General features: G+C 44.7%; 2 protein-coding genes and 2 long non-coding RNA genes across 7 annotated transcripts; 2 read left to right on the forward strand and 2 right to left on the reverse strand.

Annotated features, from left to right (window-relative positions):
* Positions 1 to 9,152: 9,152 nt before the first annotated feature.
* Positions 9,153 to 22,388, reverse strand: CHMP7 (charged multivesicular body protein 7). Its single transcript, XM_045457203.1, has 10 exons — positions 21,820 to 22,388; positions 19,658 to 19,829; positions 13,726 to 13,911; positions 13,456 to 13,589; positions 12,557 to 12,605; positions 12,170 to 12,289; positions 11,785 to 11,883; positions 11,494 to 11,554; positions 10,829 to 11,008; positions 9,153 to 10,596 (listed from the first exon to the last, which is right to left on the reverse strand). The coding sequence occupies exons 1-10, from the start codon at positions 22,116 to 22,118 to the stop codon at positions 10,544 to 10,546; spliced, it is 1,353 nt and encodes a 450-aa protein (XP_045313159.1). The 5' UTR covers positions 22,119 to 22,388; the 3' UTR covers positions 9,153 to 10,543.
* A 60-nt stretch (positions 22,389 to 22,448) lies between these two features.
* Positions 22,449 to 80,462, forward strand: LOC123587445. Of its 2 annotated transcripts, none has more exons than XR_006707320.1 (3): positions 22,449 to 22,626; positions 62,268 to 62,371; positions 77,562 to 80,462. It is a non-coding gene; the product is annotated as an uncharacterized LOC123587445 (long non-coding RNA). The 2 variants fall into 2 exon arrangements; XR_006707323.1 differs by lacking the exon at positions 22,449 to 22,626 and adding an exon at positions 58,311 to 58,358.
* On the forward strand, positions 65,160 to 72,135 carry LOC123587454. The gene is made up of 2 exons (XR_006707324.1): positions 65,160 to 65,251; positions 71,386 to 72,135. It is a non-coding gene; the product is annotated as an uncharacterized LOC123587454 (long non-coding RNA).
* Positions 80,404 to 102,490, reverse strand: RHOBTB2 (Rho related BTB domain containing 2). Of its 3 annotated transcripts, none has more exons than XM_045457177.1 (10): positions 102,368 to 102,490; positions 94,564 to 94,765; positions 93,772 to 93,875; positions 93,067 to 93,252; positions 91,420 to 92,441; positions 90,994 to 91,112; positions 89,191 to 89,341; positions 85,405 to 85,493; positions 84,480 to 84,585; positions 80,404 to 83,175 (listed from the first exon to the last, which is right to left on the reverse strand). In XM_045457177.1, the coding sequence occupies exons 1-10, from the start codon at positions 102,421 to 102,423 to the stop codon at positions 82,958 to 82,960; spliced, it is 2,253 nt and encodes a 750-aa protein (XP_045313133.1). In that variant the 5' UTR covers positions 102,424 to 102,490; the 3' UTR covers positions 80,404 to 82,957. The 3 variants fall into 3 exon arrangements, with proteins under 3 accessions (XP_045313133.1, XP_045313142.1, XP_045313150.1); XM_045457186.1 differs by lacking the exon at positions 102,368 to 102,490 and adding an exon at positions 98,795 to 99,382; XM_045457194.1 differs by lacking the exon at positions 80,404 to 83,175 and adding an exon at positions 83,184 to 84,121.
* Between the last annotated feature and the right edge of the window lie 15,873 nt (positions 102,491 to 118,363).

Here is a 118,363-nt window from a genome sequence, read left to right on the forward strand (position 1 = left end):
ATCCTGCCTACCCTACCTCTACCCTATGTTGGAGGGGAAGGATGTCATAATGTTAACTTAGTGACCATGGGTCCTGGCTAAGCACGGACCCAAGCTGTCCACCCAGAACCTGGCTCTGGGGGCCCTCAGCCTGCTCCCCGCCTGGCACTGGGAAAAGTTACTCCACACACAGCGTTTGCCTCAGAAATGTGACCTCCAGCCACCTTTCAGATCCTCTTAGCCTACCAGCACTGCCAGCATGCCTCCTGCTATGGCATCCCCATATTCCACGGTCCTCTTCTCTTACCTGCTTTTGACTCATTCCCATAAGTACCCCCAGGGACTAGTTGGCCAACTAAACTGTATGCTACTGAGCAAATCAAGAATTACAGCTTAGCCAAGTATGCTTCAAGACTAGCTTCTGCAGCTCCGTGCATGTTGGGGGAGGATACCATCAGCTGCAAAAGAACCATGCCCCCTGGCCAGGAAGAGACCTTGGGACACTGGGGCTGCCTTTAGACCAGATGGCCCCAAACAGACTATGAGTCATGGCACCAGGTTCCTGGTTTGTTGTGGGTCTCTCACTCACAGGGAAGTGTGGCCTGAAAGGTTCATTAACTTACAAAGTTCTGACTATCGAGCCTACCCTCTGATGGTTTTACCCCTAGGTCCACCCAGTTATCCTTCCCCTGCCACCATTGCCATCATCATCACCACACTGCCACCACCACCACCACTACGACTAACATCATCACCATTATCACCACCACCATCCCTATCACCGTCACCACCACCGTCACCACCACAACTACCACCATCACCGTCATTACTGTCACCACCAGGCACCACCAATACCCCTACGACTACCACCAATTACCGCCAATACTATCATCACTATCACTACCACCCATCCCCAGTGGTAAACCCAGTTTGCAGGCTACACCCCAGCAGCAATGAAGGAAAGAGGCTGTTAGGCAGAACCAGCTCCCGGCCAAATTATAAAGTTTTTTATCAGGGTCTCAATTCACTTGCTTCTCCACCCTGTCTGCTTACACGCCCAGACCCTTTCCTTCACATCATCCTGTCCACTTTCTCGGTCTTTAGTCATTTACACTGTAGTGTAAATATAACACAGTGCATTGCCGCCCCCAAAGAATATTTGCATATAAAGCTTATGAGTTCGCTGTGGCACAAAAGACTTTGACTCCCTTCAAGGACTGGAGGCATCGGAGAAGATATTTTTGATCAAGGGCTATATGCCTCGTCCAGCAAGACTCTGGAGTGAGGACTGCCTTGATGCCATATAATGAAAACTGGTTACAGCAACAAAAGGGAAAACTCAGAGATAGTCTTGTGATTCAGAGTCCAGAAACATGATACCAAAACGCCCTGTAGAACCCACAGGGCATCCCTGACACTGCAGAGGTGACCATAACTTAAGCCTCTCAGTTCCTCAGCTTTTGGTCTCCCAGACTCCATATGCTGGTTCCATGGCTCGCCTTATAACATCCTGCTTCGGCCTTTTGCTCAGAGAATATGGGAGTGCAGGAGGTGAACTTCTCCAGGAACAATGCCGTCTTCACTGAGGACCCTCCTCCAGGCTCGCTGTCAACTCAAGAACCAGGGGATCTGCTTACAGAATGGGGGCCCCCATGGGAGGAGCAGCAGCCCTCTCCTTCATGTAAGGCATGTCCCTGCACTAGGACACCGGCTCATCTCCACCACAGCTGAGAGAACCTGGGGCAGCAGCCACAGCCCAGGAGTGAGACTCCCCGTTAAATGCATACGCCACAGGAGAGGGCTGAGTTAGCCCAGCCCACTACCCAAAGATGCTGAAGGTGTCTCCCCAACAAGCAGGGCGGTGGGGGGGCAACAGGACAGGTGCTGATAAGGGCCCCATGCCCCCCCCCCCCCCTTACAGCCAGGTGCACTCATCAGCTGCAGCACAGAACAACAGGTGAGGTGGGAAGTGTGACTATATAGGTGACCTGGATAACTAGCACAGAGATATAGAAGCTGGCCAGCAAGGAGGCCACTACATAGGTGTATCTGAGGCTGGGGTTGCGTCTTTGCATCCACATGGGGGCTCTGTATGGATAGGCGAGGCTCCACCCTAATGCCACCTGCCCCACCTGCTGATGCCAGAGTGCAGCCAGATAGAGATGAAGGAGATAAGAACTGACATCAGCCAGGCTAAAGCAATGGCCACTAGAGCATCACCAGCAAAACCACCATAAGGTCCAAGATGACCAGGCAGAAAACAAGGACATTGGTGACCTTGGAGCGCAGGTAGCAAAAGTTCAGGGTGGCAGCACACACAATGAACATTTCTCAGCACAATAAAAGCAATGAGGAACCATAGGAGGCCTCTTCACCCCCCTGCTTCACCCCTGCCCCTACCCTCTGCTGAACGGGGACCTCAGTCACCTCTGGCACCGTCCTGAAGACTTAATGGCTGGGAGTTCTGGAGACTCTGGAACAGAGCTGAATTGGGACAAGGGTCAGGTGGTGAGGCCAGGATAGAGGCACCAGCCTTCCAAACCAGACAAATACCCCCTGGCTTTGAAGAGGTGACAGGGGCCGGATCCTGCCACTGGAAGAGGGGACGGGTCTCCGCATAGGGCAAAGATTGTATGTCCCAGACTTTATCCTGTGCAGCTAGCGGGGAGGTTTCGGTCAGTGGCTCCCGGGCTCCTCCCAGCGTCGGAAAAGGGCGACAGACTGGCCACAAACAGTGACTAAGGAAGGGCCCAGTGTCTGTGCCTGTGGACGGAGGTGAAGACACGAAGGATCTGGGCGCAAGAAACCGGCTGGAGAGAGAAGCGTTATCTGGGAAGCGTGGAGGCAGAAACCCAGCCAGGAGGTGCAGAAATCCCGTAAGACAGCGGACGTGGCGTCCTCCCCCGACTTTATCGCCGGACGGCTCTCCGCGCCCGGCACCCCGCGCTCCCGGCTCTAAAGCCCTGCGGCCAGGCGTCCACCCGCCGGCTTTCCCGGGGCGCAGTAGTCTCTCTCACCTCCTTCCCCCGGGGGCGCCGACCTTTGCTCCCAGAGGCCGGAGCTCCTCTCCCAGCCGGCGTAGACACAGTCCCAGAAAAAGCGCTAGTAGGAGCTAGAACCGGATCTCCCCGAGGCCCAGCGGCGCGGACTGCAGCTCTCAGGAAGCTCGAGCCCCGCCCCCGCCGAGCCCCGCCCCCTCCGGGCCTCCTGCGCAAAGGAGGCAACTGGAGTCCGCAGCACCCACTCTCCACAAAATCTCCGAACCGTATCTCTGAAACCTTTCCTTCTCAAGGGTCACTTTTCCCCTCCGCAGCCCCTCGCTGGCTTCGGAAGGACCAGAAGAAATGTACTCTTGCTGCAGTGGTGTTTCTGAGATGAAGGAGGCATCTGCAGGGGCCTGACACCTGAAAGCCATGTCTGCAGTATTTGGCGGCGATTTAGAACTATGCTATAAGGACTCTCACCTCAGCCCCTGTCGTCCTCTCATTAATGGCCAGGATGATGCCTGCCCCTCGCTTCCAATCCTGGAAACTGGTAAAGACAGCTTGGATTTGGATCCATCCTGAAAAGCCACCCCCACCCCCACCCCGCCCCCGCCCGTTTCTAAGCTCTAGTAAGTGCTCATGGTAAATAGAAAACAAAAACCAATTCAGTTCTGGTTTCTGGAAGTTTCTCTTCCAGTGCCCTCCTAATCAAAGGGACTTATTCATAGGAAATCTGAAAAGCTGCAGTCAACTTACAAGAGTGGAGACTGTATGTGTTTGAGTTTCATAAATTGGTAAGATGATCAGGGTGAGAGCCAACCTTCACCCTAGCTGGCATAAGAACAGAAAGAGGAAAAGTAAAAGAAAAATGCAGAAATTAGATGTACCTAGCCATCATTAAAACGGGTTCTACCCCCAATGCCACTGTGTGGGGGCTTGGGGGAGGGTTCCTCACACTATTCAGCAATTCATGGACACCAGCTGGGTGTTGTACAATTCAACTCAATTCTGACACTGCATAGGTGGAGGTAGTATCTGAATCCACAGGTTAAAAGCTCAGTCCAGCAAGGGTGACCACCCCATCCACCGCCCCACTTCAACTACCTGTATTTCTCACCAGCAGGCTATAAATCAGAAGTTTCCACGATACCCATCTTGGATTTGATTAATTTGCTAGGGCAGCTCACAGAACTCAGGAAACCCTTTGACTCGCTACACTATCAGTTTATTACAAAGGATATTAAAGGACACAAATCCACAGTCAGGGCAAGGTCCTGAACGAAGTAGCTTCTAGCCTTGTGGAGTTTAGGGCCCAGCATGGTGACATGTGGAAGCATTCTGGTTCCCTAACCTGGAAGCTCTCTAAATCCTATCTTTTTGGGGTTTTGTGGAGCTTTCATTACATAGGCATGATTGATTAAACCATTGGCCATTGGTGATCGCATTCAGTCATCAGGTCCACTCCCCTTCTCCGGAGGTAGAAGGACAGGGTAAGGACTGAAAGTTTCAACACTCTAATCACAAGTTTGGTCCTTCTGGTACCTAGCCCCCATCCTTAGGTGCTTTCCAAAAGTCATCTCATTAACATAAACTCATGTGTGGCTGAAAGGGGGTTGGTTAAGACCCCTTTATTGCTCTCAACAGTTAGGAAATTCCTAGGGTTTTAGGATCTCTGCACCAGAAACAGGGATGAAGACCAACTACGTATGTCTTCTTATAAATCGCAATATTACAATCATCCACTGCTAACTTTGGACCATTTATTTACCATTTCTAAGCCTCCATTAACTCATTTGTGAAATAACTGCCCGTCTCATTGGAAGATTAAATCCATTCAAAGAGCCTAGCACAGTGATGCCTGGGTGGCTCAGTCAGTTAAGCATCTGACTTCAGCTCAGGTCATGATCTCACAGTTCATGAGTTTGAGCCCTGCATCAGGCTCTGTGCTGACAGCTCAGAACCTTGAGCCTGCTTTGGATTCTGTGTCTCCCTCTCTCTCTGCCCCTGCCCCGCTAATGCTCTGTCTGTCTGTCTGTCTGTCTGTCTCTCTGTCTCAAAATAAATAAATAAATAAATAAATAAATAAATAAATAAATAAAAAGGAAAAAAAAAAGAAAAGAAAAAAGAGCTTTAGAAAACAAAACAAACCAAAGAGCCTAGCACAATGTGGTAGTCATGGAGATGCACTGCCCAGGCTTCCCTTCAAGGTTTGCTGCCCAGCTGTGGTCAACCATCAGCCAGCCAGCTGTCAGCTCCTTCAGGGGCTGCCCCAGCTGCAGAGAGCCACCCTAGCTGAGGTCACCCCCTTTCCAGAGGAATCTGATAACTGAGGGAGAGGGGTGATGATGGATGAAGTCCTGGCCATTTCTGTCTGACATGGGACAGTAATGGGCAATACTCATTCTGGAATTCCCTTCCAGAATGGCCAAGGCTTTTGGGGGGGGGGGCCTGTATTGTGGATTAACTTCTTCCTCTCCTTAATCTTCTTCCTCCCTTTTCCCTTCATGGGTGGTGATCCTTGATACCCCAAACTCTTTTTCCAGGTCTGCTTCTGGAGAACCCAGTCTGTAATACCTAGTATCCAGAAGACCATAAGTACCCAATAAATGTTAGCTTTTGCTTTTTTGTTACTGTTGTTGCATTAAAATAGGAGCTAGCGTCTAAGATTGGGCATTCTGTTCCTGACCCATCCAAGCCCTGCTCTGTAAATGCTTAGGGCAGTACTAATCCTTCATTATGCAAACATCTTGGAATTTCTCTTTGTTATGGACTGTTTGTGTCTTCTTGAAAACTCATATGTCAGAATCCTAACCCCCAGTATACTGGTACTATGAGGTCGGGGAGTAGGGGGAGACTTTGGCAGGTAATCAGGTCATAAGGGTGGAGCCTGCATGGATGGGATTAGTGCCTTTGTGAGAGAGACACCAGGCAGTTCCTTTGCCCTCTTGCCATCAAGTGAGGATACAAGAAGGTGGCCATCTGCAACCAGACGAGGGCCCTCACCAGAACCAGACCATGCAGGCACTCTGATCTTGGTCTTTCAGCTTCCAGAACTGCAAGTGATAATATCTGTTGTTTATAAGCCATCTAGCCTGTGTTTTGTTGTTGTTGTTGTAGCATTATCTGAACTAAGACACTCTTCCTCTGTACCTATACTAAGATACTCTTCTTCAAGTACCTGGAGGGCATGGAACCTGTCTAAAACGTCCTTCTTTCCTCCACTAATTTGTTAGCTCACACCTAATAGACGCACCCTTTGAGTCTGTTGATTAATTTTTAGCTTTCCTGGGTTAAGGACTTCAGCATGATATTTTTGAATAGCTAAGTTTTCTTTCAACATGTGTAATTTAAAGAAGTTTCTATTATCCTAGGCTACCTCACTATGTGCTAACCCAGTAAGCCAACCTACATTCATTATACCATTCACAGGGATAAAAATCCACTAGCCGAGGTTAGATCTACACTGCAGTTCACACTGTACTTTTGGGGGGTACCCAGTCACCTAATTGCAGCATTGGCTCTCTTACAAGGATTCTAAGTCTGGCTCCTTCGGAAAGTGCTTGGGATTTGTTTTCTGCACAGTTTGATGTGCTGGCTACAAGATATAAGTCAGGAGAGTTACCTCTGCGGTCACTAGCAGCAGAGAAACAATGTGAAGACTGTCCTTGGCTTCCCTAAAAATTGGAAACTGGCCAGCCGGTATCTCTCGAGAGGCAACTTTCCATCGATAGTAGTCTGTGTAATTGTAGCACTGAGAACTGGAGGACACTCCTCTGCCAACCCAAAGTGTTAATACACACCAACCAGCAAACACAGGAAGTCCTTTTAGAGTTATGTGGTTTTTGAAAGTGTGCTTTTAAGGGTAGCCTGTTCTAACCGGGAGCATTCTGAATTAGAAGTCAACAACCTAAATTCCCCTGCCAGCCCTGTGACCTCGGGCAGGTCACCCAAGCTTCAGTGTCCTAATCTGTAAAACAGAGGCTTTGCCTACACCTGTTGAGGCTCCTCCAGCTCTCCTGTTCCAGGTGTCTGTGACTGTATATCATTTCTGTGCAGGAGGAGAAAAGGACCCACGCTTTCCCCGAAGAGTGGCTGCAACTTGAATAAAAACGAGACGTTGGCAAGGAAAACAAATACTTTAAAAGGAAAGGTTGAGGGGCGCCTGGGTGGCGCAGTCGGTTAAGCGGCCGACTTCAGCCAGGTCATGATCTCGCGGTCCGTGAGTTCGAGCCCCGCGTCAGGCTCTGGGCTGATGGCTCAGAGCCTGGAGCCTGTTTCCGATTCTGTGTCTCCCTCTCTCTCTGCCCCTGCCCCGTTCATGCTCTGTCTCTCTCTGTCCCCCCCCCAAAAAAAAATAAATAAACGTTGAAAAAAAAAATTAAAAAAAAAAAAAAAAAAAAAAAAAAAGGAAAGGTTGCCAAGCTTACCTACAAACCTCAAAGCCATGCTTTGGTTGGATTCCTTGTGAGTCAACAACTTTCCCAGTTGCCTCATCTTTCTTACAGCTTTGTTGTTCTTTCTCTTTTTGGATTGCCTTGATGACATTTCCAGCAGATGGAACCACGATATTGTGACCTCTTCCTGGGAGTAGGGCAGGGGGCAGGAGCTGCTCAACCTTGGACTCTCAGCCATTCAGGCAGGCAGTGGTAAGTCAGGCCTCTCACAGTAGGAGTCTGACTTCAGAGCCCCCCCAGGTCCCAGGGCGCAGGCTAAGAGCCCCTTTCAGGGAGGCCCAAGAGAGGCTGAGGCCGTGCCCGCCCCCTTCCTCCCTCCTCCCCAAATGTGTACTCTTCCCCTCTCCTCATACCTGCTCTCACTCTGCACACTGCAACCCTGTTGCCCAGCTGGCAGTGACTGAGAACTGTCTAGTCACTTCTCCAGGCTTGGCTTCACTTGGCACCCACTGCTCAGACTCCTGTCACCAGGCAGCAGGTGTGCAGGAGAAAGGAGAAGCAGACCATACACAGGGAGACTGAGACAATCAGAATTTCAGGAGCCATCTGGTCTGTCTGCTCTATCCTACAGATGGGAAATGAGAGGCTCGTGTGTCCAAAGCCATACAACTAGTTTGTGGCTGAGGTAAGAACCGGAACCAGGTTTCCTAATTCTGTCAGGACCAGTCACTACCTGGTTCGTATTTTCTCTCTGAACTTGATCTCAGCGGAATGACGGGTAGATGTTTCAGCACTCCTAGATTGCTTTACAAGATTTTGAACGCCCAAGAAAAATTCAAGGGAAATGAAAGCTTGAATGTCCCCTCTTCAATGAAGCCGTCCCTGAGTCCACCCGCTTGGAGAATTTATTCTGAGAACTTCCTCAGCCCTTTATCTGTACCCTGAAGAGTACTCCACTTTCAACAGGGCAGTGTCTGGCCTGACTCATCTGGGTCAGACATAGCTCCACGTATAAGAAAACTCACCAGTTCCCTTAATAAACCAAGCCCATTCCTCCAAGAGAATCTTGATGCAAGACTTGGGCCCCCACAGGGACCTCGTGTGGAAACACAGCCACCGCCAGCCCGTGGCTCCTTGTTTTTACTCTGAACCAACCCAGACTCAACATCTTGTCATTTCTGCCAGCACAGCAGCTCAGGCCCATGAGAGGGAAAGAGTAACATGAGACCGGGTGAGACGAGTGGCACAGAGTCCAGCTCACTCAGTTTGACCGGGGGTTCCCTACGACATGCCTCCCTCAGAGAACTTGGCCTTATCTTTACCGTGTTCTCTGTCCAAGCCGTTTCTGCTCTGGGTGTGTTGACTCACCCACAGCTGTGAACCCAGTGCTGTGGTAGACCTTCTAGCCTGTTCCTAGCTCTGCACTCGGCCTCAAAGCCTGTGTCCCCCAGGGCCGTGGCAAACACCAGGCACGTAACAGGTACAGGGCTAAAGTATGGTACGATCACACAGGCAGAGGAATCGGGCCATTAGAAGAGAACAGGCAATGGAAAATAATGGCTAACATGATGGCACAGGCCCTGAACCCAGGCCATTCAAATGCCTCTTCCCCAGAAGGGCATCCGTGTGAGAGCGGTCAGGCCTCCTGCCCAGCTTATGGCAGCTCGGTGCTCACACGGCAGCTACTGTACATTCTCCTGCAGCCTGCAGCGTGTGCATCTGCTGGAAGTGGGAGCAGGGAGGCGTGACAGCACAAGAAACGTCATATGATGTAAAAAGAGACAAGGACAAGCACTCGGATTTTTTCTTTTAATTATTTACCAGATAAAAAAGAAAAAATAGTGATTGTTTCTCTTCACCCCCAACATTTCAGTTTACCAAGGTCAAGTAGGAGAGAAAATGCTGAACAGGAATTCATGCTCCTGGCCTGGAGCAAATTCCCTCGGCTCTACAGCACCTCAGGGAGGAGGGACAGGGCAAAGGGCTCCAGGCAGAAATACTTGTACTGTGGCAGCAGAGTGGCAGCGTGGCTGTCCTCCTTTCTCCTCCCCGTTGCCAGAACATTCAGACCTTCCTGTCTGCCCCCCTGCACCATCCTCCCCAATGCATCAAAGGAAGTAGGAAGACAGGACTTCAGGAGGCAGGACAGGTATAGCGCAGGACCGGGGAAGCACACAGCAGACATGGCGGAAGGCCACAATCTTCTGTTTCTATTGCACATCCTGGCTCAGATCCCCTGCCCTGAGCAGTGGGCTACAAAGTGAAATGCTTCTGAAGTTCAAACCAAGAACCCATGGTTGTGTGCCAGGCTCAAGAAGGGGAGGCGTGCGGTTGTGTGGTTTGTTCTGACACACACATGTAAGTTATGTGGAAGTTACTCCAGGATGGGGGCAAGGCAAAGATTATGCCTCATTAAAAGAACATATGGAGTTTGGACACCTGGGGCCCTACGGTCACCTGGGCTTCTCCCCTTCAAGTTCAAAAGACTAAGAATAACTCTCCAGTCAGCAGATCTTCTGCCTAAGACGGAAGAGGCAGCAGCATCCACCAACTACACAAGCCCCCTCTCCAGCTGTCACGATTCTGACACTCAGGGGTGACCTCTTTCTCTGAACACCTGGAGAATTTGGCCAGTGACCCCACAGGACAACAACCTTTCACACTGTATGTTTCTCCACCAAGTGGCAGCTATTAGATTCTCATTCTTCTCAATACCAAGGAAACCAGAGGGAGACTGGAACACGTTGTTTACCCAACCTTACAGAGTCCTCGAGAAAACAGTGGGGCAGGGAGAAGGGACTGATTTTGATTTGGCAAGGCTGCAACTCTTTCACCTTCATTGGCTGGAACAAAGCTGGTGGGTGAAGACAAACCTAACGGAGCCAATGGCAAGAACTGCAGGCTATGAGAGACGACAGGTCAAACACAGAACTGTATAAATTGTGGCACTATAAAGATGAGAAGGCAGGTCCATGACACCAGCTGGGAGCACGCCTTGGGAGCACGCTTCCAGAAATTACATCTGTCCTGTAGTAAGCAGTAGCATCCAGATAAATCAGAGTAGTTTTCCTTCCTCCTCTTCCCAACAAATTTTGAGAGTTTCTCATTTAAATAACTATGTACACACACACAAGCCTGGTCTCTCTTTTACATGAGGGTCCTTCACTTGAGGGTCCTAGAATGGCTTTAGAGAGTCGGTTCCAATTGCCTTTTTGGAGATTTACTGCTTGGGACCAAACCTGCAAGGAGAAGAAATGACTGAATACTCTGCCAGGTGGATCTTTAAGGTGAAAGCATCCCAGTGTTTAAAGGATTGAGTCTTAATATAAATAATGAGCCCACAACTCCCTTATGGGGTTTGGCACCCTGGCAAATTGAGCAATTGGGCTGCGACTCACCAACCCCGTGCCTGGCTACCGTCAGCCAGAGGGCCCTGTGCCCACCAGCAATCCTGGGAATACAGTTCCCTACCTCCCTCTGATAAGGACAGTTTCTCAAGTTCGGCTTCAAGTTCAGCGTCCGAGATCCTAGCGTTAGGCACACTGTTGGTATAAAATGTCTCAGGGGGGTTTTCAGGCAGATCAAAATGTTCTTTGGTGGTATCCTGAAGAAGGATGTCCAATTCCTTCTCCAGTTCCTCACTGTCAAAATCTGCAAAGAAAAGATGACATGAGAACACATAAAGCCAAGGGAGGATGAGTCAAGGATTGAGTAAAGGCAAAACTAAGCTCAGCTTTGCAAAAACGTCCAGGCCTCTTTGTAGGTCAAAAAAAGCCTGTGAGTTGAGAGGAAGAGGGTGCCTTCAAGCAAATATTCTTCCCACAAACAGAGCTAAGTCACCTAGAGGGTATATTTTGCTAACACCACAGAACTGACCCTGCTTTCCCTTGCCCTTGAAGAAGGATCTTCCATTTAGAAGTCTAATGAGTCAAGATTACTGCAGTCCAGAGGGGTCAACAGTATAGCCTACCAAGGGGGATGACAGTTCCTTCTAACTACTGCCACGAAGGAGCCCCAGAGAGAGGAGAGTGCTGCCTGCACCAGGAAAAGTGGATCTGTGATCAAAACTATCACAGCACAAACAAGTGAAGGCCTCTTAGGAAGGAAGAAAGAAAAGAACTGTCATGTCAACTCACCTAAGCCATTGGTCACCCCACCCGCCAGAGTCTGAGAAACTTCATCCTGGGTGTCACACAGCTGTAAGAGAAAAGTGTAAGGCCTTGAACACTGAGCGGCATCTCGAAGGTCTGTCTTTTGGTCTCAATGTTCAGGGTTACCAAGTAATGCTGCCCCATCTGAGAATCAAAAAATCTTCCTCAAATTCACAAGGTAAAGAGTCAAGTTTGGGAAAGGATGAAGTATAGCAAAGTCACACCTGCCCTCAGTTACTTCCTCCTGTGATTTTCCTCCCTGGCCCCTTCCTGTACCTCTTGGATCTGATCCACAAGGCTCTCTGCCTTCTCCACTGTGACATCCTTCATGGAGAGTTTTAGCGCTCCTACCCCGGCCTGATAGGCATTGAAAACCTAAACAGAAAGCAAAGTTATCAGTGCAAATGAAGAACAATGGGCAAAATACATACAATAGTGTTGCATCTCCAAAAGATAATTTGGGGGTTTGTTTGTTTTAAACATCCACACTTGATTCCTCCCATGTTCACCGAGGCCAAAACTTTCCAACAGGAGAAGCAAAATCCCAACCATATCTTGAAAAAACCCAGGCCTCCTCCAAACATCAAAGCCACAGTGGAGGGAATGAGGAAGGTATCCCGGAGAGACCACCCAGGTACTGGAGCAGAGGGGCAGTGACTACCATCTGATCTGTCTGGGAGGCATAGATCCGGTCCAGGATGCCTTGAACAGTGTCTAGCTTGGCATGAAGAGCTTCAATGCGCTTCTCTGTCCGTTGCTTGGCCTTGAGAGATCTCAGTGCCTGGACGGGGGAGGTGGGAACATGGAGACTTGGTCAGGGTCAGTTAGGCAGGCCAGAGGGCCAGAGGGCCAGAGGAAGGCTTTCCCACATGGTAAGACCATCTCAGGCCTCCTCCTCTCTCACTTGTAAAACAAGCTGTGGTACCCAGACCACCTGCAGACTCTTCCCCCGCGAGACCCAAGCTCCCCTCTGAACCGCTGGGACACCACCTCCCACTGCCAGCCTGGGGCACAGGTACACAGCTGGAGGGGAAAAGAGAAAACTCACCAGTTGTTTCTTTCCTGCTCGGCATGCCCGGCGGGCTTCTTCTTTACACCTATGAAACACAGGGGACAGATCAAGAGGACCATGGCATAGGATGGGGGTGGTAGTGTCCTGAAAAGTCCCTAAGAGCCCCACTTAGGTAAGGTAGTTTCAAATCTGAAAATCAAATCCATTCCACCCAAAGGCTTGAAAAATAATGCCCAACAGCCCACTGGCACACTCCTGCAGCAAGCTGAGACATAAACTTGAACATATGCGTGCAAGAAAGGCAAACTGACTAAGGATAGGCTGTTTCAGCCCACGGGGAGAGAGAATGTGCCAACAAGACACCTTAACAACAGATTCCCATTTCGGAAGCCAGGAGATAAGGAATCAAATCCTAACACCAACAATGACCTTGGACACAGTCCCTGGTTGTCCCACAATGTTGGGTTTCTCCCGCTGTAAGAAGGAGACAGCATTTTAATTCAATGTCCATATAGCCTACTTTTTGGAGAAGTGTTCATGTGCCTTTAGCAGGGATGCCTTGTATGGCCATCCAAGGGGAAGAGCAGGAATCCCTCAGAAAGACCCTGGAAGGCAGAGACCTGTCTTGTCCACTACTGTATTTCCAAGTCCCTAAGTTAAGGCCTGGCTCAACGAACACTGGTTAAATGGATACCAGCATGGAAGTGCATAAACATAATGCTAACAGATGTAATCTCTGGGGGAAGAATAAAAATTCATTTTTTCTCTTTTATGATATTCTATTTTGCACAATTGCTGCATTGAGCAGTTAGTACTTTGTAATTAGTATAAAAAAAAAAAAAAAAAAAAAAGAGCCCACAGACACCAATGCTTTGCTGGCTCTGAGGGCCAGCTCAGGGTGGGGGTTGGAAGGTGCTCAGCTCAGGGGTAGTTACCTCTCTGCTTCCTGGGATAAGGACTCCACTTTGCGTGAGAGCAGCTGTTCACTCTGCATCAGCTGGTATACCCCAACATCTACGTCGTTGACAGGAGAGACCTTGGCATGTGGCCCTCGGGCAAACTTCACAATCTGAGGGACAGGGACAAATTACTAGGGCCCCTACCACGAATGCTGAGAAGTCCCAGGCAGGAATGCTGGTGGGCATGTCAGTATACACTTAATAAGCCATTGGGGAGTCACTGGATGAACAACTGGACTTCCATACCTTTTCCCCATTCTGCTCGAGAACCGTGACTCTCTTCTCTTTCTGCAGCTGCAGCAATACCAAGTAGAAGGTCCTCTCATCCGGGCAGGAGCCTGCACACAGGGTGCTCAGCTCGGACAGGGCCACCACAGGGTGGGAGGAGAGAGGGGAGTTCTGATACAGACGATACACCTCCTCGGCCTTCTCCTGCAGGGAAGGCGAATGTGCTTATGGGCCTGGCCACTCCTCATGGAGCCCAGAGAGTCCCGACCCCATGTTTCCAAACCGTGATCGTGCAGGACAAGAGCAGGGAGCACTGGTCCTGCCCTCCCTGAAGTAGCAGCTTTGGAAAAGGAAAAAGGATTTGTGTTTTTTAAACCCTGGAGGAAATTTGGTGTATATGGATGAAACGAGGTACATGATATCTCTGTCCTTGCACATCCATTTGGGACTTTATGTTTCTGTGTCTCCCAAGAGGCAAGGGAAGGAGGAGGAAGTGTGGTGTGCTGGCGCGGCCATGACCAAGACCTGAGGCTTGGTTTTAGGCCCTGCTTATCTGGCCCTGCACCAGTCAGTCTCACGGGTCCTCAGCATCCCTCTCACAGATTGAAGAAGGTGGATGAGATGGCATCTGTATTCCCTTCCAATGCTGGTCTTTCCATTTTTATGCCAACTTCTGACACTACAAACAAGAGCATTACTGAGTCTATAATGCGTCTCAAGAGAGAAGTATGTGACAACCAGGTAGGACAGGGTTTTTGTGAATAGCCTAAGAAATAGAAGTTTCAAGAAACAATGCCACCGTGTTCCTCCTACATGGAAATTACTCTCAGTCTTCTGCAAACAATATTTACTGAATTAGGCACAAAGTGCTATGAAGTGTAGGGAAGGAATACCCAGGAGTTGAGAGATTGCTTGGGGGAGAAAATGGTTGTTGAGCAGAATTCTGAAGGGTGAGTAAGTCCCTAGGTGAGGTAGGTGGGAAGAGCATCTTAGGAAGAGGGACGGTCATGAGCAATGGCATAGAGTATGAGTCAATAAGGAGAAGCAGAAGCACTTCTCTCTTACAGAAGGTGCAGCAGATTCTTTGCTGTCCTTTATCTGCAGATGGTAGGTAGTCATGGAAGGGAAATACCAAGGCTGGAGTAACAGATCTAGCTGACAAGTGGGAAAGGGTGGGTTATAGGAGGTAGGCTTAGAGGCAGAGAGACCATTTATGCAAGAGACTAGGAGAGACTGAACAGGGCAATGCCAGTAGGGACAGAGAAGGGATGGGTTCAAGAAGAATTCAGAAGATAAAACAAGCAGTCCATGGTACCTGGGCATGGGGTGGAAGGAGAAAGACGAGTCTGGGATGACTCCTGGGCTCTGGCATGAGTAACAAGGTGGATGTGATGCTATTAACTAACTAACAGCAAGAACACAGAAGGAAAAGCATATTTTACAGGAAAGACAAAACATTCCATTTTGGACACGTTTTTTGGGATGCTTGAGGTACATTCAAGAAGACACATACAGCGGATAACTGGGTATACAAATCTGAAGCTCAAGGGAGACACCAGAACAGAACATATATGAAAGGACTCTGAAGGTCCTCAAGCATATAGAAGGTAATTAAAATCCCAAGTGTAAATGAGTTACCCAATGAAATGCAGAAAGCAAAGTAATAAGCTGAAGGAAGACCAATGTTTAAGAGATGAAGGAACTCATAAGAGCTACCCAGAGCACCACCAAGAACCCATAGTGTAATGACAACAAAATCAAAGAAACGGAAAATTTTAACAAGCGAGTAGTCCATAGTGTCAAAGGCAACAGAAGAGTCTAATAAGATAGAAACTAAAGTTTTCATTTGGTTTACCTGCCCTGTCAAATAATAATGCTTACTATAAAGCTACGTAGTAAGAACAGTGTGGTATCCAACCAACAGATTAACAGTAAACAACATTAATAAAGGTTAAAACTGGCTATCCACTTGGAAGAAAATAGTTTTTCCTCACCAGATACACAAAAACAAATGCCAAATTACTGAAATTTAAATTGGGGAAGTTTAACCTTGGGGTGCCTGGGTGGCTCAGTTGGTTGACTGTCCGACTTCAGCTCAGGTCATGATCTCATGGTTTGTGAGTTCAAGTCCCGCATCAGGCTCTGTGCTGACAGCTCAGAGCCTGGAGCCTGCTTGGATTCTGTGTCTCCCTATCTCTCTACTCCTCCCCTGCTCACTCTCTGTGTCTCTCTTCTTCAAAAATAAATAAACATTAAAAAAAAATTTTTTTTTTAATCTAATTAACCTTGAGGTAGAGGATGACTTTGTAAGCAAGACCAGAAATTCAGCAGCCATAAAGGAATATTTTAGAGATGTGACTATAGAAATATGGAAACTTCTATATGGTAAAAGACATCATAAATAAAAACGAAAAGCAAACAAGAGACTGGAAAACAATATTTACATCCTTAATGCTAACTATATTATATCTACTCCTAATACATAAAAAAACTCCTATAAATATAAAAGACAAACAATCCAATAAAAAACAGGCAAAGGATATAAATAGGCAACACACAGAAGGAGATACATAAATGGCCAGCAGATAGGGGAAACGATGCTCAAATCCGAAATAGGAAATATCATTTTTACTTGTCGTACCGGCAAAATGTAAAAGACTCATGTTATCCAGTGCTGGCAAGGATGTGGGGACACTGAACCCTTGAATGAAAGTGTGAATTAGCACAAACTTTTGAAAAGTAATTTGGCAATTTCTGTGCATAAGCATTTCTAGAAATTAATCCATAAAAATAAAAATGGAAGTACTGCACATAGATGTACACACCAGTCTGTCAAAGTATTTTTTTTTTTTTGTAACAGAGAAATTAGAATAACTTAAATGTCCATCTGTGTGGACATAACTATTGCATAAATTGTGGCACTTTATAGATTTTTATGCAGCCATCCAAAGGAATGAAGTACATCTATATTATATAGGGAAAGATACTTATACTAATAAGTGTAAAGAAAAAAAAAAAGGCAGGCTGCAGACCAATAAATAAAGTAAGATTCTATTTCTGGAAAAAAATGGAGCGTATGTGCATACATATTTTTGTATGTATGGGCATGTTCATTTATTTATTCAACATATGTTTATTGACTCTCTACTATGTAGCAGGCACCGTTCCCAGAGTTCCAGGGCCAATGGAACATCTCCTATCTGGTAGGAGAGACAGATTATAAACAAGTAAACAAGTAAATAACATTTTTAGAAAGCATTAAATGCTAACAATAAAATAAAACAGAAAGTAACGGTGTGGGGGCGCCTGGGTGGCTCCATAGGTTAAGTGTCCGACTTTGGCTCAGGTCATAATCTCATTATTCATGGGTTCAAGCCCCACACTGGGCTCTGTACTGACAGCTCAGATGCTGGAGCCTGCTTCAGATTTTGTGTCTCCCTCTCTCTCTGCCCCTCCCCTGCTCGCACTCTGTCTCTCTCTCTCTCCCTCAAAAATACATAAATGTTAAAAAAATTTTTTAAAAAGAGAGAAAGTAACAGTGTGAGACAGGATCAGTAAGAAAATACGTGAATACACAAACACATGCATGTGTGTGTCCACATGAACAGAAAGGAATGTACCCAAAGAGACAGAAATGGGATGAACCGAAAGGAAACATTCATTTCCTTGCATAATTATTTTAAACAGCAAAACTTACGGGCAATTTTTACTTTTTGGTTATTTTTTATCAAATCAAATAAAAAGTTATTGGCTTTCTGTGGCCAGACTTGGGAAAAATCAATTTACCTCAGAAGTAGACTTTGTTTTAAAAAAAATATCCAGATAAGACCCTTCAGTTTCACACATTAACACAAGATTCCACCCCAGGAAAAGACAATGAAGTTACCATATATGTCACGGAATGAGCTTAAGTGTTGAGTGCTCTATTTAGTGATGTAAACTGGGCATAGACTTAACAGAACCAGGTCGGTGCGGAGCTAGATTTATTTTTCTACTTAAGTAAGATTAAACGGCACTGTGGTTAAAAAGTACTGTTGGTTCTTGGAAGATCTAGGTTATTTATTCCATTCCTGCCCCCTTTACTGCCTTTGCTCTCAAAAGACTATGAATCCTAAACCACATTTGTGGGGGTAAATGGGTCTACTTCCCTTTACTCCAGTTGGAAAACACTTGAGGTAAGAGCCTGCAAAGAGGAACAGAGCTTGGCCCAGAACCACGCAAACCATCCTGTGGTTTCTGCATGGCCTTGGCTAAGTCCTGGAGGTCAGGGCGCTAGGTGGGAGGATAACCATGTGGGTGGGAAAGGAGGAAGAGCCCTTCCTTTGAAGCATGCTGCTCGGTCCAATGGTGAGAGACAAGGAGAGGTGGCAAATTCTGGAGATCCCCACCTCAGTCTGAGGCAGAGAGGGTTGGGAGTCTGTCAAGGTGACAAGAAATCAGAGCCTCTCTTGGGGTAAGGGATGAAGATCGAGAGCTGGCTCCAGCTGTGTGGAAGCCTCCGGGACTATGCAAGGGTCCCGAGGTTGGGCTTGGTCTGTGAGTTTCAAAAGTAAGTGCTGTCGGGGCGCCTGCATGGTTCAGTTGGTTGGGCGTCCTACTTTGGCCGAGATCATGATCTCACGGTTCCTGAGTTCATGCCCCGCGTCGGGCTCTGTGCTGACAGCTCGGGGCCTGGACCTGGCTTCGGATTCTGTGTCTCCCTCTCTCTCTGCCCCTCCCCTGCTTGCACTCTGTCTCCCCAAAATAAATAAACATTAAAGAAAAAAAAAAAAGTAAGTACTGTCTGTCTACAGCATACTTCTGCTACCCGGTGTTCAGTCGGTTTCGGTGGAGTGGTGTGCACTGCATTAAAGAGCGTGTGGAAGGTGAGGAAGTGGTGACAACAAAGCTTGGTCAAGAAGGAGAGAGACAGAGCACTAACTAGGCAGTGGCCGGGTCCCACACAGGAGTCATTCTGTGATCGGAAAAACCTGAGCGGGTTTCGAGGCTGGGGAAGAAGAGGGAGATAGGAGACAGAATGTACAGATCAAGAGGCTAGCTAATGGGACAAGGGGACAGCAGGGTAGGGACAGACTCAAGAGCACACGTGGAAGAGAAGATGGACACTTCATCCTCTGAGCTTAGGGAGAAAGAAAGGCTCAGAAGACCATAAACTGGATGTAGGACAGAAAGCTGAAGGCCTGACAGGAGATCCTACCTTCTCAATGAACTGTCAGCAGAGTCGCAGAAGGGGAGAATGGAAGGCACGTGAGTGCGGGCTGGGAAAGGACTAGTAAACTGGGCTGAAGAGTGGCTGTGAGGGCCCTCCTGGAGCTGGGGACTGTGAAGGGGACCCCAGTCTTGGTGACAGCGTGATTCTGTCTGGCAGGGATGGCAGACTGTGGGGTTGGTCTAAGGCAGTACAAGTGCTGGTGTCTCTGGGGTGGACCGGGGGAGCCGCAAGAAGCTGGGTGCGTGCTATAGGCTGGCTAGGGAAGACAGGCCAGGAGGAAGCTGACCGACCAAGAGGGCATGAAGGGACCACAGGCCTGGTGGCCTCTTCAGTGACCATCACTAAGGCCATCGGTAAGCTGGAAGGGGAAAGGGTGTAGTCACAGAAGAGGAAATCTGAACTTGGTGTGCTGATTTAAGGGAAGGCAAAGCTGAAGTCACAAGGTCCTCAGGAATCCTGAGAAACTCTTGCCAGTAAACTACAGAAGGCAAAGAATTTTCTACACTTTAGCTTATCACTAATTTCTACACATACAGAAAATAATCAACCGTATGTTATGGACAATTCCTAGACAGAGTATCACCCTTGAAATGCACAAGTCCAACTAACAACTAAATAATGCTACAAAAGGTCAGTTATCAACTCTGTCCTCATGTAAAAAAAGATATGCTCTTTTTCTAAGGATAGACACAGGAACATGGAGGATCCGGTCATCACCTCTCCCTTCTGAGCACCCACCTTCAGCAGCTCCACAGCCACGAGCACCTCTTCAGCAGGAACCTTATTGTCCCCTAGCATGTTGGAAAGAGTCCACTTGAGGGGCTTCAGCAGGAAGACTCCAACCCCCCAGGAGATCCAGCTGCTGTCTACACTGGCCATGAAGTCTGACTCCCGCTGCAGCTCCCCCCGGCTGCAGGCAAAGAAAGAAAAGGACACGTAGTAGTCTTGATGCAACGTCCCGTTCCAGTCCCCACCTACCCTCTTCCCCCGAGAGAGAAATCTGATCATCACCATCATAAATACCATTATCAGGTACCTACTCCGTGCCAGCTATTATGAGCAGCATTGTTTCTGCTCCAGCTGTCAGCACCATTGACGACTCTGTGAGATGGATGTCGTCCTTGGCATTTTAGTTCATGAGAAAATGGAGGGACCGAGGTGAGAGAGGCCAACTCTGAACTATAATTTGGCTCCAAAGGGCAAGTGCTCCACTAAGGCTGCAGAGGCACAGCAGGCTATGAGGCCTATGTTGAGACCTTCGTTTACAAATGAAGTTCAATATGATAAAATGACAGTAACAGTAATGGATTACTGTCAATGCAAGACATGAGGAAATACACAAAGATGTTCAGAGAAAAGGTTTTCTGCTATTCCTGAGCTAGGGTGGAGATACGACCTAAGCATTCTATGGTACTGGTAATAAGCAGCTACATTTACTGAGCCCTTACCATGGGCCAATCACTATGCTAACGGGCTACATAAGGAATAGGATTTCAAATCCTCATAAGAAACCTAACTACAGATATCATCACCATCTTATACTTGGTCAAACTGAAGCTTTAAATAGAGGGGTACATAATTTAGCAAGTGGTACAGCCAGGGTGTGAGCCCAGAATGCCTGGCCCTAAAGCAAAGCTGTTAATCACTATGTTATGCTGCTTCCGTGGAGAGTTATCTTCCTCAAAAATTCTCTGGATGCCAGACCCCATCAAGCACCAGGAAACGTCAGCAGAGTGCCAGTAGCCGGGAGAGAAGATATCAAGGTCTTAAAGGTCTCTGGATGGGAAGAGGCAGGGACAGGTCCTACCGCAATAAAGAAGTCCAGACTGTTCTTGTCCCTCACCAACTTAAGCTATGTTCTCCTCCGTATCCTGCTTCAGGCAGGAACTCAAACTTTGCACAGTACGCTTTCTCAGAAAAAAGAAGTTTCAGAAACGGCTCGTCCCGCCAATGTCAGCCAATGGAAAGGTACCGGGGAGATAAATCAGGAAGTGCAGAAAACTCAAAGCAACATCAAAACTGACTTTCTTCTTCATTCACTGAAGAAGGTACTACGCTAGCCAGGCTGCTCTCAGTATATGCACCATGTGATGTGCAAAGTATTTAGAATCAGGAGAGTAGGGGTCCAGTCCTGGCATTTCATCTAACTAGCTGTATAAACCTGAGTAAATCGCTCGACCTCAGTCTCAGTCTCCTGTTCTGTCTGCTGAGGATAATTCTATCATCTCGCCTGCAGGACTGCTGAGGAGGTCAGATGAAACGGGATGATATGCAAAGTATCTGCATACTATTAAGTGAGGTACCTTAGATATCCATGCTATCGCCTCAGGTATCTCCCAAACCCTGCACCTGTCGCACAGGTAGCACCTACAGGCCCTTCTCAGAGCACCAAGGTACTCGGTGAAGCCCTCAACCTCCTTTATGTCCTCTGCTTCAAACAGCCCGTGCCAAGGACAAGCCAAGATAGGCCAGACACACGACCTGTGCTGGGGGCTGCTGGCAAGATCCCCCACAGACCTCTTCCCCACGACTGCCTTCTTTTTAGTCCTGCCTTCCTTAGTTCAGTAAATCCTATCTCATAGACCTTCTGTCCAGGGTAATTCAAATTTGGAAGCCCCTACAAAATAACTACACAACGGGATTCCACTCCAGACAAGTCATTGTCACTTCTGCCAGGTAGGTTTCTCCTCCCACCGTCTGGATCTAATCTAATCGCACTATCCTGGACCCCCAATTTGCCAGATGCCCGTCTCTCTCCCTCCACACCCCTAACACAGCCTCCTTCTAGTCCTCCTTCGCCCACTGAACACACACAGACCTGCTTCTGCGGGCCAGACCCCGGCATGGGCGCGGTACCCTCAGGGAGCCACCCCCGCCCCCTTGCCGGGGCCCGCCCTCACCGTAGTAGGTCCTGCAGCACCGTGGCCAGCCCCAGCGGGACACTGCCCTTGCGCTGAAAGGCCTCCTGCAAGTCCCGCAGACGCAGGCGCACCACCCCCTGGCGGCGGCTGTGGCTCAGCACCAACGGAGCCCAGAAGCCCATCTTGCTGTCCCAGTCGGTGCTGTTCACCTCGCGACTCCTTTTGAAGGCGGAGAACAGAAAGGACATGCGCTCCTCATCCTCCTCCCACTCGGGGGGCAGTAGGCCCGCCGGGTCTCCCCCGGCTGGGGCCTCGGCCTCCCGCTCCGGGGACCACATCGGAACCCCAGCCCCGCCAAGGCTCCGAACACAACCCCGGCCCTGTTCCCCTTCCGCCCTACTTCCCTCCCGGCTTCCGTTCCTTGACTACCTCCTCCTCTGTCATTACGTCATCGCCACCCCTAGCGTGAAATAAGTCCCGCGCCTTCTCAAGCGCCTGCGTCTCTCTGCCCTCCCTGCGCCGGGAGGCGTGATGATGACCCTATTTTCTGAGAGGCTCAAAGCGCTTGCGCCGACCCCTTCTCCCATAGTCTTTGTGCGGAAAGAAGGGCTTCGCGCGTGCGCGGCGGGTAGGTGCGCGTCCCGCCCCCTACTGATCATAGAGTTTGGCGAAACATTATAGAGAGGCTAATGCTTATGCATCTAAATTGTGGTTTCAGGTAGAGGGACTGTGGAGTCCCGCTAAGGGGCGCCAGAGGCGTCAGGATCGCTGTTGAATCACAGTACGCCGCTCCTCGACCAGCTTCTACTTCAGACACTTAAACTTCCAAGACAGCTTCCTTTTACGGTAATATCAGCGGATACACAATTGTCGGTCACTCAAGCTCTGTGACGATGTATATACTGATTTTGAAAGATATATGAGCTTCTATTACTCTTGCTTCCCACCTTCTGCCCTGGAGTGCCCTTCTTTTCTTTCTCAGGGCCAATATCCTGCTGATCCTCAAGATGGAGCTCAATTCCAATCTTCCCTGAAACCTTCCCCAACTGTCCTGACTCGTTGTTGATCTCTTTCCTGGACTGTACAGTTAGCATTTACTATTCTGTAGCCCGTTCCCTAGTTCTCTCAGGACAATGGCTTAAATATGGTGCTACGATACATAGCGGTGCTGAAGAAATACTTCATAAACTAGAAGGTGCACAGCTTGACCCTTGCCGTTTAATATCTCAGAATCTTGTTGGAATGAATGAGAGCTCACATGCATGATAAGATTCTTACAAAAAAATCTTGTGAGCAATGAACATGTCCAGTGTGTTAAGAATATATAGATTTTCTTTTTAATTGAACGGTTTGAAAGATGAAAGGAGTTTCTTGTTTAATGGAACTGGGTAACAATCACTGGAGTTGTGTATGATTCTTGGCTCTGCCACTCATTGGCCGTGTGACCTTGGTCAAGTACCTAACTTTTCTGTTTGAAGGAAATATTATGATGTAGGTAAAGTACCTAGCACATAGTACATAGAATAGGTGTTATCACTAAATGGCAGGATGTTTAGTAGTTGGAACATAGTTGTAGGGAAGAATTTCAATAAGCATTTTGAAGGAGGGGAAGGGATAGGATTGGTTATATGAATTAAGGTGTCAACTGATATTGATGTGTTATATTTCTTCAAACATTTTCAGGGCAATATCTCATTTGATATTTATAACAACTGACAAGAATTCTCTCCCTGACCACACTCTAGATGGGTTCTTCTGAACCCTCTTCTTGACTAGGCCTGTCACCCTTGGCCTACAAAGGCCTCAACAAACATAGTTTCTAACAGCTCAAGGCCATATCCCTAGGATAACCCTAGCCCCCTTCAAAGTGCTGCCTCAGAAAACACAAGGTTGTCAAAAATTTTGACTGTCTGACCCTGTCTCCCAGCTTCTGCGGAAAGAGGAAGACTACTCTAATTTCTACAAGTCAGTTGGCAAACCCAGAGGGGTTTCACAGGGATCACCTCCCTTTCTAGCTTTTTGTAACTTATCACTGCCCTGACTCTACTGAGACCCCCTCATTCTCTTGCCTATTCCCTTATTTTCCCTTTGAAAGGCCTAGTCACCTCTGTATAAGGAAGGTAAGTAAAATTTGCACTGGACACTTTCCCTACTGTAATAGTATTACTGGTTAAAATCTATCCTTACCTCTTTAGTGCCCAGTTGTACCCTAAGAACCACATCTCTGCTGTGCCATCATGCTCAGTAAAATGGCTGGTTGGTTTGTGTCATGAGAGAAACCAGGTTGTTTTCTCATCTAGGTCTCTGAGTCTAAGTCAAAATAGTCCTGCTCCTAAGCATTTTCAGGAGAGCAACATTACGTACCTGGGGCCACCTGTACCTGAAAGTGCCACTGGGTTCCTGACACCTATAAGCCAAGGGTTCTCTGCTTCCACCTTTTGGAGATTGGGGGGGCTACTGGAAGTAATGGAGAATAGAAAGAAAAGCTCTGCCGATCCTGAGGGGGTGACTAGGTATATGGTAAGCTCTTTCTCATCTCAGGGCCTCCAGCTGCTACACTCCCCTTTACTCTGCACAACTGGCTCCTTTTCATCTTTTAAGTCACAGCTTAAAAGTCACTTCTTCGGAAAGGCCTTGTCTGAACAATCTATCTAACATAGCACCTTGGAATTTTAGAATGGATGGATCAGTCTGGCAACACCTGCTGATTAATCGTAACATCACAGAAAGACAACCAGACATTAATTACATGTCTCCTGAGGTAATGTGATAGCAAGTACGTAGAGCCACCTGTGAAGTATTTTTGTCAAAAAATTGAACCTGAATGTGATCAAGCTACTAGATCTAAGTACTAGTTTATGGAAGTTAAAAAAAAAAAATTGGAAGGTAGAGGTACATGTTCAATGAAAACTAAGGTCACAATCAGCAAAATCTAGACTGGAGAATTCTACTAGCTAAAGGCCTTATTTCCTCAACAAATAATGATAACAAAGAAACTTTTATTGTACAATGTTTTCTATCCAATTTGGATCCATTTTGCATAAATAATTATAAAAACTCATTTTGATGACTAGCACTTCCAATATTAACTGGATATTTGATGGTATTTAGCAAATTAAGGAATTATATGTAGGTTTTATTAAAAGTATTTATATTTTGAAGACATCAAAAGTATTTCTGAGTGCAACTGTATGATATTTGTGGTAGGAGGTTGGGTGGGAGAGAGTAGGGATGTATCGATGAGTAGAAGTTTCTTACTCTGTACCTAGCAAATAGCCTGGGCACTTAGATTTCATTTAATTTTTTTAATGAATAAATAAATGACCTAGACCTGCATCCTGGTTTCATCTCAGTAGTAGCCTAATGACCTTAGGCATGCAGGTTTCCTTGCAGATTCCTCCTCTGTGAATTAAAGGTTCTACAGGCTGATCTTGACTTTTTTTCTAGCGCCCACTTTCTGATTCTAAATGTAATATCCGCTGTAGCTATGTGAGCGATTGCAGAAGCTCTTTAGTCCTGGAAAGTCTGAAGAACAGAATGCCACCGAAACATCACCATATCATTTCATGGCAGTGGTATTTATTTACTGGTGCCCCAATATGTCTTTGATCAGACGCCTAAGCAGCCTTACTCCTGCTATAATGCACAAACATTGCAGAGGCTTTAAACCCTGCAACACCTCTATAAAGCTGCATGTTACCTCTCCTGCTTGCTTGCGGAGGCCTCATTATTTCTGTAGAAAATATGCCTGCCTTCCTACATTATCCAGTTATTTCTAGTTCTCATCTCTTGAATTCACAGCCTTTAGAACTTGGCTAAAAGAGGAATAGAAAATACATTATTCATAATCTATGAGATTTATAGGAGGAGTAGCTAGACTTGTTAATATTCTGTTCAGGTACCACTGTGTTCTAGAAGCCTTTCTTGGTCTCTTTCTTTCCTCTTCCTTCCTTCCTGCTCCATACTATATTGGGTGTCTTTTCTTATCTTTCTGTACCCTATGTACCTGTCTATCATTCCATGTCCCACATTGTTTTTCTAAGTTGCCATTTATGTGCCTGGCTCTCTAACTAGGTTAAGTGCCTTGCTGGCAGGGACTGTTCTTAATTGTGTTTGTTTCTAGCACAGTGTGTGCACATCTTAAGGACTCAGTTTGTTGAATGAATAAATGAATGAATGTAATCAAATCATGAGTTTGAAGAAATAATATCATCAAGATCTATCCTTTATATCATAACATTTATCCAAATATAATGTACTAATACAGTAGTTGAACCTTTTATTTATTTGAATGATTTACTTGTTTTTTAGCCAGTTTGAGCTGAAATGCCTCTGAATTTAATTGCCAACATGCTCAGACAGAGTGGTTAGAGCAATTATAGCTGTGGGAACTCCCCTGCTTCTCTCTTCAAAGCATGCAAGTCACAGGAGACTGTTGCTATCTACCTGTTGATGACTATAATCTTCTAGAATGCCTTAGTAACCATTTGTGAAATTGTTCAATTTCACCGCAAATAATTTATCCCTTTTTAAGCTCATTGTCTTCTCTTCCACTCTTCCGTTTTATTTATTTATTAAAAAAATTTTAAGTTTATTTATTTATTTTTGAGAGAGAGAGAGAGAGAAAGGGAGAGGGAGAACGAGTGGGTGAGGGGCAGAGAGAGAGAGGATCCCAAGCAGGCTGTGCACCAATAGTCACAGAGTGCAGGGCAACACAGGGTTCGATCCCATGAACCGAACCATGAAATTATGACATGAGCCAAAATCAAGAGTTGGATCCTTTACCAACTGAGCCACCCAGGTGCCCCAAGCTTTGCTTTTCTTTTTCAAGATTGCTTTGGCTACTCGGGGTCTTTTGTGGTTCCATACACATTTCAGGATTATTTGCTCTAGTTCGGTGAAAAATGTTGTTGGTATTTTGATAGGGATTGCATTAAATGTGTAGATTGCTTTGGGTAATATAGACATTTTAACAGCCTTCCAATCCATGAGTATGGAAAGTCCTTCCATTTCTTTGTGTCATCTTCAATTTCTTTCCTCAGTGTTTTATAGTTCTCAGAGTATAGGTCTTATACCTCTTTGATCAGGTTTATTCCTAGGTATCTTATTTTTAGCGCAATTGTAAATTGGATTGTTTTCTTAGTTTCTCTTTCCACTGCTTCATTATTCAGTGTATAGAAATACAACAGAAGATTTCTGTACATTGATTTTTGTATCTTGTGACTACTGAATTTGTTCATCAGTTCTAGCAGTTTTTTGGTGGAGTCTTTAAGGGTTTCTATATATAGTATCACGTCATCTGCAAGTAGTGGAAGTTTTGCTTTGTTACTGATTTGGATGCCTTTTGTTTCTTTTTGTTTTCTGATTGCTGTGGCTAGGACTTCCAGTACTCTGTTGAGTAGAAGTGGTGAGAGTGGAATCCTTATCTTGTTCCTGACCTTAGAGGAAAAGCTCTCAGTTTTTCCCCACTGAGAATGATGTTAGCTGTGGGTTTTTCATATACAGTCTTTATTATGTTGAGGTATATTACCTCTAAACCTAGTCATTGAGGTTTTTACCACGAATGGATGTTGTACGTTGTCAAATGCTTTTTCTATGTCTGTGTAATGATCATATGGTTCTTTTCCTTTCTCTTGTTGATGTGACGTATCACGTTGATGATTTTTGAATATTGAACCACCCTTGCAACCCAGGAATAAATTCCACTTGATTGTGGTGAATGATTTTTTTAATGTATTGTTGGATTTGCTTTGCTAGTATTTTGTTGAGGATTTTTGCATCTATATGTGTCCATCAGAGATATTGGCCTTTAGTTCTTTTATTTATTTATTTATTTTTTGTAGTGTCTTTATTTGGTTTTGGTATCAGGGTAATGATGACCTCATAGAATGAATTTGTAAGTTTTCCTTCCTTTTTTATTTTTTGGAATAGTTTGAGAAGAATAGGTATTAACTTTTCTTAGAATGTTTGTTAGAATTCACCTGTGAAGCAATCTGGCTCTGGACTTTTGTTAGGAGGTTTTTTTGTTTGTTTGTTTGTTTGTTTTTTAACGTTTATTTATCTTTGAGAGACAGAAGGAGACAGAGCATGGGCAAAGAGAGAGGGAGACAGAATCTGAAGCAGCTCCTAGGAGCCTGATGCGGGCTCAAACCCATGAACCATGAGATCATCATGACCTGAGCCAAAGTTGGATGCTTAACCAACTGAGTCACCCAGGCCACCCCAGGAGCTTTTTGATTACTGATTCAATTTTTTTGCTGGTTCAAATTTTTTATTTCTTACTGTTTCAGTTTTGGTAGGTTATATGTTTCTAGAAACTTATACATTTCTTCCACGTTGTTCAATTTGTTGGCATATAGTTTTTCTCATATTCTTTTATAATTATTTGTATTTCTATATTTTTGTATTTATCCTCTGTCATTAGTGACTTTATCTATTTGAGTCCTTTCTCTTTTTTCTTGACAAGTCTGGCTAGAAGTTTATCAAATTTATTGATTGTTTTTGAAGAACCAGCTTCTGGTTTCATTGATCTATTCTGTTTTGTTTTTTGTTTTGTTTTGTTTTGTTTTGTTTTTAGTTTCTGTACCATTTATTTGTGATCTAATCTTTCTGCTGTTTTAGGTTTTGTTGGTTGTTCTTTTGGTAGCTCCTTTAGGTGTAAGGTTAGGTTGTTTATTTGAGATTTTTCTTGCTTCTCGAGGTAGGCCTGTATTGCTGTAAACTTCCCTCTTAGAACCACCTTTGCTGCATTCCAAATGTTTTGGACCATTGTGTTTTCACTTTCAGTTGTTTCCATGTACTTTTTAATTTATTTTTATATTTCCCTGTTGACCCATTCATTGTTTAGCAGCATTTATTTAACTTTCATGTATTTATGGTCTTTCCATATTTTTTTCTTATGGTTGACTTCTAGTTTCATACATTGTGGTATGACCTTTATCTTCTTGAATATGTTGAGGCTTGTTTTGTGGCCTGATATGTGATATTTTCTTGAGAATGTTTTGTGGCCTATATGTGATATGTGATATATTCTTGAGAATGTTCCATTTGCACTTGAAAATAATGTGTATTCTGCTCTTTGGGAATGGAATGTTCTCAGTATATCTGTTAAGTCCATCTAGTCCAATGGGTCATTCAAAGGCATTGTTTCCTTGTTGATTCTCTGTTTAGATGATATGTCCATTGATGTAAGTGGAGTGTTAAAGTCCCCTAATATTGTTGTATTATTATTGATTAGTTCCTTTATGTTTGTTACTGACTGTTTTATGCATTTGGATGCTTTTATGTTGGGTGCAAAAATATTTATGATTGTTATATTTTCCTGTTGGATTGCCCCCCCCCCCTTTTTAACAACTATTTTCCTTTTAATAAAGTAAATGTAATGACACTGAAGAATAGGAAGGTGACAAACACATTATTATATATTTTTCTTTTGACCAGCCTCTTCTTTTGCTGCACCCGGGTCAACAATCATGCAGAAACACGTTTTTCATATTCCTGTTTGTTCTCCTGGTACAGGTGAGCAATCTAGTTGTTTGGTGGACTATTGGGATTGGGTTCATCCAATAGCGACTGTATGGATGTTAAACTAGAAGACACGTCATAGGTTGGACTCCAATGGTTCTGAAGTATATCCAGACATATACTATCATCTGCATAGACATTTGGATGGAATATCTCAGAGGCAAAACTAACGAGTGGCTTATTTGGATATTATTATATTGCCCTTTTTGTCTCTTTGTTTTATTTATTTATTTTAATTTTTAATTTAAGTTTTTAAAAATTTACATCCAAATTAGTTAGCATATAGTGCAACAGTGATTTCAGGAGTAGATTCCTTAGTGCCCTTTACCCATTTAGCCCATACCCACTCCCACACTCCCTCCAGTAACCCTCTGTTTGGTCTCCATATTTATGAATCTCTTATGTTTTGTCCCCCTCCCTGTTTTTATATTCTTTTTGTTTCCCTTCCTTTATGCTCATCTGTTTTGTCTCTTAAAGTCCTCATATGAGTGAAGTCATATGATTTTTGTCTTTCTCTGACTGACTAATTTCACTTAGCATAATACCCTCTAGTTCCATGCACGTAGTTGCAAATGGTAAGATTTCATTCTTTTTGATTGCCGAGTAATACTCCATTGTGTGTGTGTGTGTGTGTGTGTGTGTGTGTGTGTGTGTATGTGTATATATATATACACACACATACACACCACATCTTCTTTATCCATTCATTCACCGATGGACATTTGGGCTCTTTCCATACTTTGGCTATTGTTGATAGTGCTGCTATTCACATTAGGGTGCATGTGTCCCTTCGAAACAGCACACCTGTATCCCTTGGATAAATACCTAGTAGTGCAATTGCTGGGTCATAGGGTAGTTCTATTTTCAGAGTTTTGAGGAACCTCCATACTGTTTTCCAGAGTGGCTGCACCAGATTGCATTCCCATTGTCTTTTTGTTTTAAGGTCCGTTTTGTCCAATATAAGTATTGTTTTTCCAGCTTTCTTTTGACATCTATTTACATGATTGATGTTTCTCCATCCCCACACTTTGAATCTGCAGGTGTCCTTAGGTCTAAAATAAGTCTCTTGTAGGCAACACATAGATGGATCTTTTTTGTTTGTTTGTTTTTATTCATTCTGTCACCCTATGCTTTTTGATTGGAGTGTTTAGTTCATTTATATTCAAAGTAATTATTGATAGATACCTATTTATTGCTGCTCTATTACTTGTTTTGTGATTGTGTCTGAAGATTTTCTCTGGTCCTTTCTTGTCTTTCTCTCTTTCATGGTTTGCTGGTTTTCTTTAGTGATATATTTGGGTTTCTTTCTCTTATTCTTTACACATTGATTAGTGGTTTCTGATTTGTGGTTACCATTAGGTTTGTATATAGCATCTTCTGCAAATAGCAGTCTATATTATAAGTTATAGTCATTTTAGTTTGAACTCACTCCTTACTCCTCTCCTCCCCATGTTTGAGATATATATTGTCATATTTTATATCCTTTTATTTTGTGGGTTCCTTGACTGATTTTTATAGAAATATTCATTTTTTCCAATTTTATGTTTCCTATCTTGATACTGTTACTTGGGTCTTTCCACTCAAAGCATCCCCTTTCATATTTCTTACAGGGCTGGTTTAGTGGTCATGAACTCCTTTAGTTTTTGTTCATCTAGGAAACTGTATTTTCCCTTCCATTCTGAATGGATAAACCTTGCTGGATAGAGTATTCTTGGCTGCAGATTTTTCCCATTCAGTACTTTGAATATATTATGCCACTCCCTTCTGTGTTAGAATGTTTTTGCTGAAAAACCTGCTAATAACCTTATGGGGTTTACCTTCCTGTGTTACTGTTCTCTTTTCTCTTGCTGCTTTTCAGTTTTTTTCTTTATCACTATATTTTGCCAACTTAATTACAATATGTCTTGGTGAGGATCTTCTTTTGTTGATTTGGTTGGGTGTTCTCTGTGCCTCTTAAATCTGGATATCTGTTTTCTTCCCCAGATTAGGGAAGTTTTCAGCTATTATTTTTTGAAGTATATTTTCTACCCTGTTTTCTCTCTTCTTCTGGGACTCCTAAAATACTAGTGTTATTACATTTGATAGCATCACTGAGTTCCCTATGTCTATTCTCATTTTGCATATTTTTTCTCTCCTTCGTTCAGTTTGATTACTTTCCATTACTCTGTCTTCTAGATCATTAATTCGTTCCTCTGTTTCTTCCATCCTGCTGTTCATTACATCAAGTGTTTCAAAACTTGTTTATTGTACTCTTCGTCTCTGGTTGGTTCTTTTTTATTTCTTGGTTAAGGGTCTTACTGTTGTCTTCCACTCTTTTCTCAAGTCCAGTGAGTATCCTTATGATCATTGCTTTAAGTATTCCATCAGGCATTTTACTTATATCTGTTTCACTTAGATGTCTGGCTGTGGCTTTGTCCTGTTTTTTTACTTGGGACTAATTTCTCTGTCTTCTCATTTTGTCTAAGTCTCTGTGCCTACTTTTATATGTTAGGATAATCAGCTACATCTCCTGTTCTTGAGGATAATTGTCTTATGAAGAAGAGGACCTGTAGTGCCCTGCTGTGTAGTGACCCCTGTTTCCCAGGGCCTGGTGCTTCAGGAAGTGTCTCCAATGTGTGCTGCATGTGCTGTGCTATTGTGTCTTGGCCACTTTATCCTTCAGGTCCGTCATCTGCAGAGGCTCTCTTTTTAAAAAAAATTTTTTTTCTTAATGTTTATTCATTTTTGAGAGAGAGTGGTGGGGGGAAGGACAGAGAGCTAGGGAGACACAGAACTTGAAGCAGGCTCCAGGCTCTGAGCTGTCAGCACAGAGCTGGACATGTGGCTCAAATTCATGAACCATGAGATCATGACCTGAGCCAAAGACGCTCAACTGACTGAGCCACCCAGGTGCCCCTGCAGAGGTTCTCTTTGCTCTCGTGGGCAGTGTTTGGTTCCTGGCCTGAATGTGATGGGTTTTAACTAGGTGTGCTCTAGTCTGCTTGTAAGATGAGACGTGTCACCACTGCCACCAGAACTGAGGCCCTGCAAAACTTCTGCATTAGGAAATGTGTTGTGGCGGGGATTTGGGCGGGTCTTTGGAGGAAGGAACCTGCTGCACTGGGACTCAGACAAGCCTAACTGGGATGGGCAGTTTCACCAGAGTGTAGGGAGGTGGGGCTTGGTGTAGGCAAGGAGTCTTCTCTACACTAGTTCCTGCAAGTGGCCCTGTGCTTATGCTGAGAGGTAGGGGAGGGAAATGGTGCCTGCCAGTTCCTTTGTTCCTGGAGGGGGCCTCTCTGTAAATGCTACCTCTCTGGGACTTGCTCTGAGCTGAGCAAATAACCTACCCACTGTATGCCCCAGGTGCTCTTCAGATTGCTGTTTCCATGCTATGTGTCTGTAGGCTCTTTGTCCTGCCTTCTTCTCCAAGAGCAGTCCCAATGCGCTATGGGCTCTATCTGAGCTTTAAAGCTCCAGGCATTAAGCATTGCTGGTTGTAAGAACTCATGAAATTTGGCCCTTCTCACTTTCCAAGCCAATTGCTATGAGGATTTGTTTCCCCTGTGCACTCTTCTGTGTGCTATTCCATCTCTTGCCCTTCTCCACAACCATGTTTCCCTCCCCATTGTGGTAGCCATGATCTGTTTCTCTCCCAAACTGTATCTCTGTGCTTCCTACCTTCTTTTTCCTTTTAATTTTTTGTTTTTATTTTATTTTTGAGAGAGAGACAGAGTATGAACAGGGGAGGGGCAGAGAGAGAGGGAGACACAGAATCCAAAGCAGGTTGCAGGCTCTGAGCTGTTGGCACAGAGCCTGACATGGGGCTCGAACTCACAGACCACAGGATACGACCTAAGCTGAAGTCGGATGCTCAGCCAACTGAGCCACCCAGGCATCCCCCTGTGTTCTTTGATGTAGCCTCTTCTCTACTTTTAGTTGTAGAGCTTGTTCTGCCAGTCTTCAGGCCAATTTCTGGGGTATTTAAGATGATTTGATAATTATCTAGTTGCATTTGTAGAATGAGGTGAACCTAGGATCCTCTTACTCTGCTGCCATCTTTTCCTCCCTTTTAAATAGCTCTATATTTTCAGTCAGCATGTAAGTAACTTGGAAGTCATCACTGTATCCTAACAACACGTAAAAAGCTGAACAAACTAAAACTCAACAACTCTTCTTAGATCCATCAGAGAATTGAGACCAAAGGACAAACTACTACAACAAAGTTCGGAGAAATGGACAGATAGAAAAACAGAATCACAACATAGTGGAGCAGAAACCTACAAGCAAAAATTTCCTTGGGAACCAGTACCAGAGTAGGACATTTGACTGAAGTTGTTGTTCTCTTCTGTTGTTTTCTGAAGCACTTCTTTCTCATGTTTTACCCTCTCAGCAAGCTGCTTCAAGACTTGAGCTTCATGGGACTTGCATCTTTCTTCTACACCTTCTCATTTCTTTTGAATTCCTTCCAGGGAAAGATTATTCTTCTTTGGAAGGAAAAGAGGACATTTTGAGATTATTCTTTTGATCAGTTCCTGGCCTGAGGCACACTTCTCCAATATTTAACCTGGATATCAGAAGAAGTTATGGTGAACAGAGAATAAGAGAATGGTAGTATATTCTACACAGTCCACCGACAAAGAAAATCTCTGCTTTGTCAATGTTTATCATGGTGGAAAACAAAATGGTCAAGCTAATATTCATCAATAATGCTGAACTCCTGTTGTTCCTGGGATTTAAGCTCCTGTCCAACAGTGGGCAAAATTAATTTTACAAACCTCTAGACTTTAGATTGTAATTTTTGTTGCCTTATATCATGAAAAATTATACATCCTTTTCTGAATCTTTTAGGGTCATGATTCTTGTAGACCCTGAGAACTGCTGGAAATTACACAACTTGAAATTTTGCTGCAAAGCTTGAACTTTGCTGGAAATTCACAACAGCTGGAAATTAAAATTAGAGGTAGTGGAATGGTCTAATCCCAGCAAAGCATTAGATGCAGTACCAAGCCCAGGATAGATATGATCCTGCTCTAGGCTGGGAAAGTTGGGTAGAGTCCCTACCCCCAGTCAGAGTATGCCTTGTGTTCTGGGTCCACCCCTTCCTTCCTGATTTTACTGGATCTCCCCAAAGTGTCAACACCCTAGAACCAGCCACAGTTTAGAGACAGTATTTTCCCAGAACCTATTCTATTGGGGTTTTATTAGCATTGGACTGACTTGGGGGACGAAAATACCCAACTTGCACTTCCTCTAGCCATCCTATCCCTCTGAAGGTTGGGAAGGGGGCTACTGAGAAGCACTTGTGAAGTTTATAATCCAGAGGCACAGATTCACTATAAAACTGAGGCCTAATCATAGGTCTATGGAACAGTTTCCTCTGCCCCCCACACCTTATCACCACATTACTAAGGCCTATTTACCACATGTTATTTCACCTAGTACATCATGTCTTGCTTTCAACAAAAAATTATAAGGCATGCTAAAAGGCAACCTAACAAAACCCAAAACAAAAACACAGGTTAAAGAGACAGAGCAAGTATCAGAATCAGAGTCAGATATGGCAGGGATTGGAATTATCAGACCATCAATTTAAAATAACTAAGAATTCTAGTAGAAAAAAAAAAACAGACAACATGCAAAAACAGGTCAGTAATATAAGCAGACAGATGGAAATTATAAGAAATAATAAAAAAGAAATGTTAGAGACCAAAAACGCTTAACATAAATGAAGAATGGCTTTGATGAGCTCATTAGTATACTAGATATGGCTGAGGGAAGAATCCTTGAGTTTAAGGATATGTCAACAGAAACTTCCAAACAGAAAAGTAGAGAGAAAAGAAAAACAAACAAACAAAAAGGAACAGAATATTCAAACATTATGGGACAACTACAAAAAGTATAATATAGGGGCGCCTGGGTGGCGCAGTCGGTTAAGCGTCCGACTTCAGTCAGGTCACGATCTCGCGGTCCATGAGTTCGAGCCCCGCGTTGGGCTCTGGGCTGATGGCTCAGAGCCTGGAGCCTGTTTCCGATTCTGTGTCTCCCTCTCTCTCTGCCCCTCCCCCGTTCATGCTCTGTCTCTCTCTGTCCCAAAAATGAATAAACGTTGAAAAAAAAAAAGTATAATATACATACAATGGGATATAAGAAGAGGAAGAAAGTGAGAAAATAATAGAAGAAATATTTGGAGTAATAATGACTGAGTTTCCCAAAACCAATGTCAGATACCAAACCACAGATCCAAGACTCTCAGAGGACACTAAGGATAAATGCCAAAGTAACACTACAGCTAGGCATATCATATTCAAACTGTAGAAAGACAAAGATGAAGAAAAGATCTTACCTATAGAGGAGCAAAGATAAAAATTACATCTGACTTCTTTTCAGAAAGCAGTTAAGGAAAAAGAGTGAAATAAAATATTGAACATATTGAAAGGAAAAGAACTATTCCAACCTAGAATTTTATGATGTTTATTTATTCTTGAGAGAGAGGGAGAGACAGAGAGTGAGTGGAGGAGGCGCAGAGAGAGGGGGAGACACAGAATCCAAAGCAGGCCCCAGGCTCCGAACTGTCAGCACAGAGCCAGATGCAGGGCTCGAACCCACAAACCACAAGATCACAATGTGAACCAAAGTTGGACGCTCAACCGACTGAGCCACTCAGATGCACCCCAACCTAGAATTTTATACCCAGAAAAATTATCCTTCAGAAGTGAAAGAGAATAAATCTTTCTCAGGCAAACAGGAACTGAGGGTATTTGTTGCCAGTAGACCTGCCTTGCAAGAAATGTTAAGTTATTCAGAAAAGAGGAAAATGATACAGGTCAGAAACCCAGACTTACATTAAAAAAGGAATAGTATTAGAGAAGGAAGAAGTGAAGGTAAAATTAAAAATTTCATTTTTCTTATTCATCTTTAAAATTTTTTAAAGATTTTATTTAAAAAAAATTTTTTTTTCAACGTTTATTTATTTTTGGGACAGAGAGAGACAGAGCATGAACGGGGGAGGGGCAGAGAGAGAGGGAGACACAGAATCGGAAACAGGCTCCAGGCTCTGAGCCGTCAGCCCAGAGCCTGACGCGGGGCTCGAACTCACGGACCGCGAGATCGTGACCTGGCTGAAGTCGGACGCTTAACCGACTGCGCCACCCAGGAGCCCCAAAGATTTTATTTTTAAGTACATCCAACATGGGACTTGAACTTACAACCCTGAGATCAAAAGTCACATGCTCCACTGACTGAGCCAGTCAGGTGCCCCTATTTTTCTTATTCTTAACTATCTAACAGGCAACAGTTTGTTCAAAACAGTAAATTCAGTGACTGCAGCTTATGTATAAGAGAAATGAATGACAGCAATGATACAAGGGAGAGGGTTAAGAAATTAGAAATACTCCGTTATTATAAGGTACTTTCACTACCTGTGAAGTAGTATAGTGTTATTTGAAAATGGATTTGGATTAGTTGTAAATTTATCTTGCAAATTTTAGGGTGACTGTGAAAAAAGCAAAAAAGAAGTATAATTGATATACTAAGAAAAGAAAGAAGGTGGAATAATATAAAGATAATTAAAACCACAGATAGAAAAAAGTGGAAGACAAAAATAGAAACAAATAACAATGGCAATGAGTAGAATACAGTAACAAATATGGTAGCTATTAACTGTATCAATAAACATTGGTAGTCTAAATACACTAAGTAAAATCTAGAGACTGTCACAGTGGATTCAAATACAAGACTCAACTATTTGTTGTTTACAAGAAACCAACTTTAAATATAAGGACACATAGAGGCTAAAGAGAAAGGAATAAAGATATAACATGTTAATATTAATAAGAAAGTAAGAGCAGCAGTATTTCAGACAGACCAGACTTCAGAGCAAGAAAAATTATCAGGGATAAGAAGGAGCATTTCATGATGACAAAGGGATCAATTCTTGAAAATGACATAATCTATAATGTGTTTGCACCTAGCAACAGTGTCAACATATGTGAGGCAAAAACCAATAGAAATGCAAGAAGAAATAGATAAATCCACTATTATAGCTGAATACTTCAACAGCCCTCTACCAGTAATGGACAGATCCATTAGGCAGAAAATCAGTAAGAACATAGTTGAAGGCAACAACACCATCAATCAACTGGTGGCTATTATGAATAGATACTGACTATCCACCAACAGCAAAGTACACATTCTTCCCAAGCTCACATGGAACATTCACCAACATAGACATGGCCTGGCCATAAAACACACCTTAACAACAACAAAAACGTTCCTTGACAAGTTTAAAAGAATAGAAATAATACAGTATCTGCTCTCGGACTCGATGGAATTAAAATAGGAATCTATAATGGAAAGCTATCTGGAAAATCCCCAGATACTTTTGAGATCAACAACACACTTCTAATTAACATATGAGTCAAAGAAAGGATCTCAAGAGAAATTTTAAAATATTTTTAACTAAATGAAAATGAAAAAAACAACTTACCAAAGTTTGTGGGATGAAGCAAAAGCCATGCATGGAGAGAAATTTATAGCATGAAATGCATATATTAGAAAAGGAGAAAAATCTAAAATTAATTCTCTAGGATTTCATCTTAGGAAACTAGAAAAAGAAGAGCAAATTCAATCCAAAGTAAGCACAAGAAAAAAAATAGAGCAGAAATAGGTGAATTTGAAAACAAGATATCAATCTAGAACATCAACAAAACCAAAAGCTGGTTCTTTGAAAAGGTAAATGAAGAGATTTATTTTTGTTAATCTCAAACCAAACTAAGAAAAAGAGAGGACACAAATTACTAGTATCAGAAATAAGGAATACCATTATAGACCCCATGGATATTAAAAAGATATGAGTGACTGCTATGAAAAACCATATGTTTATAAATTGGGTAATTTAGATAAAATGGATCAATTCCTTCAAAGAAACAATCTACCAAAACACACACAAGAAGAAATAGACAATCTGAATAGGCCTATATCTGTTTAAAAGAATTTTTTTTAATTTATTTATTTATTTTGAGGGTAGAGGGGTAGAGAGAGAATCTCAAGCAAGCTCCCCACTGTCAGCACAAAGCCTGACACAGAGCTTGATCTCACTGTGGGAGATGAACTGAGCTGAAATCAAAACTCAGGCGCTTAACTGACTAAGCCACCCAGGCACTCCAGGCCTAGATCTGTTTTAAAAATTGAATCAAAATTAACTTTCAAAAACATAAAACATCAGATCCAGATGGTTTCACTGGTGAATTCTACCAAACATTTAAGGAAAAATTTATACCAATTCTTTGCAATGTCTTGTGGAAGATACAAGCAGAGAGAATACTTCCTAACTCATTCTATGCGGCCAACATTAATATCAAAACCAGACAAAGACATTACAAGAAAGACAACTATAGACAATTATCTCACAAAAGATGCAGAAACCCCCAAGAAAATATTAGCAAATCTAATAAAAAAACACATAAAAAGAATCATACACCACAGCCAAGTAGGATTTATCCCAAATGTGCAAGGCTGGTTCAATATTTGAAAATTATTAAATGTAATCCACCATACCAACATACTAAACAAAAAAAAAAATCATATGATTATATCAGATGATCCAGAAAATGATTTTGTGAGATTCAGCACCTAGATAACCTTAGGGATGTGATAACTTTTTAGATATAACACCAATCCATGATAAAAAAATAATAATAAGCTGGATATCATTCAAATAAAAACTGTTGATCTGTGAAAGATAGTCAAGAAAATGAGACAATAGGCCACAGACTAGGAGAAAATATTTTTAAAGGACACCTCTGAAAAAGAACTGTTATCTATGGAAACCAATTTGACAATAAACTTCATATATTGAAAAAATTTTTAAAAAAGAAAAAAATTTAAAAAAAAAGAACTGTTATCAATACATACAAAGAATTCTTAAAGCTCAACTATAAGAAAACAAATAATACAGTTAAAACGTGGGTAATATATCTGGACAGACACCTCATCAAAGGAGATATATAGATGATTAAATAAATATATGAAAAGGTGTTCAATATTGTATGCTGTTAATGAATTTCACATTAAAGTAACAATGAGATTTCACTACACATCTGTTAGAATGGTGAACATCCAAAATACTAGTGACACAAAATGCTGGTGAGGATGTGGAGCCACAGGAACTGTTATTCACTGATGATGGGAATACAAAAATAGTACAGCCATTTGGGAAGGCGATTTGACAGTTTCACACAATACTCAACATTCTCTTACACAATCCTGCAGTTCTTGGCATTTATCCAAATGAGTTGAAAATGTATGTCCCTACAAACACCTGCACATAGTTATTTATAGCAGCTTTATTCATAATTGCCAAAGTTTAGAAGCAGCCAAAATGTCCTTCAGTAGGCAATTGGATAAATAAACTGTGATACATCCAGACAATGGAATATTGTTCAGCAGTATAAAAAATGAACTATCAAGCCATGAAAAGACATGGAGGAAAAAAATTTTTTAAGCCCTACATGGGCAACTGGGTGCTTGGTTTGTTGAGTGTCTGACTTCAGCTCAGGACATGAACTCACCATTTGTGAATTCAAGCCCCATATCAGTTTCTCTGCTGTCAGCGGCAGAGCCCACTTCAGATCCTCTGTCCCCCCTGCCTCTCTACCTCTCCCCAACTCTCTCTCTCTCTCAAAAATAAAATATTATAAAATAAGTAAAAGTAAGCTCTACACCCAACATGGGTGGGGTTTGAACTCACAGGCCAAGATCAAGAGTTGCATGCTCTACTGACAGCCAGCTAGGTGCCCCAGCATGGAGGAAATTTAAATGGCATATTACTAGGTGAAAGAAGCCAATCTGGAAAGGCTACATAATGTATGAGCCCAACTATAGGACATTTTGGAAAAAGCAACACTATGGAGATGGTAAAAAAGATCAGTGATTGCCAAGAGTTGGGAGGGTGGGAGGAATGAGTAGGAGCACAGGAATTTTAGGGCAGTGAAGTTATTCTGTATGATAATATCATGGTGGATACATGTCATTATATATGTGCCAAAACCCAAAGAATGTACAACACCAAGAACAAACCTTAATGTAAACTATGGACTTTGGTTGATAATGATGTGTTGATGTAGGATCTTTGATTGCAACAAATAGTACCACTCTGGTGTGGGATGTTGATAGGTGGGGAAGCTGTGTGTGTGTAGGGGGAGGTATATGGGAACTCTGTACCTTCACTCAATGTTGTCGTGAAGCTAAAACTGCTCTGTTCTAGGAGAAATCTTTTATTTCCTATAATTCAGTGCTTGGGAAAATGAACAGGGAGTTTCCTGCAATCATTTTCTGGCCTAAAAACATTCAGCATGATTCACTGCTCTGTGGAATTACAAAGAGTCAGAACCATTAAAATCACCTCTTCAAGCAAGGTACAGACTAGTAGAGTATAAACAGGAAAAGTAAATATCTCTGAAAAAGTCTTGAACCATCCTTATGCCACCTTACCAGAAACAATCACTCAACAACAGATACCCATCCAACACATGAGCCCTGATGGAATTTTACACTTCAGACATGAAATTGCCAATGAGTTCTTTCCATTTGGACTACGTTCATCCTTTGAGAAGTGAGAAAATTAACCTTTAAGAAGTGAGGAATGGAATGGTGTGGGAGGAGAGAAGAGAGAAGTATTCACCAACATAAAAGCTGGTTCTGGTTATCACCACATGTTCCCTGACTGGGAATGTTTTTCCATATTTCGAAAAGGTGGATCCTTGTGTCTCGGCCTAAATCACTAACGGTTTGTACACCAGACCTCTAAGGAACAGGTCCAGGTGTGACAGCTCACAATCTTCAGCTTTTTTGAATACTTTGTTTTGGGTTTACCTTTTAGACACAGTATTTATATAAGTAGCTATATCGTTTATTTTCTTTGTATTCTACTTTTTAGTTTTGGCAGTCTCAGAGAAAGTGTAAGCAACTGCACGTGGTGCAATGCCAGCAATCAGCTTGATTCATGATGTGGCTTTTTCTAAAGTAGACACTGTCTTAGTCTACTCTGGCTGCTGTAACAAAGTATTACTGGGTGGCTGTGTGGCTAACTCTGCGGGAGGCTAGGAGTTCCAAGATCAAAGTGCTGACAGATTTGAGTCTTTGCGAGGGCCCTCTACCAGACTCATAAACAGCTGCCTTCTCACTCTGCTCACATGGCCTTTCCTTGGTGTGCGCAAATGGAGAAAGGGAGCTCTGGTGTCTCGTCCACTACTTGTAAGGACACTAATCACATTACAAGGGCTCTACCCTCATGACTTTATCTAAACCTAATCACCCCCAAAGGCCCCATCTCCTAATACCATCACATTGTGGTTAGGGCTTCAACATACGAATTTGGGGGAGGGACACAAACATCCAGTCCATAACTTTGCTGGCAAGGTAAGAAGCTTTACATATTTATATACAGTATTTACTGACTCTCATGGAAATATGTTTTTTTTTCCTTTAAGACAATAGAATTTTATTCTTTCACAGTTTGGGAGGCTAGAAGTCTGAAATTGAGGTAGTAGTAGGGCCAGGCTCCCTCTGAAGCCTCTAAGGGATCATCCATCCTTGCCTCTTCCACTTCTAGTGGCCCTAGGTGTTCCTAGGCTTACAGTAGCATAACTTTGATCTCTGCCTCCATTTTCACTTGGCAAACTCCCTATATTCTGCGTCTTCATAAGGACGGCTTCCTATAATAAGGACAGTGGTCATATTGGACTAGAAGCCCAACCTACTCCTGTATGAGCTCATCATTCTTTTTAAAAATTGTGGTAAAATGTACACAAATGAAATTTAACATTTTAACCATTTTTAAATGTATATTTCAGTGGCATTAAGTACATTTATATTGTTACGCAACCAGAACCTTCATTTATCTTCATAACTCTTTTCATCCTCCATATTGAAGCTTTATATTCATTAAACAGTAACTACCCATTTTTTCCTCCCACATCCTTGATAACCAAAGTCCTCCTTTCTGTCTATGAATTTGGCTACTTTAGGTATCTCGTATAAGTGGAATCCGACAGTATTTGTCTTTACCAGTGGTTTATTAATTTAGCATAATGTCTCCAAGTTTCTTCCACGTTGTAGCGTGTGTCAGAATTCATTCCTTTTTAAGGCTAAATAACATCCCAATGTGTGTTTTTGTTTATACATTCATTTGTTCATGGATATTTGAAATACCTTTTTGCTTATGTGAGTAATACTGCTATTAACATGGGTGTATTAATATCTGTTCAGTTCCTGCTTTTATTTCTTTTGGATGTATACCTAGAAGTGGAATTGCTGTATCATATGATAATTCTATTTTAAAATTTTTTCAGGAACTGCCACATTATTTCCTATAGTGTCTACAACCATTTTACATTCTCACCAGCAGTACAGAAGTGTTCCAGTTTCTCCACATTTGCCAACATTGTTATTTTGTTTTGTTTGTTTTAAATAATAGTAATCCTAATAGAAATGAAGTGGTACATTGTTATGGTTTTGATTTGCATTTTATTAATAATTAGTGATACTGGGCTTTTTCATGTGCTCATTGGCATTTGTGTATCTCTTTTGGAGAAATGTCTGTTCAAGTTCTTTATCTATTTTGGGGGTCACCTGATTGGCTCAGTTGGTAGAGTATGTGATTCTTGATCTTGGGGTTGTGAGTTTGAACCCCATGTTGGGCATGGAACCTACTTAAAAAGAATAAATAAATTTAAAAATTATTTTTAATATTTTTTAACCACTTTTAAAATTGGGGTTTTTTTAATTGTTGAGATGTAAGAGTTTTTTTATTTTTTAAAACGTATTCTGGATATTAGCCCCTTATTTGATATATGATTTGCACATCTGTATTTTCCCATTCAGTGAGTTGTACTTTCATTCCGCTGATGGTGTCCTTTGCTGCAAAACTTTTTTTCAATTATGATAAAGTCAATTTATCTATTTTTTCTTATGTTATCTGTGTTTTGGGTATCATATCCAAGAAATCATTGTTAAATCCAATGTTATGAAGTTTTTCCCATTTTCTTCTAAGGTTTTAGTTTTTATGTTTAGGCCTTTGATCAATTTTCAGTTAGTTTTTATATATGGTGTAAGGTAAGGGTCCAGCTTCATTCTTTTGCACATGGATATCCAGTTTGCTCAGCACCATTTATTGAAAAGCCTGTCCTTTCCCCATTGAATGATCATAGGACTTATGTTGAAATATTTTACAGTATAAATGATGGTTTATTGGGGGGGCTTGATGCACTATTCCATTGGTCTATATGTCTTTTTCTGCCGGTACCACCCTCTTCTGATTACTGTAGTTTTGTGGTAATTTTTGAAATCAGGAACTATGAATCTTCCAACTTTGTTCTTCTTTTCCAATATTATTTTGGTTATTTGGGGCCCCTTGAAATTTCATCCATTTTACGATGGGTTTTTCTATTTCTGTGAAAAATATTATTGGGATTTTGATAACAACCACACTGAATCTGTAGATTGCCTTGAGTAGTAGAATTCAGTAGTAAAACCTTGTGGTCCAGATCCTTTCTTTGTTGGAGATTTTGGTTACTGATTCAATCTCCTTATGAGTTCTAACTTTATTCAATTTTTCTATTTTTTAAAATAAATTAATGTTTGCAGGTTTTGTGTTGCTAGTAATTTGTCCATTTCACCTATGTATCCAATTAGTTGGTGTACCATTTTTCATAGTACTCATAATCATTTTTATGTCTTTATAATCTAATGTCCCCACTTTCATTCTAATTTTGGTAGAGTCCTCTCTCCCTCTTTTTAGTCAGTCTAGCTAAAGGTTTATCCACTTTGTTGATCTTTCCAAAGAATCAATTTCGGGTTTCATTGATGATTTGTTTTTAATGTTTCTCTATTTTCTACTCTTTTTCTATTTGGGGGGCTTAATTCTTCCTTTTATAATTTCTTAAGGTATGAAGTTAGAAAATTGATTTTAGATCCTAATGTTTATAGTAATAGTAACTTTACTATAAATTTACTATAAAATTTTACTATATTTGTAATAAAATATAGTAAAGATATTTTAGTATAAACATTTACCACTATAAATTTTCCTCTTAGCACTTTCACTGCATCCCATGAGTTTTGATACATTGTGCCTTTTATTTAATTTGTCTCAAGATATTTTCTAATTTTCCTAGTGATTTCTTCTTTGACGCGTTGATTGTTTAAAATTGTGTTACTTTTCATTTATTTGTGGATTTTACAGTTTTCCTTCTGCTATTGATTTCTAGTGTCCTTTCAAGTGATCAGAAAAGATATTTTGTATGATTTCAGTCTTTAAAACTTATTAAGACTTGTTCTGTGGCCTAACATATAGTCTATCATGGAGAATGTACCTTGTGTTTTTGAGTATTCTTCTGTATGTGGTGTTTTGTGTATACTGATCTTTTTATCATTTCTGTTTATTTGTAAATATTTTTATTTTGTTCATGTATTGATTTCCTGATTTACTTTAGATCTTTGTGTTTTCTGAATTGGAAACAACTGATATCTTGACAATATAGAGTCTACCTATCCGTGCACATAGAATATCTCTCTATTATTTGGCTTTTATATTTTTCTCATCAGAGTTTTGTAGGTTCACTTATGTAGATCATACTGTTTTTTTTAAGATGTATATCTAAGTATTTTCTTTTAGGGGGAGTTGCTAGTATAAATGGTATTGTATTTTTTTATTAAAAATTTTTTAATGTTTATTCATTGTTTTTTGAGAGAGAGAGACAGAGATAGAGTGTGAGTGGGGGAGGTGCAGAGAGAGAGGGGGACACAGAATCTGAAGCAGGATCCAGGCTCTGTGCTGTCAGCACAGAACCTGATGCAGGGCTCAAACTCACAAACCACAAGATCATGACCCGAGCTGAAGTCAGGTGCTTAACCAACTGATCCATGGAGGTGCCCCAGTGATATTATGTTTTTAATTCACATTCCATGTATTCATTGTTGGTATCGAAGAAGGCAATTGACTTTTAATATTAACCTTATATCCTGAAACCTTGTTATAATCACTTGTTCTTCTAGGGATTCTTTTACTGATTCTATTGATTTGTTCAGATTTTCTATGTAGGCAATCATGTCATCTGTAAACAAAGAAAATTTTATTTTTTCCTTCTCAATATGTATACCTTTCAATTCCTTTTATTGTCTTATTGCAATAGCTAGGATTTCTTGTACCATGTTGAATATAAGTGAACATTTTTGCATTGTTCCTGATTTTAGTGGGAAAGTATCTAGTTGTAGGTTGTTTGGTTGATGTTTTTTGTCAAGTTCCCCTCTCTTCCTAGTTTGCTGAGAGTTTGTGTGTGTGTGTGTGTGTGTGTATGTTTTAATCATGAACTGGTGTTGGATTTTATCAAATGTTTTTTTCTGAATCTGTTGATACAATCATAGGATTTTCCTTCCTTAGCCTGCTGATGTGATAGATTATAGTAATTGATTTTCAAATGCTGCTCCAGCCTTGTATACCTGGAGTAAATTTCACTTTGTCATGGTGTACAATTCTTTTTATAAGCTTATGAACTCAATTTGCTAATTTTTTTTTGAAAAGTTTTACATCTATGTTCATGAGAGATATTGTTCTGTAGTCTTCCTTTCTAGTAACATGTTTGTTTGATTTTGATATTAGGGTAATGCTGGTCTCATAGAATGAGTTAGTAAGTATTCTCTCTGCTTCTGTCTTCTGCAAGAGATTGTAGAGAATTGGTACAAGTTGTTCCTTAAATGTTTGGTAGAATTCACCATTAAACCCATCTAAGCCTGTTGCTTTCTGTTTTTGAAGATTATTAATTATTGATCCAATTTCTTTAATAGAAATAGGCTTATTTTGACTTTCAATTTTTCCTTGTGTGAGTTTTGGTAGATTTTGTCTTTTAAGAAATTGGTCCATTTTATCTAGGTTATCAAACTTATGGGCATAGAGTTGTTCAAAACATCAACAAAATAAAAATTTTGTTAATGCTTCTGGAATCAGTAGTTAGAGCCCTTCTTCCTTTTTTGATATTTGTAATTTGTGTCTTCTTTCCCTCTTCCTCTTTTCCCACCCCCCCCCAACCTCCCCCTCTTTTTCATAAGTTAGTGTAGCTAGAGGTTGTCAATTTTATTGATCTTTTCAAAGAACCAGCTTTGGTTTTGTTGATATTCTTTATTGACATTATATTTTCTTTTTTAAAAAATGATTATTTATTTATTTTGAGAATGAGAGAGAGAGAGAGAGAGAGGAGAGAGAGGGAATCCCAAGGAGGCTCTCTGCTGTCAGCACAGAGCCTGACACAGGGCTCAATCTCATGAACTGTGAGATCATGACCTGAGCAGAAATCAAGACTTAACTGACTGGGCACCCAGGCTCCCCTATTGATGTCCTATTTTCAATTATATTGATTTTTGCTCTGATTTTTATTTTTTTCTTCTTACTTTGAATTTAATTTCCTCCTCTTTTTCTCATTTCCTAAGGTGGACTCTTATTCTATTGTTTTAGATTTTTTTCTTTTTAATATCTGCAGCCATTGCCATAAATTTCCCTCTACGCACTGCTTTTGCTGCATACCACAAATTTTAATACATTTTATTTCATTTACAATGAGTTTAAAATATTCAATTTCACTTACTAATTTTTTTTATCAACCATGTGTTATTTAGAGGTTATTGTTTAATTTCCAAGTATTTGGGGGTTTCCATCTATCATTCTGTTATAGATTTCTAGTTACATTTTATCATTGTCTGAAAGCAGGTATGTATGATTTTTATTCTTTCAGATTTGCTAAAGGATGTTTTATGGCCCAGAATGTGGTCTATCATGGTGAATGTCCATGTGAGCTTGATAAAAATATATGTTCTGCTGTTGTTGGATCAAGTAGTCTATAGATATCAGTTAGATGCGGTTTATTGATGTTATTGAGTTCAGCTATGTCCTTACTGATTTTTGCCTGATGGATCTATCCATTACTGTGAGAGGGCTGTTGAGAAATTCAACTGTAATAGTGGCTTCATCTATTTCTTCTTGCATTTCTATTAGTTTTTGCCTCACATATGACATTATGCTTTACATTAAGGATTGTCATGTCTTCTTGGAGAATTGACCTTTTTTTGTCATATATTGCCTCTTTAACTTGGAGTCTGCTTTGTTTGAATTTAATAAAGGTATTCCACCTTTCTAGTGTTAGTGCTAGCATGATGTATTTTTCTCTATGCTTTTATTTTTTCTGTGTCTAAATTGCCTTTCTCTTTCTTTCTTTCTTTTTCCTTTTTGTTTTTCTTTTTTTGTGAAGACATAATATAGTTGGGTGTTGTTTGTGTTTACCCACCCTGATAGTCTCTTTTAGCTGGTGTATTTAGACTACTGACGTTTCAAATTATTGTTCATATGCTTGGATTAACATTAACCATATTTGTTACTGTTCTCTATTCATTGCCTTTGTTCTTTGTTTCTTGTTTTTGACTTCTACTCTTTTCCTGGCTTCTGTGAGTTTCACTGAGCATATTATATGATTTCATTTTTTATCCTCTGTTAGCATATATTTTACTTACTTGTTTACTTTTTTTAGTAGTTGCACTTAAGTTTACAATATTCACTTAAAATTAGTCCAAGTTGTTTTTCAAATAACACTTTGTCACTTCACAGGTACAGCAAGTATAGCAGTGTAGTACCATTTCCTCTCCCATCCTTCGTAACATTGCCTTCATTTATTTCACTCATTTAAAAAGTTATCATTACTGCTGAACTTCTTTTTTTATGAAGAGATTTTTTTAAAATGTTTATTTATTAGAGAGAGAGAAGCATGCTTAAGTGGGGGAGAGGCAGAGAGAGAGGGATACAGAAGATCCAAAGCAGGCTCTGCGCTGACAGTGGCAAGCCCAATGTGGGACTCAAACTCACAAACTGTGAGATCATGACCTGAGTCAAACACTCAACTCACTGAGCCACCCAGGCCCCCATTACTGCTGAATTTCTGACCTAAGTCATTTTTGTTCTTTCTGAAGAATTTTTTAAAGTATATCTTGCATGTCAGTGCTATTGGCAACAAGTTCTCTCAATTTTTGTTTGTCTGAGAAGGTCTTCATTTCTCATTTCTTCTGAAGGATAATTTTGCTGGATACTAAATTCTAGGTTGGTGGGTTTTTTCCTTTCACACTTTAAATATTATACTCCACGTTCTTTTCTTTGCATGGTTACTGAAGAGAAAGTCATCATAATTCTTATCCTTCCTTCTCTATAGGTTAGACAGTTTCTCCCTCAGGCTTCTTTTAATATTTTTTCTTTCATATTCTGCAGTTTGAGTATGATATGCCTATACATAGAATTTTTTTTTAATCCTGCTTGGTGTTCTCTGTGTTTCGTAGGTATGTGGTTTGCTATCTATCATTAATTTGGGAAAACTTGTTTCCCAAATTAATATTTATTATGTTATTATTATTATTATTATTATTATTATATTGCTATTGTTATTACTGCTTCAAATATTTTTTATGTTCCTTTTCTTTTTCTTCTACTTCTGGTATTTCCATTATGTGTATGTTACTCTGTTTTTAATTGTCCCACAGTTCTTCAGTATTCCATTCTGGCCTTTTCATTCTTTTTTTTTTTCCCTCTTGTTGCTTTGGTTTTAAAAGCTTCTATTGACATTTCTTCAACCTTACTGATTCTTTCCTTGGTCATATCCAGTCTATTCATGAGCCCATGAAAGGCATTCTTCATTTCTATAACAGTATTTCTTATTTTTAATTTTTTTCTTAGTTGCCATCTCCCTGATTACATTTCCCATCTGTTCTTGCAATTTGTCCAATTTTCTCCTAGAATCATTAGCATATTATTCATAGTTGTTTTAAATTCCTGTATGGCAATTCCAACATCTCTGCCATATTGGTCTCTCATTCTGGTGCTGGCTCTATCTCTTCAAACTCTTGCTGTTTTTTGTCTTTTAATATGCTGTCTTTGATTTTTTTTGTTGAAAACTGAACATGATATACTGGGTAAAAGGAACTGAGCTAAATAGGCCTTTAGTGTGAGGTTTTATTTTTATCTGGCTAGGAGTTAGAATGTGTTTACTGTTTGCTATAGCTTTTGGTGTCAGAGGCTATAATTTTCTTTCTTATCCTTATCTTTATATCCTCTGTTGTTTTTGGGTTTCTCTTAAGACTTGTTTTTTTTTTTTTTTTATAGATAGTGCGGGACAGGGGTAGTGGGGGGAGAGAGAGAAAGGATGTGGGGCTCAATCCTACAATCCTGGAATTATGACCTAAGATGAAATCAAGAGTCCAATGCCCAACTTACTGAGCTACCCAGGCACCCCCCCTTTAAGACTTCTTTATAAATAAAGTGTGAGACATTCCTGTGTTCATTTTTCTTCCCTTCTCCTTTCCCACATTCTTCTTCCTGATTATCCTACTTTTTCTTCTCAAAAAAAAAAACTCCTTTGTGATATGAGCATTTAAAAAATTTTTTTAATGTTTATATTTATTTCTGACAGAGAGAGAGAGAGAGAGAGAGAGAGAGACAGAGCATGAGCAGGGGAGTGGCAGAGAGAGGGGGAGACACACAATCCAAAGCAGGCTCCAGGCTCTCAGCTGTCAGCACAGAGCCCGACGCAGGGCTCGAACTCACACTGCAAGATCATGACCTGAGCCGAGGTCGGATGCTCAACTGACTGAGCCATCCAGGCGCCCCTGAGCATGTTTAATATGTCACGTCAATACCACATTTTATTATAGTTGTTTTACTGTCTTCCTACAGATTGCAAGTCCCTTGGAGCAAGTACAGCATCTTTTCATCTTTGTATATTATGCCTGGTATATAATCAATGCTTAATAAATATTTATAAAGTTACTATGTGCAGTGCTAATAAACATTTTAGCATTGTCTGCTATTGATACTCCCCATTATATATCTCTTCCTTCCAGATTGAGTTTATTCCTATCCAGTGGTTCTTAACTCTGATTCATAATAGAATCGCTTTTAGCGGGAGATTTTATTTTAGGTTAGTTTAGTTTAGTTTAGTTATTTATTTTGAGAAAGAGAGCAAGAGAGAAGAGGGGAGGGGCAGAGAGAGGAAGAGACAGAATCCTAAGCAGGTTTCACGCCGTCAGCAAGGAGCCTGTCATGGGGCTTGAACTCACAAACCGTGAGATGATGACCTGAGCCAAGATAAAGAGTTGGATACTTAACCAACTGAGACACCCAGGTGCCCCTAGGAAGAGATTTTAAAATATATGTTCAGTCTATAGAAAAGATTGTCAATATGATTAGAAAATAGAATATCTCAGCACAGAAATGGCAAGTATAAAACAAGAATCAAAAGGAAGATTTAGAACTGATAATTCCATTATCTGAAATGAAAATTTTAGCTGAATGTTATTAACAGTTTGAACATTGCAGAAGAAAGAATGACTGAACTTGAAGAGAGATCAATAGGAACCATTCAATCTGAAGAACAGAGGCAAAAAAGAATTGAGAGATAATAAGGAACAGAGTCTTGGTGACCTGGTGGGGGCGGGGGGGCAATATCATGCAATATATGTGAATTTGGAGACTTAGAAGAAATGGCTTAACAAATGAGAAAAAATTGGCTGCAATTTTATCAAATGTAGTGAAAAACATCAATTTACATATTCAAATAGCTCAGAAAACCCCAAAGAAAGATAAATATAAAGAAAATACCACCTGTGCACATCATAGTCAATGACAAAGAGAAAACTTTGTGCATGAAAAAATTTTCTTGCATTCAGAAGAATGAAAACTGACTAAAAAAAACCCTGAAGCCCAGAATCTTCAAAGTGGTAAAAACAAAACAAAACAAAACAAAACCCTATTGCCCCATTATTCATTTACGTCCAGTGAAAATATCCTTTAAGAAAAAAGCAAGGGGCACCTGGGTGGCTCAGTTGGTTAAGCGTCAGACTCTGATTTCAGCTTAGGTCATGATCTCACAGTTGTGAGATCAAGCCCCACATCATTCTCTCTTTCCTTCTCTCTTTGCCCCTTCCCTGCTTGCACATGCACTCTCTCACTCTCACTAAATACATACATACATACATACATACATACATACATACATACATATCTATGTGTGTGTGTGTGTGTATGTATATATACATATATATATATGAAAAAAGTAAAATGAAAAATTATGGCAGATCATATTTTCCAAATATGGCCATAACAATAAATTAACTAGAATAAACACTAATTACATGACTGAAATTCTCTGAAAAAAAATAGCAAGCTGAAATTATAAGCTGTCTAAAACATACACACTTTAAATACAGAGTCCCAGATAGATTGAAAGTAAAAGATGGGAAATGATATACAGTGCAATCAGTAAGCATAAGAAAGCTTGGTGTGGCTATCTTAATGCCAAATAAAGTAGATTCAATATAGGGCCTATATTAGCAAAGGTGAAGAGGGATAAATACTCATAAAAGGGTCAATTCATCAGAATGACGTAACACTCAATATGTATGTGCTTAATAACAGAGTAAAGACGTGAAGCAGAAATTGACAGAATTAGTGGCAGAAATAGACAAATCTACAGTCACAGAGATTTTTAATACCCCTTGCACAACAATTCATAAAACAACTTGTCAGAAAAAAGATCAGTAAAGTCATAGATGTGAAGAATTCATCAATCACCTTGATCCCACTAGCATTTATGGAGCACTATACCCAACAACTGTAGAATGTTTATTCTTTTTGAATGCACATAGTACGTTCACTAAGGTAAGCCATATTTAGACTATAAAGCAAGTCTCAAGTTTAAAAGAATTAAAATTGTACCACAGTACATTCTCTGATTGCAATGGAACTGAATTAGAAATCAATAGCACTAAGATATAAATAAAAGACCAGCATATTTGGAGTTTAAAGAGCATACTTCTAAATAATCCCTTGGGTCAAAGAAGAAACTTACATGGAAATTAGAAAGTATTTCCAACTGAATGATAATGATAATGTAATGTATTAAAATTTATGGGAAGCAGCTAGAGCAAGTCTTACAGAGTGTGAATGTTTAAATTAGTAAAGAAAGGAATATAATCAGTTATCTAGTTTGCTACTTAAAAAGCTAGAAAAAGAAGAGCAAAGTAAGCCTAAGATAAGTAGAAGAAAAGTAATAAAGAGAAGAAATCTATGAAGTAAAAAACAGAATAAACTGAAAAACAGAGAAAATTAACATAGGTAGCATAGTTATTTGAAAGATTAATGAAATTTATAAATCTCTAACAAAATACATCAAGAGAAAATACAAATTACCAAAATCAGAATAAAAAAAAGGATATCACTATGATCATTAAAGATAACAAGGGAATATAGTGTGAACAACTTTATGCCAATATATTTGACAACTTAGATAACGAATTTCTTTCAAAACTTCACTTGTCAAAATAGACATATAAAGAAATAGAAGATGTGAATAGCACCACTTCTATTACAGCATTTGAATTTGTCATTAAAAATTTACCCCCACTTGGGGCGCCTGGGTGGCGCAGTCGGTTAAGCGTCCGACTTCAGCCAGGTCACGATCTCGCGGTCCGTGAGTTCGAGCCCCGCGTCGGGCTCTGGGCTGATGGCTCAGAGCCTGGAGCCTGTTTCCGATTCTGTGTCTCCCTCTCTCTCTGCCCCTCCCCCGTTCATGCTCTGTCTCTCTCTGTCCCAAAAATAAATAAATGTTGAAAAAAAAAAAATTAAAAAAAAAAAATTTACCCCCACCGTCTCTCTCACACACACCCCTCCAAACAAAAACAACAAACTTCTAGGTCTAGCTGGTGGCATTGGTGAATGTTGTCAAACGTTTAATGAAAGCAAGGAAGAAATAATACCAATCTTATACAACTCTCAAGAAAATTGAGCTTATTTTATAAGGCCAACATAACTCTGATACCTAAACCTTACAAAGACATTAGAGAAAGAGAAAAGTATAGACCAATATCCCTCACAAGAGATAAACAAAAAAAATCCTTAGGAAAGTGTCATCAAATCAAATCTAGCAATATGTATAAAGGACATATTGGCAAGTGAAAGTCTCTCCATCCATGTCATCCCAAATGGCAAAACTTCATTTTTTATGGCCAAATTAATATTTCATTGTATATATATGTATATACACCACATCTTCTTTATTCACTCTTCATTGATGTAAATCCATCAATTTGATTTATCATTTTAGTAAAGGACACAAGTCATATAATAGCTCAATAGATTAAGAAAAATATCTGGCAGTAATCAAGACAATGCTATATTGATACACATAATAGATCGATGGAACAGAATACAGAGTCCAGGAATGGACCGTATAGATGGTCAATTGAATTTCAACAAAGGTGGTAAGACTATTCAATGGGGAAAGAAAGTTTTTCAATAAATGATGTTGGAACAGCTGGATAAATGTATGAAGAAAAACGAACTTGAACTCCTACTATCCGGGAACACACAAACTGATATGAGTGGAGCTGGAAGCTTCCTTGGGTTCCCTTCTCTCCTACCCCCTGCCCACCCCTTAAATCACTCTGTGAGCATTACAAAAGCAGGATCTAGACTTGTGTGGCTTTGAGAATACTGGACCCCACCACCCCCACCAACTTGGGCCCAGCAGAGCGCTGAGTGGGGACAACTGGTAGAGACTGACCCATGAGGGGACTCCCCTTCTTGGCCCACTGAGTTTCATATGGCAGTTAGTCACCAGCAGTTCTACATTCCAAGAGCTTTAAACAGTCTAACAGGGAAGGAAATCCAGAAGAAAGGCGGAAGTGGGTTTTTCCAGTTTGTTTAAGCAGGTGCTGTAAGGTTGAGATGAGAACATGAAAACCTGAATGACAGATGATGGACCTGGAAGTACCCAAATGTGCAGAGTGGTGATTGGGGAGATGTGAAAGCCTACTGGCCATCTGAATTCCTAACCCACAAGTCATTGCCTCTGTGTCCATTCCAATCACCCATCTGCTTTATGCCAGGCAACTCCTATTGAGATACTAAGATCAAGCCTCTGACTGAGAATCCTCACACTGGGACAGAGCTGCAAAGTGACTCTGGATAAGTGACATCCATGCACCTGGTCAATGAGGAGCAGAAGCTGAGAGTGAGCAGAAAATGGTAGAGGAAGGGAGGAAGTTCAGGGTTTATGAACAGGTGAGACATTGGCCCTAGGAAGGGGTCTAGAACAGGAAGGGCCTTGAATGCTGACCTTGAGCCTAATTTCCCTGCTCAGACCAGAAGGTTCAGCACCTCCAATTGGCCCCACACTGACTGGGTAATACCAACTGGTGTGAAAGTAGGTGAGGCCATTGGGCTCCTGGCATTCACATAGAACCCACAGAGAACAGTGCATGGGGATAGAGGCAGCTCCTGACTGCCAGGTGCCTGGTGGCTGAGTGGCTGGGACAAAGAACACTCCTTAAAGGCTTGGAGCAGCGGGGACTCAGAACACACTGACAGCCTTGGACACCCAGGGAAAGGTGAGTCCAGATGCCATTGCCAACTCAGGAGGGTGGGGGGCAGGCCTCCACTTTGGGGCGCCAGGACCGTTGTCTTCCTCGTTTTCAGTGTCCTGCTGCTGGTGAGCTCCCACCGTGGTTCCTGGCCCAGGAAGGTGGGCCTGGTGGCCAGGAGCTGGCAGGGGGAGTGGGGGACATGGTGTGGTGGCAGTGCTTGCCCCAGTCATCAGCAGCAAAGGCGAGTCAGGGCAGGACCAATAGTGGGCAGACCCTGGGGAACAGCCTTCTGGGCAGCAGAACCTACCTGGACCCATAGAGAGAAGAACTAACACCCCCCCCCCCCCCGCCCTGCATCCTGGTCCCAAGTAGGTCTGGCTGCCCCAGAATGAATTCCAGAATCCAGGAAGACTCCACTGTGTGAAAGGTGAAATAAAATGGAGTCCCTTATGTCAAGGGGCTTTAAAATGGAGTTAGAAGGCCTTTCAGGAGATGCACCTCCTTATAATCCTTACTAGGATTATGAATTTTTTAACTGGAGCAAATTGCAAAGATTCCAAGGATTCTGCAAGAACACCTACAACTTGTTATAGTAAAGGACTTTTGCTTATTGATAGCCCTAGGAACCAATTATGTTTAGGCAAGATTAGCTTTCTGGCACCAACACTGTAGCTGTGGCCCAAGGGTGCAAGATTCAGCCACTCCCTGCTAACAAAATCCAAAGGCAGAGAGACTGGGAGTGGTGAAACAAGAAAGGAATTTATTTCTGTGAGACCCAACACTAGGAAGGTAGTGACTAGTGTCCCCAAAACAGTCCCCAAAGTGCTTAAAATTCTGTAAAGAAAATGTGGGACAAAGGTTAGTGGATATGTTCATGCCTGTGGTAAAGGTCAAGTCCATCACTTTCTTGGAGTCAATCACATGGAGTCTTTATTGCTTGAGGGGTATATTGGTTTTTGTCATGGGATGCTTAGCCAGTGGGGTCTTTTGCCTGAGTTAGAAGATAAGCTGGGGCAGAAAAAGATAAGCTGGAAAGAATTTAATCAATTAGAAAGTACAGACAGAGGTAAAAATGGAGTTAGTGGAAGTCCTTTCAACACAATAAAAATTCTTGTAGGCAACAAACACAACTTTTTCTTTTTGTCTTTAGAAACCCCTAATTTTTGCTCCCTAGTGGGACATTATTGGGTTGTTACCCAAATATGTGTACCCCGAATGGCAATTCTTTGATCCTAAATAAATTCTTTTGCTTAAATTATTGCTTCTTGACAATTTTAGGTTGACATTAGCAAGACTTGATGTGGCCTTTCTCTTACTTTCCCTTTCCTTTCTTCTTTATGCCTCTGTTTTGTGAAAATTAATAAAGGGAAACCTCACTAAAATGGAGTCAGGAGGTTCATACAGAAAAACTCTCATGCCCTACCACTCCTCCTTAACTGCAGACTCAACAGGAAGAGACAGACCTTGAAGTGGATAGTAGTTCACTATTCCAGTAGGAGGATGGAAGGCAGCCCACCAGCCTAGCCAATGAGAGCCACAACTGATGGACAGCCACTATACTTTCAGCTCCCAGTTTACTCCAATAGTCTTTGCATTTATAAGAAATTTCCCAACTTCCTGCTTTCCTCTATAAAAGAGCATTCTCCAACTTTGTTGGGGGAAGCTGCCTATGGTTTTACCCTGGCTTTCTTGTTCTGGATTGCAATTATCTGTTATCCTCAAATAAACCCAGCTTTTGCTGGTAAAATAGCTAATAGTTTTATATTTAAGGTTAACAGTTTAAATTCTAAAACATGCAAACTGTGTCTATTTTTCCAATCAATTTTTACAGAAAAGCAACTTTCCCACCTACCTTTGATTCAGTTCCCCTGAGTGGCCACTGTGAGCAATTTACCGATTTTTTTCCAGTCACTTCCATCCATAGGAATGCATACAGGGCTCACAAGGTAAACCACCAATAATCATACAGCAGGACCCAAGATCTATCTTAGTTTAGGAGGCTGGTGTGAAGCTCTTGTTTTGATTTTGATTTTGAGAATGAAACTGGTAAGGATGTGCCTCCTGAAGACACTTATTATGGAAATATATGCATACTTGGAATTACTTTCCAAATTAGTGGAAACTCTAGCCAATTACCCTTTTCACGGTTACTTTTACGTTAAAAAAAAAAAAAAAAGACAAACCCAAATCAAGGTTATAGAAATCATAAAATTGTAAATGTTTTCATTGAATAAATCAGCAAAAAATTCAGAAAAGCAGTAATATTTCAGAATTTATTTTTAAAATATCAGTTTATATTAGGTAGGGCCTGTGTTTACACTGCATGATGAATGTAAGGATAAATGTAAGGATGACCTATGTTGACAAGGTCAAAAATCTGGATTTGATGGTTTGGGGAATGTAAGCCCAAACACGCCTGTTAGCCTCCCATAAGTCTTGCCTTTTTCTATGCATTTAAGATGCACTTCTTAAAATTATGAAGCTAATAACAAATTACATTAGCTGTTTTATGTCAGTACATTCATATTTATCTTCATTTTTTAAACAGTGGTATTTTATTGCGTGATAGAACCAAAGATTATTTTATTCTTCCCTTTTATGCATAGCTGCTTAGATTATACACTGGTTTTGGTTTTGCTAATTCCAACGTCATGATAGTAATTACACTTGTATTGATATGAAAAATGATTTTAGGATTTTGTTTTTATATAGGTAAATTCTTCTCCAAAAGAGAGTTGTTCCAGTTTTACACTCACATCACACATGCATAAGTGTAAGCTTCCAGATCGAGGAAGCACCGAGAGCCCCCAGCAAATTTAACCCAAGGGGGTCCACACCAAGACACATCATTAAAATGGCAAAAGTAGTGATAAAGAATTTTAAAAGCAGCAAAGGAAACAGTTACATACAAGGGAAACCCCATAGGGCTATCAGCTGATTTTTCAGCAGAAACTTTGCAGGCCAGAGGGAGTGGCATGATATTCAAAGTACTGAAAGGAAGAAAAGCCACAATCAAGAATACTCTACCCAGCAAGGTTATCCTTCAGAATAAAGGAGAGATAGGGTTTCCCAGACAAACAAAAGTTAAAGGAGTTCATCACCACTGAACCAACCTTACAAGAAATGTTAAAGGGACTTGTTTGAGTGGAAACAAAAGTTCATAATCAGGAGTAAGAAAGTTATAAAAGGAAAAAAATTCATAGGTAAGTGCAAATATATAATGCAAGTAGTAGATTAATCACTTATAAAACTAATATGGAAGTTAAAGCACAAAAGCAGTAAATTCAATTATATCTACAAAAGTCAGTCAAGGGATCCACAAAATAAAAAGAAGTAAAGTGTGACATTATATACATAAAATATGATGGGGGAGTAATAAAAATTTAGTGCTTTTAGAATGGGCTCAAACTTAAGTGACCATCAATTAATATAGACTGCTATACATCATATATGAATCTAATCTAACCACAAACTCAAAACCTATAATAGATATGCAAAAATCAAGGAGAAAGGAATCCAAGCACAATAAAGGAAGCCATCAAACCACAAGGGAAGAGAGAAGAAAGAGAAGAAGAAAGGAACAGAAGAACTACAAAAGCAACCATAATACAAGTAACAAAATGGCAGTAAGTATATACCTCTCAATAATTACTTTAAGTGTGGATAGACTAAATGCTCCAATCAAAAGGCATAGAAGGAATGAAATGGATTAAAAAGCAAAACCCATCTATGTGCTGTCTCCAAGAGACTCACTTCAGACCTAAAGACCCATGTGGATTGAAAGTGAAGGGTTGGAAAAACATTTGCCATGCAAATGAATGTGAAAAGAAAGCCAGGGTAGGGGCACCTGGGTGGCTCGGTTGGTTAAGCGTCCGATTTCGGCTCAGGTCATGATCTCACGGTCTGTGAGTTCAAGCCCCACGTTGGGCTCTGTGCCGACAGCTCAGAGGTTGGAGCCTGTTTCAGATTCTGTGTCTCCCTCTCTCTCTGCCCCTCCCCTGTTCATGCTCTGTCTCTCTCTTTCTCAAAAATAAAATAAAATAAAATAAAATAAAACGTTAAAAAAAAAAAAAAAGCCAGGGTAGCAGTACTTGCAACAGACAAAACAGACATTAAAACAAAGACTGTATTGAGACAAAGAAGGACACTACATAATGATAAAGGAAACAATCCAACAAAAGGTTGTAACAATTGTAAATATTTATGAACCCAATTTGGAAACACCCAAATACGTGTAACTACCATTAACAGACATAAAGGAAGAAATTGACAGTAATACAATAATAGTAGGGAACTTTAACACCCTACTTACATCAGGGGATAGATCATCCAGGCAAAAAATCAACAAGAAACAGTAGCTTTGAATGACACATTGGACCGGGTGGACCTAACAGCTATATCAGAACATTTTGTCCAAAAACAGTGGAATACACATTCTTTTCAAGTACACATGGAACATTCTTCAGAATAGATCACGTTAAGCCACAGAATAACTCTCAATTTTAAAAAAAGGAATGCATAATTGTGCCTGTTTCCTTTTACCCTTGTTACACTAAACTTTCATTCTTTGCTAGTCTAAGAGGTACAAAATGATGCACTACCGTTGTGGTTTTGATTCCTTGGTGCTAACAGAGGTTTACAAGGATCCATGAGATTTCTGGGAGAAGATGATCAAGATACCTTGATTAGGTGGCAGGGGAGTGGAATCCCAGTCGTTCACCTGAACTATGTCACCTGGGGCCAGTTACTGGCCACAGCTCTACCTGTAATGAGATGTCACCCATGTCCTTGGGCTGTTGGAAGGATTACATCAGTTGGGACCCAATGCTGAGCTCTTTCCTAACCCTGCGTCTTTACTCTGCATGTGCTAGAATGGTCCCACTTCTATTCTAGGTCTTTTCCTTCCAGCTCCCTCTCTCTATGACAGTAGGAATTGTGAGCTTCAGAGGCTCAGAAGCTCAGTTAGGCTGAATGGGCTCTGATATTGGAGCTGGACACAGTGGCCCTGCTCTGCTCCTTTCCAGCTTTGGGAGCCTGGTGTGGCCCTGCTTCTTCAAGTGTAGAATGGGGAGGAGAAGAAAGCCTGCAGGGCCCTTTGTTAACTGCTGAGGGCTGTGTGGGCACTTCTGTGAGGCTGTGTGGGAGTTCAAATCACATCCTCAGGGAGGTGTCAGTCACTATGATGTTGACAGGGTCACAGGGCCACATGGTTTGCACCCCGGCAGTGGCTGCCACCTGCTTGTATTGGCCCCTTGTTATGGGCTCCCTGAGGTGGAGGCAGGGGCTTCTGAAAAGCTTCTGAGGGCTGCAGATGACGGGTCACCAATTATGGCAGCTTAAAAGTCTCACAATCTGATGACAGTTGACTAGAGAACCAGGAAAGCAAGTGGTTTAATTCAGTCAGAGTTTGAAGCCCTGAGAACCAGAGGAGCCAATATGTAGAGTCTAGTTTAGATTGAAGGCCTAAGGACCAGAAGTTCCAAGGGCAGGAGAAGATGGACATTACAGCTTTAGCAGTCAGGACCTCGAAAGATTACATGATGCTCACCCACTTTGGGAGGGCAAACTGCTTCACTGAGCCACCAATTCAAATGTCAGTTTCGTATGGAAACACCCTCACAGACACACACAGAAATAGTATTTAGCTGAATATCTGGACACACTGTGACCCAGTCAAGATGACACATAAAATTAACCATCAGAGTGTGGTTTTCTTTATATTGCAGTTGGTTGGATTTCTTAGACCTTTGGCTTTATAATTTATATCCAATTTGGAAAATTTTGACCATTATTTCCTCAAATATTTTGCCCATTTTTTCTCTTTACTGGGTCTCCAATTGCATGTATGTTAAATCCTTGATACTATTTCAGAGCTAATATAGGATCTGTTCATTTTTCCCTTATTTTTTCTCTTTGTTTCATTTTGGGTCTTCCTATTGCTCTGTCTACAAACTCACTGACATTATGCAGTATCTAATTTGCTGTTAATCCCGTTCAGTGTATCTTTAATTACAGACATTGTACTTTTTTAATATCTAGAAGTTTCATTGATGTTTTTAATACCAGCCATTTCCTCCTGATCATATTCAGGAGATTTAATACACTGAAGAATATTAAAAGATTTAGATTAGCTGTTTTAAGTTCTTCATTTAAATTCCATTATTTCTCTCATTTTTCTTGATTGTTTCTTGATTGAATTTTTCCTGTTTATGGAGATTTTTTTTTTTTTTTTGCCATTTTTGATGTCTGGTAATTTTTTATTAAATAGTAGACATTGTTAAATTTACTTTGTTGGGAATTGAACTTTGTAGTATTCATTTAAAGAGTGTTGGGTATTATTGTCATCAAAATTAAGAAAACTGAGTATCAGTTGGATCATCTGATATTACCTTTTAAACTTTATGGCTTGGGATACAGTTACCTTACTTGGGCTAATTTTAACTACTAAGACTCTAATAATAAACTTCTGATAACCAGCTGGCATCCCTTTATGCAGTTCATCCATTCTGATGAATGGGAGCAAAAACAATTCCAAGACCTGGGCAAGCCTCAACCCTTGTCCAGCCTGCTGATTTCTGATGGTCTCTTCTCTGCCTGGGTGGGTCCCTGTCATGCATGCACAGATGAGCACACATCCAGACACTGGGCATCTGCAGAACACTTTCTGTTCAGCATCTTCTCCAGCCCTCTGCACTGCATTCAGCCTCTTGGAACTCCTGCCTGTGTCTCCTCAACAGAAGTCACAGGGCTCCCTTTGGGTCCCCTCCCTGTGCTGCAGCCTGGAAACTTTCCTTAGGGATTGCAACAAGGCCATCCCTAGGCTCACCTTCTTTGTTTCCTAAGAGAAGGTGTTCTTATTAACCCGCCAAGCAGCTAACAAGCCCTTTACTCAGGGAAAGTCTGGGCCCTTGGGGAGGGAAACAAATGACCCATGTTTATCCTAGTCCTGGGAGCTTACAGTGTGGTGGAGGAGATGAGATCAAGGACCTAAATAACTAAAGGAAAATAGCATGGGGTCTCGTCATCCTCACCTTATCCCATCTCCAGAGAGGCTGCGATGGTGTTGGGGAATGTTATTCACCTGTATTTGGACTCTGACAGAGTTGTTGCAAGATCCCAGGTTATAATATTGCTGGCCTGGAGGATGTGATTTTAATTAAAGTCAACCTTGTGGCTAATGTTTATACCAGTCACAACATGTACTTACAAACAGCACTTAACATGTGCCAAGCTCTGTTTTTCTGCCTCCCTCTCTTATACATACACCGAACCATGAGCCCACGTCTACAGGTTGGCACAGTCGATCTCTGGCTACATCCTCGGTCTCCAGAAGCAGAGATAACCACAAACTGGAATGGCTTATCCTCTACTCTGCCCATTACTTTGACTTCTCTCTTGTCTGATCCTGTTCCTGTGGACTTTCCCCTCTATGTCCACTAGTGTCCCTACACCCGTGGCATTGTCACCTCTGCCTGGGCAACCCCTCCAAGCCCTTTTCACTGTTGTCAACCTTGTTATCTGTGTGTCTGCCTCAGCTCCCTGTGACCTGGATCTTTCATAAGGAAAGGAAGGCCCATGTCATGTCACTGATGCTCCTTCTACAGTGTTGATCACCAGGCTCAAGACATGCCTTCCCCAGGTGAGTGGGTGGCTTGGGCTCTAATTCTCTGTACTGACACTGACATGATCTTGTCCTGTTGTAAAGTATATTTAATGTGGGTGGTGGGAAATATGACAGGTAGGTTGAGGATAGAAAAGAGGTCAGTGAATATCATCCAGAGGAACTGCCCAGATCCATGAGCTCCAGGAGCCAGGTGTCAACTTTTCAGTGGGTGAGCCCTGATCACACTAGCACCATTACAGATATTTGTTTATAAAAATAAAATTGTTTGCTCTTTGGATGGGGGACGAGATGTGTGAACTCAGATGTGCCCTGAGGAGCATTTGGTACATGTCTTAGTGGTTAGGGTAAGTGTTTAGGTTGTATCAGCCTGAAAAGGAAAGTGGCAGGTGACACTGATGTGAGGGAAACAATTATAACACTGGCAGGGGATGAATTGAGTTCAATAGCCAATGTTTCCTAACCTGAGAGGTGGCAGAGGTCATTAACAAAGTCAAAGAGCACCTGGGTGGCTCTGTCAGCTGAGCATCCAACTTCAGCTCAGATCATGATCTCACAGTTTGTGGGCTCAAGCCCCACATTGGGTTCTCTGCTGTCAGCATGGAGCCCACTTGTCTCCCTCTCTCTCTGCACCTCCTGCACTCACGCTCTCTCTCTCTCAAAAATAAGCAAACAAAAAAACAAAGTCAAAGAGTAAATTGGTATAAAAGGGCTTAAGAATTAGGACTACGAATGTGATTTTGGAGACAGTAGTAGCATTTCATTGCCAGAAGACTGAATGAGGGTTTCAGGTCGAACAATGACAACAAATGGAAATGTACATGTTGAGAAAGGAAGAAAGAAAGATCACCAGAAATAGAAAATATGAACCAAATGTAAAGGACTGTTATATCCTCTTAATTTCTTAAAAATATATACAAATATTGTTACATTGTTTGTGTGGTTTATAACATGTATATACGCAATTCCTAGAACAGCTACTGCAAAAGAATGGGAAGCGGTAATGAATTGATCTATCTTGTAAGTCTCTTACTTTTTACACTAATATTATGCTATGAAATTCAGCAATGAAAAGGCATGAAGTATTGATATACAGAACAACATGTATGAATTTCAAAATAATAATTTGGAGTGAAAGAAAACAGAGAGAAAGGAATACATCCTCTCTGATTCCACCTATGTGAAAATCTACAAACTTCAAACTATTCTATTGTGACAGAAAGTAGATCAATAGTTCCCTGGGTCCAAAAGGGTCAGGGCAGAAGGGAGGATTATCAAGGGGTAAGAGGAAACTTTAGGGGTGATGACATGGTCATTAGGCTGATTGTGGTGGCATTTCACAGATGCATATGTCAAAATCTATCAAACTGTGTAATTTAATGATGTGCAGTTTATCACATGTCAATTATTCCTCAATAATCTCTTTTTAAGAGCCTGTCAATAGACTGAAAACAATTAAGGTCATGTATTTTACTACCTATACCAATTGTATATTCATGATGGAAATATGTATAGTGGCACCTGGCTGGCTCAGTTGTAGAGCATGTAACTCTTAATCTCAGGGTCATGAGTTCAAGCCCCAACTGGGTATGGAGCCTACTTAAAATTAAAAAAAAAAAAGTAGAGATGATGGAAATATGTATAGATGAAAAGCCAATACACATATAAAATGGAATTCTAAAAAATAATTAACATCAAAGTATGCAGGGAAGGAGGAACATGGGGGGAAGACTGGACAAACAAAACAAATGGTAACTTATACAGCTATTTCAACCATATTAATTTTTATGTTTACTATAAATCCCATAAACACTGCAATTCAAAAGTAGAAGAGGTTAGAGGAATGAGAGAGTGAGACCAACTACATAATGTCAATTAGAGATGCAATTTTTTTTAAGTTTTTATTTATTTTGAGAGAAAGAGTGAGCAGGGGAGGGGCAGAGAGAGAGGAGAGAGCAAGAATCCCAAGCAGGCTCTGTGAGTGCAGAGCCCAATGGGAGCTCAATTCAGGACTCGAATTCACTAACCGTGAGATCACAATCTGAGCTGAAGTTGGATTCTTAACCTTAACCAACTGAGCCACCCAGGCATCCCTAAAGACACAATCTAAAAGCATGACACAGATATATTGAAAATAAAAGGATGGAAGATATACCATTCAAATAGTAGAGGTAGGAAATCTGCTGTGGCCATCTTAATGTCAGATGAAGTTGACTTCAAGACAAAGAATATCCTGAGAAAAAAAGAAGGAACTTTATTTGTCCTAATAGAAGGGGAGGCAGAGGGTGTGGACACTGAAGCCAAATGCGTGGGGAGATTCCCTGAATGGAGCCCATGGAAGTTTTCTACAGAGAGCTACTTTCTCCCTGAGGTAAAGTAATTTGCTGAGACTGAAAAGCAGTGAGGAGGTGCTGGAGGAGAAGAGTAAGTGTGAAATGGTTTTTACAAAGCAGGAGAGTAAGGGGTCTGGGGACTCAGTGGCTCCAGAGCAGCAACAGGCCCATGTGTGGTTGCTGCATGTGTGGTGGTGTTTTGTTTTTGTTTTGTTTTTAATTGAGAGATCATTGACACATGACATTATATTAGGTTCAGGTGTATGACATAATGATTTGATATTTGTGTATATTGTGAAATGATCGCCACAATAAGTCTAGTTAACATCCATCACCACACATAGTTACAATTTTTTTCTTGTGATGATAACTTTTAAGGTCTACTCTCTTAGCAACTTTGAAATATGCAATATGGTATTATTAACTATAGTCACACTGCTGTACATTACACCATCAGGACTTATTTTATAACTGGAAGTTTATATCTTTTGACCGTCTTCACCCATTTCATCCATCCCCCATGACTACCACACCTCTGGCTACCACAAATCTGTTTGCTGTGTCTGTAAGTTTGTTTTGTTTTGTTTTTTAAGATTCCACATATAAGTGAGATCACATGGTGTTGGTCTTTCTCTGACTTATTTTGTTTATCATAATGCCCTCAAAGTCCAGCCATGTGATCACAAATGGCAGGATTTATATATATACATGATATGTATACAAAATAATATACGTACCTCAATTTCGTATTCATTCATCAATGAATAAGCACTTAAGTTGCCTCCATGTCTTGGCTATTGTAAATAATGTTACAGCAAACATGGCTGTGCATATGTCTTTTCAACTTAGCATTTTCCTTTTCTTTGGAGAAATATCCAGAAGTGGGATTGCTGGATTATATGTTGCTTCTATTTTTAACTTTTAAAGGAAATTCCATACTGTTTTCCATAGTGACTGCACCAATTTACAGTCCCACCAGCAGTACACAAGGGTTTTCTTTTTTTCTCCACTTCCTTGCCAGTTCTTGTTGTTTCTTGTTTTTTGTTTGTTTGTTTGTTTTTATAATAGCCATTCTAACAGGTGTAAAGTTATACCTTATTGTGGTTTTGATTTGCATTTCTATTAGTGATGTTGACTATCTTTTCATGTCTCTGTTGATCTCTGTCTTTGGAAAAATGGTAGTTCAGATGCTCTACTTTTTATTTTACTTTTTGAGAGGGAGGGCGTAAGTGAGCGAGGGTCAGAGATAAAGAGAGAGGGAGAGAGACAGAGGTAGAGAGAGAAAGAGAGAGAGAGAAGCGGGGCTCACCCAGGGCTTGTGTTTTACCCAAAGCAGGGCTCTTGCTCACCCAATGTGGGGCTTATCTGTCTACTTTTTAATTGGATTGTTTGTATTTTTGCTATTGAGTTGTATGTGTTCTTTATATATTTTGGGTAATAACCCTATATCAGATATATGATTTGCAAGTATCTTTTCCCGCTTGGTAGGTTGCCTTTTCATTTTCTTGATAGTTTCCTTTACTGTGAAGAAGCTTTTTAGTTTGCTGTAGTCCCACTTATTTATTTTTGCTCTTGTTGCCTTTGCTTTTGGTGTCAGATTCAAAAACTAATCACCAAGACCTATGTCAAGGAGCTTACCACCTATGTTTTCTTTAGGAGTTTTATGACTTCAGGTATTATGTTCAAAGTCTTTAATCCACTTAGAGTTAATGTTTGTGTATGGTATGAGATAGTGATCAAGTTTCATTCTTTTGTATATGGCTGTCCAGTTTTCCCAATATTATTTATTAAAGAGACTGCCCTTTCTCTGTTGTATGTTCTTGGCTCCTTTGTAGTAAATTAATTGATCTTATATGTTTGGGTTTATTTCTGGGTTCTCTGTTCCATTCCATTGGTCCATGTTTTTATGCCATATCTGTTTTTATACCAATACCATACCATTTTGATTTCTATAGCTTTGTAAGAGTGAATTTTTTGTAATATTAACAAGATTAATTCATCAAGGAGTCGTAATAATCATATATGTATATGTAACTCATACAGTTTCAAACTACATGAAGGAAAAATCTACAGAATGAAAGGGAGATTATAACACCCCTTTATAAGCAATTGATAGAATGATTACATGAAAACTCATTGAGTCATAAGAAATCTAAGCATTATAAAGCATGTTGATTTAATTAACATTCATAGAGCACATTTGCACTATCTACTTTAGATTCATTCTTTTCTAGTGAACATGGTACATTGGCTAAGATATACCACGTCCTGGGCTGTAAAACAAGTCTAAATTAAATGTAAGCGCATGAAATCATACAAGCACCATTCTCTAACTCAATGAAACTAAAGTGGAAATGAGTAAAAATATCTAAGAATACCCCCAAAATTTGTATATCAAGCAACACACTTTTAAATTATCCATGATTCAAAGAAGAAAAGGAACTTTAAAAACTCCTCTCAATAAATGCCAATGAAAATATAACACATTAAAATATGTCAGATGCTGTGAAAACCAGCAATCAGATTAAAATGTATAGCTTTCAGTGCCTTTATTAAAGGGACAGAGGGTTGGGGCAACAGAGTATGATTACTAATGGTTTCTTCTGGGTGTTAAAGAATATTCCAGAATTGATTCTAGTGATGGTTGTGTAACTCTCTAGATATAACAATTGAAATGTATACTTTAAATGAGTGATTTATATAAAGAATCATAATTATTAATTGTGTGAATTATATGTCACTAAACCTGTTAAGAAGAAAGGAAGAAATATATAAAATCTGTGACCTCAAGATCAGCATTAATCAGCCATAGAGATAAATATAAATTTAAACCAAGTGAAGTAACAAGCATAGAAATCAGTGAAATAGAATATTCTGACACTGATTACTAGGAGTTGGCGCAGACTCCACAGGTTAAGGGCTTGGTCCCACATGACCATCCCCACTTCAGACATCAATCACAAGCAGTGGGCTCCCACGTGATCCACACTTTTGTCTGACTTGGCTGTAAATTGGGGGTTCCCATGACCCTCTCCTCAGATTCAATAATTTGCCATAACAGCTTAAATAACTCTGGGAAACATGTTTATCGATTTATTATAAAGGATACAAATGAGTAGACAGATAAAGTACATTGGGTGAGGTCCAGAAGAGTCCAGAGTGCAGGAGCTTCTGTCCCTGTGGAGTTGATATGTACCACCCTCCCAGCACATGGATGTGTTCACCAACCTGAAAGCTCTCTGAACCCCATACTCTTGGGATTTTATGGAGGCTTCCTCACACAGTGCACTGTCAATTATTATCTCAATCTCTACCCCTCTCACTTTCCCCAGAGAATGGGGGTGAGGGGCTGAAAGTTTCAAACTTCTAATCATAGCTTGGTCTTTTAGTGACCAGCTTTCACCCAGAAGCTGTCCTGGAGCCCACCTAGAGTGGCCTCATCAGAAAAAAAGACACTCCTATCGCCCCCATCACTGAGGAAGTCATAAAAGTTCCAGGATCTCTGTTTCAGGAACTAGGGGTAGAGACTATACACACACACACACACACACACACACACACACACACACACACCACATGCTTCCATTATGTCACAGATACAAACAATAAAAAATACTACTGACAAAATGGAAAGTTGGTTTTCTGAAAGATCATCAAAAGTAATAAACTTCTAACTAGACTAACAAAGGAAAAAAGAGAACACAAAATTCCAGTATCAGGAATTAATGATTAATGTCACAACAAATTCTGCATCCATTAAAATGATATCAAGGGGATCTAGGGCACCTGGCTGGTTCAGTTGGTGAAATGTGCAACTCTTGATCTTGGGGTGGTGAATTTGACCCCCATATTGGGCATAGAGATTACTTAAAAATAAAATCTTAAAAAGGGGGGTCTTACAAAACAAATTCATGCCAATAAATGAGACAACTTGGATAAAGTGTATAAATTCTTTGAAAAATACTACTTAGCAAAATGGACACAAAATGAAAATATAATCTGAATTATCTTGTACCTAGTTATGAATTGGGATTCATTATTTAAAAACTTACCACAAAGAAAACTATAGGCCTGGGCTGTTTCACTGGTAAATTCTATAAATATTTATGGAAGAAGTAACACTAATCTTACACAAATTCTTTCAGAAAATATAGGAGTTCTTCAGTGGTTTATGAAGCCAGCACAGCCCTAATGCCAAAACCTGACAAAACATTTCAAAAGAAGAAATATACTAATTAATATCCCTCCTGAAATTAGATGCAAACATCCTGAACCAAAGTGAACTAAATTCAGCAATATTTAAATAAGATAACATATCAGCCAACTGGGGTTAATCACAGGAATAAGTGTTGGATTAACATTTGAAAAATTAATCAGTGTTTTTCACTATATTAACAGTATAAGAGGAAAAATTATATGAATAGATGAAAGGATGCAGAAAAAGCATTTAACAACATTGAATCCCCCGTTCATGCTAAATGCTTCTATTATGTTAGGACATCTGATAAAGACCATTTTCTCATGCAGTCATATAGCAGATTAGGATAAGATGGAGCATGAGGCAATTTTCTGAAATAATGCTTTTGTACCATGACCTCATAGGGCATTTGGGCTACACACACAATTGCATTTTTCAAAGCTCTTTGAGTGGTGCCCTTAAGAACTGGGCATTTCTCTCTTTGTAAGTTTTACCATGAAGAAAACTGTCAACAAATATTGAACCCTAGTTATTGAAATATATGATGAAGTATTAAGAGAAATGTACTGATATCTACAACTGAATTTCATCAGATGAATGGGCAGAGGGATGGATATGGAAAGAAATATGGAGTAAAGCAGATTTGGCAAAATCTTGGTTATAGAATCTAGGTGGCGGATATATGGGAGTTCATTATATAAGTCTTTAAACTCTACTGAATTCTTAAAAATGTTCATAATAAAATACTGAGGGAAAGAGTCTGAGGAGGAGAAAGACAGGAGGGAAGAGCATTATGGGAGAAGAGAAAGGAGACCCCGCATTCCCTGGACTCAGAGGAGGCTCAGCCTGGAACAGGGAGGACATGAGGGACACACGGGAGCTTAGATGTCACCAAATGCTTGGCAGGCTTTATGTGGGAGAGGTCTGCATTTTACCTTGTTTAGATACAGTCGATTGAACTGGGCTCAAAATAAGCTGTTGTTTTTTTTTTTTTTTTAACTTTTTCTTCTTTCTTTCTTTCTTTCTTTCTTTCTTTCTTTCTTTCTTTCTTCCTCTCATTTAACTTTCTAATTTAAAACACTCTCATGTTAAAGGAAAGTTCCAAAAACTGCAAAAACCCTTGTCGTGAACCATTTGGAAAAGAGCTGTTGACATGATCAATGACTGAATGCTTTAGTGTATGTTTTCAACAAATGAGAGCATTCTCTCCTGTAACCACAATACAACCCTCAAAATTAGAACAGTAACATTAAAGGGCACCTGTGTGTCTCAGTCAGTTAAGTGTCCAACTCTTGATTTTGGTTCAGGTCATGATTTCATGGTCATGAGATTGAGTCCCATGTCAGGCTCTGCACTGAGCGTGGAGACTGCTTAAGATTCTCTCTCTCTCTCTCTCCCCCCTCCCCCAAAAAGCAAAACAAAACAAAAAACCCATTAACATTACTAGTTATTCCTATCATATTTCTTTGGCTGTCTTCATGATGCCATTTTGAACAGAGAGACCCTGACCCAATTTCCTGTGTTGCTATTTTCTCTTTTTCTGTATGACTCTTTGGTATTTTGTGAGACACTGGCAAGCTCCTTTGGGGTGAGCTTGTCAGGTTAAAGTCAGAAGTTCGTTACTTAACATGTGATCCCATATCCTGATATTTATTTGTTTGTTTGTTTGTTTTTAAGTAGGCTCCATGCTCAGTGTGGGGCTTGAACTCATGACCCTGAGATCAAGGGTCACATGCTCTACTGACTGAGCCTACTAGGTTCCCCTCTATGTCCTGATTTTTAAAAAGTGTGCTCATAATATAACCCTTAAATGTAAATGTGTGTGTGTGTGTGTGTGTGTGTGTGTGTGTGTTGTGTGTGTGCAAGAGAGAGAAAGAGGAAATGAATTCACACATAAGGTCAAATAAAACAACTAAAAGGAACAAAATAATGTTGTCTCTAATTGAGGACATCACACGTGGTTTCATATTCTTTTTTTTTTTTTTAATTTTTTTTTTTTTCAACGTTTATTTATTTTTGGGACAGAGAGAGACAGAGCATGAACGGGGGAGGGGCAGAGAGAGAGGGAGACACAGAATCGGAAACAGGCTCCAGGCTCTGAGCCATCAGCCCAGAGCCCGACGCGGGGCTCGAACTCACGGACCGCGAGATCGTGACCTGGCTGAAGTCGGACGCTTAACCGACTGCGCCACCCAGGCGCCCCACACACGTGGTTTCATATTCTTATAAAAACTTTCCTTGCCCATGTTTTCTGGAATAAATACATTTTATTGTATTATAAGAGAAAAAAATACTGGAAAAATTTTTCTGGTGTGAAATTAACTTGTTAGCACCGAAGGCCAAGGGACAAACATGAATACAAAAGAAAGAGAGTATAGAGCAGGAGGAAAGGTCCCAGTCTGTTTGCTTTTTTTGGCTGGGGTGGAGAGAATGTGAGAAGCATCCCAAGAGGGAGGAGAGTCTGGCTGCCACTCATGCCTGTCTTTACCTTGTCCCCACAGGCCCTAACTTCCTCAGCCATTCTGCAGGGCAAGACAGAGTTCACCAGCAATTAGCGGCCCCACACAGATGAGAGCCCAGCCCCTGGGAGGGGTTGTGTCCAGCAGGTACATTGGAAGACTGATTTCCAAGCCTTACCCTGCCCTTGTCTTCGTGTCCCTCTGGTCTTCTGATGCCTGCAGGTCCTGGTCCTTTATTTCCCTGGTGTTTATTGGATGTCTCCTGTGTGCCAGGCACTGTGTTAGTGGAGGACATGGGGCCCCTGCTTTCTGGAACTCTTCTTCTGGGGTGGCATCCAGACAGACAGAAGAATGTGTCAGTTAAGACATACTAGGAACCCCAAGGATAATTGGGTGACGGATGGGACAGAGACTAGGAACCCCAAGGATAATTGGGTGACGGATGGGACAGAGACAGATGGGAATGGTGACTTTGATACAGAGCCACTGTCTCTGGTGCAGGGAGCCAGGGAGAGGTCCTAAGAGGGCCCCCCAGGAACTATTGCCCCTGAGTGCAGGGACTGGGCTTCTTTGAGCAAAGCTGGAGGGCAGCTGGGGTGAGTGGAGGGTGGAGAAGTCAGAAGGACAGGTAGAGGCAGATCACATACCCTGGACACCATGTAGGGAGCATGGGTTTTATTTTTTGAGTGAAATATTAAAGAAAGTAAAACATCTGAATGTTTTATATGGATTACATATTGAAATGATACTATGTTGGTTATTTTAGGTTGAAAAATATATTGTTCAAATTAATTTGACCTCTCTCTTTGTACTCTTTTAGAGTGGTAACTATGAATTCGAATTTAATGTGTGGCCTGTAATGTACTTGTGTTGGCGGTGCTGGTCTAATGTACATGGTAGATGGAGGATCAAAAAGACCATGGTCAAGTGCAGGAGAGTTGCTTGTTCAGATTCCACTGGCGACCAAAAGCTGAGTGCCCAACCAGCACTGCCAGCCTCCAGGAATCCTGTGGGGATTCATTCACCAGCTTCCCCTCCTTCCCGGACCCATGCATCAGAAGAGAAGAGAGATTGTAACACATGCACACAAGGAGTGGGTTTTACCAATTGTTCGAATACTCCCTTTTCTGCATGCCCTGCAAATATGTCACTCAGGCACAGAACCTGTGGGCCCCACGCCCAGAGGTGGATGCAAGGTGGTGATTGCATGGCAGTCATGGCCAACCTGAAAACTGGATTCTAACTGGGTCTCCATCATGCCCTGTTATACAGTGATGCATTAGGTCCATAAAATACAATAAAAACAGAAATTACTTTTATAACGCATGCCTCCTGGTAGGGAAATCTTCTAGAACATCAGCTGGACAGAGCTCATCATTGGAGCTATACAGGTGCAGCTAGGCCTGGCCAAGTGGAAAAGTGCTAGGTTTGAGCTATGAGGTGGGCCTGGGCCTGGGCCAAGCCCCACTTAGCCCCATGCCTTGTGCTCGTGGCAGGTGCGGGGCTCTCTCTGCCTTCACAGCCCAGGGCCCTGTGCCTCTCCAGTAGGGCTGGGCTTGGGGAAGCCACCCAAGGGCTCCTTTCCAGCTGGAGCCCCATCTCTTGCTACCGATCCTGTGATCTAACAGATTCTTCACCCCAATCCTGATGTAATAAATAATGAAGAGTCGTACTTTTTATACATCTGTTAGTGACAGGTGAGTGGTGTCTGTCCTTTGTGTGCCCCATGTATGTTGCTGCAGAAAATGGCTCCCTCAAATTACTTGGTCAACTGAGTCAAGCTGAGTGGAAGAGGGTTTGAGTGGTGATGAAGGATTGAGGGTCATGAGGGAAACATATCACCAAATATTTATCCCTTGTTTCTAGATGAGACGGTTAAATCCATGCAGCAGGACCACAGGCATGAAGTGTCCATGCAAACCTGGTTACTCTTCTTGGAAAAGATTCTTCTGAGTTCTGTCAGAAGTGCCTCACTAGGTGAGATGTGGGGGCCTCGGGGGCTCTTAACCCACAGAAGACCCAAGTTTCCTGTACCCCTTTCTCCATCCTGGTTTCATGCAGCCCTGCCATCCCCTCAGCACCTCCCTGTTCCCTGAGCCTGCAGTGGCCCCTGTCTGTCCATTTTTTTTTTTTTTTTTGCATGGCCCCACACTGCCCCCAGCAGTGGCACCTTCCCACACCTCCTCAGCACCTTTTCCTCCTGGCCAGTTGAGTTTTCCACTGGGCACAGTAGACCGCTTCTTAGGGCACTTGATGATTTATTTATTTTTGAAATATGAAGCAAAAAATTGAATAGAGTATGACCTGGTTTATGTTCATCTTTATTTCAATTCAATCATAAGATTCATTTTTAACACTTCATTATTCAGGAGAAGGCCGATGAGGACAAACGTGGCCACAGCCTACAAAGTCATAGTAGGACCAAGCTTGTAGCTCCCAAAGTTTCCTCATCCCAGGCCCCCTTCCCTCTTTAAGATGCATCTCTTCCCCACTTTTTGGATTCAGGGGAAAAGTGTAATTGTTCTTCTCTGACACCGCATTTCTGGCTGTGATTGTAGGAACAGTCAATGGGTGGGGGACAAGAAGTTCCTGCACTAAGGCTGACTGGAGGATGGGGTTCAGCTTGGGAACAAAGGGGCTTCTGATCCCTGACCTGGACAGATTCCCCTTCACAGCCCACCCCCACCCCCTACAACCCAGGGAAGCTCCATGTAGGTCTTGAAAGGAAGCCCAGCTCCTGAAGGTGCAACTCTGAACACTTAACAGGGCCCTAGGGATTGAAGCGCGCAGGCCCAGATCCCTCCCCACCCAAACAGGGGGAGTGAGGGGACCCGGCCCTCCAGGCTGTTCTTCCCCCACTCTCTTGTCAGGGACACTGGGCCCCTGGAGCTTGCTCCCCCTTCCTCCTCAGCTTTCCAGCCTTCCCTTGCAGATCCCCTCCCTGTGCCTGTACCAGGTGCCCGATGGGATGGTCCAGGACAGTCCCTGCACCCTTAGGAGCAACCTCAAGTGTGTCAATCAAGAGTCCAGTACCTGGCCCATGGGGAGCCAGTGACCACTGGCCTGAGGCTGCCCACCACCAGCCCTGTCTTGGGTTCCCTGACCATGTCCAGGATGGGAAGCTGGTTCCTCAGGTCTTCAGGGCCCCCAGCTGGGACAGAGAGGTGGTCAGTATCTTGAATGAGTGACAAGAGTCAGGAGGAAAGGGTTGGGGGCTTATACAGCTTTGGTCAGAGCAGAACCCAACAGAGATTTTGTGTTTATTTTCACTTCATCCCTCCCCCCCTTTTCTCTCCCCTCCCTAAGGGTTCCCCAGAGTTGGAATGCCCCCTTCCTGTCACCAGATCCCAGGGGCTCCTTGTTCAGTGTCTGAGGCCCCAGCCCATACCATGTCCCCCCACCATCCTTGTGGAGAGAGATGAGGCAGAGAGGGCCCTCCCCTCTGCTAAGGTGAATGCCCCCTGTCTTCTAGGCTGTGGACCCTAAGTGCACAGAGTGAGTTAGTTTCTCCAGGACCCGTTCGCATGAGACTATCAGGATCTGCTTGCTGCCCACAATAAGGTCCTGGGTGGATTCAGGCCTCATCTGTCCTGCACTGACCCTGGCTCTCTAAAGTGGCCTGAGGGCTCTGGGCTGGCTGTATGAGGGCACCTGGCCCATTGGGACCAGCCCCCAGGCCGGTTGGCCGTGCTGAGCCATGTCCTTCCTCGTGCTTGTGAAACACCTTCACCCTACAGCCCTGCACTCTGGAGCATGGAAGGTGTCAGGCAGGGGTGCTGAGCGTCCCTTAGCACAGGTTCAGAGTGTGGTGTCAGCTCTGTGCACAGGTGCCGGTTCAGTCCTGGGACCTCCCTCTCACGATCCATGTAGTTTCCCTCCTTTGAGGACCTGTTGCTCCCACAGGCTGTCCTACCCTCTGACTCTTACCAACTTCTGCTTTCTCACTCCATAACCCATCTATCCTCCCAGATGGGCAATCAGCCCTGCCTTAGGGCAGGATTATCTGTTGACCTTGACTCCCCCAGGGCCTCCTGCTCAGGTGAGGCCCAGGCAGTGTGGCCTGATTTTCTGCTGATGGGATGCCCATAAGGAATGCAGAACAGCAGGCTCACCAGCAGGGGGAGCTCATTAGGTTCCACTCCTGGGTCTAGGCTTGACTGCACATCATCTGTCCTTTCCGAAATGTGTCCCAACTCACTGTCTCTGTGGCTTTCACCCAACCTAGGCTGAAACTCGTCTCTGATGACTTTCCAAACTTGTGTTCTTTAATTCCTGGAACCTACTCATGCGGCAGATGGACCTCCAGGACAATGAGATCCCTGCGGCCAGGGCTCTTACTCTAGGCATGCAGGGTGCCTTGTATGAAATGCTGGTGACCTGGCTCAACAAAACCAGGCAGGATGTTTCCATCAACACCCTACTGCAGAGAATCCAGGACTGCCTGGTAGGCCCCAGAAAGTGCATCTATGAAGAAGGCGGGACAGGCTCTGCCGTGTCCTGAGTGCAAAGACTCTTTTTAAGAATCTGAGCTTCCCTTTTTGCCTTTTCTACTTGAAGGGGAAGTATAAGTGGACACCAGCCTGGAAGAAAGAGCAGATACTTGATGAATACTTGAAGAAATTCTAATTCAAAAGCATACAGCTCTTCACAAGAGACTCTTTTTAAAATGTTTATTTATTTTTGAGACAGAGAGAGAGAAAGCAGGCTAGTGCATGTGCACCAGCAGGAGAAGAGCAGAGAGAAAGAGAGAGAGAATCCCAAGCAGGCTCTGCACCATCAGCACAGAGCCCAGCACAAAGCCCAACTTGGGGCTCTAACCCACGGGCTGTGAGATCATGATCTGAGTCGAAATTAAGAGTTGGATGCTTAACCAACTGGACCACCCAGGTGTCCCCACAAGAGACTCTTAATGATAGAGAACAAACTAAGGGTTGATGGAGGGGAGATGAGTGGAAGATAGGCTATATGGATGATGGATACTAAGGAATGCACTTGTGATGAGCACTGGGTGTTGTATGGAAGTGATGAATCATTGAATTCTACTCCTGAAACCAATATTGCACTGTATGCTAACTAACTAAAATTTAAATTAAAACAAACCATACAGCTCTTGGAATATTCTAGAACTTTTTCAATGTGCTTGGAATAATTTTTGTGAAATGTTGAGTGTGATAAGTGAACTGTGGTAATGTGTACAGTAAGATTCTATGTGGATTATAGTTATAGGCATACCTTATTCTACCATGTTTCCCTTTATTGCACTTCAAAGATATTTCATTTTTTACAAACTGAAGTTTTGTGGCAACCCTGAGTTGAGCAAGTCTATTGGTACCAGTTTTTCAACAGCATTTTCTGACTTTGTATCTCTGTGTCACATTTTGATAACTCTTGCAATACTTAAAACCTTTTTGGGGCGCCTGGGTGGCGCAGTCGGTTAAGCGTCCGACTTCAGCCAGGTCACGATCTCACGGTCCGTGAGTTCGAGCCCCGCGTCAGGCTCTGGGCTGATGGCTCAGAGCCTGGAGCCTGTTTCTGATTCTGTGTCTCCCTCTCTCTCTGCCCCTCCCCCGTTCATGCTCTGTCTCTCTCTGTCCCAAAAATAAATAAAATGTTGAAAAAAAAAAAAAAAAACCTTTTCATTATTACTAATTTTGTTATAGTGATCTACAATCAGTAATGTTTGATGTTATTACTGTAATTATTTTGGGGTGCCACGAATTGCACCCATATAAGATTGTGAACTCAATTAGTAAATGGTGTGTGTCTTCTGACTGGTCCACCAGCTAGCCTTTCCCCAATCTGTCTTCCTCTCCTTGAACCTCCATATTCCCTGACTTACAACATTATTGAAATTAGGCCAATTAATAACCCCAAAATGACCTCTAAGTGTTGAAGTGAAAGTATCAGTCACATGTCTCTCACTTTAAATCAGAAGCTAAAAATGATTAAGCTTAGTGAGGAAGGCACGTCGAAAGCTGAGATAGACCAAAAGCTGGGCCTCTCGCACCGAGCAGTTAGCCAGGTTGTGAATGCAAAGGAAAAGTTCTTGAAGGAAATTAAAAGTGCTTTCCGGTGAACACACAAATGATAAGAAAGCGAAGCAGCCCTGTTGTTGTTACTGAGAAAATGTGGGTGGTCTGCATAGAAGATCAAACCAGCCACAACATTCTGTTAAACCAAAGCCTAATCCAGCATGCCCTCTCTTCAATTCCGTGAAGGCTGCGAGAGGTGAGGAAGCTGCAGGAGAAAAGTCTGAGGCTGGCAGAGGTTGGTCGACGAGGTCTGAGGACAGAAGCTGTCTCCGTGACATCAAGGTGCAAGGCGAAGCAACAGGAGCTGATGTGGAAGCTGCCGCAGGTTCTCCAGAAGATCCGGCTCAGATAATTCATGAGGACGGCGACACTGAACAACAGGTTTACAACGTAGTGAAGCAGCCTCTGTTGGAAGAAGATGCCACCTAGGACTTTCACAGCTACAGAGGCAAAGTCAATGCCTGGCTTCAAAGCTTCAAAGGACAGGCAGCTGGTGACTTCAAGTGAAGCCAGTGCTCATTTACTATTCTGGAAGGCCGAGGGCCCATAAGGATGATGCTAAATCCATCCACTCTGCCTGTGCTCTGTACATGGAACAACAAAGCCTGAATGACCACACTTCTGCTCACTGAGTGTTTTAAGTCCACTGCTCGCTGACAGTGCACGGGTCACCCATGAGCGCTGATGGAGATGGACGACGAGGTGAACGTGGTTTTTGTGCTTGCTCACACAGCATCCATTCTGCAGCCCATGGGTCAAGGAGTCATTTCAACTTTCAAGTCTTATTATTTAAGAAACGCATGTTGTAAGGCTATGGCTGCCGCAGACAGGGATTCCTCTGATGGATCTGGGCAAAGTAAATTGAAACCTTCTGGAAAGGAGTCACCATTCTAGGTGCCATTAAGATCATTCGTGACTCACGGGAAGAGGTCAAAATAGCAACATGAACAGAAGTTTGGAAGAATTCGATCGCAGCCCCCATGGAGGACCGTGAGGGCTTCCGGACTGTGGTGGCGGAGGTGTCTGTGGGTGTGTGTCGGGGGGAACGGCGAGAGAGCCGGGACTGGAAGAGGACCCTGGATACGGCACTGAATTGCCACCGTCTCATGAGCAGACTTGAACGGATGAGGAGTTACTCCTTCTGGATGAGCAAAGACTATGGTTTCTTGAGGTGGGAGCTACTCCTGGTGGAGATGCTGTGAAGATGCTTGAAATGACAACAGAGGGGTCAGAACATGACATAAACTCAGTCGATAGAGCAGCGGCAGGGTTTGAGAGGCTTGACTCCAATTTTGAAAGAAGTTTTGTTGTGAGTAAAGTGCTATGAAACAGCATCGCGGGCTGCAGGGAAATCGGAAGACTCGATCAACACGGCAAATTTCATTGTATTATTTTCAGGAATTGCCGCAGCCACCCCGACCTTCAGCAACCACCGCCCTGATCAGTCGGCAGCCACCGACATAGGGACAAGACCCTCCACCGGCAAAAAGATTATGACTCGCTGGAAGCGTGGATGATGGTTAGCATTTTTTAGCAATAAGGTATTTTTTAATGAATACATCGTTTTGGACATAATGCTATTGCACATTTCAATAGACTACAGTATAGTGTAGACATAACTTTGGATGCACTGGGAAACCAAATAATTCATTTGACTCGCTTTATTGTGATCGTCGCTTTATCGGGGTGGTCTAGAAGCGAACCTGCAGTATCTCTAAGGAATGCCCGCTCAAGTTTGCATGTGCACTGCGAGTTGTTTTAGGGTGGCATTCTTTTCAATTCGTGGCACTTTGTCCTCCTAACAGCGTTGCACGTTTTACTTGCATTTATTATGTTGTAAGATGCAGTCATGTCGGATGTGTGCATTTACTTATGTGTAACTATTAAGGCTACAAGATGTGTCTCTTCCGTTTTTATATTTTTGTATAGATTTATATGAGCATGAAGAACCTTTTGAAATGTACTCATTAGTTGGATTACCCAAGTCACCTGAATGGGAGGAGGCCACCATGAAATGAGGAGGAATACAAAGGGGGAAGATGAAAAAGCCCACTTCTAGGGATGGCACTGGTGGGTTCGGTGCTCCCTCATACCCAGTTAGCGCTTTCCAGGATTAGATGACCAGAAACTTCTAAAGTGCCCGCTCTTTTCAACATAATTTTGTGGCTGTATGAGTGTTTATGTTATTTCTAGGCAGATGTTTCCAAGTAAGGAGAGTGAGGGGAAGTGGTATCCACGTGTAGCCCTGTGTTTGGGTGCTCCCAAACACACTGAGGGCAGTCAGGCGTGGGCCTCCTTCTCACCTATGGATGGGGTGGGGGCGGGGGATGGGTTAGATCTGAGCGGCAAATAGGTTCTATGTCATGTGTCGCTGCAGGTCACAGGAGTAACCCTTCAGCCCCATTTTCCTTCTCCAGTCCTTCCAGCATATCTATATTCCAGTCATGGCGGGATAATGCTATAGAGGTCATGCTCGGGGCCCTTGGTTTTTTCCATCTCAAAGGTCTGTGTGTCCCCAGACTGGTATGGCCGGACCCAAACTGGAATCGCCTGAATGTCTGGGCACTTTCAGGGTCTCGGTGTTCTAGTAGAGTTCTGTGGGGGCACAACCCTCACGGCCTTGCTGTTTGTCTCTCTCCCACTTCCTTCCAGAGGCCCCGCCCTGTCCCTTCCCTTTCCTGGAAGACGCGAGTGTTTCCTGCCTCTGCTGTCCCTTCTGTGTGGGGCACTGTATCTTTAGGAGGAGCCAGGAATTTTTGTCATTCAAGGTTCAGCTCACCTGTCCCTTTCCCAAGAGGACTTGAGCGCCCATCCAAAGGATTAGCCTCATCAGTGTTTGTCATGCTTACTCATTTAAGGTAAGCTGCGTCAGAGGACGAAGCCGATCCAGTCCAAATGGCACTTGGCGCTCAATAGGCACTTGATACGTGTTTCATTAGTGATTGGTGTTCTTTCGTGCTTCTCTCCAGTGGAAGGTGCCACCTTTGAAGAGGTTGTTGGACAATATCAAACAATACAAGGAAGGCCATTAGGTACAAAATACTCATGTATTTATGAATTCATGACCAAATTAAATATGAAACCTTATATAAAAAGAGGTGTGTGTGTTTTTTCTCCCCCACCCTCCCAGTCTCCACTAAAGCAGCTTTGAGTGACACAAGTACAGGGGTGTGTGTTCTTGTGACTTGCCCTTCCTGTCTCCCGGGGGACTGGAATTAAGCCCCTCCTCCCTCCCTTCCCCCTGGGAGGACACTAGCCCTGGTCTGGCTCCCCCAAGCCTCCCCAGGTGGCATCTCTGGCTTGCCCCTGGGCCTGCTGGGTTCCCACAGAGCAGCTAGGAAGAGGCAGCGGGTCCCTGAGGGGTGAGCCCACCCTGGTTGCTGGGGTGGTCCTGTGGCTCCTCTGCTGTGGGCTTCCTGCACCTTCTGGGCCACCCTGACTTTCCCTCCCCTTGGCCTTCCTGTATCCTCATCAGTGGGCCACACTGCTCAGCCCTGCAAGCTTGAAGACACCCATTTCCCCTCCCCTTGGACGTGAGGTCTCTGTCCTCTCATCAAGAGTTCCTGGGAGGCCCCGGGCCCCACCTCTGGCTCCCTTCTCCAAGAGCCAAAGTGCAGAGTTGCACCCCCCTTGCACACTCCCTCCTGCCCCTGCTCATTGGCTCATCAAGTCAACCTCGCCCTGAAGCCAAGGGTGAGAACTCAGCAGGCAGGAGCACAGGTCTGGCTTGCCAGCCAGCCAGCCTAGAGAAGGGGAGGCAGCCACGGCTCTGGAGAAGTCTGCAGCTCAGACAACAGAGGTCACGGCCACTCCAGACCTGCCACGTCCTGCTCCTTCTCCTGATGACTTACCATCAGATCTCTAGGTCTTGGCACCACAAAGCTGTTGCAGACTTTTCCTCGGTTTCTGGGTTTGTTTGATCCGAGACCTAAAGCCAGGGTCTTGCTGGTGGAGCCCACCCCAGGGTTCCACCCATCATCAGCGGGACTCTGACTTTTAAGTCTAAAAATGGTGTGGGGGGTGAAATATGGGTCAGGATCACGAAATAGGGAGAGGTCAGTTGTGGCCCAGCTTTTCCCCATGGAGCTGCAAGCTGCTGTCTTAACCCCCACAATCCTCCAGTCTTGTCCCTCTCTTCCTGGGACTGACCTTGCTTTGCCCCCTCCTTCCCTTTTACCCCAAACCACTGCTAAGTGAGGTTATGCCCTGTGCTCCTTCATTACAGGGACTCCTTTTCTCCAAATTGGTGTCCTTTCCCCTGACCTCTGACCCCCAACACATTCACATCCTGTGAAGTCACTCTCTGAAGTCGAGGGGGGATAACTGATTCTCAAGATAGGCAAAGTAGGGGTCCAATGCCACGTTTGAGCCCTGAGACCACCCCGCCCCTGCCCCTGAAGCCTCAATCCCAGCATGTTAAGTCAGAACTTTTGCTGTCCTCTGAGCAAGCCTGCAGGGCCAGGGCATCCTCAGTCACAGACAGTGACAAGTCCTTGCCTGACAGGCACTGAATCAATTCTACAACCAAAACTTCTATGTCATCAAACATGGAGGCCCCTGTGCATAAGCTATACAGGATCTTCATGTATTTTTCTTCCTTTGAGGGAATAGAGAGGCTAAAGTGTTTTGGTTGGTGGTGATTTTGTTGTTGTTTGGGGTTTTTTTGTTTTTGTTTGTTTGTTTGTTTTTGTTTTTTTTTTTGCTAATTTGGCCCCACCGTGCTAAGAAGCCATGCTAACCAGAGGCAGGAGGAGGAACCCAGGAGAGCCTGGGGTTGCTGCGCCCAGACCCCACCACCCACGTTCTCCTCTCCCCCTGTCTCAGCTGTTTCCTTTGGTTCCCACCTCAGGATCTGAGTGGGGAGGGATGGGGGAGGGAGAAGTTTCCCACTGCACCAAGAGGCACGGCTCCGAGGCCTGAAGCTCTGAACAGTCTCTGCCATCCTTTATCAGGCCCAGACGCCTACCGCCTAGGGAGGGCGGGATGGCTGCAGAGTGCAAGCCTTCCACCTGTGGCCTCGGCAGCTGCACCCCAGGATGTGGAAGCCTGGAGTTGGGCTGAAGGCTTAATTTCTACCCTGACTTCTCCAGTGAGGATCTGAGTAGGCGCCGTGTGGAAATACCCACAAAACATCTGCAACCCTCAGGTCCATTGATGGAAAAAAGTGGCCAAGAGAGACAGGACCTTCCCTGCGTGCTGCCGCGTCCTGGGAGGGGGCCGCCTCCGCAGACCAAGACACATAGCCTCATGGCCGGGAGAGTTTCGCTCGGGTGCCAGCGTTCTCCAACCCAGAGTCAGATGCCAGAGCTCTCCATTCCTTCCCTGCTCCCCACCTCCCAGCAGTCGTCCGCCTCCTGCCCTGCTTTGGAACTGGGGACCCCCGCAGGGGTCCCTGTCCTGATTCACAAGGCCCCCCTCCTCTCTTGCTGAGCTGTGTTGGCTGGTGAGAACAGCCCTGCCTTTAGGGTCCTGGTTACGCGGGTCCCCTTGTCCCTGGGAGGTGGAAGGGACGATGCAGAAGAGCAGAGGGGCGAAGGCGAGTGGGGAGAACAGCAGCGGGATCAGGAGAGGGTGGCAGCGTCTCAGACCACAGCCGAGGAGGAAGATGGGGACGACGAGGAGGCCGCAGAAGAGGACGGTGAGGACGGACTGTTCCAGAACAGCCACCGCCGCTTGGGCTGCCGTTTCAGGTGGAGATAGTCCTCCTTCTCACGTTCCTTCCGTGCCCGCTGGTAGTGATCTTCTTCCTTTAGGTACCAGACAGGCGGCCACCGGTGCTTCTCAAAATACTCCTGGTTTTCTGGAGCAGAACAGTAGGGCCGTAGTTAGAGGGCAGGAGAAGGGGAGAGAGGAGGGCTGGGGCATGGAGGGTGTCCAAGGGATGCCCACGGCGGCCCCCACACTGCCATGGGGACTTGCAGCGGCCCCCATCCGGGTATCAGCCCTGCCTTCAGAGCCCCCGGTGCAGGTGCAGGGCTTCCTGAAGAAAGTCAATGCCAGCAGTGGGGCCGACAGCGTTGGGAAAAGGTCCTTCCACTATGCTGCACTTTAAAGGCAGAGGGCACACCCAGATGGGCTTCACATGCCCTGGCAATGAACTAGGCTGGGACGGAGCACGAGGAGGGAGGAGGGCAGCAGGGTGCTGGGCATGGCACAGGTAGTTGGTGGAGCTGGGTTCTGAGGGAAGCATCGGGAGGGAGGGCTGCAGGAGTACAAAGAGGGTCAGCCTTTAAAGGAAAGGCTAGGCTGAGGGGTTCGGACTGATCCTGGAAGGCGTGAGGGGGCATGCAAGGTTTAGACCAGGGCAGTGATGTGGCTGGAGCTGTGCCTTACACAGAAAATGCCACAAGGGTGCAAAGGAGAGACCAAGGGTAGGAGGACGGGAGGGTGCAGGGACAGCCTGGCAGCAGGGAGGAGGGCACCACAGCGTGGAGGGTGCCCAGTGGAGACCTGAAGAAATGGCTGGCAGGAACCTGGGGAGGCCAAAACATCTCTCCCCGGGGCTCGGGCAATTCCTTTCAGGCGCCAGGACTTCGAGACATTCATTAAGCAGAGGTAGGACCGCAGGGACCTCAGAGGATACCAGGACCTGTGTTGTCCAAGCTGTGCCCTTTCTAGGTTGTGAAATCAACGTGGTGGGTCATGAGCAGCATTTAAAAACAATTTGTATAGTTTTTTATATGTGTACCAGCTCCCAACATAAAATGCATTTCTTATTGTGGAGTCTTGTCTGAAAAATACCAACTCTGGAAAAAAAAAAATCAAGTCTGAAATACCAAAATGCCAAAACAACTAAAAAACACACAAAAAAACCCAAGTCTGAAAAACACCAAAAGTCCAACACCCTCTTTGGACTCGTGAGAAATAGAAGCCCAGAGAAGTTAAGTGAATCGCTCGACGTCCCCAGCTGCCCTGCCCTTTGCCTGGGCTTCCCTCTGCTTGGCTGGATACACCTTTGCAGGCTGCTCCCCACCCGCAAGGTCAAGTTCAGCCCAAGGATCTTTGGCAGCCGTCAGATGCCCTCGGGTCGAGTCAGAGGTCTGGACCCAGGTTGAAGCGCCTTCAGCAGACGGGTGGAGCAAAGGTCCTGCGGGAGATGCTTACCTGGGGACATGGCCTTCATGTCTCGCGGGAACTTGCGGCACACGTTGTTGTAATTGGTGCAGATGTGGTGAAGACACCAGTCGGCCAACTGGTACGCACAGTGGAACTGGGGACAAACAGGAGAGCATCTGTGCTGGAACCCCAGGGCAGGGTCTGCACAGACACCTAGTGCTGTCTTCAGAGCCACAGCTTTGGTGTAGATAGGCAATGGCCCTGCAGTTGTAAAGGGCCCATCTCGAGAGGCAAACCCACGCCAAAGTGTAAGAAAACATTTACTTTGCTCTTTGGCACCACCACCACCATCACGTCACCTCTGTCCTGCCCCCAGCATCCAGGACATCCACAGCTGTGTGTGGTGCCTTCTTACCGTGTCCGTCCTCCTTAGATCCCACCCCAGAGATGCCCCCCTCCTCCCATCAGGGACCAAAGCAGTCTGCACTAAGGTGTAGACACCCAGGCTTAGAGAGCTGACCTTCCCAGCTGCGTCTAAATGCCTCAGAGCCGCAACTCCAACTTCATCAACTAACTTCTGGTGGTAGAATTCCTACACTCAGAGGGCCAAAGTGGGAGATTTAGCTTGTTTGCTTGGGGATGAGGAGGTGGGCAGCTAATATTAGAGGAAGGGTCCTCAATGACCGAAGGCAGGCTGAAACTATGTCTATACGCGAGACTGGGCTTCCTTCCCCTGCCTGATGGTTGCACGATGCCTCAGTCCCTTCCTGCCATGGCCAGCCTCTCCTCTCGGCATGTCAGAGTGTATCCTCTGGCAGGAAGGATGAGACAGGCTCTGCCGAATCAGGGAATCAAGTCTAAAAATGGGCTCCCTTCCTGCCCACCGCCTCCCAGGCTTCCCCAGTCGCTGCCAATGAGCATACAGAGCCCAGAGTCAAGAATGTTGGAGAGATCCCTTCCCCAGCCGTCATACCTGAGCCAGTTCTAGGAACACAAGGACATCTCCATCAATGTCCACCATCATCTGAGTTGCTTCCATCAGCCCGGTCACTGTGTACTGCTCTGTGACACACACAGCCAGGAATTAGCCGAAGAACCACATGAGTGGATATGTACTCATTTATACCCTCTGGCAGGGACCCCACTGCAGGGCAAAGAGAGATGAGGCCAGGTGGAAGTCCCAACAGGCCGAGAAAGGCCATAGCCAATTTAAGTCTGCTCCCACCAGTGAGGAAATTGGGATTACAGCAAGACTTTCCCAGTGTAGTGGGGATGGGGAGTGAAGGTGGATGTCAGGATCATGTAAGAGAATTGTTCAAACTAAGTATGTCGCACCCAGTAGTCTGATATATGTAGGGTAAAAGCCCCCAGTGGAACCAGCCATTGATATGGACGGGAGACGGCAGTAAGTCTCAGAGTTCTCTCTTTTGCCAAGAACTACAAATTAGAACTATGGATTAAACCTAAGTGTTCGTATTAATTTAGATTTTAGAACAAATTGTGTACTAACCTTACATTTTATGTTAAAACATTTACATTGAAAAAGGAAACACTCTTAATCCTGAAGTTTAACCGTATCAGTATAGACTCATGAGGTATCTTTAAAATATACTTCCCAGCTCAGTCCATGGAAAAAACCTAGAAACAAGAGCTCGAAATGATACATTGGTAATGGGCATCCCTCATATACAGATTATAGCCTGGAAATACCATTTCCTATAAGAAGCAGACTTCTTAGAGAAATGGCTGATTCCAGGTCCAGGGCAGGAAATGTACAAAACGAACCTGGAACATCTTGTCATTCCACATAACCAGAAAGCTCACTCCGATGCCAACTTGAAGAGATCCCTGCTGGCAAAAGGTGCGGTGCAGTACTTTAGTGTTAATAAAGTAACTGCAATTATTTGAAACCGATCAAGTGCATTCAAATCTAAAAGTTGGTAGTAATCCTTAAAAATAAAACCTGGGGCGCCTGGGTGGCTTGGTCGGTTAAGCGTCCGACTTCGGCTTGGGTCATGATCTCACGGTCCGTGAGTTCAAGCCCCGCGTTGGGCTCTGTGCTGACAGCTCAGAGCCTGGAGCCTGCTTCAGATTCTGTGTCTCCCTCTCTCTCTGCCCCTCCCCTGTTCATGTTCTGTCTCTCTCTGTCTCAAAAAAAAAATTAAAAATAAAAACTAACGGGGCACTCTCCAAAGGTGATGGGAACCAAATGTATCTTGAAATCTGGTCAGTGAAGAGGAAACAGTCAAGCATACACCTGCCCCTCCTGTATGAAACCATACTACTCGGTAAACAAAAAGTAGGAGGGCAGCTTCTCTCCTTTTAGAAGGATTCCAACAGATAAAGAAGGAATGCCTGAATTGGAATATTACCATTTCACAACACCTAATAAATTAGTGGACCCATTGACACTCAGTGGCTGTTAACATCGCAAAAAGAGAGAAAGCTTCTTGATGAGAAACAGAAATGAGGCACCTGGCTGGCTCAGTCAGTGGAGCATGTGACTCTTGATCTTGGGGTTGTGAGTTCGAACACCATGTTGGGTGTAGAGATTACTTAAAGATAAAATCTTAACAAACAAACAAACAAACAAAACAAAAACAACCTATGAAGTAGTCTTAGAAAAAGAAAATTGAATATGAATCTGATCTAGCCTCTAGAACCAATGAACAATCAGTGAAATCTAGATTTTCTAGAACATCAGTGGGCTTTTCCCAATAGATAAGTTGCAAGGGGGGAAAAAAATCATGGACAAGGAACCTTTAGATTAGAAGAAATTTAAAAGGCATATAAAAGATAAGACCATGCTATAGTGTTTAAGGGTGCACACTTAGAAGATAAAACTATGAAGAGTAAGGCAGTGAGGCCATAAAAAATACCCTACAAAAGACTAATAGGTAAAGTGTTACTCCTGAGGAGGGAGAAGGACCCGGCACTCGGGTGGACAGGCAGAGGGCTTCTGCTGTGGCTGGCAAGGGCCTAGCTCCTGATATGGGTCATTTGAGTCTATAATAATTCATGAAGCTAAACATATAGTTCATGTATTTGTGTTATACTGAACAATAAGAAGTTTTAAACTTGAATTAATAACTTCATAGAAAGCATACCTCATGAAACACAAAGCATCACCAACTGTACCACGCTCAACACTTGCTGCTAATCCGTGACAGGGTACATACACAACACAGGCTTGTATGTTTTGTAGTGTTTATGGGCCATTTCCCAGGACGAGTCATTCAACGGTATTTTCTACAAGCCTTTCCATGTGGCAGTGCAGTGTAACATTTTTGATGGCTCACTTGTTTCTGATTGCCCACCATGATAAGGCAAACTTACAGAAATATCTTTATACATATTTTGCCTTTGGGTCATTTCTTTGGAGATAGTCTTTCAAAAAAGTTGAATTACTCGGTCCAAGAGTTCGGGAGCTGTCTGTGCTCTGTGAAGACCACACCTCTTTTCACAGGCAGTCCTGGTGGACTTACTGTTTCAGCTGTGATCTTTAGAAGCCTCTCTCTTGCTCCCCACCCTAAAGCCTTCTGTGTCTCCAACTAGGCTCCCAACTAACATTCCAATTCTTTTTTTTTTTTTTAACGTTTATTTATCATTGAGAGACAGAGAGAGACAGACCATGAGTAGGGGAGGGGCAGAGAGAGAGGGAGACACAGAATCGGAAGCAGGCTCCAGGCTCTGAACTGTCAGCACAGAGCCCGATGTGGGGCTCGAACTCACGAACTGCAAGATCATGACCTGAGCCGAAGTTGGACGCTTAACCGACTGAGCCACCCAGGCGCCCCTAACATTCCAATTCTGATCGGCGATTTCTTCCTTCTTCCTACGACCAAGCCCCATCTTATTTATAACTAATTTCTCATCACGGTTTTGCTGTTTTCCTCATCTGTAAGTCCCAGTCTTCATCACCTGTACAGTGCCCCAGCAGCTCTAATGCTAGGTCCTTCCCTTAATCTCAGCTCAATATCTTAGGCCCTGCTCTCTGTCCCTTGACCTGCCCAAGAACATGAACCCCGATATCAACACCAGCACAGGCACCAACACCAACACCAACACAGCACAAATGCCAGTTCCAACATCAACGGGAGCCTTCTGCCTGCTTGCATCACTGGCCCCAGACCCCCTTCATCTGGACCATTCCTGTCCTGCAGCCCCTTGGCCCCCAACAGCCTGCTGCTCAGTGTCCCTGTTGCCTCAGGCCCTGCTCCATCCCGAGGACCTCTGCATTTGGCCTTTTCTAAAAGCTGAGCTCTCATGGTCTTTCAAGGAACTAGGCAGGTCAATGTTTATTGTCTGCTTCTGGAAGAAGAACCAGAAAGCAAACGTGGAAGAGAAGGAGGAGGAAGAGAAGAAGAGAAGAGAAGAGAAAAGAAAGAAGGCAGAGGAGGAGGAGAAGGACCCAAGAGGGGATGGGGAGTGAGGAACTGCGTTCTATTCCTCTTGACTTGAGCTTGCCAGAGTGAGACCCAGCTGGGAGAACACCAGGCGCTGTCATCTGCCGGAGACAAGACGGTTGGGCCCAAAACCCTTCGCGGAGAGCCTACAACGTGACACCACCAAGCACGTCTCTCTCACTTCTTTACATCTGTGTCCTCTCCAAACCCCAATACGCATCGACATATTTCACTGGGTGTAAACACATTCCCTTGGTGCTAGCAGCCTGTCCCTTGGGAGGAGACAGGCGAGAGAAGAAATAATGACTTCTGGGGGTTTCCCTGGCTTCTCCCCCAGGGAGATCCTCGCGTACCTGTGAGGGCAACCAAGTGTGGCAGGCAGAGGCGGTTGGCCAAGATGATGAGCTTCATGTCGTCCAGGTCGGGACTGGAGGTGAACATGCCCGTGTAGAGGTATTCCAGCACTGCCCTCATGCAGCTCTTGCTCGTGTAAGGAAACACCACCTGCAGGGGGAAGGAAGACAGAGGGCCTCAGTGAGGTCCAGCTTTTGGGAAAGAGGAACTCAGGTCTGAGAAACTCAAAAGGCCCTGGCCCACACGGGCCGGGCTCCCCCAGGCTGGCCAGCCATCCCGCCGCTGCCCCTGTACCGACTCGGGAAGCCCTCAAAGGCCTGCATCCCAGAGCAAAACCCTGCACGGAGCCCATGTGCTGACAGCACCAGTGAGCAGGGCTCTGACAGCTTTTAACGGGACCTAGATTCTCACTGGCATGCTTCCAAAGCCATGCTGGCTTGGAAGGTGTTTGAAGGAATCCTTCCTTTCACCTGAACCCACACCCCAGCCCCTCCTGGCCTTGCAGAGGGCAGTGCGAGCGGGATCGGCTTCTCTCTGGCTGCCTGAAGAGGCTGCTTTGGGCCCCTGGGATCTCTTCAGAGCAGTGCTGCAACAAAAACTGCTTTCTCATCAGGCACAAGTCTCCCCAGGCGGCGTGCAAATCGTCTGGAGCTTTGAAGCTGCTTCTATGGTACCCAGAAGTGCGCAGGGCTGGCCGCCCCCGGGGCTCCGGGGAGCGCCTGGTCTCACACTCACAGAAGCCAATCCCACTCACGCTTCAAGGGTCAGAGACCAACTCACATCTCAACCCTCCACTTAGCCTTCCGGAAGGGCTTCCTTCCCAGAAATATTAAGAAATTCCTATTCTGTGTCACAGGACGCTATGCTGTGTTAGTCCTAGTGTAGTCTTTCGCTCAAGTGTTTGGTGAGCTCTATTGAGGGACCAGTGTGGATGGGGGGTGGGGTGGGGTGGGGACGATTTGGCGCAAGTGCAAGACCCGGTCCCCACACTTGAAAGAAAGACCAGTCGAGAAAACTGTGTGGATACTCCGAACCTCGTGCGGTTGCACAAACTTGTACCTTGTTAACTGCGAGGCTGAGTGATGGACAATTAACGGTACAGGAGCTTAAAGAAAATAGAGAAGGGGCGCCTGGGTGGCTGAGTCGGTTAAGCGTCCAACTTTGGCTCAGGTCATAATCTCACCGTTTGTGAGTTCGAGCCCCACATGGGCTCTCTGCTGTCAAGACGGAGCCTGCTTCAGTTTCTCTGTCCCCCTCTCTCTCTGCCCCTCCCCTGCTCTCTCACACGCGTGCTCTCTCCCTCTTCTCTCTCAAAAATAAAAAAATAAACCTTAAAAAAAAATAATGGATTCATTTTAGGACACACAGAACTTTTTCCAGTTGGTTCACATGTGTTAGGGAGAAAGCAAAATACAACGTATAGAGCCAAGGAATTGGAAGTCTCGAAGTCCGAACCTCTCCTTTCTACTTACGTAACTTTGTACCAGACGCTGAACTCCTCAAGGACCTCACTTTCCTTATAAAGTGGGAACACTATGCCATATGTGTGAGGTGATACAGGAGATAATGTATCAAAAGTGCCTTCTAAACCATAGAGTGAAGATGTTACTATAATTCCCGAATATATTGTAAAATCCTTGGCTATGGGAACGATCTTATCATAAATGTCTCTGGAGTTGGTCACTCAGCGGTTAGCAAGCACACAGTCGGTGCCGAAGAAAGTACCAATAAATAGCAGCTGCCTCAGGTGCGAAGTGTGTAGGTCTGGCTCTCCCTCCCACCCAGTCCCATCCTGGCCTTACCTCCCTGGTGGAACTCTCCACAAATGGCCCCCCAAACATGGCAGCCATCCAGTCACAGCTGGAAATCAACAGGGGCTTATGGGCGCTGATGGTGCCATCATCCAGGATGAAAGTCACATCTGTCCAGGAGGAGAAGAGGCATCACGTGAGGATGTGGTGAAAGAATGTGGGACAACCAACCCCAAAGATTGCCACCGTGCCCAGACAACCCACTTCCTTCCGAAGCCACGGCTGTGGAGTGCTATGTGACCAAGCTCTCAGGCTTGGGGGACTAGGCTTCAGGAGCAGAGCCACCACATCTCCAGGACATCAGCAGCTGAGATGAATGACTCAGAATGCTAATCAGACCAACCTGGACTCTTGAGAAGGCAAACTGGAGGGAACTTCCCTGCCTTCTGGCAGTCAGTTCCTAAGCACAATCCGTACCTGAGAAGGTGCCCTTTGCCAAGCACTCCTTAACCCGGTTGGTCCGACGGACATGGAAGGCCTTAGTGATCTCTTGGTTCATGAAGGCCTCATTGTTGAGAATGTTGGCCACCATCATGCGTAAATCAAAGACCTCAAGCAGTTCAGCAATGTGGGCGATGTGCATGAGGTCCCGCTCGTTCTCATCCAGCTCCCCGGTGTACAGGTACTTGAGAACAGCCCGGAAGGGCCCCGGCTGGATGGAGTTGTCCATTTTTACCACCACCATCAGCCGGGATTTGTAGGTCAGAGGATCTTCAGCCATCTCTTCCTGGATGCTCACAAAAGCTCGGCTCCAGGAAGACAGTACTCGACCCCTCCCTGGCAGATACCCTGTTCCATTGCCCCGCAAGATCCCATCGCTGGTTGAGGCGCGGAGCCCAGCAGGACCCGAGCCCCCGCCCTCCTCCAAGCTCTCGCATACGTCAAAGCTGGCCGCCCGAAGCAGGAAGTCCCGGCCATGGTGGTGGTGGTGGTGATGGTGGTAGTGGTGATCAGGGTGACCCCGGTGGTCCTCTGGGCGGGGGCCCCCTGGCCCCGAGGGGCCCCCCAGCTCCCCCTCACTCAGGTCCATGAGGAACAGGTCGTAGAACTTGGAGGAGGAGGTGGAGAGGTAGATCTTGTGGGCAAAGATGCGCACCCGCTCCTGCAGCACCAGTATGACATCCGCGCACAGCGGGTCCTCCAGGAGGTGGGCGGGGCACTCCTCGCTGCTGGAGGGGGGATCTGGCACCACGATGATGGGGGGAGGCGGCTTGGGAGGCAAGAAGGGCGCCTGCAGCAGAGGCCGCTGCACATTGCGGAGGTGGGATTTCCAGAACTGCAGGTGCCGGCGGGAGATGAGTGCGGCGCGGATGGCGTTGTCAAAGACGTCCTTGATGCCGAACTGGGCCACCACGCTGGTCTCGTAGTAGGGGATGCCCAGCTCCTTGGCTACCTCCCGACCCTTCTCTGGGGGAAGGATCTCATTGGGCTTGATGGGCCTGGGAGGTTCAAGAAGGAAAACTAAACATGTTGGTGGGGGAAGAGAGGAGGGGCAGGGCAGGGAGAGGCAGCTCTCCAGAGCCTGCCTGTTCTCCAGGGGGCTGGAGATTCTCTGCTCAAGATCTGTCTCTGCCCCACTCCTGCCCTTTCCTCTGTCTAGTCAAATCTTACTAGTCCTTCAAGTCCCCTTCCAATCCCCTCTTCTTGCAGGAAGGCTTCCGTATTTCTGCCAGAGCCCCCGTCCCACCCGCTGCCAGAAACTTCTGGCAATGAGCATGCAATGTTCCACATTGGTTTTTAACATGTTCAAACATCGAGTTCATCTCTCAGTATGATCATAAGCCCCTTTCATGCAAAGACTACCTCTTTTTCACCTTCTCTCCCATAGTGCTTAGCCCAGTATTACCCACACAAGGTATAAGAGATGAATGAATAAATGAATGGATGGATGAATGAATGAATAAATGAATGGGAACTCTTTCTGGCCCCCTATATGGCTTGCTTCAAACGGAGGGTAAGGTGTGAGGCTGAGTGGATTCCATCAGAGCTGAACAGGGAGCCATGGAGATGCACCCCCTCCCTCTGTCTTCCTCCTCCCCCTCCCTGGGCACCCACACCCCTCACCTAGCCAAGGGTCGCCTGGCCCTATTGACAGCCTCCAGGTCAGCATAGCGCAGGTCCAGCTGGCAGCCCACCAAGATGACAGGTGCTCGGGGGCAGAAGTGCTTGATTTCTGGGTACCACATGGTCTTGACATGGTGGAGGGAATTGGGGTTGGCAATGGAGAAGCACAGAACCACCACATCGGATCTGGGGGCGGCAGAGTGAGGTTATGGGCAGAGAAAGCTAGTGGTAGGTTACCTGCTCCTGGAAAAAGGGAGAACACACATACCCACCCCACCCCTATGCTACAGTCCCACATCTGTCATATGTATCTGCTCACATGACTTTACACAGAATGCATGATGACAGCACTTCTAATGTAGCATTTGAGAGCTTTCAAAAACCCTCATTTTGACCTCACAGCTATCTTACAGTTTAGAAATTACCATTTCACAAACCATGGCTGAGAAAATCATTTAGAACAGTTCCCCTAATTGCTCATAGTCACAGAGCTGATAGGTAGCAGGGCTCAGAGTCTAACCTGGCCTCCTGACTCCAAACCCAGCTCCTTCCACCACCCCGGGCTGCCTCCCCTGTGAGGGTTTGCCATGCTGTTTTCTCTGCTCCCTCCTCCCAGGTTAAATTCCACAGTGTTGCTCCCTCCTTGGGAAAGCAGAGAAAACCTACCCACTTGGCTTCCTGTAGGCAACCAGAGGCCTTACCTACCTCCCATAAGCAAAGCGGCGGTCTTTGTGGTGGTCTCCAAAGGTGTCCCAGAGGCGGAGGGAGACGCTGACATCATCTACCACATCTCTGGAGCGTTCCAGCACCTGTGGGGTGGGCCAGGGGAGAGGAGTGGGAATCGAGGGCAATAGTTCTAGGGGCCCCCCACAAGTCAGCTCAGGCTGGTGCCAACTCAGCCCTGAGGGTCCCAGACAGCATGGGGGTGGAGGGACAGAGCTAATACCTCTGTCTGTGTGTCCTGCCCAGCACTATATCCAGGGGCCACCTCTACAGACTCAATGGCAAGAGCGGCCTCTAAGCCGGCCAGCCGGGAAGGGACTCTAAGAGGGCCGACTGTCATGGTGTGGAAGGGAGCTCAGGGGGCCTGCCCCGTTCCCAGCTTTACCTGCAAATAACAAGCCTCTGATTTTGGTCTTGGCCGACAGCTTCTCTCTTCCTCTCTGCCCTCAGCTCTCCAATGCCTCCCTCCCCTCAGTGCTCCCCATTACTGGGGGCTGTGATTATACAAGATGCTGCGTCCCAGGCAAAGCTTGGGTCTTAGGCACCAGCCCGGCCATGCAAACCCCAGATGGTTAAGGATCCCTTCGCTGGGGTGGGCTCACCTCAGACCTTTCTCCAGGGGCTCCTTCCTCTTCAGCTGCCTCCACCCCATCCCCAGGGGCCTCCGTGAGCTGAGCACAGGCCCGGCCGAGTTTGGAGACACTGAGCCATGGTTTGGGAAGAAGCCCAGATATGCAGGGTGGGACCCCCAGCCAAGTGGCCTTGCAGCCTTACCTCCTGGCACACCCGATACTGGTCGATGGCCCAAACCGTGGGCACATGGGTGGCAAGCAGCTGGTACTGGGTGAGCGTGGCATTGCAGGCCCGGGCACAGATGAGCCTGGTCTTGCCCACCGCGTTGTCTCCCACCACAACGCACTTGATGGTCTCTACGTTTGGCCTTTCATAATCCATGTCAGAATCCATTAATTGGGACCTGAGGAACAGGAGCATAGTGGTCAAGGTGGCTCCACACACTAGCCCCCTGAGGGCCAGGGCCAGCGGCTCTCCTCAGCCGGGACCGGCCCCTCTGCCAGCATTTGAGCAGAGAGGGAGAGAAAGGAGCAGGCAGCCATCTGGGCAATAGTTCTGTGGGGCCTAAGAAATGGGGGGCCCATTCAGGCTGAGAGGAGTGGTTCCACCACATAAACCACTTGTCTGCCTCCCGTTACCACCATCCTCCCGCTGGGCTCCTGGCTGGGGGAGGCCTGTGAGAGAACCCTAGGCAGAACCTGCCTCAGGCCTGTCCGCACTCTCCCAGGAAGAGGAGAGTCCACCTGGGAAGCGCACTCATCATCCGCTCTCCTCCTCTAGGCAGCAGAACAACAAACAGCTGAGAGAAGCAGAGTCCCGGCCAGGTCCCCACCCCTTCCCAGCATGCCTGAGGGTAGGGCCACTTTAAAATTTAATGGACTTGTCAAAGCTGGGTGGCAGCTCTCCTGGCCTCCACTTTTGCCTGTCTCCCTCCCTGGTGGTAGATTTTCAAACCCTGGCTTGTCTGTGGCTCCCCTTCAACGCTAGTCCTCAGCCTCTTTCAGGGAGATGCCAGAGTTTTTCTTCCCAGTCCCTCTGGGTTGGAGAGGCTCCTGGACGCACCTGGGCAGCCCGTGGGCCTCCCCTCCCCTCCTCTGGGCCTGTCATGTTGCCCGGATGGCTCGCGCGGCTGCAGGCCCAGTTTTGAGATGGCAGAGGGGATAAACATGGGCCTGTGACTGTATACTCCATGGTCAGGGGGCCTGGCCACCGGTAGTCAGGTGTGCCCTGTAATCACCTGCAGGCAGCCTCAGGGAAAGGGAGATACGCCCCCTTCCACACTCCCCATTCCTAGAGAGGAGGGCTCTCAGGCTGGAAGCCCCCAGACAGCTGGCGCTCCTGGAAGGGTGCTCGCTCAGTTGGCTGCATGGGTGATGGGACTGCTGGGAGATGCAGAGGACCAGAAACTTGGACTGGAATGTCCAAGCAAATGCTTGCCTCGGTTTCCTTCCGTGTTGGGCACAGAAGGAGGGCTTATCCACCCACAGAGAGGGATGGCTCAAATTAACAAACAGAATGCCCTTTGGTAGTCGAAGTGTCATATCAGTGTTTAAAAGCTGTCACCAGGAAGGGCCCCTCAGCTTGAGGGCTTAGGGGGCTTTGGGTGGCAGTCGCCCAGTGGTGTCTACTCTCCTGAAGGGGAGAGGGGAGGGTGATGGGGTTGGGCAAGGCAGGCATTATTAGGAAACTCAGTTTCACCTAGGTCACTGGCCTGCTCACAGTCCCTGGGTGCACGAAGTCAGCCGGGGGCTGGAGCACACTGGAGGACTCCTTCCTAGGCCAAGGAAGGCTGAGCTCATAAGAGTCCTGGAGGCAGTCCAGATGCCCTCACTGCTGAGCCATCCAGCAAGAGAGCAAGGCCACCAGCAGCAACAAAGCAGCTCCATTCCTGCCGGGCTGTAACTGGATGCCAGCCTGCAGGAATGCAGAACTGAAATATCCAAGTAACGATGGCAACTGGGATTTGCGCGAGTAGATACATCTCAGCAACCTAAGCAAAAAGTGCAGCAAGGACTTTTCAATGAGACAAGCACCCCCTCCTTCTTGGAATTTTACAGGAACTGGACTCTAAACAACAAGGGGTCTCCATGCAGTCCCTCCCCGCTCTCCAGAGCAGGACTCCTCCTGCCTCCTCTACCCACCTCACCCTCCTCAGGGGCAGCCGTTATTCTAACCACCACCTTGCCTCCGCCCTGCTCTCTCCTGAGCTGAGGACCAGGAACCCCACTTTGATGGTTCCTGGTCTCAAGTCAGACAACTGGGAAGGAATCATCCGGGCTGTAGTTTCTGTTCTATAAATTGAAGAACAAAACAGACCGAATCCCAAATACAAATACGATTAGCTGTAGGAGACTAAAACCCACTAGCCCATAGAACTTCCTTCTCAAATTTAGGTTCTAATGGCATGTGGGTGTGTAAGCAGAAGGGGGGATGGGGAGGCATGGAAGAGGGGCATCAGTTCTTCAATTCAGGAGCATCTGGAAGGCGAGGAGGATGCCAGAACACCAGCAGAGCAATGCAAGTTCAAAATCAGAGAGTTTATGATTAAAATACCCCTGCACACCTCATGCACCTCAAGGGTTAAGTAGGGGACAGCCAACCAACAAGTAGGAGAGGAACACTGCTGTGAGTTCAGACAGCAGACCTGCTGGGTGCTACTCAGGCTGGACAGCCTCTCCTCATCCCTTCTTCAGCTGCTCTGCAGCCTTCCCCTGCTTGTCCTTGGACCTCCTCCTTATTTTTACCATTTTCACCCACTCCACTCCTGTCCTGACTGCGGGACTTCATTTCTAGGAAACTTCATACCTAGGAAAGGGCAAATCACTTCACTTCTCTAGGCATCAGTCTGTCCTTCTGGAAAATGGGTATGAGGGCTTTGGAAGAAAGTTTCCCAAATCGTGGTGAATTCGTGCCAAGAGAGTCTGGGCAGAAAGGAGGTATTTGTCTTCTTATGTAATCTGGTATTATATAATGCTAGATTACATATCTATATATGTAATTCTATCTCTTTTTAAGATACAGACTGGCCCAATTAAGCCAGCAGACAAAACTCTTAGTCGAATCAGGCCCGTCTTAAAGGCGGATCCTGCACTGGAGACAGCACGCCAAAGCCACCAGTAATGTAATTTTTTTGCTCTAGAATATTGCTACTTTACTGTACCATTGCTGATGTATGATGATACAACCCATTCAATGAGCTTCTCAATTTCCGTTTCCCTGGCACTCTCCTTCAATGACTCTAGACTTTTCCACATCCTCATTCTTTCAGAGCCTCTAGACTAACCACCATAAACTATGGCTTCCTTGCCATCCAGCCCTGGGTATCACAACCCCCAATTCATTCCTCTCCTTCAGTGATCCCAGAATCACATAGATCCTCCCTCCCCACCCTGTCCCATGATCCCTGTCCCTCTCTCCACAAACAGCCTCCTATCCACTGTTCTCCTAGATCTTTGTACTCAGGCCAGGCCAAAAGGCAAGGTGTGCTCAGATTAGCTACAACCCTCAGCGGCTCCCAGTCCCACCCCCACACCCCTACACACACTCTTTGCAGAGCCCAGAAAAGCCCCCCTTTCCCTCCCACAGCTGATAGGAGGCTTGTTCATCTGTAGCTGCCCTAGTCTGGTTGTCAAGGAAACGACAGAATCTCCCTGGGAGCCTGGCTTGTCTCCTAGCAACCAATATCCCACATCCTGCATCTTACAAAATGCAAAAGGGAGGAATATCCTGAAAATGAAGGTAAAAATCGAGAAGGATGGATAGGAAGGGAGAATCGGGAAGAGAAGACCAGAGAGGGTGGCCTTGGAATTAAAAGAGGCTGCCAGTGGGTTGCTGACATTGTAATATTGGGAAAGGTGGGGAGATGAATCCCTCCTGCAGATCCAATGGGCAGCAAGACTCAAAGGGATCTTGAATGATCGTATTGACAAAAAATGCAAACCTAAATACATGAAAAAGCCTTCTCAGACATCAACAAACAACGCTAAGCATCTCTCCCATAGTTTGCCAGAACTCTGATGCACAGACTGCAATGGAGTTGGGTTGAAAGAAACATGTCCGGAACGGCGAGCAAAACATCCAAATTCCATTGGTTTTTAACAGAAACATTTCCACCACTCTGGACCTTTTTTCCTGACACGCTGCTCTGCACACACACACGAAATAAAAATAATTTATTTTAAAAATGGGGAGAGGGGAAGGCCACGACACGCCAAGGCAATCAAGTCACCCGCCTTTCCCTAGAAAAGCCCGGAAAAGGTTAGTCCCACGCCCCCCGAGACCCCAACAGACAAAGCTATGCCGAAGGGGAGAAGGGGAGCGGAGGGAATGTCAGAAGGGAAGCAGATAGGGCCGGGAGGGCACAGGAGGGCGAAGCGGCGCGTTTCCAGGTAGCTTGCAACCCGGCCATAATAGAAATTAATCATTTACTTACACCACTACATGTGACGGGGTAAGTTCTAGTGTAAGGAACACATCTCTTCCTGCTAAGCACGCTCATTTTAGTGAAATGTCTGGGGGTCACTCCGCGCGTGCAAGTTAGGACGATGCCGGCGCCGCCGCGCTGCTGCTGCTGCTGCTGCTGCTGCTGCTGCTGCTGCTGCTACAGGCTCCGGGCCCGGGTCGCGCTAGATCAGAAACTCTGACAGAGCAGCCCAGGCCGGACGGCGGGCCGGGAGCGGCCGCGCGCGCGGCACTGCAGCCATTGCCTCTTCCGGATCAGCATCTCCCCGCGCCCCGGGCGCCCAATGTCATGGAGGCACGCCGGAGTGGGCTGTGCGCGGCCGCTCAGACCTCGGGCGGCTGGGCCGCGCCGCCGCCGCGGGTCCTCTGGCTGCGGAGGCTGGAAGCGACGCGCAGTTGAGGAGAGGGGCGAGGCCGCCGCCGCTACGCGCCCGGCCCGCTCCGAAGGCGCGGCCGCGAAGACGCCTAGCGCTGCAGTCCCGGGGACCGCTCACGACCTCCTTTTTTCATTCACAAAAAAAGGAAAGGGAAAAAAAAAAAAAAAAAAGAAAGGGAGGAAGAGAAGGGGGAAAAAAATCGCACCCAGGGCGACGGCCGTGACAGGCTCCGCCCACCGCGGAGCTCGGTTGGTGGAAAGGGGTCTGGGGGCGGGGAGGGGGCGGGGAAAGAAGGGGATTGGGTGCCCTGCGGCCCCGCCCCCGGCCCCGCCCCGCGGGGCCTCTCTCTCCCTCCCGCCCTCCCTCCCTTCCCCCCGCCCGGAGGCACGCGGCTGGGAGGGTCTCTGCTCACCACCGGTGGCGGTCTCCTCCCTCTACCTGGCAAGGGGCAATACCTCGCTGGACTCCCACGGGGTTTTCCCCTTTCCTCCGGGAGGCTGACAAAGAACTCTGACGCATCTTAGCCCTGGAAGGGATGCCGGTTAGGGAAGGGGAACTTGACATATTTTCCTTGTCCCTTAAACCCAGGCCTCCACCCCTTGCCCCTGGGGAGAGGAACACAGCGTTTCCATACAGGCCCTACTCTGGTTTGAGAGTTTTCCTGGCACTTGAGGGCCTTCCTCCCTTGATCACCACCGTGCAGCTAGCTAAAGCCTGTGCCTCCGACTGCTGTGGCACATGAGTTTTAGAGTGGGTCACTGTATCGCCTGTATCTTTTCCCATCGAGATCTTCTCCTCCTCTTCAGCAGTCTCTGCTTCCATCCCACCCCCATCCTATTGCCACCTAGAGTTTACCAGTATCTTCTGACCTCTTAAAAGAAATGCCATGAAGACACTAGCCCCAGAGACAGTGCCTAAGACACCTTTGAGTTCTCCGTCTCGATTTACTCCTCTGTAAAACAAAGAGATTATAAGGGGTGACATCTGTAATATGAGCAGTCCCCAAAGGAAGTTTATATGTTCAAGGCTGGTTTGATTATGATGATCTTGACTACTGGTAATTACAGCAGCCAGCTCAGTCCAGTTTGATCCATCTTGTCATAACCTCTGGACAATTTTTAAAGTCGAGACTGACATGCCTCCCACCTAACCCCCTCCAACTTGTGCTCTGAGAATGCAAATCCACTTTAATACTAGTTTATGCAAGATATGATCAGGAAGAGAAATCCACTGCCAAAAAAAAAAAAAAAAAAAGCCAAATAAAAAATGAATTTTGTATTCTCTGAAGCATGCTTTCCATCTATGAATGCATATAATTGGAAGCTGCCCATTAAGGTATTTGTGATAAATGTGCTTTCTGGCCTGGTCCATGTTCAATAAGTGCCTGATTGGTGGGGGATGCTACCCCCGCTCCTTCTGAATCCACCCAGAGCTGGAGAAGAGGTTAAGAATGACTGAGGGTGCCGCCTGACCCTTCTAGTGAGGATTCAGTCTCCATAAGAACAGAAAGTATTGGTTGGAATACACGCGTTGGAAAGAAACTTAACCATGTACAGGTGTGTTCTTCCCACATGTTTGGCGTTGAAGAGCTTCAGCCCATCTTCTGTGTGCTAGAGGTCCCTGCCCCAGAGGACAGCCTAGCATGACATCTCTGTGTGGGTGTCACAGAGGCCATGGCCTCTCCCACTGACACCCGCTTGCCCCCACCCAGCTCCAGAGCGCCAGCCTGTTGGCTTCACGTTTCACACAACACAGAAGGAAAACAGAACTGCCCTCTGCCCAAAACCATGGGCGCCTAGGCCTGCCTGTATGGAGCCAATGCCTCCTCCCTCTTTGGGAAAAGAGCCAGCTGAGCCTGCGAACCCCCCTGCCCAACCGGGCTACCCTGTGGGGGTTCAAAGGTGTAAGGCTGGCCAAATGAAATTGCACCCCCTGTTCCCATTTGGCAAACTGCCTCAGGCAGAGCCAGGGTCTCCCGCTGAGGGACAACAACTTAATTCCCTGTCTTGCTTTTTGCACACAATCTTCTTTCTCAGCTTTTCTTGAAATGAGAGTCCTTCCTGATAGCATCACCTCTCCGGCATTCCCAGTCAGAGCCTCCTTCAACATCCCTTCCCTCACCAGGGCCCTCTTGTGACTCCTCCTTCCCAGTGACGTAAACCCCTTGAGCCTGTCCCCACAAGGCACCCGCTCCAACTAGCCCCATAACCACCCTCCTCAAGGACATCATGAGCTGCCATTTTCTGAAGCTGGTGAGCAGGAGGCCCAGTCTGGGGAGAACACTCTCCTTCTTGGTTCTCAAGAAGGCACCCATGCAGCAGGCTCTCAGCCAACGCCACAAGCCTTCCTCTCTCTGTGGCTCTGAAGGTGCCTCTTCAGTGCCAGCCCAAGCTCTGCAGACCCTGCTTGGTGCGTCCTCCTCCACCCTGCACGTTCCATTTGTTTCACAGGCAGCTCCAGCCTTTCTACGGTTTGTAGGCTACTGGTCTCTTTTCTCTCTACCCTCTCCTGGAACACTCAACCCTCTGCTAAGCCCACCCCACAGGCCTTCTGACGTAAAAGTCTGTCCCCCTCCCCAGCAGTGTGCAGTCTGAGCCACATGGCATTGCCACCCTGTGTTTGGGACCAGCTGAGAGCAAAAGCAGAGGCATCTCAACATGCAGAGCTGGTCAGGGTGAAGGAGCCAAATCTGGAAAGTCTAGAGTCTCTCAGCCTCCTTGCCCAGGGCTCAGGGGACACCACCAGTACTCACAAGAGACAGAACCCTTCTACACCTTTGCTCAAACAGGTCTCTCAGCCTGAACACTGTTCTCCTTCCCATCCCTCCACCTGGATAATGCTTACTCATCCTTCAAGCCTCAGCCTAGATGTCACTTCTTCCAGAAAGCCTACCATGAATACTCCCTAAAAGTCTGCAAGGTTCCCTCCCCTTCTTCTGTGCTCCCCTAATAATACCAATCACAATGTTTTATCATTGGGTCTCACTCTCTCTCCCTCACAGTACTGAGAACTGTTTAGAGAAGGGACCATGCTTGTTCAAGAGCTTCCTTCTTGCTGGTCTGGCAACTAGTATGTAATAGGAACTCAATAAATGCTTGATGGATGAACGAATGTTTGGGTGGGGAACCTGATGAGGAGGGACTTGACACCACCCAGTGGCTACTCACATGCTGTCCAGAGAGGTCTTCCACAGCTTGTAGTGGCCTTGTCTTTGGGTAGCCATTGCTCTGTGTTCCCTCCGGGCTCCTGCCTGGGCTGGACAGAAGTGAATGGGGCAGCCCAGGGGAAGACTGTGAGAGAAGTAATAAATAGCTGTAAGTTACCCAAAGTAGTGCCCAGGTCAGTCAGCCCAAAACAGAGGATCTACTCAGGGCAGGAGTGTGGCTCCTTCTGTTCAGGCCCACTGGGCTGAGACACTCAGCCTGGAGGCCAAGACAGAGTCCACCCCAGGGAATCAAGAGGCTCCTTGAGGGACAAGAACCGGGTTCATGGTCCATCCCATGCTGCGCATTCTGAACTGGTTTTGGTAATTTGAAAAGAGCAGTCCGTTGTCCACTAGGAGGCCTGGATTCTGTCCTTACACAGCTATGCGACGTTAGACAGTTCCCTCCTGTCTCTGAATCTATTTTCTCATGTACAAGGGTTGGGTCAGGTTCATCCAGCAATGATATCTAATAAGGGCTCCTAGCATGGAAGACCTATGTTTTATTAGCCATCCTTCTTCCTGAAGAAGCTCCTGACCCAAATTGGATTCAGCAAAATATCAGCTGATGGCCACAAAGGCTTAGAACGGAAGAGGGAAATATTTGGAGGGGGAGCGAGGAGGGAGGAATTGGAAACATAGTAAGAGGCAGAGATTCCCACTTTCAGCTTCCTTAAATGGTCTGTCACAATCTTGGGACCAGTTCAGCCAAAGAAAATTCTAGAATTTTAGGAGAGATAAGGAATAATCTGGGGAGGGCTTGGAGATGCCAGTTGGATACCTCTGGAAGCAGGTTAAAGGGTAATGGAGGGGCATCTCTGTGGCAGCCCTCCAGGGACAGGGGACAATAAGGTAAAAGCTAAGGCAAGAGAAGGCTCCCCACCAAGCCCAGTATGGGCAAGGATGTGGACAGTAGGATCCCCAAGAGTCCCAAATAAAAAAAAAAAAACCAAAGTAGAGGAGCAGCCATTGCAGTAATTGGTGCCAACCTTGGTTCTAGTCTCCCCTTTACCAGGAATTGGCTGTGTGACTTTGGGCAAGGAACCTAATCTCTCTAGTTTCCCATTGGAATAATGTTACTTGCCAGAAGACAGGGGATGGCCAGGTGATCTTCTCATGGCCCCTTCCAGGTCTGAGATCAGAGATTCTGTGATCCCTCTAACTCTTCCTTCATTTCTGCTTGCTCCCCGTCACAGACTTATGCTCAGTATCCCTGTGTAAAGGGGGACTCGGGAGGTAGGTGAGAGATAGGATAGATGGGTGATGGGCATTAAGGGGGGCACTTGTGATGAGCACTGGGTGTTGTATGTGAGTGATGAATCACTAAATTCTACTTCTGAAGCCAATATTGCATTGTATATTAACTAAAGTTTAAAAATAAAGACACAGAGAGAGAAGGGATGGGAAGGGATAAAGCGGGACTCAACCCCCATTTGTGCCTATGCTACCTAGGTCCCCTATGGTGATCAGACAGCACAGAGGGTGTGGAATTCTGACAGTCTAACCTACCAGGGTTGGAAAATCCCATGCCCACCTTGGCCCTGGTGCCCAGTGGGTCTCCTGAGAAAATGAACAAACAGGTGAGGCAGTGAAAGGAACACAAGTGAGAATTCTGCTTGGGATCTTCAAAGCACACCCAGCCCCTTGCAACCTTCCTACACCACACTGTGTGGGTGCTGGTGGGGCTGCTCAAACCAGGAGCTGAAGAATCTACTCCCAGTCTGGCCTGGCCAGGCTGCAGCCAGCCCCTGCTGGCAGACAGCTGAGCATGCACACCCCTCTGCCCACTCACCCAAGCCCCTCCACCCTAGCCCTGCCTCCTAGGAAGCCAGAGCTGGCTGAGGCCTCCACGCAGCATAGACTGCAGCTTTGAAGCAGCTCTTCGCTCAGCAGAGAAACCTGAGCACTTGTTGGCTTATATGCTTTAAGAGCTGCAAATACTACCACCACTAATGCCACTGGGGAAATGCATGATCCACCCCAAGTCTCCTGGGGTGTTGATTTCTCAGGACAGTACACCAGAAGCCATCACTAGATAGGCCTCCAGCAGAAAGAAGCTACATGGTGTTACTACTGTCCTGTTTTTATAGGCAGAAAAGTTAGAAGTGGGGGGCAAAAATGCACCCCCTAGCCTGTGCATCCAAGGGCCAAGATCCTTCACTTCAAGCAGGCTGCAGACCTTCTGAGAGAGGACAGGCTCGTTCCTGGAGCCCCGCAGAGCTGCAAGTGAGAAGCTCTGAGGAGGCTGATCACCCCAAAATAGACTTGTTTCTTTTCACAACTTTTTCATGAGGCATTGGCATCTCTTGCAAGCATGGAAAAAAAATAGCCTCAACTGTTAACAAATAAAGATTATAAAAAGCCCCAACTGTTCCCCATGGGTTTCCATGTGGCTGCGGTGTTCTAGAGGGGGGCAGGGAGGAGGCTGAGAGGGAGGCCAGGGGAGATGGGCGTCCAGGAGCCCCCTATCTCCTTTCCTCTGACCCACTTTTCTCCCTGGGTAGCTAATTCTGCTAGAGCTCATAGGGATAACAATCCATGTGAAAGATGGAAAAGATTTCTGTTGACCTGCAGAGGTGGTCCACTGTGCATGTGTATTATTGTTTATTTACTGCTTCCAGAAAAAAGAATGCACGGCATGGAACAGGGAATCTTAAAAACTAAGAAGAGGACAGGGTTTGTTTAGTAAATACTTAGGGGGCTCAGTATTCTCAGCTTAGTCTGAACTTGGACCCCACCCTGGGCATGGCAGCACGTCAGTAACCAGACAGGAGTTTGGGGGCCGTAGCTGCTTTTGAACCAGGTTAAAGGATTGTGTGGGGCTTCCCCAGAAGGGTCCTGGCCCTCACCCACACTCTGGGTTCCCCTTGCAAGGCTCCAGGCTGGGCCTTGCAGAGCACCCATGCACCCTCTGTCCTAGCCCTGGAGCCTTCTCTTTTTACTTGAACCTCCAACAACAGAAGAAGGGAAATGGTGTAAAAGGCACTGGAATGGAGTCTGGAACTGGGTCCCCGTCCCCTAGGAGTTCTCAGGAAAATCAGGTAGTTGACCTGGATGATATCTAAGGAGCCTCTGGCCCTGACTTCCTGTAACCAGAGGGAGAGAATTCCCCCAGCTCCCAAAGCTCCACGTCCTCCACAAAGTCTGGGATCAGCCAAAGACCTACCCTACCCACCATTATGGCATTCTTTCTCTTCTCCTCTCCTCCTTACCTCTTGTTCTTCCCTTCCTTTGCCTCCCTTATTCTTCCCCCTCCCTTCCCCCCACCTCCTCGGCAGAAATTTCTATAAAAATATCCTCACATGGCTCTGGCTAGGTCAAAGATAGGAGGACAGCCAGCTGGCGAACAGGCAATGCACCAGGGACCCTCATGGGCACTATTCAGCTTTGGATGGTTCCCCAGAACAGGCATCTGGGGAACGCTGGGCAGAGCTTTCCTGAGATGGTGACAGTGGTGAGGGACCAGCAGGGCAACTGCATTGTCTCTGGACTCCTCTGGACCCAAAAGTCTTCTCTCGGGCTCCACCAGCCAGAGTTAGTAGCCAGCTACCCTGGGAAATTGCAGCCCCTTCCAGGGTCATGGTTGAATAAGGGGGTGGCTACAGACAGGGTCCAGTGTCACCGTGTCAGTCAAAGCATTGCACCGCAGGGCGTGGCCATTCCTAGCTTAGTAGCCCCTCAGGGCAAGGCATGAAGTGAGGTGGGGTGGGGCCTGACACAGAGACAGAGGGTGAAGGAGGTGGTGCTCCGAGTTGGAAGCTTCCCACAGAAGCTTCAGTCCTTTAGATAGCCCGTGGCATAGGTTCCTGGGCAGATGGGAGGGTGTGGCCGGTTGCTGCTATGCAGCCCCCTGGAAACAGTCCAGGGCACCTCAAAGGCCACTGAATGCATGCCTCAGCTTAGGCTGGTAGTTTGGACAGTTCACCCCCGCTTCCGCTGCCTTTCTCCCAACCCACCTTCTTCTTTCTCCTAGAGGACGTGTGCTAAGAGCTGTCCAGTGCTTGAACTGTGGGTGGAATTCTGGGGCTGGAGGCAGCCCCCAAAGGAGACTCTTGTGCTGCCATCTCCACACCCCGACAAGGAAAGCCTTTAAGGTGGCCAAGCGGCTCGAGCAGACTTTGGCTCACAGCCAAACCATCCATCTTGTACACGTGGAACTGAGGACCGTGGAGCCATGGTCCCAGGAGGGATCAGAGTGCCGACCACACTCAGCCTCTGCGCGGGCCAACCAGTGGCCACGCTGCAGCCAGAGGTGGCATGGGCCACTAACAGCCTTGCCAGGCCGAAGGCACATGACCGGCTCATAAAACCCAAGTTACATCGCCTAATTACCCTGAGACTCTGAGGCAAAACTGAGGTTTGTCTGCTCACCCATTCACTTATCTTTTGTTCTGTTGATCACACGCGTGTTAAACTCCTACTGGTGCCACGCTGGCGATTGGGAGGACTATAAAATGATAATGATGCCATCCTGGCCGTCAAGATGCTTAAGCTTATCATAATAATCAGAATTTATCAAAAGTTTATTATATGCCCAGTATTGGGCTAACATACTACTTCATTTACAGTTCAAAACAATCCTCTGAGGAGGTACTATTAGTGTTTATTTTTTTTTGGAGAGAGAGAGAGAATGTAGGGGAGGGGCAGAGACAGAGGGAGACCCAGAATCCAAAGCAGGCACCAAGCTCTGAGCTGTCAGCACAGAGCCTGAGGTGGGGCTCGAACTCAAGAACTGGGAGATCATGACCTGAGCGGAAGTTGGACGTTCAATAGACTGAGCCACCCGGGCGCCCCACTGGGGAGGTACTATTATCCCTACTTGGTAGATGAAAGAAACTGGAGCTTCAAGAAGCTATGTGACAGTCCATGGTCGCAAAGCAGGCAGGCCCAGAGCCTCTTGGAGGAGATAGCACAGCCCCTGAGCCCCCACCACCCCGATGCTCTGATTTTAGAGCATTAATAGGTTGTTCTTAATTCACAGCAAAATAACTATCTTACAGTTGGGAAAACTGAGCCAGAGCAAAAAACAGCTCTGTGCAAAGTCACACAGGGAGTTTACGGTTATGTCAGGCTCAGTGCTGTCGCCCTTTCCTCAGACTTTGTCTCTGTGGGCCTCTGTTTACTCGTGTATGAGACCAGGTGGTTCTGGTGGATGATCCCCACCAATTTTGAGATTCTGACTGTGTGATCTTATTAGGTGACATGTTTTCTGCCATCAGAGAGGATCGTTGTAGGGAGACAGAAGGCAGAGGAGCAGTAATGGACCAGCTGAGGCTTGCCTCAGAGCCTTCCCAGCCCACGTTCGCCCCACAACCCCTGCCCCAGAGGGAGTTGAGAATGTGGGAATGTTTCATGCCTCAAGGCATGGGCTTTTTAACTCAGTGATGGAATATATATATATATATATATATATATATATATATATATCATATATGTCAGAGAAACTGACAGGGCTTCACAGCTGGAGGGAAAGAAATATGCCCTAGAAGTGAAGGCACAAGGAGGAGACATACAATTAGAGCCCAGGGCAAAGGTCACCTGTAAACAGGGGGAGCTGGAGCCTTAAATGGTCCCTTCACAGACCCCCCCTCGGCTGGGCTCTGTCCAGGGCTGTGCTGTTCACCTTCCCTAGGGCCCACGGCCGCCCACCTCTCAGCATCGGCCCCTTGTCTGAGTTACCAAGCGGGACATCCTCAGGCCCCAAGAAGCCTGTCTCAGCCCCGTCCCTTCCTAAAGCAAAAGGAGCTCCCTTACTCGGCCACTCCTTTGCAAGGAGGTGGAGGCTGGCTGAGGGATCTCAGCTGCCCTGGAAGGCCTTCCTTGCGCAAGCCTGAGTACTTGGCCAGGTGTGACTAGAAAGAAGGGCCAGACTGGGCTGGCGAGGGCAAGAGAGGGCGAGGATTAGAGTTAAGGATGCTGCTCCATTTCTTTTTGGAGAAATGGATCCCGCTGCCTGAAGGATCAGGCAGCTCCTGGGGTGGGGAGGGAAGATCAAGGGGCTGGACAGGGCCCTGGGGTGGGCAGTGAGGAAAAGCCAGGGGCAGGAAAACCAGCAGAGGGGGCCATCCCTGGTATTGGGAGGGGCCCCTCAGACTGGAGAGGGGCAGAGGTAGAGCGGGCTTGAGGGCTGAGGTGGCCCCAGAAGCACAAGCTTTATTTACTGTGCTCCACCCTGGCCACTGGCAGCTTGGAGTCAGACGAAAAGGGCTCTTGGAGGAGGAGAGACCCCTGCACCCCTTCCCTCCTGGCTAGGTTCCAAGGAGAGAGTGAAATCCAAGTGTGCCCTGGCTCATGGCACCTGTAGACACTGCCCTTGATGCTCCCGCTGCATGTGGAATCGCACCCTCCCCACACACAAAATTTCTGCCTTGGAACTGGCTGCCTTGGGTTGCTGCTCCACAGTCAAGAGGCTGCTACACCCCTAGTTAAGACACCTGATTCCTTAACCCACCTTCCCCCTGCCTCCACATCTCCCTCTTCCTGAGAAGATCCCATTCTGAGAACTGCTCATTGTGCTGAGTTCTGGAAGGCACCAGGTGAGGACAGGGGGAGCAGCCAGAGCTGGAGTTCCTCTCCCCCAGGCACAGAAAAAGGGCCCAGAGGTGGTCTCGGGATGGCGGGGCATGAGTCACAGACTTACCTGCTGCCTTTCCTCTGGGGCCCAGCTGGCCTATCACTATTCCCTGTCCGGAAGCAGTGTCCTGGGCCAGGTCAGGGGGAGGGAATGCATGAGGAAACAATACAGGGATTTTAAGGGCTGGGATCCAAAGCCCAGCCTATGGGGAGCCAGGTAAGGGTCATGGTTACTGTATCCAGGGGTGGGACTAGCAGGCTGGCCTCCCGGTCACTTCCCTCCTCATCCAGGTCTGTGTGGAGTCAGGAGATAAGCCACCTGGGCAGGAGGCCCCACTCCCATCTTTGGACAGACGAGCATTCTTGGTATCTGGGCCCAGCCCCTGACCCCCAGGGCCCTTATTTGATCTGCCCTCGGGCTCTCATTCTGAGTATGGTCCTGGCTTCTCCTCCTCCCTGGTGACTCACTTGGCTTTGGAATTTCACTCACTGTTTTTTTCTGACGCACATCCTGGGAGCCTGGCCTAAAGCCAGGGAACAGCGCTGTTGCTTCAACCCTACCGGTGATTAATTCTGGCAACCTGAGCTGGAGGCTGTATAGAGGGAAGCGAGGCTGGAGAAGCAAGATGGGAGTTGGGGGTGTTGCTGGGCAGTAAGCCTTTCTTCCTGCTTCTGCTCATTTGCACTCAGGTAGAGATCAAACAACAGAAAAGCTATTAGCTTGTAGTGTCAGACGTACCCGGCTGGCCAGCCACGGCACTAAAGAAGATTGAGCAATTAGACTGGCCACTGTGCTTCTTGGAATCGGTTTCTGGACCTCAGTTTACCCTTTTGTGAGTCTTAAAGGTTGATAGCCCCTAACTTTGAACGCTAAGAACAATGGCCTTATAACTCGGTTGGTGGAGCTCTCACAATGGCTGGGACTCTGTTATCTTCCTGTTTTGACTTTGATGGGAGGGGTGGGTTTTGGCTGGGATTGTGGAGAGGGCTGGGATTCATTTCCAGGTCTGCCATCACCTCTACTTGTCCCCATCAGATGCCTCAGCAGGAAAGGGAGAGGATCACCATGGCCTCTGGGTCTCTGGTGCAAGCTTCGGTAGCATACATTGGTCCCCTGGGTTCTGTGTGATATCCTCACTCCTCCAGAAGCTGGTTGCTTTTCCCATCCCCTCCCCAGACTGTTCTCGATCTCTTATCTTCCACAGCTGCCCAGGGCTCAAGGATTCACAGTCCCACTGTGTCCCTTCCAGCTCCTCTCCTGAGAAGTAAAGGGATCCGTGCCAATCAGATCAGCTGACCCCGGGGAGCCTGTACATGGGGCAGGGCTGGGGGACACCCTCAATGTATTTAGGGAACAAAGGTCTCACCCCTTTGTCGAGCCTCAAAGAGTCACTGCAGTGAAAAGAACCAAGGGCCAGGTCAAGGGAGTTTGGCCTGTCAGCAAAGATGTCACCTAGGGTTCTGGTGGACACCCTTCTCGCTGCTAGGGTAAATCTTGTTTGTAGGGGGCGCTAAAAAACCATGCTTTTGGCACTACTCAGCCACGCTGGGGGGACCATGACCATTTGGGAAGATGTGAAGAAGTAAAGGGTGGGGTTAGGAAATAAGTCTGTACCTTGATACCCATACCGATGATTATAATCAGAATATTTTTTTTCAAATTAAAAGCACTGTTAATAAGACAATACATCATGACCAGATAAGTTTAAGAGTTTAGAATCCCAAGTCAGACTGAGTTCAAACCAAAGGAGTTCCACGTACAGGTTTTGGATATCCCATATATTACATTCTATAGTCATGAACATTTTTAAATGATATAATATATGGTGCATTAAAAATCACACATATCCAAGCTATAATAAGGACCCAAACAACTGTGAACCCCTTACTTGACTTAAAAAGTCTAACCCAACACTGAACGGTTGAAGCCACACGTGTGTGACGCCTCATTCCCACTTTGAATCCCTCCACACGGGGACCCCTATTCTGCATCTGGTGTTTGACATTTCCCTGAAGATTTAAAATATTTCCTATCATGTTGTGTGGACATCCCTAAAGATATACTGTTTGGTTTGCTTGTTCTTAAGCCTTGAGAAATGATATACTGTCTGTGCATCATCTTGTTGGACTTGACTTTTCTCAGCTTTATGTTACTAAGATATGGTCACCCTGATGTGTGTGGCCATGGTGCCTTCATTTTCACACCAGTGTTAATTCCCAGGGCAATGGCATGTTATTCTCCTGTCCAGTTTTTTGCTATTATGAAAACTACTCCTTTGAATATTCTCGTGCTTGTTCACGTTCATATGTTCAAATATTTCTCATTGGGTAGGTACCTAGAAATGGAATTGGTAGGCGATGGGGTACGTGCATGTTCAACTTGACACAATTGCACTGAAGTGTCTTTCCAAGTGGCTAGAACACCTGCAGTGTAGAAGGGTTCCAACCGCTCCTAATTCTCATCTCCACCTGATTTTTCAGATTTAAACTTTGGACTCTCTGTGGGGTGCCTAATGGTATCTCAGCAGTAATATTCTGTTTTTCTCTGATTACTAAGAAGGCCCAGTGTGTATCTTCATCGGTTTTGGTACATTTGTGTTTCTTCTGTGAGGTGCCTGTTCATGTCCTTTGCCCATTTTTTTGACACTGTCATTTTCTTATCATCAGCAATTTGTATGAGTTATTTACATAGCCTGGAACTAACATTTTTCAGTTATATGAAAAATATTATGTATTATATATTAACATATATTTTTAAGTATCATGTATTTTAATATACAAAAAACATTTCTAGTTTTTTAGCTATACATGTAACAAATATTTTCTCCAGGAGTGTGGCTTGTTATATGACTTTCTTTATGGTGGCTTTTGATGAACATACATTTTAATTATATCGCAGTTTATCAAGTTTTCTTTCATGGGTAGTATATTTTGTCTTAACAAACCCTTCCTTATCCTAAGGTGATAAATATAGTTTTCTATATTTTTCCTCAAACACGTTAAGCTTGTCTTTCCTGTTTGGATCTTTCTCTTGTAATTGATATTTATCAGTTGGGGTTTTTGCTAAGAAAAAAGCCCCAGTACTTTATTTTAAAAATATTTCTTTGGGGCACTTGGGTGGCTCAGTCAGTTAAGCGTCCGACTTTGGCTCAAGTCATGATCTCACAGTTCATGAGTTCTAGCCCCTTGTCAGGCTCTGTGCTAACAGCTCAGAGCCTGGAGCCTGCTTCAGATTCTGTGTCTCCTTCTCTCTGCCCCTCCCCCGCTTGTGCTCTATTTCTCTCTCTCAAAAACAAATAAATTTATTAACTAAACATTAAAAATATTTCTTTGGATTAACAATAATTAACAAGGGTTCATTAATAAATAGTAATAACTACAGAAAACTTGAAAAATATGAAAAATTGAGATTTTTTTTGCCACCAATTGATACAGATATCTAAACTACATAATTGGTATATAACACCATTCATAGAGCATTATCCTCTTTTAAAAAATTTTTTTTATTAATATTTATTCATTTTTTTGAGAGTGAGAAAGACAGAATATGAGCAGGGGAGGGACAGAGAGAGAGGGAGGCACAGAATCTGAAACAGGCTCCAGGCTCTGAGCCCTCAGCACAGAGCCTGATGTGGGACATAAACTCACATACTGTGAGATCATGACCTGAGCTGAAGTCAGATGCTTAATCGACTGAGCCACCCAGGCACCCCGTTATCCTTTTTTAAATCTTATTTTTCCTGACCTTATAGGTTCGTAGTAGAACATTTAGAAGTAGAAAATAAATAAAGAAAAATGAGTGTGTGTTTCACACTCCTCTGAAATTGTTCAGTGTGCCTCCCAAACACCCAACCTGGTTCTTCAGGAGCAGAGGTCTCCACTGGCAAGATCATGGCCATGACCCTGCCCATGCAGACTCTTCAGGTGCATCATCCTTGGTCAGGAAGAGACTCATGTGCATCCCCTGGAATAAGCATATCAAGAAGGGGCCCCTATGCCCCAACAGAATTCCAAACGGGCCCACTCCAATTCCAAAAAAAAAAAAAAACCCTGTGAAATGAGTGATTAAATGATAAATAAGTCATGCCTCCACCAAAACCCTTTTTTCCTTGAGGCAGAAAATAAAAAGATAGTTATGATCACTATCACCAACACCAATTGTTTCTCCCCCACATTTTACTTATACTTTACTATCGCCATATTATCAGCCCCAGAGTTTCAGCTCTTTGTAAAGAAAGCTATCCGAACTCTATTTCATTGGGTTGGTATAAAAGTAGTCTACAAATTAGTGCAAACGTGTCTACCTGGTGTCTGTATACCCACCACGGAGGGGGCAGGGAGAGCTAATCAGTCGAACCAATCACCGTACTCATTACTGTTTTTCAATGTTTGTTTGTTTGTTTATTTTGAGAGAGAGAGAGCACAAGCCAATGAGGGGCAGAGAGAGAGGGAGAGAAAGAATTCCAAGCAGGGCTCTAGGCTGTCAGCACAGATCCCCACCCGGGGATGGATCTCACAAACTGTGAGCCAAAATCAAGAGTTGGACACTTAACCGACTGAGCCACCCAGGCACCCTGGTGGTACTCACTATTTCTAAACTGAAGCCAGAAGGTGCCTCGCAATCCACAAGAAAGATGGTGCCTGTACCAATGGACTGGAGTTTGCACAAAATCTAGAGTCTAGTGTGTGAGGCAGTTAGTTCTACCTTGGTACATCAAAAAGACTTGAGAATGAAGGAGAGGCAGGAAGGGGTAACGGACAGCTGGAAAGAAGATACTGGAGCAGAGCCTTGCGCCAACAGGTGGAAAGGCCAGAAGACCGGGGAGAGGTTTCAAAACAGGCATTGCCATCTTGCCCAGGCCCGCCCTGGGCCCGAATGATGGAAACGAAGGTAAGAGCCGCGAACCAGCAGCCTCTGAGTTCTTCCCGCATATGGGTTAGGTGAAATGCTGAGAGAACAGAGCTGGGGATCACTGGGAGCAATGGAAGCTTTCTCTCTTCCAGTTCGGCTGCACAAATGCTCAGGCAGGCTCAAGTGATTAGCCTCTCCAACGACGGACATCACCTTCGACTGGGGCCTTTGGGAACCCGGTCGGGAGGCCTGGGGTTGAGAGAGTGGGCAGAAGTGTGAGCTGTACCTGAGCACGAAGTGGTCCAGACTTTGGGCTGCCTGGGCTGAGCAGCACAGTGCTGCTGGAGCCGGAGCTCAGCTGACTGGGCTCAGGGCCAAGCTCGGGCCCTAAACTCCTCTGGAGAACCTGGCGCTTTCCTTTAAGCACATGCCAGCCAGAGCATGCCTACTGCTCGTTCTGCAGACCCTGGAGAGCAGATAAGAACTGCTTCAGCAGCAGGTAGGAGGAGAAAGGGGCTGCATGGTCAGTACCTACCTTTGGTCCCTTTCCATCCTCGTCTCCCCCCTCCCCGCTCCCCCCTGGTGCCCCCCTACCTTACAGGAAGAGCCTGCACCAGCTGCGGCTGCGAATTCCTGGCAGGGACAGTGGCTAATTCGAATGAATCGGGCTGGCAAAAGACTGAGCTCTCAAAACCAGCCTACTTGGAACAATCTCGAAGGGCCAGCCCTAGTGAGGAGAGCATCTCAAGGCTCCCCATGGAAGCAAAGAAGAGGGTGGGGGTGGGGAGGTCACTGCATCTCAGGAGGCTTCCGCTGGAGAATGAGCTCCCGGTAGGGTAACTCGCCAGACTTGTGGCGCTCTTTCTTTTAGTGAGCTATCCAGTTAAAAGTACGTGTCAGCACAACCAGAGTTAAAAAGATGGTTCACTCGTATCCGTGGTTGAATCAGCTCCGGCCAACAAACATTTATTGTATTAGTTACGGCGGGCACCGTGCCAGGCACTGACAATCAGCTTTTACAATAGGAAATGAGATTGCAACCAAGAAACGTATTCTCCCAAGCAGACCTTTTGTGTATACTGCAAATTCTGAAAAATACATTTCTAAATTTCAGAGGTCAGTAGATGGTTTAAAATGTGAACAATGTTTGGGGGCTTAAATCTCTGCAGATAAGGTATCACACTTGGAAGAAGGAGCAGCTGAGAGCAATTCTGTGTTTTCTTTTGATGACTTATGGCGACAAGGGAAAGTTAAAAATAGGTGACGTGAACCAATGTTATATGTTGTTTGGGGGTCATAGCTAGGGGATGAGATGCACTTAATGTAATCATGCAGAAGCACGAAGTTGTAATTTGGGATTTCTCAAGTATTTGGGGACATCACACAAAGCTGTTAGAAGATTGGATTCCTTGGAATTTGGAGCTCTGATTTTAAATATCCACAGAGTTTGTTTTTTAAAAAAACTTGGTATTGGACATTAGTTCAGACTTTCGCTTTGAAGCTAGCTAGGATAACAATCAAAATTGTCCTGATGAAATGATCTGACCCTTCTGTTTTTTAGAATTATTAAGGAATTTGACGATTAAATGAATTCTTATTTCTCTTCACACTGGTAAGATAAATACACAATTTTTTCACTGTTTGTCCTCATAAATATTCTAATGTAACAACTGAGCATTTAAAACCAGAAGGATTTTCATTTACCAGCAAGAATTTTAGCAAAAAAAAAAAAAAAAAATAGGCAAAGCACACGCAAATATAATTTCCTTTTTAAAAGGAAATAAATAGGGAAACAAACATTTTTTTAAAAGGCTTAATCTCAGTTATTTTTAAAAAGTACAAATTAGATAAATTTTTAATCTATCAAATCAGTAAGAATTTTTTAATGATAATACTCAACTCCCTCTGCTTGATGGAAGTGTAAGTTAGTACAATTCTGAAAAACAATCAGATTATATATGTGAGGGCCCACTCAGAACCCCTGAGTTGGTATAAAGATTATTTTAAGGTTATTTTGGGGGGTGGGGAGGAGAGAAAGCACAGGTAGAGGAGGGGCAGAGAGAGAGGAAGAGAGAGAATCCCAAGCAGGCTCCTCTCTACTAGCACAGGGTCCGAGGTGGGGCTCAAACCTATGAACTGTGAGATTGTGACCTGAGCCAAGATCAAAAGTGGGATGCCTAACTGACTGAGCCACCCAGGCACCCCTAAAGATTATTTTAAATAAAGATTATTTAATGCATGAAGACATTTGAGAGGCAACAGTTGAATAAAGAAGGTCTCTCAGGGGCACCTGGGTGGCTCAGTCAGTTGAGCATCTGACTTCAGCTCAGGTCGTGATCTCATGGCTCGTGAGTTCGAGCCCTGTGTCAGGTTCTGTGCTGACAGCTCAGAACCTGAAGCCTCCTTCTGATTCTGTGTCTCCTTCTCTCTCTGCACTTCCCCTCTAGTGTTCTGTCTCTCTCTCTTTCAAAAATAAGTAAACATTAAAAAAATTTTTTTAATAAAAAAAAAAAGAAGGCTTCTCAGAGCTTCCTTTATCTGACTAAAAGCAGCAGACTCTGGGAAATAAGTCTGCCATAAATTCTTTCTTCAGGGCAGACCTATTCCCAGAATATATCAAATAAAACCTACCCGAAATCTCTTTGCTGGGGGATTTGTATGGCCCTGAAGGAGACAGAAAGGCAACTCATACCTGATAGACAAACACCATCACAAACTTTCTTATCTCTGAAAGAGATTGTTCTGAAAATCCATTGTCTTTCTTAAAAAACAAACAACAACAACCAAAACATTTATTCTTCCTGTAGAAGGCTTTTCTCCTCCTTCCCTTTTCCCTAATAAGTTAGGTAGGTAAGCCTTTAACTTTAACCACTTAACAAGCCAGCCACTTCATTTGTTGGTTCCCACGTGTACCCCAAAAAACCTTTCCCCCCTGTTACTCTGCCTTTTGTTGGTTTAATTTGCAGGCTTAGCACCTAAACCTAAAAGGCAGAGGGAAAGTATCCTTCCCCTCTTTTACATATGTATTAAGAGGCTCAAAAGAACACATATACTTTGATCCAAGAAAACTCTAAGAACAAAATCTAGGGAAATAATCAGAAGTCAGGAAAAGATTTATGTGAAGGATGATCTAGTAAAAGTCCATGTCTCGTGGTTTTTTGGTTTGTAAACACCCCTCTTCTCTCTGTGTTCTCATAACAGTGAAAGGGGGAGTTGATCTCTCTGGAGTCTCTTTTAGAGGGCCCAAGTGCCATTCCCAAGGGCTCCTAATCACCTCCCAAAGCAAATACCGTCATATTGAGAATGAGGTTTTTGGGCACTCAATCAGTTAAGCGTCTGACTTCCTCTCAGGTCATGATCTCACTGTTGTGAGTTCAAGCCCTGCATCCGACTCTGTGCTGACAGCTCAGGGCCTGGAACCTGCTTCAGATTCTGTGTCTCCTTCTCTCTCTGCCCCTCCCCCACCTCAAAAATAAATAAACATTAAAAAATTTTTTGAAAAAAAAGACAATGAGGTTTCAGCATATGAATGGGGTGGTGGTAGGGGGAAACATTCAGTCTAGAGCCCTAAGTACCCTACAACAGGGGAGGTTTTAAAGAACTGATGATATATTCATAAGATTAAATGTTTATTGCATACACACACACACACACACACACACCCACAGGATGCCTGGTTGTTTATCGGCGTGATCTCAACTAATAAAGAAAAAATCATACATGAGAAAAAGCATGGAAAGAGATATCACCAAATGTAAACTAGTTATTTCTGGATGTTGAAATGAAGGGCCTTAAATTTTTCTTTCTGTATATTTTAGTATTTTCCAGATTTAAAAAATAAGTATGTTAATACTTTTTACAGGGGATGGGGGCAGAAGCAAAAATAAAAAAGTAATTATTAACCAAAATAATAAACAAATCAGTTAATGTTGAGGGAGGAAAGGTAGCACAGAAAGAAGGAGACGTTTTGCCAAGTCTTTCTCTTCAGCTGTAAAATGTCACCAAAGCAATAAATGCGGGTAGTTTTTTCATAAGGTACAAACAGTATTTTAATTGTTTTATTGAATCCCATAGACCAGTGATAAAAGAAAAGGTAATGTAACTCAAGTTGAAACACAAAGTTGCAAGTTGATGAGTTAAATAACTTGGTGCATAAAAGGCTAATAAAGTAGGCATACTAACATGGATATAGATCATGACAATAAATAAAGGATATAGGAAGTTAGGCAGTGAGTTGCTTATTGCAAATAGCTTTGTAACATGCTTTTCAAAGATAACAAAACATAAAAGGAAGTTAAATAAAAGGTATATTCCTGGGTGGTTTAGTTGGCTAAGTGTCTGACTCTTGATCTCAGCTTAGGTCTTGCTCTCAGGGTTGTGAATTCACAGAGCTCTCATTGGGCTCTGTGCTGGGCGTGAACCCTACTTCAAAAAACCAAAAATCCAAAAAAAGATGTCTTCCATAATTTCAACATCAGAGTAGCAATTCTTTTCAGTTCTTCTATCTCCATGTTATTGCTTTTTATACATGTTTTG

The sequence above is a fragment of the Leopardus geoffroyi genome, chromosome B1, assembly GCF_018350155.1.
Source record: "Leopardus geoffroyi isolate Oge1 chromosome B1, O.geoffroyi_Oge1_pat1.0, whole genome shotgun sequence".
Classification (NCBI taxonomy): domain Eukaryota; kingdom Metazoa; phylum Chordata; class Mammalia; order Carnivora; family Felidae; genus Leopardus; species Leopardus geoffroyi.

Bases quoted from the DNA above. Each gene is read 5' to 3' on its own strand.
- CHMP7 (XM_045457203.1), bottom strand. From the start codon at position 22,118: ATGTGGTCCCCGGAGCGGGAGGCCGAGGCCCCAGCCGGGGGAGACCCG. The intron at 13,912-19,657 runs GTGGGTGCTCAG...CCTTCCCTGCAG, and splicing joins TGGCTGTGGAGCTGCTGAAG to GAGAAGGCCGAGGAGGTGTA. The intron at 11,009-11,493 runs GTGAGTTGACAT...TTTTCTTTGCAG, and splicing joins TGGGGTGACCAATGGCTTAG to ATTTTGACAGTGAGGAACTG.
- RHOBTB2 (XM_045457177.1), bottom strand. From the start codon at position 102,423: ATGGCTACCCAAAGACAAGGCCACTACAAGCTGTGGAAGACCTCTCTG. The intron at 89,342-90,993 runs GTAAGGCCAGGA...TTCCCCCTGCAG, and splicing joins TGGAGAGTTCCACCAGGGAG to GTGGTGTTTCCTTACACGAG. The intron at 84,586-85,404 runs GTATGACGGCTG...GTTTGTCCCCAG, and splicing joins TGTTCCTAGAACTGGCTCAG to TTCCACTGTGCGTACCAGTT.